This window comes from Giraffa tippelskirchi, chromosome 7 (genome assembly GCF_054371585.1).
Source record: "Giraffa tippelskirchi isolate mGirTip1 chromosome 7, T2T-mGirTip1v1.2.pri, whole genome shotgun sequence".
Taxonomy (NCBI): Eukaryota; Metazoa; Chordata; class Mammalia; order Artiodactyla; family Giraffidae; genus Giraffa; species Giraffa tippelskirchi.
The window spans coordinates 71,018,762-71,133,965 of NC_137281.1; the positions used below are offsets into that span (position 1 = coordinate 71,018,762).

The 115,204-nt window shown below is 38.5% G+C and overlaps 2 protein-coding genes, 1 long non-coding RNA gene and 1 pseudogene across 10 annotated transcripts; 1 reads left to right on the plus strand and 3 right to left on the minus strand.

The window, feature by feature from the left end:
* Positions 1-5,567: 5,567 nt before the first annotated feature.
* On the minus strand, positions 5,568-58,339 carry PGGT1B (protein geranylgeranyltransferase type I subunit beta). 4 transcript variants are annotated; one of them, XM_081513672.1, is made up of 10 exons: positions 58,192-58,339; positions 47,548-47,666; positions 35,084-35,151; positions 30,984-31,135; positions 29,516-29,648; positions 22,007-22,052; positions 15,369-15,553; positions 10,731-10,839; positions 7,716-7,879; positions 5,568-6,116 (listed from the first exon to the last, which is right to left on the minus strand). In XM_081513672.1, exons 1-10 carry the CDS (start codon positions 58,329-58,331, stop codon positions 6,111-6,113), a joined length of 1,122 nt encoding a protein of 373 aa, XP_081369798.1. In that variant the 5' UTR covers positions 58,332-58,339; the 3' UTR covers positions 5,568-6,110. The 4 variants fall into 4 exon arrangements, with proteins under 4 accessions (XP_081369798.1, XP_081369797.1, XP_081369800.1 ...); XM_081513671.1 differs by lacking the exon at positions 5,568-6,116 and having other exon boundaries at positions 6,495-7,879; XM_081513674.1 differs by lacking the exons at positions 5,568-6,116; positions 58,192-58,339 and adding an exon at positions 57,043-57,155 and having other exon boundaries at positions 6,495-7,879; positions 47,548-48,637.
* Positions 58,340-60,097: 1,758 nt separating this feature from the next.
* Positions 60,098-91,584, minus strand: CCDC112 (coiled-coil domain containing 112). 5 transcript variants are annotated; one of them, XR_014060479.1, is made up of 12 exons: positions 91,326-91,584; positions 90,825-91,035; positions 81,194-81,315; positions 76,671-76,792; positions 72,794-72,883; positions 69,741-69,816; positions 68,962-69,352; positions 64,991-65,401; positions 63,150-63,245; positions 62,127-62,245; positions 61,724-61,891; positions 60,098-60,246 (listed from the first exon to the last, which is right to left on the minus strand). XR_014060479.1 is itself a non-coding variant. In XM_081513670.1 (10 exons), exons 1-10 carry the CDS (start codon positions 91,437-91,439, stop codon positions 61,861-61,863), a joined length of 1,572 nt encoding a protein of 523 aa, XP_081369796.1. In that variant the 5' UTR covers positions 91,440-91,584; the 3' UTR covers positions 61,180-61,860. The 5 variants fall into 5 exon arrangements, 1 of the variants encoding a protein (XP_081369796.1); XR_014060477.1 differs by lacking the exon at positions 90,825-91,035; XR_014060476.1 differs by lacking the exon at positions 90,825-91,035 and having other exon boundaries at positions 60,098-60,252.
* LOC145514817 (small ribosomal subunit protein eS27-like pseudogene) lies at positions 76,086-76,338 on the minus strand (annotated as a pseudogene).
* On the plus strand, positions 85,011-91,004 carry LOC145514820 (uncharacterized). Its single transcript, XR_014060481.1, has 2 exons — positions 85,011-85,420; positions 89,126-91,004. It is a non-coding gene; the product is annotated as an uncharacterized LOC145514820 (long non-coding RNA).
* Positions 91,585-115,204: the final 23,620 nt, after the last annotated feature.

Sequence of the window (115,204 nt, forward strand, 5' to 3'; positions counted from 1 at the left end):
CCTAATCTTCCCACTTCTAACCATTTGATATGTGGTCCCATGAAACTGACAGTACAGAGCGTGGGGGAATCATCACCTTCTTCATTTTGGCAGCCCTCCTTCTACTGAAGGGATACTTCAATAGGCAGGGATACTAACTGAACAACTTGGCGGTGTTTTTGCCTTTGCATTTCCTGTTCCACGAGAGGCACTCATTTACCTTGAGAGGTTTAGCATATTACAGCAAGGAGAAAGAGAAGCGATAAGCAACTTTAGAGTCTGCAGCAAAATAAAAATCATAAAGCCAGCCTCTGTCACTTGAGAAAGAATTTTCTAAATCAAACTCCAGTTAACATATCAAGGCGATGGTAAGAGAAAACTTGGGAAACAAAGAAAGAAGTCCCTGCTACACACAAAGATGAGAAATCTATTACTCTCAGCCCTGGGGAAGTGCAGAGGATGGAGATGGAGTGGAGGTGTGTGGACGGCCTACTAGGAAGGTCTAGACAGGTGTGTAGGAAACCAAGAACATAGAGGCTGGTGATCCGTCAGTAACTGCCCTTAGATCTGGGCAAGAAGTCCCCATTGCAGTGCTCCCTGTAAGAGATTGATGGGCCCCCTTTCTAGAGCTTTCCCCCAGGTACCAGAGATCATGGAATTCTGTGAGCCCACTTTCAGGACCTGCATGTGGTTCTCTCTGGACTGTGCTGCTAGGGTGTGTGTACACCCTTGGGCCCAAGGTGTGATGACGGAGCAGCTGCTTGGGGGAGCTGGAGGTGATGTGAATCTTGTCATAGCATAAGGGAGCCAACCCTTCAAGGTGTGGGAGGGTGCCTACACTGGGGAAAGGGCTGGCTACAGGCTGTGATCTCTTGGAGGCCAAGATTTCTAGATTTCAGCCTCAGTTTCCTTTGAGATGCTTGATAGGGTCATGTTGGTGGGTAAGGAGGCTGGACACATGATGTGGGCAAAGATCACCTGACCCAGACTGCAGTAACCTTGTGCTGGGATGGAAGAGGTGCAGGGGGATGGAGAAGATCAAGTTTGGGGGTGTGTGTGTGTGCAAGAGTCACCCCCTACACTCCCTCCAAGAAGAAAAGAAAGTAGATGCGTATTCTGCTGATATCTCTAACCATGGCAGGGAGCCAGGGCTGGCAAGCCAGAGGATGCCTTTTCCCTTTGCCTGTTCTGCTTCAAACGAGCAGCAGTCATTGCCAAATCATGGCCTGGAGTGGAAAGAGAAATTAATCATGCACTTAAGCTATTCACAATTATTCTGTATCACTTGCTGCCCAACCCCCTATCTGTCATTATGACACATTTGTTAGTTTGAAAAATGAAAGTTGCTCAGTCGTGTCCGACTCTTTGCGACCCCATGGACTGTCCCATGGAATTCTCCAGGCCAGAATACTGGAATGGGTAGCCTTTCCCTTCTCCAGAGGATCTTCCCAACCCAGGGATTGAACCCAGGTCTCCCCCACATTGCAGGTGGATTCTTTAGAGCTGAGTCACAGTAGAATGTAATTCCCTAGCATGAATTCTAACTCTTAAATATGTAGACATATAGTTTATGTGCTGGCCATGTGACCTGAAGTCCCAGGAGAAAGTTTTCACTTACCTCTACATCCAGGGTGGCTCAGTAACACTGAAGTGGGAGGGGAGGTTACTAGATATATGAAATGAAGATCATGTTTCAAGAATAAAGACCCGGGAGTTTTTGCATAGGCCAAAGAGATGGGACGGTGTGTGTGGGGGACTTGTGGGTACAGTACTCCCTCACTAAAATCAGGGAGACTGGTGGTGGCCTGGGATTAGAGCAAAAAGGCCATAGCCCTAGGACTGTGTAATCAGAAGCAAATGGCAGAAACCCACCTGGAAAGGCCATACTAGACCAGGGGCAGACACCCCAGTAGGCAGCACATCAGGGCAGCAACCTGCAACAGAGTCCCTCTCACTCCCCCCACAAACTGCCAGGGGGCACATACACACAGACAACAAGAAGGAAAAAACAAAACAAAACACTGCTATCAGAAGAGTGAGATCACTGACAAATTTAAATGGCCCTGTTCCTTAACTTCCTCTACCCTTTGATAGCCAAAGACACAGGCAAATGAAGACTGGGTCCATTTGAGAAAATTTGCATTTTCTTAGCACCGCTGAGCCTTCATTACATTTCACCCCTTACTACCACAGACTAAGATCATACCAACCTTTTTAGGGTGGGAGCAAAGATCACATTGTTGAATCACACTCAACCGTTACCTAAAACTTTTTACAATTTAAATTTGCAAATAATTATGGGGTTCTTACTTTTTCCTCCTCCCAAGGCACTTTTTCCAAGTCAGTGATTGGTTCTCAAATTTCATTGTACACCAGAGCCATCTGGAGGGCTTTTAAGAGTTTTACGATTTTCTCATACAGGTTTTGGACATCTTAAGTTTATATATATGTGGTTTCTGTTCGGTTTTTTGCAATCATTAAGAGGAATCTTCTCTTTAAGCACATGTTTTAACTAGTTTAGGTTTATATGTAAAGTTTTTTATTCTTTTTAGTAGATATTTTTATTGAACTATAGTTACACATACAGAAAAGTGTTTGATATTCATAAAGTGAATGCGCCTATGTAACCAGCACCCAGATCATAAAACAGAACATCACCAGCACCACACGCTCTGCCGGGTGCTCTTCCCGTCCCTGTGGGGCAAAAGAAACCAGACGAAAACTCATGTGTCGATCATGACTCCACTTAAAGTTCAAAAACTGATGGTGATATAAGTCATGACAGTGCTTACATTTGAGAAGCGAGGCAGTGACTAAACAAGGGCACTGATTTCTGACACCATTCATGATTAATTCTGCCCATTTTGAACTTCATCTAAATGGCATCAGAGCATGCACTCCTCTATGCCTGGTGAAAGCTACTGATATGTACGTATTAGTTGCGTGCAACTGCTACTTTACTAAGTTCTCATAGCTTTCCAGGGAGAAGGCAATGGCACCTCACTCCAGTACTCTTGCCTGGAGAATCCCATGGACGGAGGAGCCTGGTGGGCTGCAGTCCATGGGGTTGCAAAGAGTTGGACACAACTGAGCGACTTCACTTTCACTTTTCACTTTCATGCATTGGAGAAGGAAATGGCAACCCACTCCAGTGTTCTTGCCTGGAGAATCCCAGAGACAGGGGAGCCTGGTGGGCTGCCGTCTATGGGGTCGCACAGTCAGAAACAACTGACGCGACTTAACAGCAGCAGCAGGATAGCTTTCCAACAAATCCCTTTAGGCTTTCCAGATATAAAATCATATTTGCAAATAGTTTCCCTCTACCTTTTCAGTTCTGTACATGTCTTTCATCTAATTTCACAGGCTAAAACCTCCAACACAAAATTAAATAGTAGAGGTAGTAGGCCTTGTTCCTGACTTTAGTTGGAAAGCCTCTCTTAACATTAACATGCTGGCTTCTGGGGAGAAGTACAATGTAAAATGAATTACTCAACGGTTTCTGCTTATTGAGTATATTTAACATAAATGAATGCTTAATTTTGTCAAACATCTTTTCTGCAAAGATGGAGATAATCATATTTTTCTCCTTAACTCTTTAACATAATGTACTAGTATTATTCTTGCATTCTATAATAAACCCAAATTAATCATGACTTAATAGTGCTTTTGAATTATTTGCTAATGTATTATTAACATTTATGCACTGATATATTCATGAAAGAGTGGTCTATAATTTTCTCTTTGGTACAATCTTTGTTAGGTTTTAAAAAACGCCATTATGTTCACTTTACAAAATGAATTTAGAAGTTTTTTTTGAAAAATTTCCTGGTTTATGGTTATTTCTCTTGCTATTGAAACTTTCCCTTTTTTGTTAGAAAGTTTGGCTGTCTTATGGGGTCTTCCCCTTTCCCCATTTCTGTTAATCCCTTCCTTCTACTTCCTTTGGGTTTGCTTTTCCCTCCAGTTTTTAAGACTTGATTATGTCATTCTTAGCTTTTCCCATTTTATTGACCTTGTTCAGAAACCGTTAAGTTTGCTGTCATAACAGTTTTTTCTCTGGTCTCGTGGCCATGTCCTCCTGGTGTGCTTTCACTGTCTGAGGGGACAGTGGTCTCTCATGCTGCTATTCCTTAAGACAATTTTGAACAGGATTTGACAGTAATCCTTCTCAGGTTTTGTTTTTGGCAACATGAGTTTTCCTGTGCTTTTAAGGGGAAGCGGTGCCCTAGGATGACTTCCCTTTGTTCTCTGGCCCTGTAAGTTCCTGTTTCATTTTCACAAAGTGGTCGTCTATTTCCATGTATAGCGTCTATGTATACTGACCTTTCTTCCCAAATATCTGGACTCTCTCTTCTCTTTGTCCTATGGGACCCATCCAGTCCACTTTGCATTCTAACTTTAGCGGGGCTTTGTCTCATTAGTTTTAAGATGCAAACAGGATAGGGCCCAGGCTGCTCCCGCACATCAGACCATACTGTATCGATCTCACATTCGTGTGCACATGGGGACCTGTACACCCCCTTCCAGTCTCAACTTTTGTTCTCAGACTGGCCTGCTGCACTTTCTAGTGAGAAAACTGTGGGCAGTGTTACAGCTCGGTTCTCAAGGCTGACAGAAACCAGTTGCCTGCCTTTCACTTCCTCCCACCAGATGCTGAAACTACGCTGGTCAGTCGGTTGTCCTACACTGTGTTTTTGAAGTTCCTAGGGACACCCTGTCACCTGGTTTTGTAGAATGGGGTCTGTGGTGATCCTACCTACTATAGGGTCGAATGGGAAGATTCAGAAACTACACTGCTGCCATCGTCGTCCTAGAGTTTAAATTCTGTGGGACCTCTATTATAGAAAAGAGGTTTTAAAAACAATTTGAAGATGGTTATAACAGAAATTATAATTAGGAGTTTACTGTATTCAGGTAGCATGCTAAGTACTTAATATGTATACTCTCATCTGACCTTCTGGAGAAGGAAATGGCAACCCACTCCAGTATTCTTGCCTGGAGAATCGCCGGGACAGAGGAGCCTGGCAGGTTAGTCCATGAAGGTCACAGAGTTGGACACGACTCTGTAGGCGACTTAGCACGCATGCATCTGATCTTCAGAAAACCTTGTCAGATCCCCTCACCTCACTTTATCAAAGGGGAAGTTAGGGTCCAGCATGACACTGGTGAACTGGCAGATCTGCGACTTAAACCCCAGTCGTCTTACTCTAGGGCACCTCTTTACGATAATGACACTCAAATATTATCAGACCCAACAAACCATAGTTTCAAACGATGTACCCCTGTTGGAAAAAATTTCTATTTGAGTTTAAATATTTATAAATGATTATTTAAAGATCTAATTAAAATGTACACATATTATAGGTCAACTCTAAAAGCACTTGTAGATGATAAACAGGTTGAATTGTGTTGTAACGACCTGATCAACCTTGTTTTCATGCAGATGCCCAAAACAAGGGTTCTCCTACCACAGTTTAAAAACTACCATCCTGGAGGTGGAGAAAGAGCATAGGGAACAGATGACTGGGACTTCATAATCCCCCTTCTCGTTCTATCACCACTGCTAAAGACCAAGTATACATATGAAATAACGTTTATAATTTATTTTATTCATATTTTCCTGTAAGTAACTATTTAGAAAAAGTTCAGAATAGCTCCTCCACAGTTCACAATGGCCTGGTGTTTTTTTTTTGGTTAATATGCTGTTGTGGAATGTGAACATTCACTGGTCGACAGTTTCTTAAGAATGCCTCTCAAGAGCATGTTAATTAGAATCATATTGTAATATATAATCTTATGCTATTAAATTACACAAGGAGTTAGAAAATACTTAGCAGTTTTATGAAATACTTCGACCTTGGAATCCTACTTCATATGAATATAGATACTAACTTTTTTAAGCTTCCAACCACTAATGGCAATTCAGGAAAAAAAAAAATTGGGAGCTTTTTATATAGTTCTAAAGCCATTACATATATGCCATTTAACTCCTGATGTCTAAGAAATGTCTTAGTTTGAGATGTAGATGTTTTAATTTGTCAGGATTTAAACCAGTGCAAACTGGAATAATTCATGGAAGGATGACACCTGTTGTTAGGTTTATTTTTTTCCCCACCATCAGTTCTCTGATTTTATTCCTATTAAAAAAAAAAGAGAGAGTTGACTTTGGCAAACTGAGGTTTAAACTAAGATGCGAATAATAAATGAATCATTTTGTCAAGTATATACTAGGTTTCCCCTGGGATCATTATTTAAGGGTATTTTTTTTTCACCACTAAAAATTAAAAATTTAGATATTACAATACCTAAACAGTGATGCTAGTAATTTAGTTTTTATCCTGATACTTTACTTGTAAACCTAAAAATCCAACATTTATTTTCACCAAGATTTTAACTTAAACCTAGTCCCTCTGGTGAAGTGATTTCCTTCTCTGTTTCAGAACTACTCTCGTAACTTTGTCATTGAGCAAATGGTGATGGGTGTGATTCATTGATAAACTGATTACTAATAAAGGTAAGTTTTTACACCAACTCCTTTATAATTCAGGTACGTCACAGAATGAAGAAAACTTAACACTGAAAAGCAAACCCCAGTCCTTAACCTCTAAGGGATACATTACCTTCCCACTTACCTGAAAATATTACAAAAATATGAATGACTGTGTATGAAGCTATACCACTAAATTTAATTGAATGGTGCTATTTTTTTTCACTTAAATGTTTACTTATTTAACTTCAAAAAATTAGAAAATCATCAGTTTGAAATCAGAAAAGCTAAAACACTGGGAGCAACAAACCAAAAAAACCCAAATGGCTAAAAATAACTGTTATAAAAATACAGTTTACAATTTATCTCAGAAAAAAAACAAAACCACTAAATGTTTTTCCTTCTAGGTAAGACTTCTCTGCAGAAAGGGGGGGAAAAAAGCAACTAATGATTCGAGATTAAAATCAAACATAACTGTTATTTACCCCAGCAACATCTAAAATAGACCCACACAGCACAAAACTTTCCCATTCACAATCACATACAGTTAAATTACTTTCTCCTCAGTTACATAATAGTCTTTTTATAACAATCTCCCTTTAGGAAATTACTGTATTAGTTAAGCCTATTCATTCTTGCTATGAAGTTAATTTCATTTGTATAGGCCACAAAAGTTTAATTGGCACATTTTACTTAAGAATAAGACAAAATAAGTCATTCTTCTTTTAAAAATTATGGGATCATCTGTTTTCAAAGAATAACCCCAGATACTTAATTCATTAAAGCAATGTTCCACCATAAGCAGTCAAGCTTTTTAAATGATCACTAAGTACTAACCCAAAGATTACCAATGCTATATGAACTGTAAACTTGTTTTGAAGATTTGTGTCCATTTTATAATATGATACAATTCTGTACTGAAGTTTTTTTTTTTTTTCAAAAAGATAACCTAAATACATACAGTTAATTTGCCTCAAAGAACTTAGAAATACAGTATAAACATTTAAGAACCACGACAGAGTCCACTGTGGTTCAAACTTCAACAGAGATTTTCTTGAAACCTAGTACAAAGGTTACTGGCTCAAGACCATATCCCAAAGTGACATCAGCACAAGATTCGATTGTAAGACTACCTCTTAAAAAAAGAGCACACTTGGTTATACATGGCTTTTAACCTCGAGCTACAGTTAGGCTACAAATCCTCCCCCCCCACCCCCCAATCTAAAGTTAGTCATGTGGAGATGTGTACATTCTCTGAGCACTGTTTAGAGTCCTTGGTTTTCCAGCTCTGATGGAGATCTCGAAGGCGCTCAGAAGTCCGTGTGCTTACATTCAGGGCAGGATGAACCTTACAAATGCCACTTTCCTCCATTAGTGACAGGCCACAAATTCCAAAGTATGCATGCAAAGCATCTGAAAATAAGACACTTTTTATCACAACAGGCATTATTATTTGTACAAAATATTTAGCTAATTATCAGCCCATCACTACATTAAAAATAAATTTAGAAAAATACTAAATAGTTTTGAAATACTTGCTTCTCAAAGTCTCAAACCTCAAATTTTTAAAAACTAGATGATCAAAATCAGATGATATTCAAGAAAATATCACTAACAAGGAAAACAGTTCCTAGCTTAAGAAGTGAATCCACCAACATCTTCTGTGATTAAAGAATAAACAGGAAGAGTACTAGTAAAGACTTCTCACTCTAATGGGTTTTCTCTTTTGCTGACAACAGAATATGGAAACAAAGATGTTTCTATCATAAAAGGAACTTTTCTTCTTAAAAATGAAAATAAACAAACCTCAGAATCTAAGTAGCACTGCATTCCCCACTAAGTTTTACCTCTGACAATTCCTAAACCACAAAATGCCAACACTGTGTTAAATTAAAGAAGCCTGGGCAAAATAACCCATTCTGGAATGCTGTACTATATTTAATTTTCCTATTTCAAGTAATGTCAGTCACTCTAAAAATATCCAACCTGATGATAAAAACAAACTCAGACACTCTGGTTGGTTATAATAATGTGACTGTTCACACCAGAACGATTCTTCTGCACTGGCCTCACTACAGTTCCCCATCTTTCAGGGGGTACTAACTTTCTTCCATTAAATGACCACTGAAATCACAGGGCTGGTGCCTGCAGGACAGCCTTATATGGAGTCCTAAAGTGCTCAGAGTTCTGCCGTTATGGGAACACTTAAAAAAATAGATTTTGTACTAGTCAAAATTTTTTTCTATTTTTGAGTTGGTCATTATTTATAGCTTCATGGGCTATTAAGGTTCAAAACATCTTACCAAGTCAAAGTGTATCCAAAGAATTAAAGAGAAAGGTTGACTTACATAAATATCATTTAGTTTTCATAAAAGGAATGACAGATAGTTGTACTTATTCAGTGTTATTTGTGAAAAAGTTATTTCACCAGTTAGGCCCATGTTAATCCCCTTTTATGTTTTTTTCAGAGAATGCTTAAGACTTCTAGCTCATTTTCCTCTAATTTTCATACCAAAAAAAATAAATTTGATTTTTCCTATTCTATTTTTCTTACAGTTATGTTAAATTACAAAAGGCACAAAGCAACATTAGAAGTTAAACATTTCAAACCTTAAAAATAAATAATAATCTCATCTGTAGGTGGTGATGCATTTGAGCACTTTAGATGTAGAAATATACATTTTCTTCATAGTAAAACTTAATTCCTTTTATAAGTTTTTCCTGTTAATGTATATAAAATCTCTTTGTGTCAAATCTGTCAATAGACTGATTTATTAGAACCAAGAATAAGCTAATTAAAAAAAATCCTATTAAAATAATTTTTATAACAGCTCTGGAAACAAAATCTTTTCCACATAAATTCAATTTATCATACAATGATTTCTATGCTCTGTAATGTATAGGATTGGAAGACACTATAACATATCTATCAAAAATATTACAACCAAGTATTTACACAGATATTAAACTTAGCAACTGACCTCTCTACAAAAAAGCTCCAAGAATTTTCTTTTAAAAAAGCTATTGTAAAAAATCAAAATGTATCTCAATATGTTTATATAAGAAATGCTTTTCAAGAGTGTAATTTCCCTATTCTCATTATTTGTTAAAACAGTACCATGTACTGGTTGAAAACAATGGAACTGATACCAAACAACTGTTTTCTTGGGGGACCTTTTAAACATATTTACAGCTATGGTTACAGATGCCAAAAAATTCTAAATATTCCCAGGTGGAGCTAGTAGTAAAGAATCCACCTGCTAATGCAGGAGATGCAAGAGACGTGGGTTTGATCCCTGGCTTGGGACAATCCCCTGGAGTAGGAAAATGGCAACCCACTCCAGTATTCTTGCCTGGAAAATTCCATGGACAGAGAATCCTGGTGGGCTACACAGTCCATGGGGTCGCAAAAAGTTGGACATGACTGAGCAACTAACACTTTCTAACACTTAGAAATAAAAAGCACCGTACTTTTTTTTTTTTTTTTAAGAAGCATATTTTGCATGAAAAAACAAGTAAATATGGATATAAGGAAATATTCCTGCTCTCTTCAGGTACAAAAATATGATTCAATTCAAGTACATATTCTGACCATAACAGTTCTATGACAAGAGATGAGGTAAAGAGGTTCTACGCTAACAATAAAAACCATGATATTATTGCAATGTTGTAAAAACAATCATTTCTTGAATCTAATTTCATGTATTTATAGCTAATACTTTGTCAATATGCTTATCAAAAGTGTCCACGTTCTGACTTATTTTTAACAAACTCTTGAGTTGAGATTTTGGAGGCTGTAAATAGATCATTTTACTGGAGGTGAAACCTCAGAGGGAGGGGGAAGTAGCTTGGAGAATGACTTCTGAAAAGTGTAAGAATTAGTTCTCTTTTGGATTTAAGAGTAATTTATTCTACACATAGCCCAAGTGACAGCTAATATTTCTAGATTTTGGATGAACCAAATTATTCTACTTTGAACTGGGACCATGCAGACCACCTGTCTTATTGTCTGCACTGCTAAGTGAAATATTTGGGAAAAAAGGCAAACTACACCAGTATCTTGATAGTCAAACCCTTCCTTTACACCCCAAAGACCCTAAATCTACTGTAAACTTAAACAATTTACCTTCTTAAAAACCTTACTTAAAGTAAGTTTATAACTGTGGCTATATTTTCTATCATATACCCTTTCTGACAAATGCTCAACGATCTACTCAATAAATAAAACAAAGGTTGCTCTGGATTTACACAAAAAATAAATTACCTGGATGACTATCTGGCCACTTGGCAAATCCCCCAACGAGGCGATCTTGAGTTGATAAGATATAATTTCTATTTTTCTCAAAGTTAGTATACTGGAAAATTTTCAGAAGCTGAAACGACAGTAACAAATATAAATTTATTGACATAAAACTTTCGTATCAACCCGTGGCTCAATTTTCAGATATATATCATTTAATAATGCTTTTCTCTAGTTAAGGCTCTCAAAGTAAGCCTAAGGAACTTGAACATTTAAAATTATCAACCACATTAACTTTTTAAAAATCATCTACTCTCATTTTTGTGACCCATTCACTATTTCTTTCTTTTGAAACAGATCCAAATGACTTCTCTACAACATCTTCAAAACACAACTTGCCAATGTGTTCAACTTCATCAGTTATTTTTACAAGGGCCATTTTATTTACCCATATTCTAACTCTTATAATAGACTTCTGAACTGTTAGTTATGAACTACTAGTAATGATAAGTAAAAATATTTCAAAAAAAAAGAACAATAAAAATGATTAACCACATGCTAAAGACAATTGTGAGACGAGTAAAAAATTAAAGCTCTTTAATTAAGAAAGATAAAAGGTGAGACAAATACAATTTTAGCATAAAAAATTAAGTTGCTTAAAGATTCAGGACATGTATTGTTCTTTATCCCGAGATCCTATTAAATAGAAAAACAAAGGATAAATCAAATTGCGAAGAGAACAGGGTTAGGGGATGGTGAACACATCAGAAAACTCAAGTGTCACAAAGCAGCTGAAAGTGTGGTAATAATATTAATCAAAGAGCCACAAAAAGTATTAAAGATTAACAAAGCAGCATCATGTCTCAAAAAGCAAAATAAAACCAATTAGAAAGTTACGGCGCTAATAAGAAACAAACTTATTCATTCTGTTTGATTTAATTAACAGAATATAAGCAGAAACTCTTTAGACTCCTGATACTAGGAACACTTTCTAGTATCAAGTGGCACATGGGTCATTACATAGAAGAAACTATAATCTTAACACTGTACTTGGTTAAGCAATAAAGAATATTTACACAATTCTAATAAGCGATTATTAGTTTTCAAACTTTCAAATCAACCTACAGGCAAAGCATAAAATATTTGATCATCGTTACTGAGCAAAATATGAATGTTACCTAACTTGACATTATACAAATAAAGGTAAACTGACAGATTTAGAAGAGGAAGAGAAAAGGTTCATAACTTAAAAAAAACAAAAAACCCAGTAACAATTTGCAGGAAAAAAGAGGCCAAATCTTCATTTTTCACAGCTGGGAATCAAAGATAATGTCTAAATGTGTTAAGTCAAGCAATCAGCATGTTTAAAGTTATTATTTAAAGTTATCCATAAGAATTAAAATTTTTAAAAGTTGCCTCTAGAAAGTTGTCAAAGGCCACCAAAGTCATACAAAAAGATTCAAGAACGAACTTGAAGGGGCTCCTACTGGTTAGAGATGGGACAATCTGAGCAATAACAAGAACAATGTAATGGACTAAAACAGATAAAACATATTAAAATCTATGAGTTCACAATGGTACTCAAAGGGTAAAAAAGAAAAAAACCCTAAAATCCAATTATCTTATTGGAAAACTTTAGAGGATGCTAGAGAACCAACTCAATGGACTGAATGAACATTATTAAAATTACAATAAATAATCATCTGTCTTTCTCTGTACAACTACATCTTAAGCTAAAGTGAAATTCTTTACAAAAGGATACTAGTGAGTAAATTTACAGGGAATGATAGAATACCACCATTTAACAACCCCCAATGACATAATGGATCTAAGAAATGATGCTCAATGGCTGCTAAAACCATTCTGTAAGAAGATGATGAAGCTTTTACACACCAGCAACAAACAATCCAAAAGGAAACTAAGAAAGCAATTCTACTTATAATGGCTTCTAAAAGAAGCCACTAAATACTTGAGAATACATTTATCCAAGGAGGTAAAAGCTTTGTATGCAAAATACTATAAACCACTGGTGAATGAGATTAAAAGATCTAAATAAATGGAAAAGCATCCCATCATCATGGATAGGAAGACACTGTTAAGATGTCAACACTACCCAAAGCAATCTGCAGATTCAATGCAATCTCCATACAAATGTGAACAGCCTTTTTCCTAAGAAATGGGAAAGCCAATCCTAAAATCTGTATGAAATTGCAAAAACAATGTTTAAAAGAAAAATGTTGAGGACTCATACTTATTGATAATGAAACTTACTACAATGCTACAGTAATTAAAATAGTAAGGACCAATGCAATAGAATGGAGAGCACAGAAATAAACTATCACATACATCATCAGATGACTTTCAACAAAGATGCCAAGACCACTTAATGGGTAAAGAACTGTCTTTACAATAAATAGTACTAGGAAAGCTGGATATCCACATGTAAAAAGATGAAGCTGAAGTCCTTGATTTATACCATTACAAAAATTAACTCGAAGTGGATCAAAGACCTAAACTTAAGAGTTAAAACAATAAAACTGTTGTAATAAAACACTGGGGAAAATCTCCATAATATTTGATTTGGCAATGATTTCATGGAATAACAAACAAAAGCCCCAGCAACAAAAGAAAAAAATAGATAAATTGGACATTTCTCCAAAGAAGATATACAGATGGTCAGTAAGCACATCAAAAGATGCTTGACATCACTCATTATTCAGTTCAGTTCAGTCGCTCAGTCGTGTCCGACTCTTTGCGACCCCATGGACTGCAGCACGCCAGGCTTCCCTGTCCTTCACCATCTCCCAGAACTTGCTCAAATTCATGTCCATACCCATTAGGATGGCCATTATAAAAAAATGGAAGAAACAAGCATTGCTGAAGATGTAGAGAAACTGGAACCCTTATACATTACCAGTGGTGCAGCCACTGTGAAAAACAGTTTGTTGGTGCCTCAAAAAGTTGAACATATAACTACCATATAATCCTGCAATTCCACTCCTGGTTAATTACCCGGAAAAAATGAAAGCAGGGACTTGAATAGATATTTTATACCAATGCTCATAACCACCTTATTCACAATAGCCAAAAGGTAGAAACAATCCAAGTGTCCATCAGCAGATGAACAGATAAACATAATGTGGTATATACCTACAGCAGAAAATTACTCAACCATAAAAAGGAATGAAATTTTGATATATGTGACAATATTGATGGATCTTGAGAAATACAAACCAGACACAGGACACATATTATATAATTATACTTATATGATGTACCTAGAATAAGCAAATTCATAGAGACAGCAGAAAAGAGGTTACCAGGGGCTGGAGAAATGGGAGAAAGGGGAGCTATTGTTTAACGAGCAGAGTTTATGTTTAGGGTGATGAAAATGTTTGGGGTATAGATAATGGTTATGATTACACAACACTGAACTGTACAGTTACAAATAGTTAAACTGATAAATATTACATTACATATAGTTTACCACCATAAAAAAAAGTGAAAAAAAAAAGGTTGATGGGGAACTTTATAATGGATATATCAGCTTTGACAACTCTGAAGCCCTTTGATCAAAAAGGAGAGACAACCAGAGACTGATTATATTATATTCCTCTTGATGTGATACAATAGAAAATATACATCATCCTGACTTGATATTTAATGATAATAAGGAGTTATGGCTGAATTTTTAGAAGACAGACTATTACATCTCCATTCTTTAAAAAGCTATCTTTGTTTAATGATTGCACTGAAGAATTTCCAAATAAAGTAAAAAGGGGTTATCTAGGAATTGCTTTAAAATAATACTGTGAGGAGGAAAGTGAGTAGCTGTATGAATGAAGGCTGGCTTTGAGATGAGAACTGCTGAAATTGGCTACTGAACATATTAAGTGTTCATTATACACCATTTTCTCTTTTCACTATGTTTGAAATTTTCCATAATTAAAAAAATTTAAATGGTGCACCAGATGAATGGTACTAGAAGTGAGGAGAATAGAAAAAACATTCTATTTTCTTTATTTCAACCACATGTATACATTTTAAGAGAAAAAATTAACATGTTATATAGATGATGAATATACTTTTGTTAGATTCCAGCATATCAGGCCTAGGTGATACTTGCAATTTTAGGATATAGAAAACTTGTGGGTACTCAGTGGCTAATAATCTTATGGATTTACACATATCAAAAGGTAGTAGAGATGGGGAAAGTGTATGAACATATTAATGAATACATTTCAGAAGGCTTATACAAATAAATGAATACAAAACAGAAAACTTTAAATGGTTTTCAAAGGAATTACCCATGATTTATCTTTTAAGGTATTTTCCCATAAATCCTTTACGGTATGTTCAGACAGATCTTCCATCTAGGTGGACTACTGATAAATTTCAGTTACAAGCTTTTTATAACACTACAGCTAGTGTCTTACATAGGTTCTGGACACTACAGTTTTATAAGAATAAAATTTTTCAGTAGTACAACAGATAACTGAATTCTGGTGAGAAACCACACAGAGACCAGCTTTGCCAGAGCAACAGGAAAACGTTTTGGCTTTAACCTAGCAATATTTAATGAACATTACAAAGACCAAACCCTTTAAGCACAGTTTTTATTAACAAAGAGTAAAAGTTTCTCATTTTTATTATGTCTCTTACCTTTAGAGTTGCTCCCACCCAAAAAGAGTAACAGGTGTCAACAGGCTTATTAGGCCTTCCATGATAACCGTTCTGTTGTCTCATTATACACCACCTTTTTATCCTGTTCAATTCTTTTTCTGAAAAAACTTCTTCTAGTTTACCCATCAGGCACAGTGATGCAATGCCACAAAAAGTTGATCCTCCTGTTAATTAAAACCACACAGTACTTTAAACTTATTAGATGTCTAGGGAAGTAATATGAAATGATTGAAGAAAAAAAATGGTTAAGTAATTCTAGAAAGCAGTGAAAGAAAAGTAAAATTAAAAGATAATTTTACTTTTATATTACTATCTTATTTTATTTACTTAAATTTCACTATTTAAAATAAGCACTAGGCACTGAAGTCTTCAATATGAACTTGATGAAACAGAAAAAATTTTAAAATAATTTAAAAGTGTAAGAACCATTTTTTTAAGTGAAAAATGTAAGATTTAGAAAGTAGTTCAAAATTTTATGGTTAATGGGAGAGCTGAAACTAAAGTCTAGGACTACTACTTCCTGTCTACCACTCTTACACCTGAGTCTGATTTTAATTCCCTTAAAAATGACAATGTACTGTTTATAGACTGAAGTCCCATCTGCCTAAGCTAGACTAATTTTTACATATAACATAAACTAGAGGCTTATACGCAGTCAGCTTCAAAAATTTAAGTAAGAAAAAGTAAAAGTGAAAGTCGCTCAGTCGTGTCCGACTCTTTGCAACCCCATGGACTATACAGTCCATGAAATTCTCCAGGCCAGAATACTGGAGTGGGTAGCCTTTCTCTTCTCCAGCGGATCTTCCCAACCCAGGGATCGAATCCAGGTTTCCCACACTGCAGGCAGATTCTTTACCAGCTGAGATACAAGGGAAGCCCTTAAGTTATCTTAAGGGAAGCCTTAAGTTATCTTAAGGAAGAAAAGTTCCTTAAACAAAGGAATAGAAAAGGGAAAGGGAAAGAGTGTGTGTGTGTTGGGAGTAGAGAAGAAAACTGTATTTGGAAGTAGATGCACAATACATATCCATGCTCACCATGCTAAACTGAAAAACGCCCCACCCTCCCTTCCACCGCTGCCCAGGGATACCCAGGTCCTAATCCCTGGAACACGGGCGTGTTTCCTTATATGGCAAAAGGGACTATGAAAACGTGATGGAAGTTAAGGATTTGAGATGGGGAGATTATCCTGGATGGCGAACACCCTAAATGTAACCACAAGTGTCCCTATAAGAGAAGGACAGAGAGAGACTAGACTAAACTACAATCAAAAAGGAGGCAATGGAAGCAGAGACGCAAGTGATGTGACGACAAATCAAACAATGTCAGCAGTCCCCAGAAGCTGAAAGAGGCAAAGGAACAGACCCCCCCTTGCAGACTCCAGAAAGAACCCACCCTGCTGACACCTTGATCTGAAGCCCCGTAAGATGCAGTTCAGACTTCTGGCCTCTGGAGCCATGAGAGAACAAATTTGCATTGTTTTACATCCCTAAGTTTATTAAAATGTTATAGCATCAAAGGAACCAATATAGTCACAAAGGTAACTACTTTCCTCAGGAAATAAAAAGTCAGTATTTTTCCACATAGGAAAAAACAAACAAAAAAATTCCACCACTTTCCATTGGCACTATCTGTTGTCAACTCCAAACAATCTGAAAATACTCCATATTTCCAATTTATTACAACTTCATCTACAGGTTTTTATTAATTCTAGCTCTTTAAATAGATTGTTCCTAATATGCCTCATTTTGCAATTCTCCCTTTGGTGTTACAAATCTTGGTTATATTCTCTGGCAAAGGAAAAGTGAGCATTCGCTCTAGAAAATGTAAGGCAGCTATCACACTAAAATGGTCACTGTCAAAAAATAAAAACAAAGAAACAAACAAATAAATAAAGACTCACTGTAAGAACTATTTAGTCTTCAGATTTTTTTCCCAATGGAAAAAAAAAAAAAAGAAGATCTATGTTAGCAATGAGTACATTAAAAACTAAATTAAAAAGTATATTAAAAGTAAAACAAATACATAATAACCTTTTAGATTAATTTCTACTCAGCAACTATCAACCTTATTCCCCCTTCAATGACCTACTAGTTTCAATTCCTCTTTCATGAAGCTGCCCATGACTGCAAGTATCACACATCATTAAATATAAAGCCTCTAACAGAAAGTATATAATTTTTATAACCAACTACACCAAGAAATAAACAGATATTTAATTGCTAATTCCTAGAATGTGAAGTCAAGTGGGCCTTAGGAAACATCACTACAAACAAAGCTAGTGGAGGTGATGGAATTCCAGTTGAGCTATTTCAAATCCTCAAAGATGATGCTGTGAAAGTGCTCACTCAATATGCCAGCAAATTTGGAAAACTCAGCAGTGGCCACAGGACTGGAAAAGGTCAGTTTTCGTTCCAATCCCAAAGAAAGGCAATGCCAAAGAATGCTCAAACTACCATACAATTGTACCCATCTCACACGCTAGTAAAGTAATGCTTAAAATTCTCTAACCCAGGCTTCAGCAATACGTGAAGCATGAACTTCCAGATGTTCAAGCTGGTTTTAGAAAAGGCAGAGGAACCAGAGATCAAATTGCCAACATCCGCTGGATCATCAAAAAAGCAAGAGAGTTCCAGAAAAACATCTACCTCTGCTTTATCGACTATGCCAAAGCCTTTGACTGTGTGGATCACAATAAACTGTGGAAAATTCTGAAAGAGATGGGAATACCAGACCACCTGACCTACCTCTTGAGAAGCCTGTATGCAGGTCAGGAAGCAATGGTTAGAACTGGACATGGAACAACAGACTGGTTCCAAATAGGAAAAGGAGTACGTCAAGGCTGTATATTGTCACCCTGCTTATTTAACTTGTATGCAGAGTACATCATCAGAAACGCTGGGCTGGAGGAAGCACAAGCTGGAATCAGGATTGCCGAGAGAAGTATCAATAACCTCAGATATGCAGATGACACCACCCTTATGGCAGAAAGTGAAGAACTAAAGAGCCTCTTGATGAAAGTGAAAGAGGAGAGTGAAAAAGTTGGCTTAAAGCTCAACATTCAGAAAACTAAGATCATGGCATCTGGTCCCACCACTTCATGGCAAATAGATGGGGAAACAGTGGAAACAGTGGCTGACTTTATTTTTCTGGGCTCCAAAATCACTGCAGATGGTGCTTGCAGCCATGAAATTAAAAAGACGCTTACTCCTTGGAAGGAAAGTTATGACCAACCTAGGCAGCATATTAAAAAGCAGAAACATTACTTTACCAACAAAGGTCCATCTAGTCAAGGCTATGGTTTTTCCAGTGGTCATGTATGGATATGAGAGTTGGACTATAAAGAAAGCTGAGCGCCGAAGAATTGATGCTTTTGAACTGTGGTGTTGGAGAAGAGTCTTCAGAGTCCCTTTAACTGCAAGGAGATCCAACCAGTCCATCCTAAAGGAGATCAGTCCTAGGTGTTCATTGGAAGGACTGATGCTGATGCTGAAACTCCAATACTTTGGCCACCTGATGCGAAGAGCTGACTCATTTGAAAAGACCCTGATGCTGGGAAAGATTGAGGGCAGGAGGAGAAGGGGACGACAGAGGATGAGATGGTTGGATGGCATCACTGACTCAATGGACATGGGTTTGGGTGGACTCCAGGAGTTGGTGATGGACAGGGAAGCCTGGCGTGCTGCGGTTCGTGGGGTCGCAAAGAGTCGGACACCACAGAGCGACTGAACTGAACTGAAAATAATTGGTGTAATTTTTTCAAGCAAGCCAGAATAATTCAAAATAAAAATACTCTTTACTTTGCCCAAACAACCAGATTTTGAAAATAACAACTTCTGAAGTAAGCTTGGACTCTGAAGAGCCAAACAGTTATTACAAAGTCTATGCTTTAAGCTAAAACTCCCGTATCAACATTTATTCCTAAGAGGTTCCTGTCTAATCAATTCTAAAAAACCAGTTCTAGAAACCTGGGTTAAAAGTAGCATGTTAGAAGAGTATAAGAGGCAGACATAAAAACAGCAAAAGACAGGTAACATTCTGACAGTAAGCATATTAAGAAACATTACTAAAAAAGCAGGCACAAGAGCTGAACTAGAATATGCTTTTAAGGCTAAATGATTCCTTGTAGGTCAATGATTCCTACAAGCTTCAAAAAATTTCGAGAACATCCCATCATTATATTAAAGTACAATTTAAGAACTATTTCTCCTAACAATGATCCAGATTCTAACCTTGGTTCATTATGCCTGAGTTGAAGAAGATTTTGTAAATAAATCACCTTCGTTATCGAAGGCATTAAGAGTAAGAGAGTACTAAGGCACATACAAATAAGAGAAAGGTTTCCAGATAGAGAATGGGATGTGTATATATGGTTGGTTTGCAATTCTAAAAATGAGCTGTGTTTGTGGTTGGTTTGCAATTCTCAATAGAGGGCTTATCCAAAAATATCATTTGAGCTAATACCTGAAGGATGTGAAATGAAGATTGGGGTGGCAACAGCAACTGTGTCACTGGTCACCACCGCTTAGTAAGTGGAATACGCTTACAGTTGCACAAAGAGGAAATTCGGCATCTATAAAAATGTCTGAGAAGATGAGGTCTGAGCTCTCTACTAAAGGATGTTAGTGGGCACCCTGGCTGAGGAGATACTTAGCAGTGCAGGAGACCTGTGGAACAGACACCAGAAAATGGGATTATGTTCTCTGGGATGTGAAGGAGAGAGGGCCGCTCAAACCTGATACTCTCTGATGGAAAAAAGGAGAACAAACACAATGACTTCACAGAGTGCCCAAACTGCAGTGCTCTTCTTTAGAAAGAGGTCTCTCTTGCCAGTGTAGATAGGGAAAAGACAAGGAAGAGAGGCTATATCAAAGCCTTCTAGAACAGTACTTCTCAGTCTATCTAACCTCACAGCACACAAGAACATTAAAACATCTGACATTTGTAGGACACTCAGTGGTGCCCTGAGGAGCTCTAGACACCCAGGTCTTGGTTACCCCAAAAGCTGAGTGAGCAAGGAGCAAGTGAGCAATAGCCTGGCAGGCCTATAACCCATCTGCAGCGTATCTCGTACCCTGGCACCCTGAGAAGGAAGCCCTTCCCTCTACAGCTTTAGTCCTGAAACCTACCAACCCAAAAAGAGAGGTAAAAGGAAAATGTAAGCTTTTAGGCATGAACCACAGTCCATCAATGATGGTCTTGTTGGGTGAGAGCCTACTTGAGTCAAATGGACTCAAAAATCACTACTTGTGTGACTCAGCAAGACTTTTTTTTCCATCAAAGAGTATCAGGTTTGAGCAGCCCTCTCTGTTTCACATCCCAGAGAACGTAATCCCATTTTCTGGTGTCTGTTCCACAGGTCTCCTGCACTAAGTATCTCCTCAGCCAGGGTGCCCACTAACAACCTTTAGAAGAGAGCTCAGACCTCATCTTCTCAGACATTTGTACAGATGCCAGATTTCCTCTTTGTGCAACTGTAAGCATATTCCTCCTTACCAAGGGGTGATGACCAGTGACACAGTTCCTATTGCCACCCCAATCTCACAGAGACTCAGGCATACACAAGAATTAAGATGTCCAAATTACAGTGTGGCTTCAGAGGAAAATCCCAGACAGTGTTTTATATGCCCCTCAGTGACACACACTCTACAAACACCACTGAAGGAAGGAGTGAAAACGTGAGAGACGGAGGAGAGACCCGAGAGACCAGGTCCTAGGGGAAATACAAGCATTATGTTTAAGAAAACTTTTATACATGTCTTATGGTTTACAAACCAGTTTCCCTCATATCTTTAACAAAGAAAGATGAAATCCTCTGAGCGATTTAGTGAGGAGCCTAAGTTGCACAGCTAGTGTTAGTGCTGGGACCTGAATATGGTTGTGTTCTGTCCACTCCACCGTGCTAGCAGAGGGATGGACACGCCAAGTGAGCACAAAAACACGGCTGTGAGAAAGAGGAAATAAGGAGTTCACTCACAAAGCCTCCCTGATCTGAGCTCTTTTTTTTTTTTTCTTTTTAAGGAGCATGGAAGTACATTTTCTTCTACATGAAAATTTTCCACTTGAAAGAGTTCAGGCTATTGATGTGCTGACAGACTGACTACTGCTCACTCTTCTGGTTCTGCCAAAATTGAGGAAAAATGTGAGAGAGACTGTATTAATGTATTTAGTGAACATATGTCATACAGAAAAATGTTTTATCACTACGACTTAGTAGAATTACATTAAAGAAGGTAAAAAAAAGTCTTTTGCTTCACAAATTCATTGATTCATGTTCAATAGTCTGTATCTAGCTTTTTAGTATTACACCAAAAAGGAAAACTTGCTGTTTTCTAACAATTTCTTAAATCCTCTCAAGATGTTTTCATGCAGCTAACAGTTGAAAAGATTACTAGAAAATAATGTTTGAACATTCTGGTCTGAATAATCTTTGAATGATTACTGACCTAGAAGAGGCTCAAGTTGGCACAACAGTGTCAACAGGGAGAAGTAGGAAAGAAGATAATCAGGCTGCATCAAGGGCTGAGACAAACTTCTGAGGTCCTACATGTTGAAGATACCATGATGTTATTTAAAGAAACAAAAGAAACCACACGTCCATTTATTTTAAGATGCCTTACCATGAGATTCAAGTCCAGCTCCCTGTGCCAACCCATTGTCATAGGACTGAAAAAGAAAAACGTATTCAGTTAATACCGAAATAACAAAAAATAAATGTGCTGTCATGATGCTAATTTTTCTTCTTGATCTAACTTTACCTCTCCCTTTTATCTTTCAAAATATGTATTCTTTCCCACAATGAAATACATCTAGGCATTTTCAAATACCTGATCTTGTCTTATTCACCAAGCTGAATCAGTAAATGTATACACTAGGCACATTCTGAGAATAGACTGTTGAAAGATGGCCCTTACATATTTAATCTTTACCCAATAAAAAGCCTCAACCTTTATTCCTCTTCCACTTGCAAGAGGTATGAGTTTAAGGAAAACATAAGGATTTCATACTCATACATATATAACATTACAAATACAAACCAAATCTGTTTTGAGGCTTTTGGTTAGCTGAGGATAATGGTGCCCTACCTAAAATATGAATTTCCCCACATATCCCACAAACTCAAAACAGGATAAGAATAACACAACTAAGCAATTATCCTTCAATTAAAAATAAATAAATATTTTTTAAAAAAGAATAATACAACTACATAGAGCTGAAACCCTATCAAAGCCAGAAGACATGCTGAAGCTTCAAATTACCTGTCTACAGAAAAAGAAACATCAAATTTCACACTCTTGATACACTTTTGCAGAGAGCAAGGGCAATTCATGAAGAATCGTGAGGAAGAGAGAGGAGGGGGGCTGTCTGAGATTACTTAAAATTACTGGCTCAAAAGGAAAGGCCTCCTTAAGTGTGAAATTATAGGAAATGATTGCTTTTCCCTCTTCCAATATACACAAATTCCAATAACACAGTAGTCTTCAAATTTCAGTAATAACAGTATAGCAACTATGAGCAACTGCATAAAGTACAAACTCGCTGCTAGTTCTTCAGTCCACAAAGGACGACATAGATAACAGACGTGTATCACGAGCCATGAACATTCACTTCACCTTTGTCATAGTCTGTCTGTAACTGGTCACTGCACGTTATTCAGCACAGCAACGTATGTGGCTGTGCTGTTTCCTTGTATTTTAATGAATAACCAACGTGATGTTTTGCAAAAAGTCATAACCAAAGAAGAGGCTGGCCACCAAAGATAAAAGTGCAGTAAAGAAATGAAAAGCAGTAGCACTGAAAGTGAAATTGAAATCAAACAGGGTAATAGAAGAAATAGTTATCATGATAGTGCTGGCTGTTTGAGACTAGATATGAAGGCAGAAAAATTAAGTGAAGGCGAAATATCTACATGAATGAAGAAAGTGGCTATCATGAAAAGGAAGATGTTCTAGAGAAGTGATGTTGGCAAAAATGTCACAGAAAAGGAATTCTGAGGTATTTCATTTCACAGCAATGACAATGCAAAGGACAAAATGCTGGAAGTTGATACAAACTTAGAAAGGAGTATAATCATTTACCAAGACAGAAAAGATGCCTGCTCCATACTGTAAGTTATATAATGAGAAGACAAAGAATGCTGTTCAAACTACTCCTTATGAGTTTTCTACACTTTTTCAATATTGCTAATGTTTTAAATTACAGTGTACTAACAAATATTGGTTTCCCATTAAAATTTCTCTATACATTTATAACTGACAGTAACATTAATAGTTTTAAATGTTTTGGCAAGAAATTTATAAAGGTCATAGAACAAGTGTCATTTTTCCCACTGATGATTAAGATCACTTTGCATGGTTTCAGCCTGCACAACCATCTAGTCTGGTGTTACCAGTCAAAGCGAGGATGCCTGTACTACAGGAGTTCTGGTAATCCTGAGCACTGACTACAGGAAAGGGACTGAGGAGGGCATGCAAGTCAACGTGGCAGCGCTCAAAGGGCATAACTGTGGTGAAGACAGAAGAAGAAGAAAAAGGAAGAAAGAAGGGCCCTTTGAAGATCAGATAATAAAGGAAAACTCTTAAGAGCAAACTTCAAGAATCTAGAAAACAAAAAAGAACTCTCTCCTAGCAGAAAATCATAGAACTCACTACTCTTCCCCAATCACTTCACAAACAAAAAGACACTCTAAATTAAAAAAATCATACTTTGTTTCTCTGCACTGAAAAGATGGCACTCTTACTAAACTAGGAATTCTTGTAAGAAAAGAAAAATTCACTAATGACTAAACAGAAAAAGACAAATCTACACAAAGGAACTCTGAGTCTCTGAGATGAAAATACAGCGATCAGAATGAAAACATCTCCGTATAGGAAAACCTGCCTTCACCTCCAAAGTATGGTGAAAAGCAAAAGAAAACTACAGTAAAGCACCCCAAACTCAATTGTATACCCTCAAATAAGCACTTGGGAAATGAAAAGAGATTTAAAGTTAAAAAATAAAAAGGATAAACAGTAGGAAGAAATAAAGAAAATTAAATGATTTCAGGAAAAGACATTAAGGGACATGTAAGAAAGGCTGGAAACAACCAAGAGAATAAAAATGAGATAAAGAAGTAAGTAAAAGGAGTTGAAGAGAAAGTGGCTGAAATGAAAGATGAGCAAAGAAAGAAAATTATACAAAATTGCAGTCTTATGGACTCTGAGGGAGAAGGTGAGGGTGGGACATTCTGGGAGAATAGCATTGAAACATGTATATTATCATATGTGAAACAGAACATCATTCCAGGTTCGATGCATGAGACAAATGCTCAAGGCCGGGGCAATGGGATGACCCAGAGGGATGGGATGGGGAGGGAGGTGGGTGAGGGGTCCAGGAAGGGGAACACATGTAAACCCATGGCTGATTCATGTCAATGTATGGCAAAAACTATTACACTATTGTAAAGTAATTAGCCCCCAACTAAAATAAATAAATTTATTAAAAAAAATAATAAATAAAGTACTTAAATGAAAAAAAAAAAATTGCAATACCTAAAGAAAAAGGAAAAATAATGGACTACAAGTAGGGGTCAGTAATCTGGAGCCTGCAGGCTAAACCTGGCCTGAGGCTTGTTTTGTATAGCCCTAAAGTTAAGAAAACAGTCAATGTCAATCCTAATAAAACAAACACAAATTTGGAAATACACTAACATATCATTTTTCACTCACCAGATTGGTAAAAATAAAAATACTGCAACAATGTTCTCTTGGTGAGTCTGAAGACAGAGGCACTCTCACACGCAGGTGGAAATATAAACTGGTACATATTTTTGGAGTGAAATGAAAATTTAGGTATGCATTTACTTTTTGATCAAGCAATTCCACTTCTAGGAATTTATTTTGAAAATATATCCCCAACAATACGTAAGCACACATGCAGAAAGGATTAGTTTCAACACTGTTCACCTTAGGAAAATACATACCCTACGTATAGAATAGTTGAAAAAAAACTATGATGTGCACATAATGGAGTACTACAAAACTGCACAAAAAAAAAAAAAGAATGAGGAAAATTTTTTTTGACTTGATACAGGGTGGTTTTCAAGCTATACTGTTAAGCGAAAAAAGCAAAACGCAAAAAAATACCCTTTTGAGTGAGAGAGGAGGATGAACCAGAAACTAATGAGAACATTTACCTACAGAGTGAATGGGAACATGGCAGTGAACATGGGAGTTAGGTAGAGGAAGGAGACAGAAGATAAAGGAAGCCCTTGTGAATCACACAGTTTTGAACTTAAATTCTGACTTTCAGAAGCAAGCTAATATATCACATATTAAGCAAATAAAATCACCAGATTTGGGGGGGGGGTGATTCTAAAGTAGAATCCAAACAAACAACTCTATTTCAAATAAATGACATAAACATACTAAAGGTTGGAGGTAAGGTGGTGGTGGAGGGAATAAAAAAAAAAAAACTCAAGTGTTTTTTAAATATAACATTCTGACAATATACCCCTGGGCTCTAAGCAAAAAGAACCAATGAATTCTGGATAATAGGAGTCAGGTTTGTCACTGTCCAAGAAGGGAGTTACAAATGAAAAGAGGAAGATTAAAATGAACTAAATGGTATGGCAAAACAAATACAATATCATAAAGTTAAAAAATAGAAAATAAACTAATTTAAAAAAATAAAAATAAAATGAACTCAATGGAGTTAAAAAAACAAAGATCATGGCATCCGGTCCCATCACTTTATGGTAAATAGAAGGGGGAAAAGTGAAAGCTGTGACAGATTTTCTTTTCTTGGACCCACAAAAATCACTGAGGATGGTTACTGCAGCCACAAAATTAAAAAACAGTTGCTCCTTGGAAGAAAAGCTAATGAAAAATCTAGATAAGTATGTCAAAAAGCAGAGACATCACTTTGCCTGTAAAGGTCTATATAGTCAAAGCTATGGTTTTTCCAGGAGTCATGTAAGGATGTGAGAGTTGGACCAGAAAGAAGGCTGAATGCCCAGGAATTGATGCTTTTGAACTGTGGTGCTGGAGAAGACTTGAGAGTCCCTTAGAATGCAAGGACATCAAACCAGTCAATGCTAAAGGAAATCAACCCTGAATATTTGTTGGAAAGATTCATGTTGAAGCTGAGGCTGCATTACTCTGGCCACCTGATAAGAAAAGCGGACTCACTGGAAAAGACTCTGATGCTGGGAAAGACTGAAGGCAAAAGAAGAGGGCAGCAGAGAATGACATGGTTAGATAGCATCACTGGCTCAATGGATATGAATTTGAGCAAACTCTGGGTAATACTGGAGGACAGAGGAACCTGGCATGTACAGTCCATGGGGTCGCAAAGAGTCTTAGCGAAGTGGTGTTGGATTAAAATGAGGTATTAGTATGAACTCGGGCTTCCCTGGTGGCTCAGATGGTAAAGAATCTGCCTGCAATGCAGGGGACCCGGGTTCAAGTTCTGGGTGGGGAAGATGTCCTGGAGAAGGGAATGGCTACCCACTCCTGTATTCTTGCCTGGAGAATTCCATAGACAGAGGAGCCTAGCAAGCTACAGCCCATGGGGTCAGAAAGAGTCAGACCTGACCCAGCAACTTTCATGATTTCATTAGCATGAATTCATGGTTTTTGATAGATAGATATAAATGTGTGGATGTGTGTAAGGGGGATGTCTGTGTATACAGATATACATTTCCTACCTCTGAGAGAGGGGCTAGAAGCAATGACATCCTAGTACCAGTGAGCACATTTTGTGCCCAAATCCTGGTTTCTAAACACCACCCTTCAAAAAGAAGAACCAGAACTTCTTGAAGAAATGACCAATTTTAGAACTGAGGCTGGGAAATTAAACTATGAACCTGGAATATTTTGTGCCAGAGAGTGAGGATGTGCTCAAAAATGAACGGGACACGTCAAAAGGGCCTAAGAGCCTGCATGAAGGGGTTTTCGCTGGATGAATCTGGGACAGCATCAAAATAAATGAGTTACAGATAATAACCCATTAAATCAAATAGGAATCTAGAGTTCCTGTTGATTAAATAAGTAAATAGATAAAGGTGAAAGGAAAGCTTTTTGTAGCAGCAGAATTTTAACTGATAATTATAGAATGAATGGTAGAGCTGGAAAATCATCAATGCATACTAACACTAAAGGATAAAAGTTTGATGAGGGACAGGAAATTAACATAGTCTCCAAGTATCTCACCATGAGATACTAAATATAATCACAAAGGGAAAAAATGCTAACTTTACAGAGAAACATCTGGCATACACCACCTTAACCAAGTGATCAAAGTTAACATCACCAATAATAAGACGTATCAACAAGTTGTACCTCCAAATACAATGCAAGAATGCAGTATTATTTTTGCACTATTCATGCCACAATGCCTATCACTGTTAGGGAAATAGGGGAAAGTCTTGTTCGGGCTTCAAATGCAGGAGAGCAGCCCTCTGACCTCCTCTGGCCTGCGTGGACACTGCCTGGATTCCATGCCTCCTGGCAAGCACAGCAAGTCAGGCAGCACTTTAGATTAGAAAGGGAGGTCTTGAGATTCTTGAGCCCCTGAGGGTCTGGCAACCTCCGCCCCCTCCTCGGAGGGTTTAATGAAATTCTGTGACTCATAAGGTGAAACAAATCTTTCCACGTTGTAGAAAGATTAAAGTAAAACCATACCCACATTTTTGCACACAAATTGATACAAACTGATAATGATATCAGCTTGTGGCCTAGGATTATACCCAGGAGACCCCAAAACTGTGATTTGAAGTCTCACTGGTGGGTGGATGCACCTCCCCTGGACCCTTTCCCAACTGGGACTCCAGATTGCTGTTAACAAGGGACTTCCTAGCGCTGTTCAAGTCTGGATGTAGCTCAGCCCAATCTGGTGATGTATATATACACTGTTACTTTTCTCTATTGTTTATATTTCTTTTCAAATTATCTTTTTTCTATAAAAAATTGAAATTGTTTATGTGTGTAACAATGGTTTCTTTGGCTAATGAATTCTTTGAATCTAAAACAAAAGTAAAACTTTTGGCAAAACAATCACCCATCTTTATCTATAACATCAAACTCCTTTTGTCTTAAAACTTCTTTAAAGGTTTGTTCTTTCTGCCTCCAGAGGCTTTTAAAAATTTGTGCTATTGTATATTCTGTAAATTCTGATTTACATATTTAATTAAAAATAACTCTATTCCTCTAAGAACTTACATTTCCACTCTGAAATATGGACTAGTAAAAGCTGAATTAACAGCCTAAAATATTTTAATCTATAAAATAAAAATTTCATATTTAGTAAGTAAAATAACCTGGGAAGCAGCACTTCTATTACTCTGATTTTATACGAAAGATTAAAAAGTAGAGCAACGATATTTCCAGCTGAGACTAAGGATTCCTTACTATTGTTGATAAAAAAAAAAAAAAGACTAACTATATTGTGTGAAAGAAAAACATTTCTACTTGATACTCTCCTTAAACCTTAGATAAAAAAAAAAAACCACACATAAAACTATTTAGAAACCAAAAGTGATCCAAAAATCCATTGTCAGCCCACTCTTGCTACTTAAAATGGCTTAAGGAACCCACATCTCACACCCAATATACAGGAGTACTCTCACCAAGGGCACCATGGTCCTCCTTTACGTTGGCTGTGAGTTCTCAAGGACCCCTACTAGGATAGGCTATCAACATTTACTTTGAGATTTTACTGCTTTTTGCTTCCAAGGCTGACCAATTTCTTTCCACTAAAGACATTGTTTCTTTGGATACAATCAAGATTATATTTAAAATTTAATGGCTAAAGAGTCAATCTGTCCTTGAAGATTATTTTTACATGGCTATTCTGATATATGATGTACCTAGAAAGCAATCTTATTACCCTATTTCCAAATTACTGCTATTAATAGAAGAGATGAGGCATGCCCCAGCTTTCATCAGTCGTGTCCGACTCTTTGCGACCCCATGGACTGCAGCACGCCAGGCTTCCCTGTCCCATCACCAACTCCCAGAACTTACTCAAACTCATGTCCATCGAGTCAGTGATGCCATCCAACCATCTCATTCTGTTGTCCCCTTCTCCTCCCAGCTCTCCTATATCAGCAATAATAACTAAAGGAGAGAGTCACTATCAACATAACTCACCATACTTCTTCTAATATAGTTGATAGCCTTTTTCATATCCATGCCAGACCAGTTGTTGAGCATATAGCAAATACAGGAAGCACAGTATACAAATCGCATGTCATTTTCACTGCCTTCAGGTACTGCACAAAAACTGAAAGTAAGAACAATATGATTTACTGTATTGTAATTTGTACAGGGGGCTGTTTAGAAACAGCCACTTCATGTTTTCACTCACAGAAAAACCTATCACTAACAATGGATTTAAAAATCATATACTACTTGTATTATTCAGTAAAGAACAGGACTATTAACTTGAATGATACAAAACTATCCCTAAATCATCACTCTACTCCAAAGTTCTGGTGTCTGGGTAGCTTAACACACGATCGCAGGTACTCCTTTCCATCACTCAAGCGTAAGTTTATTTGCTCTCAGCCATGGAAAGCTGTGGCACAGTGGTCTGAGATTTCATAAGAGAAAAAGGAGCAGGTAAAACCCGGGAACTGTTGATTTTGCCTATGTAAAATTTCTTCTCAATGTATATATAGATAACCAATATGATAACTGATCATATTGTTTTAATTTTTACCTATAGTTTTAGAGAAGTATATAATAGTGTTTCATGTCTATTCTTTTATTCATAAACAAGGGTAAGATAGCACTAACCAAAGACTATAGTGAAATCCTGAGAAATTAGTGACACGTACTTGCTGAGTTAAGTATTTAGTTTTATAGTATTTCCAATTAATGTCAATTTATCTTACACGTTTCCAGTAATTTTCCCCTCATGAAGAGCAGTGTTTTTAAAATAATGACAGGAAAACAGACAATAGTAGACAAAACATAGATATAACATGGCAGGATTTGTTTGCCAAGTTTTCCCTTTAGACAGAATCACTACCGCTTTATTACTTCCAAGATTTAAAAAAATGTTTCACCTTAAAACTCTTTTTTGTTAGACCCATGACTCAAATCATCAAGTATTAATGAACTAACTTCTTTTTCTAATCTTTAAAAATATCACAGAAACTACCTACACTAGAATATAATATTCAACATTCATCCCTTTTCCCCACTATACACTACCTTAAGGCATAAAAGTTTAGACTAAATAAACTTTTAAAACATTGAGACTAAATGTATGTCTGATTCAAAATGTTAATTTTTTACCCAGAAGGTAAATTAAAGTAGATCCTAATCCCAAAACTATTAAGCCACTTATTTATGGATCACTGTCTCCTTAAAAAAAATGAAATAAAAATGGAGTTCTATTATGGTGATTGCCTTTATTTTCATTCACATAAGAAATATTTCATTGATTAGGCATTTAAACCATATTATACAGTGAACTTTTAGGTGGTTGGAATAAGAATTTATGACAAATTCTATAGGTCTACTCTAGTACTATATTCATTTTTAGTTTCAAAAGATTTTTCTTTAAAAAAAACAGAAGAGAGAGAGACAAGTAACAAAAAATGACCTGTACCTTCCATCTTCTAGCTGAAGGGCTCTCAAGCCTGCTACGCAAGCTTCTTTATTGACTCGGCTTAGGTCGTCTCCAAGAATAACTAGGCATGAAAGGCCAGTGTAGGTCATTGCTATGTGGCCACTATCGTAAGGATGAGCAGTTCCGGGATTCTAGATTCAAAATTAATATAATTAATTAAATTATATAAATAAATTAATATAATGTTAATTAGAAAACTGAAATGAAATCTTACTCCAATTTGACAAGAAGTTTCGGTAAACAGTAAAATCAAATGTTTTTACTGACTTGTATAGATATCTGGTAGAGAAAAATAAAACTCAATTTCATGTATGTCTCAACATAAGTATTACTGCATACCATCCAAGCACGTAATTTTAAAATTTACCCTCAAGCTTTAGGGAAGTAGATCTGATATTCAAATAAACCAAATTATTTAAACTTTCTATTTGATCAACTAGATCAATTATAATTTAAGCCTTATAAAGTTAGAAAAGCATGTAGAAATAATTATTTTATGCCATACAAATTCAAATTAAGTACCACAGTAGTAATTACCATTTAAAGATAATACAAAACAATATAGTTGAAAAATCATTTCCTATTCTCATATAGTTGAATTATTTGACTTTCTCATAACATTAACACTTAGAATAGCAAATAACAACACAAAGGCTCAAGATACTAACATTGAAAAATTCTCTAGAATAAAATAATCTAACTTTTAAAATTTAGATCCCAAATAAGTACTGACTGTAAAAAGTGTTTTGTGAAGACTGTTAGACTAGTAATTGCCCAGGCAGAGCTGGGGAGTCAAACTAGGAAACTCATATTACCAAAATACTTACTGAATTTGTTTCACTGATTTTATGGTTCCAACAAAACTATAAAAGTTATCAAAAATCTCTTAAGGTTTATAAAATATGTGACTCCTTGTAGGAAACCCTGTAGACTTCAGTTGGCACAGACATAGATAAAATTAACTTAAAAATTTATTAAAATAAAAGTAAAAATGTGAAGCCAAGTAACTTAAGACTGCACAATACACAAAGCACTTAAAGTTTTATAATTATTTTCAAATAGCCAATCCTATTAACTAGTTATTTTAAAAAGCTAGTTTCACTTAAAAAATGTAAAATTTCACGTTGTACTAATTTATCTCTCTGTTAAGTATTGATTTTGATAGACTAAGAGCACATTTTAAATTCATTTTTCTCCTGGGCTTTCCTTCTGTTTTAGATGGGCTCATCAATAACTGCTTCAAATATCTGAATAACTGCTCAAAATACTACAAAGTTAAAATGAATCTTATACAAAGATTTTGGTTAAAATAGACTCCACTGCTTTCTACAATAAATGTTAACCTCTACACTACTTTGAAAGGCATCAAATCCTGGCTCTATTACTCACTGGCTTGCCTCATTCTGAAAAATGGAGATATCAGTATCCACTTCACAGGGTTACTGCGAAGATTAAATAAAGTTACTGTCTATACAGATGCTAGTTATCTTACTGATAATGATGCAAGTGCAAGGCAAATATCAAAAGGGCCACTACTTCTTTGGAGTCATGACCCAAGGGTCTTAGAACCACCAGTGACTTAATCAGAACACTTACCTGCTCATTGACCTTCTGTAGTTCTTTACAGAATGAGTTTGCAAGGTGTTTAAATATCCTCTAAATCTGAACTCACCCCACCTATCCAGTCTTACATATACAATTCCTTGTATGGTCTCACAAATACGACAAGCAAATTTTCATTGTGGTATCTCTTTCATTCTGAGTTCCTCCTTAGAACTTAAGCTCTAATATGCCTGGATATTCTATTCCACATTTATAATTGACTTCTTTGAATTCTTTTCTGGTTGCTGATGTTGTTCAGCTGCCAAGTCATGTCCAACTCTCTAAGACCCCACGAACTGCCAGGCTTCCCTGTCCTTCACCATCTCCTGGAGTTTGCTCAAACTCATGCCCACGAGTCAGTGATGCCATCTCATCCTGTCGCCCCCTTCTCCTCTTGCCCTCAATCTTTCCCAGCATCCGTCTTTTCCAATGAACTGGCTCTTCGCATCAGTTGGCCAAAGTATTGGAGCTTACTTAAACTAAATATCTGCTATGTTAAAAGCACTGTGGCGAATCCAAACATAAATCAAACGTGTACCTTAATCTTGAAGGTAGAAGAGAGGTCTACTTGAATAAGTACAGTACAAAATAGGATGCAGTAAGTGTCATTATGGAAATACAATAATACATGGATAAAAGATTTTTTTCTGCAGGATGAGAGAAGTTTGGTTAGGTACAGATGAAGAGGGGGCTTTAGGTAGGAGGAAAAGTAAAAGTAAAGCAGAGAAGGAAAAATCCTGGCTATGTAGTATGTGTTAAGGATAGTACATAGTTTCAAAGAGAATATGGGATTTGTTAGAAGAAAAACAGTGAGAAAATGGGGTTGAGAGGATCCATTAGTGTTTCTTAAAAAGTGTTCTATGGCCACTGGTGGCCCTGAGCATGTTTCAGGTAAGTCAGTGGCCTACAGGTAGTTTTAGAAGAAAAACTGATGGTATTATTTTATTTATATACTATATTAGAAAATCTTATTGCTTTCTCCAGTTCTCTTGGTTCCCTAAGACACGACTCCTTGTGGGCCCATATGATCCCACCAGAGCCTCTAGCTCCTTCCATCACTCCACATTCAGATTCATGCAACAAAGAATGGGGGGGGACCCAGCTCCCCCAGAAAATGCCTAGGTCTCAATGAATTAAGCGCCATACATGAGTTTTAGGAGACTCTGTGAACCAAGGGCAAAAAAGGTTTCTTCTTAAACTTTATTCTTGTTATTTCAAATACGCTTTGGGAGAGGGGTGAGGGGAAAAGGAAGCTGTCTCCTTAAAGTAACGGTATCAAAAAACTGTTTTACTCCAAGTGTAGGTATACATCTGTACAGGGTATAGTGCTGTATAATGGTCATTACTGTCAGGGTCATGACTTATAGATATCCTGTCCATTATGACTAAATGCAGAGCTATCTCTATTTAGCACTGGCTTAAGTTGCAAAGTATTTTATGCATTAGATAAAAAGAACAATTTTTACCGATCTTTTTTTCTAGATTCTCTAATAAAAGCAATGGGCATATGTGATTGGAGATACTTTAGCGAAGTCTTAATGACTTTCACATACGCATGCTTGTCTACAGCTTAAGGCAAAGGAAGAAAGCTAAAGTGGGGCCTCTGTCAAATCATATGTCACCTCCTCCAAAATCACTGCTATTTATTCCAAAGTTTTGAAGCAGAGTATGAAAAACTGGTAGCATGCCATTTACCTTCCGTTTGGAACCAGATACAAACCTTGATGCACTCAGTGTAGCCGGATATTGGCTTGTAACCATTATGTAAGCAGGCTGATCCCATCTAGGAAAAAGTTTCTATTTTGTGAGGTCTTCTTCCACAAAATGATAAAGCTTTTCTCTGCTTTCTATTGTAGAAAAATATTTTGTACACAGAAGAAATACCTACAAAAGTTTGTTTGGGGTCTACCTCTTTGAAGAAGAAAACAAGCTTCTGTCAGGACTCACAGATTTTCTACACCTGCATGTACTAGTACCAAAGTCCTGGCCTGAAACCTTGGAGAAAACCTGCCTTTGTCATGAAGGGCATCATAATTCATCACTACTTGGGCCTCTAATCAGTGCCTTAGCAAGAAAGTTTTCTTTCATTCCTAAGAAATGTGAACCAAATATAAAGTCCTACTGTAACACATGGAAGATTTCTTAGCGAACAAATGTACTTGAGTACTTTATTTCCATTTTCTCCAGGAAATCACCAATAATTTGTACACACACACACACACACACGCAGGTGCAATAACAACGAAAACATAATTTTTGTAACAATAGGAATTCCTGTGGGTTTATATACTGTGTATTATTTCAGGAAGTAAGGTGGGTATAGCCTTCCCTTAAAAAGTTACAGTTCATAAAACACATTTATTTAGCTACACTAAAACTTGGAAACCTGGTTCTTTCTATATACTTTCTTAGTTTTCTTTCTTACTAAAATCTCTATACTCCCCCTCCTCTTTCCTCCTAATCCAAACAGAACTAACCTTTGATGGATTGAATGGAATACCCAGGTAGGAAGAGCCTCGGAAACCACAGCGATTTAGATTTGATCCTGGAAAATAAAAACATGTACTTTTAAAGTGTACTTTATTTTCACACAGATTCTAATGCAGTTCAATTATATAATCTCTCAGAAAAAGTGTATTTTAGTACCAAAGCTTTGTCACTATCTCCATTTTCATGCTACCTAATGTTGAATGTCTGCTCTAGGAGCTTTATGGGGATTTCTTCATTTAATTTCCAAACCAGTCCAAACCAAAATAATGACTTCCTACCAGATACTTTTAATTTCAGCCTACGTCATTGAGTCCAAAATGTTTTCCTACCTTTCCTAAATGACGATTTTTCATGTGATCAACATATTCAACCTCTCATGCTATAGAACAGAAAGCAGAAGCGCTGATATTAAGTGACATGTTCAAAGTAATAGCTGGTTAGCAACACAAATGGTCCCATCCAGTTTCTTTTAACTTTAACTCACAGCTTCTTTACAGGGGAGAAAGGTTTAGGTATAAATTGCTCTACAGTTACAGAAAATAAACGTACTTTACATTTTAGTATTAGATGTCCTTCATTCTAAGTACAATACTTTGCTTTGTACGAAAGAACACTGAAGTTAGAACTTGGTATCTGCTTATTCAGAGCATGTTTACTCATATAGATATTTTTCCTACCTAAAATTTTTCATTTTTCAAGATATCAATGGACTATAACTGGGAACCTAAGAAAGAAAATGGCTACACCCATGAAGAGGAATTCTTGTGCACTGCTGATGGGAACGTAAATTGTAGCCACTCAAAAAATTAAGAATAGAACCACCATGTGATCCAGCAATTGCACTTTTGGGTATATATATTAAAAAAAAATGGCATCATTATATCAAACAGATTATCTGTACTCCCACGTTCACGGCATTATTCACAATACCCCAGACATGGAAACAACATAGGTGTCCAACTATGAAGAAATGGATAGAAAAAATGTGAGATATCTATAGACAAAATGTATACGTCATATGTATATATGTCACACACACACACACACAAGGGAGTATGACTCAGCCATCAAAAGATGGAAATTCTGCTTCTTGCAACAATATGGATGAGCCTAAAGGACATTCAGTTCAGTTCAGTTCAGTCGCTCAGTCGTGTCTGGCTCTTTGAGACCCCATGGACTGCAGCACGCCAGGCCTCCTTGTCCATCACCAACTCTCGGAGTTTACTCAAACTCATGCCCATTGAGTCAGTCTCATCCTCTGTCGTCCCCTTCAATCTTTCCCAGCATCAGGGTCTTTTCAAAGGAGTCAGCCCTTTGCATCAAGCAGCCAAAGTATTAGAGTTTCAGCTTCAGCATCAGTCCTTCCAATGAATATTCATGAATATTCAGGATTGATTTTCTTTAGGATGGACTGGTTGGATCTCCTTGCAGTCCAAGGGAGTCTCAAGAGTCTTCTCCAATACCACAGTTCGAAGCATTCAGTGCTCAGCTTTCTTTATAGGACTACTGGAAAAACCATAGCCTTGGCTAGACGGATCTTGCTGGCAAAGTAATGCCTTGAGAATCCCATGAACAGTATGAAGAGGGCATTACACTAAGTGAAATAAACCAGACAGAAAGAGACACACAGTGTATGTTCTTACTTACATGTAGTAATCTAAAAAAGCTGAACTCAGAGAGAGGGGAATAGTAGTTGTCAGGGCTGGCAGGGAAGATGCTGGCCAAAGGGTACAAACTTTGAACTGTAAGGTTAATAGGTTCTGGGGATCTAATGTATGTACAGCATGGTGATTGTAGTGAACAATACTATATTGTATTCGTGCAAGTTAATAAGACCTTAAATAGCAGAACTTAAATTTTATCACCACACACACAAAAAGGTAATTCTGTGAGGGGAATGGAGCTGTTAACTAACCTTATTGTGGTAATCATTTCACAGCATATATGTGCATCAAATAATCATGCTGTACACCTTAAATTTACATATACGTCAGTAAGATCTCCAGAATGTTGGAAAGAAATTAAAAAATATAAACTAAAAAAATGGTCATACCCACATTAAAAAGATAAGTGTGGTTTTGAGAACTATTAAAAATCAGCATGATAGAAATAGAAGGTAGGAATGTAGTACCAACAGACTGTATATGCACTGCTATTAAAAAAAAAATATACCAAGCTGACAAACTATTTACAATAGCTAGAACATGGAAGCAACCTAGATAGCCATCATCAGATGAGTGGATAAAGAAGTTGTGGTACATATACACAATGGAATATTACTCAGCCATAAAAAGGAACACATTTAAGTCAGTTCTAATGAGGTGGATGAACCTGGAGTCTATTATGCAGAGTGAAGTAAGTCAGAAAGAGAAAAACAAATATCGTATATTACGGTGAAGCATCTGTCTGCAATGCAGGAGACCAGGGTTCGATCCCTGGGCTGGGAAGATCTCCTGGAGAAGGAAATGGCAACCCACTCCAGTATTCTTGCCTGGAGAATCCCATGGACGGAGGAGCCTGGTGGGCTACCATCCATGGGGTCACAAAGAATTGGACACGACTGAGCGGCTTCACTTCACTTCCCTTCTTCATGGAGTCTAGAAAGACGGTCCTGATGAACCTATTTACCAGGCAGCAATGGAGAAGCAGACAGAGAGATGAGACTTATGGACACAGGCAGGGGGAGGAGAGGGTGGGATGAATGGAGAGAACATGCAGACACATACACTACCACGTGTAAAGTTGATAACCAATGGGAATGTGCTGTAAGGCTCAGGGAGCTCACACCAGGGCTCTGTGACACCGGGGGGAAAGGGTGGGAGGTGGCAGGGAGGTTTCCAGAGGGAAGGGACACATGGATACCTATGGTCGATTCTTGCTGATGTATGGCAGAAACCAACACAATATTGTGAAGCAATTTTCCTTCAATTAAAAATTAAGTAAGTTAAAAAAAAATAAGTTTGGGGAAAAAAATCAAGCTGACTTAAAAACTGGTTCTGAGGTGAGGAACTAGTTTCACATCCCTTATGACTGGTACATGACTAATCATAATTGGTTTTCAGGTACTAGACACTATAACAGGGCTTCCCTGATACATCTGTTGGTAAAGAATGCAGGAGACCCTGGTTCAATCCGTGGGTTGGGAAGATCCGCTGGAGAATGGATAGGCTACCCACTCCAGTATTCTTGGGCTTTCTTTGTGGCTCAGAGGGTAAAGAATCCACCTGCAATGCAGGAGACCTGGGTTCGATCCCCTGGAGAAGGGAAAGGCTACCCACTCCAGTATTCTGGCCTGGAGAATACCATGGACTATATAGTCCATGGGGTCTCAAAGAGTCAAACATGACTGAGTGACTCTCCCTTTCACACGATTCAGTTTTATATCTCCTGAAATACTTAGAATAGCAGCTTATACATTAATTCTCTGAGTAATTTAGGAAACTTCTTCCCGAAATTTAAAACTCTGCACCAAGAATCTTCCCCCATTAACAACAACAAAAAAATTACTTAAAAATGAATACTATCTAATGGTGATAATGATTTTGATGAACATGGTTCTCTTACTTTTGCTAAAGACTTTTAAATTGGTAAGCCATTTAAGACCTGCTAATAGAGTGAGTCATAAAAAGGCTCATACCCTTTGACTTGGTAATGATGCACATGAATATCCACTCCAGTAACTTCAAATATGAGATGATCATATACACAGAAACACTCAAGATAGTATTTTGATGGTAAAAATTTTGAAGTGACACTAAAGTCCAATGGGTTAACTATATAACATATTGTATCTACTCAAAGAAAAGCAATGTATCTACTCTATTAAAAGCAATGATTTGGGAATACTGCATAGTAACACAGAGAAATATATATGATCAAGAGGAAAGCAGGATACAAAAATATATGTGCATTATGTTCATAACTAGGTGAAGTGTACTTATCAAAGCTTCGAAGGGAATAAATATATTTTGTGGGATATGAATAAAGCTGAATTTTGTCTTTATTTGTCATTGTTGTCATCACAAATTACCACAAACTTAGCAACTTAAAACAACACTCATTTATTGTCCCACAGTTCTGTAAGGTCAGAAGTCCAAGGTAGGTCTCCCTAGGCTAAAATATCTATGTGTTGATAGGGCTACATTCCTTACTGGAGGTTCTGGGGAACAATCTGCCTCTGAGTTCATTTAAGGTTGTTTGGCAGAACCAAGTTCCTTGCAGTTGTAAGACTAAGGTCTCTATTCCCTTGTCAGATGTCAGCCAGGGCACGCCGTTCCCTCCCAGAGGGCACTCCTGCCATTTCCTGCATCTGGGCCCCTGTATCTCAGAATACAGCTGCTGCTGCTGCTAAGTCACTTCAATCGTGTCCGACTCTGTGCGACCCCATAGACGGCAGCCCACCAGGCTCCCCCGTCCCTGGGATTCGCCAGGCAAGAGTACTGGAGTGGGGTGCCATTGCCTTCTCCGCAGAATACAGCAATGGGGCCCAAATCCTCCTCATGCTTAGACTCTCTCTAGTTTCCCCTTCTGCAGCCTCTCTCTCTTGTCCTCCTTCCCAGCATTTTTCTCTTTTGTCTTCTGTAATAAGGGCTTCTGCGATTATACTGTGACTGAATGTATAACAACCATAGACAACCTCCATATTTTAAGATCAGCTAATTAGTAATCTTAACTTCATCTGCAGCATCTGTAGTACCCAGATTAGTGCTTGACCGAATAACCAGGGAACAGGAATTATGGGGGGAGAGGAGGTGACATCTTCAGAATTCTAATACTCTTGCCATACTCCAAACCGGATGTAACACTGTATTTTTTAAATTAAAAACAAATTATCCCTTCCTTACCAAGCCGCGAGTGTCTTTATCCTTTTAGTGTCACTTGTTTTAATCCATCTTGAATTGGGTGAGGGGTAATGTTAAACGATATATTTTATATGAACCCTAAAATATTTTACTATTATTACTTAAATTTTTGCAAGCAGCTTTTTCTTTTTTCCCTTTGGACTGCCTTTTTAAAAGTTATCCTTTCAAGCTACTGATCCGCTGACAGTTCTCTATGAAAATCAAATCCTATTTCTACTTTTGATGAAAGAAAGCTCTGATTCCATGTTTCAGGTCTGAGTTTATACTTCCCTTAAGAAACCTTCTGGAGCTCCCACTAAGTCAGTTTCATATCGAGGCTGATATATAGTAGGGGCTTAATAAAGGAAAGTTTCTTTAAAATAAAAATATCTTTTCTTCGATTTTCAAAAGGGAGTACACATCATCATCTTAAAAAATTCACCAGGCCATTCTTTCTGGTTCCTGTCAAGATTTGTCTGCTACTGTGAATTCTTTTACAATGCTAGTAAGCTTACCTATTTATGATAAGTATTCAAGTATAAACATGCAATTTATTCCAAATTTACAACTGAATGCATATTCAGGATAAAGTTTAAACTTCTTTGAAGGATTTTAGATAGCGCCCTCCAGTGTTCCTATTCAATAGCAAATAAAATGTGGTCTGGCTGATGAACATTATCAAGTCTAGTTTGGAAAAATGTAGATGCTTTTGGGTCCTAATCTCAGCCCAAATCAAAACCTTCAGAGTAGGGCCTGAACTAATAAATATAAGAATGAAAAATAATCCTTGCCTGATAATGCAGTCAGAATTGAGAACCACTGATTTGGTGACTACATCTATAAAGTCAAACTAGTTTACCTTGATATATGGAAGTAGCTTAAGACAGCTATGTATCATAAAAACCCAGATTACTTAAAAAATGAAACTGGGTCAATGGAAAGAAAAAGGAGCAGCAGCAAAAATGGGCATATGAATGGGTGTAATATACATATGGGTATTTATGGGTGAGTATGTAGCTGTTGTCTAGTCACCAAGTCATGTTCAACTCTTTTGCAACCCCATGGATTGTAGCCCACCAGGCTCCTCTGTCCTTGGGATTCTCCAGGTGAGAATACTGGAGTGGGTTGCCATTTCTTCCTTCAGGGAATCTTCCTGAGCCAGGGATCGAACTCATGTCTCCTGCATTGGCAGGTAGGTTCTTTACCACTCGGTCACCAAGGAAGGCCAAGTATGTAGAGAGATGTATTAAAGAATAAAACATGTTTAGCTATCAACCATAAAGAAAAACAATCCCTTTATCTGCATGCTTACACATGAAAGGTAAGTATTAAGCTACAAAGCTGACTTCTGCTTGATGACTGGGTCATATCTGACTTCCAACTTAGGATATGACTACTAAACTCATACAAACACCAGCCATATGCCAAACATCATAAAGACAATGCATTTAGATATTCTCTAAAAAGCAAAGAAACTCATAGAATATAAAACTTTAATGAGAGTTTAAAAAGATTTTAGTCAGCAGAGTTACTTTGCTTTTCATAAGAAAATTCATTTGCCCTCTTTTAAGAGAAAATTTTATTGAGACAAAATAAAAATACATAAAATATTATATTTAAATGCTTCCAATAAAAGATAACTCGAGCTAATACATCACCACATTACTAGTGGTGGTTGTGCTGCTTGAATATAATCCAAAACTTGTTTTGATTATGTTCTTAACTTTCTAATTTTCATTTTCAAAGTTATATTATTGCACTATGCAAAAAGAATTCAAGTGAAGAATGTGGTGATTTTTTTAACGTAAAAGTAGACATTTACATTTTATGGCTATAGAAATAATTTCTCACAGTTCTCAAGAAACACAAGGTTTCTTAGTAAAAGAACATATCTTATATGACTCCTGTTTCAGGATGTCAAGAAAGATCCACACAAGGTAAATAAAATACTACATAGCTTAAAAAATGTTTTTTGTTATCTACTTCCTAAATTCTACAGATGAGTTAGAATAGGACCTAGACCAGTTAAAGAGAAGGCAGGTGGGGGATTTTCTTTCATAGAGATTTGAAATTTAATAGCATTTCATCCAACAAAACAGTTAAGTTGAGAATTTGGAACTGCAGGCGGGCTGTGAAGAGACTTGTGGCATAATAGCATACCAGATATGTGACTAAGGGCCGCTGGGGACATAAACCAACCCAAGACTGGGACACTATCTTTACAGAAAATTCTTGATCTACAATGCCTCCCAAACAAGTGCTCTATAATTTCTGAAATTTTTAATGCTCAGTTTAGCCACATGAAACTATACTTACATTTCCAGCATGTTGTTTAAAATACAAAAGGAAACAAACTCATTGAAAGTCTACTAAAAAATTGAAATCATTTAACATTTTACCTTTTAATATTAAACTACTTATCTACATTTCCAAACACTTAATTCTAATTTTTATGAGCTCTATTAAGGAAGAGATATCAGATTTATTTTCCTTTAGACACATAAGACAGCCTCAGAGTTTTCATGAAAAAAATCCATATCTCACAGAAAAATATACATGATAAAAAGAGCACTTGATGCGTGGGATCAGTATTGGGAAAACTGAAAATGAGAAACAGAAAGCTGTATTCTAACTTTGCCTCTAACATCAACTAGTTATATTACTGTGGACACATGCTTACTCTCTCTGGATCTTAACATCTACTTGTAAACTGATGGACTATAATATTTCTTGTTTTGTTCTAGCTCCAAAATTGTCTGGTTGTGCCCCTGGTCAGACAGGGTAACAAAGTCCCCAGGCTGATCCCCGGTGTTTCCTAAATACTTCCTGATCTTGATGAGAAGGGCCCCAACCCTCCAATGGTCTGACCGCACACTTATTACTAGGATGCCACTGGGGTCTTGACAACCCTAGGATTAAATGGAAATGGAAGGCCAGGGACAATTGTGATTAAATATTTACACTGTATTTAATCGCCACACAGGACAGTTTCCACAAGGGACCTATATACTTTCTCAGTACAGCAGCATGGGGACCTGGAGCCAGAAGCCAGGGACTGCAGTCTGACTCTGTCACTTGCATCTGTGTGTGACCGTGGGCAGGCCTCTCACTCACTCTTCCTCTCAGTGTCTGCCCCACTTCTGGGAAAGGTAGACTGAGGGAAGAACAAATGTGATGACGTATTTGAGAACTACAAAATATTAAATAATGCACTGAACTGTTCCTGCCATTAGCAAAATGTCAGTATTTGTGTATAATCATATAAATTGGCTTAGTTTTTATTTGTGTTGTGTTTTGAAGAGAGGCTGAGATAAAGATTTTTTAACTTAAATTTTTAAAATACAGAATATTTATTGTCAGCATTCAAACAATGCAGAAATATAGAATAAAACTAAAGTACCTTATCCAGCCATCCCTACCTCTGTTCTCATCTACTTCCCTCTCCACAAAGGCTGTCTATGCATGCTTTTGGAGCTTTTCCTATACATTGATGTTAATAGATTATTAAAACAAAACACCCCTGTACACGTTGGTATTTATCATTTAACTATATTTGATGAACAGTTTCATGTGAGTACATATACAGATCTACCTCAATCACCTTACTACTGGGTAGTACTCTTTACTGGCCTATAGTTTATTCAACTGTTTCACTTTTGGTGGATACTTATTGTTTCTGATGTATTACTGTTACAAACAATGCCAACACATCCTTCTACACAGAGTTCTGTGCACATATATTAGTTTCCTGAGGTTAGCAACAACTTACCATTAACCTGGCAGCTTCAAACAACAGAAATGTATTAACAACAGAAATGTATTCTCTCGTAGCTGTAGAGCCCAGGAGTTCAAAATCAAGTTGTCAGCAGGTTGGTTCCTTCTGAAGGCTCTGGGGAAAACCCAGTTTATACCCCCTCTCAGTTGCTGGTGGGCATTCCTGATGCTGTTTACCATGCGGACCCATCACCGAGCTCCGCGTCTGTATTCACACGGCCTGTCCTCTGTCAAGTACCTCCCTTGCTTTCTCTTTGAAGGACACCAGTCACTCTTCTTGAGATCCTTACCCTAATTATCCTTGCCAAGACCCTTCTTCCAAATGTAGTCACCCTCTGAAGTTCTGGGTGCATATACCTTTGGGGGACCATTATTTAACTAGCTACAACACACACAAGGATAGGTGAGGGCAAAAAGTTACACTTCTAAAATGCCCTTCCAAAGGTTACAACAATTTTTACTTCCACCAAAAGAGTATTAAAGCGCTCTTTTCCCCACATTCTTACCAACTTTTAAAAACTTTTTGGTAAATTGATGTGTTAGGTAAAAAATAATGTTAACATTCTTGTTTCTACCGCATCTCCCTAATTTCTAATATCAGTTGATCCTCTTTTCATGTATTTAATGACTATGTGTACTTCTTTTGAGAAGTATCTATTCACAAATTTTGTCATTTTCTAAATGGCAATGTGTCATCTTTTCCTCAATCTTTTAATAACTTCTTACAGTTTGGATATTAATATTTTGTCTAGCATATACAGTGGTACAATTTCCTCCAAGTCTGTTATTTATCCAATTTTATCTTTCCCCATGTCACATTTAAAAATATTTATTTAATCAAATCTGCCAAATTTTTCCTTTATGTTCTCTGGGTTCTGTTTAACACTTTTAAGATTTTTAAGTCCCCTAGGATTTTATGTGATATCACAAAGTAGAACAAATAGAGAGTTATGAGTTACAGAAAGCATTCTGTTCAGCTTGCAAATGCCCTATAAATGTTAAAATATTTGAGGAGCCAGAGGATGCTGTAGGCTAAATGTGAAAATACAGAAAAGAAGAAAAATAGGAAAAGGTATAAGTCATTTACAATCCAACAACTGCTGATACACAATGATCCACTACACGTGAAAAGAGAAAAAAAAACTAAGACAGGTTCATTCACTGCCCTCCGTAAGTCTATAATTCAGACATATGCAAAAATATTTTAAGCAACAGTTAAGCAGCAATGACTGAAAAAGTAAACAATTAGCAATGGGTTTCAGTCTATGAAGTACATGGAGTTGCAAGTACAATGGGAAAGAGAATTCTGACGGATCTCAAAAGAGATGGTAAGTACACCCAAATTCAAAAAAATTTTAAACTTTCATTAAAGTACAATAAACAGCTTAATGAACGTCTTCAAAGTAAACTTACCTGTATAACCAACTTTGTGCTCAGGAAAAAGTACATGACCAGCACCCAAGAAGCCCGTCATGCTTCCTTCTTGGCACTCCCCAAAAGCTCAGATTGGCTTTACTGACATTTTCACTTCGTATTATTAGAACAATATACTAGATATTTCTTTATCACAAAAGATGTTTGTGGCATTCATCCAAATTTTTGTATGTAGGTCTAAATTGTCCTTTCCCTCTACTGTACGCTGTTCCAGTGTGTGAATTCCGATACATCACTGATCCACAACACCAGTGATGGATAGTTTGCATATTCCTACTCTGGGCTCCTGTGAAAAATACTGCTATGAATGACCATTCTAGTACATAACTTTTGGAGAATACGTTTTTTCAATTCTTGTTGGGTGCATACTAGGGAGTAGAATTGCTGTCACAGAATGTACATTTGTTTGGTTTTAGCAAATACTGCCAAACAGTAGCTATAAAATAGTAGTTATAGTTGTGCAACATTCTCATCAACATTTGTTATTTTCTACCTTTCTCATTTTGGTCATTCTAGTGAGTGCACAGCAAACACAATTATCAGGGATAACGTGAAAGTTTCAGATGACAGTTGGCAAGGCCCTCACAACAAAAGATCAAATAATGAGAAAAGTAAGAAGCCTTCAAAAAGAATATGGTATTAATTAGCTCAATCATGAAGCCAGCAAACAGTCCTTAAAGGCAGATAAAAATATAAAAGAAAGTAGGAAGCACAATGAAAAAAATGACTCGTGTTATTCGTAATTGTAACCTATAGCATGGGTTTCCTACATTTCTAGAGAGACCATAGCTATTTTATTCCAAGGAAATGAGTATCCTACGTAATGTCTAAAAGTAATATATTTTAGCAAAAACTTCGTATAGCATAGCTTTGCTATATACCACAGTGTATAATTTCCTATCTGTTCTATGTGAAATATATTTAGGAAACAACAATTTATAATTAGGACATGTACTGTTAATAAACAAACAAAAATTACACATAATCTGTAACAAAACTACCTTATATCTGTTTAATATTAATATCTAACTTTTTAAAAAATTCCAGACTTTCACTCAGACTAGTGAAAAAAAAAATTCTGATTAAAAAGGAAAATACAAATTACTTCCATTTTGCAGGTGACTAGAACTTGACCTCACCTCAGCCACAAGCTCCTAAAGAATAACCATTATCTCATAATTTACAACAGTCCCTCTGTACAAGTTTAGCAGAGTATTGTTAGCAGAACATTCAATAAATACTACTCATCAACATGTTAGAATCTATAACTACTCATCAGTATATCACATATGCTGCTTCATGTCATTGGTGAAAAATGATTAGATATTTATGTATTAGAATTCTGAAAGATCTAAAACTGCCTAATCATTTTTTAACAGGAATTCATTAACAGGCAAAGACTTTTTAAAATTATAAACAAATACTACAAACTTCAAGAATAATAAAGTAGAAAGCTCAAACTATGTCCAGTGGCATCTGCTAATAGATCAAAGCTCTTTCTTTCTAAATAAAGCTTTGGTTTATTATTTCCCCAAAGCTTACCTGGGTGAGATTACTACAACCAATGAACCACATCATTAAATTATAAATGCCGACTCATAAAAGAAAGGTAAGCAGTGATCACACATAAGAAGTGCACGACTTTCTGGGAGTTTATTTGGGCTTGATCTAATTCAACTCCACGTTAGAATTTCTAACATTTGTAAGTTAAATCAATATTCGGTATTTTAAACTTAATGGAGTGCACAACAGAGTTTATAAACCTTGTGTGTCTTTAGCTGATCAGTAATTTATGAATTCTGAGAATTTATTTAATTGATAAAAATATATAAAGTTTTAAGAACCATAAAAATGACTGAAGTATAACCAAGAGTTCTAAGAAACCATTAAAGAAACACTGATGGAACATCAGCGGGGAAAATGGTTAAGAGACTGGAATGAAACTTTTTGATGGCAAGGAGTTTTTCAGTGAAGAGACCAAAAGAATGGCTGAGAATGAAAAACAGAGTGACTGTTACAAAACTAATCAAGCATAAACGTGGAATGCAAGCGGTCAAGCGGCAGCTGGCAGGGCGGACGCGTACTACAGCATGGTGCACAGCCGAGGCTCTGGGCTCAGCCTCCGAGCTTCTCCAGGAACAACGCCTACCTTCGGCCAGCACCTGGCGCAGACAGGCAGGGAGGGCCGCATTACAAGGAACACGCAGACGAATAAAATACTGGGTTGGCCGAAAAGTTTGTTCGTGTTTTTCTGTAAGATGTTACGAAAAACCCGAACGAACTTTTCAGCCAACCCAATATGCTGATGGTTTGTGAATACACGAAGATCTCTGAGTCCAGCACACGTGTTACGCTAGGTACAACTAGTCACACTGAAAATAAAATGCTAAAAACTCACTCACTGTCTTCTGTGGGAAGGACCTGCAGGGAGTAAATCCACTCTATTATATCATCCTTGTTCACCACATCTAAGGAGTCCAACATATCCAGCCCAGAGAGTGCGAAAAATGCAATAGTCAACCTAAAAAGAAAAAAATATAAAATTCCATCTTCACTATCAAACCAATGAAGTCTTTCTGTTTCAGAAAAATAATCAACTCATTCTAACTTTACAATAATTTAAACAATATCCCCAACTTGTAAAAACAGAAAAACCCAGTTTATTCTTATAATTTAATAATATCAATCAAACCTTTGTTTTAATTTCTAATAAAGGGACATTTAAGGCTTAAGAACTCAATCCTACTCATCTGCAGTATACATGAATTCACTGAAGCCAGGTTACGAACAACCTAAAGGCTAAAAGTAGATTTGAGAAAGAATTCCATGCACCTAATCAGTATATATAAGACCAAAAGGATAGAAAATATATACATATCTCAATTTTCACTGATTCGCCAAGAGCAATTTATCAGTTCAGTCGCTCAGTCGTGTCCGACACTTTGCAACCCCATGGACTGCAGCACACCAGGCTTCCTGTCCATCACCAACTCCCGGAGTTTGCTCAAACTCATGTCCATCGAGTCAGTGATGCCATCCAACCATCTCATCCTCTGTCATCCCCTTCTCCTGCCTTCAATCTTTCCCAGCATCAGGGTCTTTGCCAAGGAGTCAGTTCTTCGCATCAGGTGGCCAAAGTATTGGGTTTCAGCTTCAGCATCAGTCCTTCCAATGAACATTCAGGACTGATTTCCTTTAGGATTGACTGGTTGATCTCCTTTAAGTCCAAGGGACTCTCAAGAGAGTCTTCTCCAACACCACAGTTCAAAAGCATCAGTTCTTCGGTGCTCAGCTTTCTTTACCATCCAACTCTCACATCCATACATGACTACTAGAAAAACCATAGCTTTGACTAGACGAACCTTTGTTGGCAAAGTAATGTCTCTGCTTTTTAATATGCTGTCTAGGTTGGTCATAGCTTTTCTTCCAAGGAGCAAGCGTCTTTTAATTTCATGGCTGCAGTCTCCATCTGTAGTTATGCTTATACTGGTGCTTAATTTTTAAGATGTTAGAATAAATCTATCATTACTCAAATTTGTTTATAAATAATGTGACCCCTTGGGAAAAAAGGGGGAATAAGGAACACTAAAAATGCAAATGCATTTTAACTCCCATTTCCTAGAAATGAACAGTCTTTGATGAAGTGGAACACTCTAAAGAAAACCCTTCCCCTCCACGACTGTGCACTAACTCAGAAAGCTAAGCCTGTGCTCTCGTATGAGAACCAGCCTCCTTCGTGGTTGCTTTTCACATGAAGAGCGTGTCACACATATAGCTCCTTTCCTGTTGAGATGCATTCTACAGTGTTGTCTGATTGAACATGGTTATCTCATTTCCATATTCTAATAATTCCTATGACTAATACTGACAAACTAGTACTTCAAATTATCTGGTCTAAAGTCTAGCAGAGCCACTCAGTGCATTCTGTAACCTTTTAAATAGAGATTCCAAGAGAAAATTAAGCCTTAATGCACTAAAGCAATCACTATATGTAATTAACTTCTCTTCTCTGCATTTAGAATGGTATTACCAACTTTAGGAGAAAAGGGAAAATAGTCACTCATTTTTTTAAAGGGTATAATTCTCTCTCTAATCCCTGGTTGAAAAGGCTGGCATCCATTAGATAACAGGAGGAGAAATCAGAGAGCAATTTAACTCCAACCAAAGCTTAAAGGCAAAAATTAAAACTAGTGAGATACTGGTATACTTAAGGAGACATCCTGGGAGACTTACATTATCGAGAGATTGGAAAGTGGAAAGTGAAAGTCACTCAGTTGTGTCTCTTTGCGAACCCGTGGACTATACAGTCCATGGAATTCTCCAGGCCAGAATACTGGAGTGGGTGGTTTATCCCTTCTCCAGGGGATCTTCCCAACCCAGAATTGAACCCAGGTCTCTCGCATTGCGGGTGGATTCTTTACCAGCTGAGCCACATGGGAAGCCCATTTAGAGATTATTCCTATGTATTAGGCACTGACCTCGAGAAAGAAATGGCAACCCACTCCAGTATTCTTGCCTGGAGAATCCTGCGGACAGAGGAGCCTGGTAGACTGCCATCTATGGGGTCACACAGAGTCGGACACGACTGAAGTGACTTAGCATGCATGCATGCATTGGAGAAGGAAATGGCAAGGCACTCCAGTATTCTTGCTGGATGGGGGAGCCTGGTGGGCTGCTGTCTATGGGGTCGCACAGAGTCGGACACGACTGAAGCGACTTAGCAGCAGCAGCAGCAGCAGCAGCAGGCACTGACCTAGAAAATTTCTCATTTATTATTTCAGTTTAATTCCAACAAGTCACTGAAATCCACTTGAACTAGAGAGGTGATTTATCTGAGTAAGATCAGGAATAATGAAGGGGAGTGGAACCCCTTTATGTGGGAAGCAGTAGTTGAGAGCTCAGATCTGCAGTCAAATGAGCTAGCTTCAAATCCTCGGCTGGCCAGTTTCCATCCATCTGTAATCTGGTTAAGTTACCTAACCCTTTCTAAGTCTTTTCTAAGTCAGCGTCCTTAGCCATAAATCATTATACTTCGCACAGTTATTGTGCTCACCTGCTCACAAGCAAGCACTAAATAAATGGAAGCTATTACTATTGGTATTTCCTGATTTGAAGGGCCAGCACTAACATGTACAGTCTTAACACTACAGGCCTTTTCACTGGTTGGCAATCTCCGCCATCCCCTCACCCCCAACCACTCTTCTCTAAAACAAAATGCTTTAGACATGGGGAAAATTTCTACCTAATAGTACCCACATTTGAAAGTTACTTCTCTTGGTGAAAATTATGTTTCATGAGACAAGGTCTGCCTTGTGCATGGTATGCAGTCAAATAATTTACAGAATTAACAAATAAAGGACCTGCAATATTACATCTAACCTTCCTGGAGAGCTATCACTGGGTTCAGTTTTGCTGAAATCTATAAAGTGAATGACTATAGTCAGGTAAAATAAGGCATCTAATAATTTAGTTTATTAAATCATTACTATGTGCTCAGTCACTTCAGTCGTGTCCAACTCTTTGTGACCCCATGGACTATATAGCCCACCAGGCTCCTCTGTCCATGGGATTCTCCAGGCAAGAATACTGGAGTAGGTTGCCATGCTCTCCTCCAGGGGATCTTCCCAACCCAGGGACTGATCCCGCATAGCCCGTATTGCTGGCGGAGTCTTTAAGCAAAATGAAGAGAGAGATAAGTGAGAGACAACATGAAGATGTCAATAAAACAATGATCTTCCATTACTAAAATATGTTACAGAAAAACATAAACAAGGTGTTGTAAAAATGAGTAGGTATTATTTTTTAAATTAAAAGCAGAAGTCATCCAGTCCATCTCTTTAGTTTTCTAGCTCAAGATAATGAAATCCAAAGAACTCAAGTAACTTACTTCAGATTTCAATGCTAGATAACCAACGGAAACTACTGAAGGGGCTCTGAGTCAAAGGGGTATTTCTCAAGTATGGCCAATTAGAGTTGGCTTAAAGACAAACAATATGCCACCAGCAAAACCTGGAGGCCAAGACCTCACTGCACATCAAAGAAATCAGAAATTCTAGATGGAAGGTAGGGTCTGGAACCCGGGGTTTGGGTGAGTGAAGTAGTGAGTTTCCCAGGTGATTCTAGTGGGCAGCAAGGCTTATAGAAGCACAGTGATGTTCTACTGGGGCAATACTGCTCCCAAGTGGCCATTCTGAAGGTAATTTTGGTTTTCATCATTAGAGAAGGGTGCTCCTTGCTATCTAGTTGGTAAAAGCGAGGTATGCTGCTATGATGCACAAGACAGCACGATTCAACAAGTAAGTACCTCGACCAAAATGTCAAAAGTGCTGAGGTCCAGAAACTGCTCTCAAGTCATACTGTTATCTGTATGCAAGTGTTAACTGAATGATCTTTTTTTTAATTATACTTGTACTATGGTACGGAAATCAGTCATCTGATGGTAAAGTATTTTAAAACCTTATATACTTAATTATTAAAGGATTCTCAAAGTCCAGTATTTTCAACCCACAGCAGTTTAGACTAAGGTTTATAGGATTAACAACACTATAGTGAAAAGATTGTTTATCAAATTTAGCATCCAGCAGTGGCTGGCAAAAGAGAACCAAGAAGTCTTTGGAGCAAACATCCAGCCTTCCTCTAAGACAAGATAATAAGAAAATATTCTTTTTTGGACCACACTAGAGTTCTCAAGTAGTCCTAAAACTCTGAGAGCGAGAGAATTAAATAATTCCAAGGAATAAAAAGGAATTCTGGGCTGGGGGCCTCTGGGAGAAATAATGTGAGGTGTTATGGTGCTTGGGTAGAGAATGTCAGGCAACCTGTTTCGCTGCAGCCATCCAGAGGGGTGACTGTGCCAGAACATGTGCCTAAGGTGAGGCCAGTGAAGGGATTTTTACTTTATTACTTCAGAGTACATTTGTCTGTCTTCTTCCTTTCTTCTTTCCCCTAGGATTGAACTCTGAGTTTGTAGCCTGAAAAACCAAAGTAAGCCATGTCTTCCTGCCCCTTCTCCTACTCTGAACATTACATATAAAAAGTTTATCTTACACAGATGAAGAAGTAACATCTCCACCCCTCTCCCCCTGATCCCGATCAAGCTCCTTCACCAGCAGATCAATTTGCAGGTAAAAGACAAACAAAATGATGCTTCCAAAAGGCTTCAAATTTTTTAGACTTAAGAACAACTGTTTTCAGGCTTAGAAAACAGCACAGAAGAAATAAGAATTAAATAGAACCAAAAGAAAAAAGGAAAAACGTTCTGTGCAGTGGGGAGAAAAAAAATCTGGCCAGACTATAGTTTGACTCTTGAATACAAGCTTGAACTGCATGAGTCCACTTATATGATGATTTTTTTCCCAGTAAGTATGTACTACAGTGTACTACACACAATCTGAAGTTGTGGAATGTCTGGTAAGGAGAGCCTGACCTCTCATATTCCACTGCACACCCGGAGCCCCAAGCCCCAAGTTGCTCAAGGATCAGCTGTGATATGATTTTCCTATGCTACTATCTGAGTACTGTACCATCACATCAGAGCAAGTGAATGATCATTTGGGAGTATACCAGGAACACTGACTTATGGGAGTTAGGGATCAGGGCTTCCCTAATAACTCAGTTGGTAAAGAATCCGCCTGCAATGCAGGAGAGCCTGGTTCGATTCCTGGGTCAGGAAGATCCCCTGGAGAAGGGATAGGCTACCCATTCCAGTATTCTTGGGCTTCCCTTGTGGCTCAGCTGGTAAAGAATCCGCCTGCAATGCAGAAGATCTGGATTCGATCCCTGGGTTGGGAAAGATCCCCTGAAGGACGGAAAGGCTACCCACTCCAGTATTCTGGCCTGGAGAATTCCATGGACTATGTAGTCCACAGGTTCGCAAAGAGTTGGACATGACTGAGCGACTTTCACTTTCTTTTCATGAGAGTTGACTAGATTCTCAAATTTTGGGTCACTTGCTCTGCTACTTTTTAGTACAAATTTCTTTACTGACATCTACCAGCATCTTTAACAACAGACTGCATTCCTGTCTAGATCTAAGGTGGGGCTATGTCCAAAGTGGACATAGTCTAAGGTGGACTTCCCTGGTGGCTCAGTGGTAAAGAACCTGCCTGCCAATGCAGGAGACTTGGGTTTGACCCCTGGGTCGGGAAGATACCTTGCAGAAGGAAATGGCAACCCATTCCCTTGCCTGGGAAACCCCATGGACAGAGGAACCTGGCAGGCAGGAGTCCATGGGATCGCAAAAGAGTCAGACACAACTTAGCGACGACAACAACATGGCCAAAATCATACTGCAAAAGAGTTCTAAAATTATACACAAATAGTTACATTAAGAAATAGAAGCACAGCTGCTGGATAAAATTAACAGTGGAAATGGAGAGTCTTGTAGTATACATTAGAAAGACTCATGAAGTTAAAATACATAGTACATAAAAGCACCAATAAATAATTTGGAATGAATGGTGGAAAGATACGTGATTTCCAGAATTTTAAGCATATTCTTCATTCATAATATCTTGAAACAGCTGACTCAGCCTATAATTATTTTTAAGAACAGTCACACATTTTTGTAATAATTTAACGTGCAAAATAAAATTTCTCCTGCAAACTAATTTTTAATAAGAAATGTTTACTGAATATCCACTACAGACTAGAAGTGAAATTCATGTCTGACTCTTTGCGACTCCATGGACTATATATACAGTCCATGAAATTCTCCAGGCCACAATACTGGAATGGGTAGCCATTCCCTTCTCCAGGGGGATCTTCCCAACCCAGGGATCGAACCCAGGTCTCCCACACTGCAGGCAGATTCTTTACCACTACTAGATGTCATGACAAAAATAAATAAGACAAACACCCTAACCTTAAGCAGGTTAAATTTGCGGGGAAAATTACTAAGCAGCTATACGGTATAAGTGCTACTACAGATATCATCTTATTCCTTTCTAAACCTGCTCCTTCTGCCTCTTGTTTTTTAGTTGGCAGTTTCAACCCTAGAATTCTGGGATTCCTCCTAGCTTCTTCATCCTCTCCTTTCTATTCCTATTTCTGCTATCCCAGGACCTGGCTCCTGGATGAATGCAACAGCTTCAGTCACTACTGATGATTCTGGTTCTGGTCTTGTCCTGCTTAATATAATAACCTATCTAAAGTCTAATGACCACTCTGAAATGCTTATCTAACCAGGAAGACCCACTGCTTGGCAACTTCCCATCACTCACACGATATTTAGTTCCCAGTTTCTTGACATGGCAAAGTCCACGCCTACCTCTCCAAACTAAATTCCGACCACGCCTGCCTTACATTTTGAACCACTGTTAAGAGAACTGACTGACAACGCTCTGCTCAACACCCGCTTATCCATCTTTATTGTTTTTATCGTCCTTTTGCCTATTATCCACCGACCTACATGAAAACTCAACACATTGTTTAATATTTAGCTCCAGGGTTACCTTTTTCCAAGAAGCCTCAGACTAGACTCTTCTCTGAGTCTCTCTTTGGGTTGAATTACACAGGTGCTTCCAGAATGCCCTGGAACGATCACAACCTTTGTGCCAACAAACTCACAGTGAGGCAGCAGGGGTCAGGAAAGGAGGGTCAGCAGCCTCAGCCTCACCTGGGAGCCTGTTGCAACTGCAGCATCTCAGACCCCGCCCAGACCTACACCCTGAGAACCTGCATTTTAACAAGACCCCCAGGTGATTCACATGCACATTAGAGTTGGGGAGCACTGCTGTAATCATCTGTTTGTAATTTTGTTTCTCCTATTAGGCAAATTGTCTCAAATTTTAGTGGGCATAAGAGCCACCTGGGATGCTTACTATGCTGCTAGACTCCCAAGCCCAGAAGAAAGTCCGATGCAGCAGATCTGGGGAGGGGCTCAGGTATATTTATTTTTATAAGCACCCCCATTATCACTGATTGAGAGACACACTGTCAGACTGTGATCTACTTCAGATAAGGGAGGGAACCAAAGGACAGAGAAGCTGCTAGCCGGTAGGTGGCTAAGTGGTTACATCACAGGATACACAGGGGATATGGAGGACACCAGAATAGAAAAACTTTGTAAATGTCTTGGAAACAAAACGAATTGTCTGAACTCTTCTAGAAGGGCTGGATCTGTAAAAACAACATAACAGAAAATGTTCAATACTTTGCTTCTCAATTTAAAAAGGCCTATTCTAAGGCCCACTGCCCAAACACAAATGGCAACAATACAACATAACCAAAAAGCTCTCTAAACCATTCATGAAAAGAAACCTGTTCATTGATAAAGCTCACAATCCAAGGTCTACAGTCACCTGAGTTAACTAGTAACTACCACTTTTCAGAAGACAAAAGAAAAATCTTGAGTGAACCTTTTAATTTTCATAAAGTCACTACTAGAAAAATAAAATAAAAATAAAATTATTCTATCGGTCAGGCTAAAAGAGAGAGAGCAAGGATTTTGCCAAAACAATGTGTCAGAAAACACGAGTCTAAATGTCTAGTTCAATAGTAGCCTTCCTAGGAGTCAGCTGCTTCATATCTATCAATAAAAAGAAATGAACACAGGAACACCTGAATCACTACTTTCCAGGGGTTCCCAACCTCTAGGATCTAATGCGTGATGATGTGAGTTGAAGCTGATGTCATAATAAAAGCAATAAATTGCGCAATAAATGTAATGCGCTTGAATCCTGCACCGAAACCCTCCCCCCTCCTCTCCGTCCGTGGAAAATCATCTTCCACGAATCTGGTCCATGGTGCCAAATAGGTTGGGTACTGCTGCTTTACACCATATCCTCATACCCAAACACATGGCAGCCCCTCAATAAATGCTTGTGGAATTTAACTACAATACCAGCTAGCAGTTATGACTTAGTTAACACGCTGTTTTTTTTTTTATCTTCAGTAAAAATTTTGTGACTGGTCACCTTTACTTAAAAAGTTGAAGCTTCTTTCACACGCATCTTAAAGTCAATTATGAATCACATACACCACAAAAGGATTTAATGCTGAACTAAGGAAAATAAAAAGTTTGAATCAAGAAATATTGAAAAACTTCTAAAAAATCACTACAAAACCCAATATGCACAGAGTATCTTAAATGTGGTTATTAACTGAGCCATTTTAAAAAATCCAAAATGATTAGGTAACAAACATGAAGCATAAAAAGAATATAATTAATATTTCTTTACTAGCACAGTGATATTACATATCTGTTACCTAATATCAATGCCTGGTGTAAATTCTAAGATTATATGATTATTAAATCAATTGTTAAGTTAATTGTTTAATCAGAGAATTTTTGCTGCTTTACTCATGCTATGAGAAAGATTAGCATTTACTGCCTACATACATTAGTCTATATGGTTTTGTCCTTGCTGAATTTTAACGAGATCAAACACAGTGGCATTTTGAAAAAGCAACCACAGATAGCTACAAGCAAAGTTCAACTGTTTAACAGTCAAAACAGGATGATATTTTTAATTCAAATGCCTTAAATTCACATAAAATTAATTATACCGGTATATTTCTAAACATCCCATACCATCACAATCAATTGACTGAGTTTTGGAAATACTAATTTAATTTAGGTCAAGACATGGGCTCTAGGAGGCAATCAATACACGTGGATGGAGAAAGGAATATAAATGATGCTCCACTCCTTCTTTAGCAAAAATCTGCTCAACTTTCAGGGCTAAGCTCAGAATGATTACTCAACAAATTATGTACTTATCACCTGCCTTTATGCCAGATTAGTCAAGGATCTAGTGCAATGCTGTCCAGTACGACTTTTTGAGATGACGGAAAGGTTGAAACACAGACAAAAGCCACAGGCCAATGTGATGACTGAGCACTTGAAGTGTGGTAGCTACTGCAAACAGAGGAAGTGATTTTTAAATTTTATTTACCTTTAATTCAAACTTAAATATCCAAATGTGGCTACCAAATTGGATGAAGCAGTCCAGGTGTTATAGAAGTAAACAAGAAAGACAAAAACTGTGCCTTTCTGAAGTCTACAATCCTGTGTGAAAGATAATATATCAACCGATCAATATATAATTTCAGGTGGTGACTGGAAGTAGTCTCTTTTGGAAAGGGTGATTAGGGAAAGTCTAAGGAAATCTGGTTTAGGAACCTATTGAAAGCCCTATTGAAACTGCTTGCATGTCTTGTTCAGCTGTCCTCCAGCACCTATATAATATTTCTTGACCGTGTATGCAGAAGTAATCTGTAAAACTTCTCAAACTGACCCAGTCATGAAACGCTCAAACAGTTTAACCGCAGGCTCAGTTAAGAAAATACGGAAAGATATCAGGGCAAAACCAATCTGCTTTCTCTTCCAAGCCAGTCCAAGGCATCTTTGGAATCTCACTTTGAAATACAGCAATGCAGAGCAAAGATCGCCTCCTCCTCTCGTTCTTCTCATCCCCAGACTTCTACTCTGAATGGCTAATTCTGTTTCTTAGCCTCTACCAGATCACAGTCCTCAGACAACCCCAACTCACAATGCTACTGCAAATAAAACTTTAACAGGCTGCTCCAACCAACACTGCATCTTTTACGCCAATCCTATCATTAGATTTATAATTCCTGGAAAGTTCTTACCTACGGAAACCTTGGAGGCTCTCTGCCGCTACTATTCATTGAATGCCATACAGACATTCAATGAAGAGTTAATGACTTCATGGAGGCAAGGGAAGCACTGGAAAGACTATTAGTTAAAATACGGTGACAAATGCTCTTTTTATACTCAGAAGTGAGGCCAAGTGACTCACAGGCTCGGGGAAGCAGCTCAGAGTTGATACGAAAAAATGGGTGAGAAGTGAAAATGGGCGGAACCTGAAGATTCCAAAAGCCCGCGACTTACAGCTCGTCCCAGCCCTCTCGCCTTAGCTCGCGGGAGCAATGGGGACCGCAACACGGCCCGGGAGGGGAGGCAGTGTCCAGTGGGCGGCGGCGCAGCCCCCTGCGGGCGCCCACTAAGCCTTCAAGCCCCGCAGCGCCTTTCGGGGGGCCGGGCCCTGTGTCGGCCCCGCTGACTGTGAGCTACCAATTACCTGCTGGTCTCGAGCGAAGAGTAGCGCTCAGGCAAAACCTGGAGGCAGCGCTGAAAGAACCGCACGTGCCGGTCTCGCAGGAAATCCAACCGCTCTCCCTCTCCGCTCCCCGCTGGCCGTTCATCCTCCGTGGCCGCCATACTGCTACGGAAACGACGTCCTCGGCGACCCGGAAGCAGTTGGCGCGCGGCTCGAAGCAAATCCGAGGGGCGACACCCGGGTGGCGGGTGGGGAAGGAGCGTCTGTGGGGCGGGGGCGCGTGTCCGCCCCCGCCCCATTTGGCGATTGAAACTACGCGCTGTCAACCGAAGGCCTTATGCGGCAATTTCTCCCTCAGATTTCCCCGTTGGTGGCGCACGATCTTGCCCTTTTGTACTCTAAGCCCAAAGCTTTGGAAACACCTTTCAAACCCTGTAAAATTCAGCCCACAAATCCTTCCAGAACTTTTATCTTCGTTCGATATCTGGGAAGAAGTGCAAGGTCAATAGCTTCAAGGTCGTTTTGAAAAAATTAGGGCCCTAAACAACATGAAGATGGTATATACAAAAACAGAAATAGGTCAGTATAAAGTTGCCAACAGATTCATTTTTGGAGGGCCACAGTTTTAAGCTGAATGGAGATCTACAAAGCTAATATGGAGATAACTAAATGCTCATTAAATTATCCACGCTACAAAAGAGATGTTTCTAGTCCTCTAGAATACCAGGAATTGCATGTGCGTGCACGCGTGCACACACACACACACCACTGTTGATTCGCATACGAGGGTTTGTATCACACACACACACCGTTGATTCGCATACGAGGGTTTGTATTACACACACACTACTGTTGATTTGCACACGAGGATTTGTATCATTTTCTTTTAGGAGACCAGAGAGTTTACTCTTTAAAAAGTCAGTGTGTCATCCAGCATCAATAATGCATCAATTTGCAACAGCAAAAAAACGCAGGTGTTCTCCAAACATGCATATGCTAGAAAATGAAATAGCATAAGCTTCTTTTTAATTGTCTTCAAAACGAGGGATTTCAGTTGCTTCAGCCATACATTCTTCCCTTTAAAAGTTTATGAGGTAATCTTAGGGGAAAACGTCCACGCAAAGATCAGGTCTGAACTCGGTTTTTACGGTCAGCTAATACAAGTTTGGGCATAATTTTGTTAGCCTTCTTAGAAAATGTATTTCTTAAAAAGCATACCATGTGGGCTGGAGTTTTCACCAATCCAAAGCACTCTGCATAATGTTAGGTACTAGTATCTAATTATTCAAGGTATTCCTACATGTCTTTAACAAATACTGCATTAACAAACTGCCAGGTAGGGGAAGAGGGCTGTCCTTGGTGCTTCTGTACAAATATGGAGGCCAATACGCATTGTCCATAGGTATGCCCAGTCTAGAGGAGTTTTCATTCCATTATTACAATGAAGATTTTTCCCACTTGCACATATACACCACCAAATTGCTGAAGCTATTCAAAGCTCAGACAGAAAGACAATCTATTCAACCTGGCTCTTAGAGGAAAGCCAAATATTTCATCTGATTCTCAGCTCAAGAACCACTAACATGATCCAAATGGAGAAAATATTTCTATGGTGGACTCACTGAGAGAGAATATACTTCCTAGGTAAGTAATCACCCACCTTTTCATGGGTGATTCTGACCATACCAGAATTTTGACATACATGTGACAGAATCTAACCCTTCACATAGAATGTCACTGCACATTATTAGCTAAAAAATGTAGAGCACAAGTCTTCAAAGTATAGGAATGACAGAGTATCTAAAAAACTGAATATTATTTAGCTATTAAATGATAATGTTTGAATTATATAGAAACACAGAAAAATGTACGTGATGCAATGCTAAGTGATAATAGTATAGAATCTAAAATGTACTCTAAGACTAGCTACTTAAAATATGTAGGTATATTTTCAGAAGAAGTTACCTTTAGAGTAGTAGAATTGTGGGTGCTTTATAACATTTTTCCTTTAGTGTTTTTTTTCTCAGTTTCTTAATCCAGTAAAAGAAATGTTTATTTGACATCTCTTCTATAAGCCTGTAACTGAAGACATTATTATGTTTACTCTACATCCTTTATACAAAGGATCCATATGATAAATTCCTTATTTATTTCAGATACAACTAGAAGGACAAGTTTCTTCAAAATACTATACTTTCTTTTATTAAAAAAAAAAATTAAACAAAACCTGTAAGAATAACCTCACCCAATACAATAGGCTTACCTTAAATGCAGGAAACAGAAAGCTGTATTTGTGTACAACAAAAAAGCAACATGTTAGAAACCAACGCGTAAGAAACCTTTACTTTGCTCTATCTTGTTGTTATTCAATTCTGTTTTTAAATTCTCTTGTCCTGTTATTTATATTTTATTTCTAAACCACCTCAGATCATTTTAAAAAGTTAAGGAGAACAAGTGCAACAAGTAAGATGGGCATTCCTGAGGAACAGTGCTTTATATTAATTCTCTCTTTTTGCACCAAGAATTGTATAAATAGAATTCGGTTTCCAAAATCTGGAAGCCATCTACTTTGAAATAAGAAAAGGTTTTAAACACTACTCCCAGTAAATTTGTATCTAAATCATTTGACCTAAATGACCAAATTATAATTAAAATACTCTTGAGGTAAAAGTTATAAGAAATGAAGTTTCTTATATTTATCATGTATATCATGCCTTTCCTGCAAGGTGGGAACTACTTAAATTTAGGAACTCAGATGTTTTAAATTTTTTTTCATAAAATTGAGTCAAATGAAGTTGAATTGTGTTTTCATTTATAAAAGTTTGGAAATTTTAAAACTGACTCTTTTGACCAAATATATTAGTCTAGCAATTTTAAAACATTTTAAATACCACTAAGAAATATCATAGTATTTTAAAGTCAGCTTACTTCACATGCTGTCACAAAACAAAATTTTCATATTTTGAGGCAAACAAAGCACAAAAGAAAACGGCATCAGCCGAGAAGATGTGAAGGACACAAAGATTTTATAAATGTGTGGAGTCCAGAAAGGCTGACAGGAAATTCGGCATAGCTAAAGGAAACCAGTAAGATTATATATCAATAATGCAACTAAAGAATATATATGACGTGAGAGGTGTATTTTTAAAATAAATATTTTCTATATAAAACAAAGCATGCTTCAAACAAATACAAAATATTTGTTACACAAAAATGTAGTAACTGACAAATTACCAATCTGTTAAACTTAGAAAAAGTTCTAACTTATTTCATAACTCAAAAGAAAAAACTTCAAATTTTTGTTACTCAATTTAGTTCTAAATTATAAATGGTACAAAATCTTGGTTTAAAAATGTCACTCTATGATTGTCTCAATTTATTTTGCCATGCCATGACAAAAAAAATCTTTCAAATGTTTTAAGTACTTAAATAAAATACTGTTTCTAACATAAACTTATTCAAAGAACTTTTACATCAATAGGCCAACATATATTAATAACCCTCTTAGTATAAACAGGAAATACTAATGACAATGCGTCGTAGAACTTAATACCTGCCAATTCACATGCAACACAATAATCAATCTGAAGAGGCTAATAAAATTTTAAGGACATGGTCATTCTCTCCTCCTATAACTCCATATGCTAACATTCTCATCAACTGAATGCCAATTTCATGATCCCATATTTTCTAAACTCCTTGTCTCCAGGTTGGAATAGCCCTAAGGAGAAGAAGAAAAGAGTATATAAATATATAGGGTATTTTTTTAAAGTCTTGATTAAATGTTAACTTTTAAAAAGTATATAATTTGTTTTATCTATACACTCTTTAAAAAGTTTATAATAAGCTTTTTATTTATTATAAACTATAATATATATGTTACATAAAATATATAAGTTCATATACAGTTTATTAGGTTATTATAGAGTGAACACCCATTGTAACTCCTTCTTTACCTATGTGGGATATGTAGAAGTGGTCCAGAGCCTGTTGGTCCTATCTTTTTGGTCCGTTCTTCCCAACCTTTGGTAGGTTTGTAAAGTCTAGAGGGATCTCTACTAACATTGTTTTCAACCTGTAATCAGAAGTAAAATGAGTGCCAGTTAATTTGTATGAATTATTCAGTTTGTACTTGTAAGAAGATCCTTAGTAACAGAAAGCAGGTTTACGAAAAATATTTGATATTCACTAGAGAGAAATAAAACTGTTAATAACCTCTTCAGTAAACTTCTAATTGTGCTCATACAGGTAAAATAAAATTCAGATTACATCAATCTACTAATAAAATGTTAATTTATTTTCTCTAGTTACTTTATTCTACTCTACTTTCGCTGTTATATTTTTTTCTATTTCTCTCATGAGGGAAATGTAATGCAGCAAATTATGACAGACAATAAATTTAAGATAAAGAACCACCAGTAAGTAGTCCTTTGTTTCATCGGTGACTTTATCACCAATGAAATTAAACAATGCTCATAGCTGCTACAGATCTAAAATACAGGCTCATACAGGAAGAATGGGGGCTTCTCTGGTGGCTCAGACAATAAAGTATTCGCCTGCAATGCAGAAGACCTGGGTTTGATCTCTGGGTTGGGAAGATCCCCTGGAGAAGGGAAAGGCTACCTACTCCAGTATTCTTGCCTGGAGAATTCCATGAACAGAGGAGGCTTGTGGGCCACAGCCCATGAGGTCACAAAGAGTTACACATGCATGAGCAATTAACACTTTCAGTTTTTTTCACATAGGAAGAATGAAGAAAAGGATGAAGGGCAGGAAGAGAGAAGGAATTTAGGGTAAAAGAAAATGAGGTGCTTCTAATGTGAAATGGTAGAATTAAAACAGTTGTTTTGTAATTTGTAAATAAGTAAGTATGAAATAAAGGAGATGGAGATAAAAGAGAATTGGATTTTACGTTTGTATCCTTACAAATCAAAGAATTATAATAACAATGAAAATAAATTAATCTCAGTGTAGAGTACCTTTTCTTTTAATTTTGCCAGTTTTCTTTGTTTTTCTGCCTTCTCATCTTCCTTTAATTGTCTATTCAGAATTTTCAATTCAAGTTTATGTAAATCCTAAAAGACATATATCAACAAAAAAGGTAACATTAAGAAGTAAAATTAACTAGAATTTGTTTCAAAGTTTAGTTGCTTGCATGTAAAATTAAATTACCTTAAATAGCAATATACCTTTAATATCAACTTTTTCCAAAAAAAGAAAACCTAAGAGCTTTACTGGAGAAGGCAATGGCACCCCTCTCCAGTACTCTTGCCTGGAAAATCCCATGGACGGAGGAGCCTGGTAGGCTACAGTCCATGGGGTCGCTAAGAGTCGGACACAAATGAGCGACTTCACTTTCACTTTTCCCTTTCATGCACTGGAGAAGGAAATGGCAACCCACTCCAGTATTCTTGCGTGGAGAATCCCAGGGACGGCGGAGCCTGGTGGGCTGCCGTCTATGGGGTCGCACAGAGTCAGACACGACTGAAGTGACTTAGCAGCAGCAGCAGCAGCAGCAAGAGCTTTATTTTCTCTGAATATCAATGTAACACATGCATATCCTTTCTGAATCACTCTCTTTCAACTGTTTCTTGTTTTATTTTATGGGTCAGGATAAAACTTCCTTTCTTTTAATGGGTAAAATTTTCAGTTATCAATACAGAGATGTCTGGTTTTAGATCTCTTGCATTATACTTTCTGTATAATACAAGGTTTTCTTTTTTTCTAAATCTTTTATTATGTGACTTGCTTGCCTTTTGGGGGAATGGATCTTTGATTGTTTAGGGAGATTTTTATTTTTATATATGAGCCAAAAGAAATACCATCAGTAATGTGTTTTTGCCTATTAGTTTTTATTATTTTTCTTTGTACTTCCCTTATTTTTTGCTTTATGAGTATTGCTCATATTTGCATGCATATTTTGATGCAATTCGTAAGTTATCTCTCATTTGTACTCTTTTTCATTTTAAAGTACCCTTCCTTGTCTTTTTTAATATATCTGGACTGAATTCCACCCTATCTGATGGGACTGCAACTTCTTTCTTTGATTAGGATTTTTCTTGTATACATTCGTTTAAAATCAGTATAATCCTACCTCTCAGCAATAACCTTGATTCCTTTAAGTATATACTGAGTATAATGTGCTAGACCCTAAGGTAAAGCATGAACAGAAAGGACAAAACCTCTGCCTTCATGGAACTTACATTATGGTAGGAAGGTGGACAGTGACCAAGTAAGCAAATTGCCTATGGGGAAAACCCAGGCAGTCTGGCAGAGAAGACAAGACCTTCATGGCCTGGACTGTGGCTACCTTTCTAGTCTTGTCTCCTGCTGGTTTCCGTCTCCCTCTTGATATTGGTTTCTGTCTCCCCCTAAGAACACTGAAGTGTTTACAGTTTCCCCCATAAGCTACTCGGTTACGCTCCTCCAAGCTGCCCATTCATGCTGTTCCCTCTGCTAGGAAGGATCTCCCCTTTCCTTCCCTTTTCTTCCCTTTCAAGACTCAAGTATCACCTTCTGTCTCACACAGCTGTGGTAAGCTTCCCTACATGCAATCCACCTCCCAAAGTTGTCTGTCCGCACCTCAAGCACCACACTGTTTACCATATCATACTGAAGTCCCCTATTTGCACACCAGTCATTCCCACTAGACTATAACCTACTAGAAAGCAGGGAGCACAGCCTACTTATTTTGGTGTACTAATGCTAGGTCCAGGCCAGATACATAAGCAGCATTCAATTAATTTTTGCTGAATTGAGCCTGGAAGTAGTACCTCCATGTGTATCACTGAAAAATTATTTAGGAAATATATTTACTCACTCTTTCTTGAAACCTGGAAATTTCATCAGCAGCAGTTTTCCTTTTTTCTGCCTTTTCTGTCTTTTCCCGTATCTCCTTTTCAAGTCTCAAAAATTCTTCCTGTTCTTTCTTCTGTTGGGTGTAAGTTTCTAGGAGCAATTTTAGTTTACACTGGCGCTGACGCTCTCTCTGCTGCTTTTTCTCTTTCTCTTCCTCCTCTTTTAACTGGGAAGCATGTTTCATTGACATTTCTATACTTCTCTGTTTTTTCCAAGCTTCAATGGCCAATTTTTGCTTCTTTCTTTGTTCTTCTTTTTGTTTTTGATTATCTTCCTGTTTATTATGAGAAAGTACTTGTATGCTGTCTTTTTCCTTTAATTTGAAAATTTCCTCCTTTTTTTGCTGTTTTTTGGTTTTCCAGTGCTGAATAGACTACGTGGTTAAAAAACAACGATAGCAAGAAAAAAAATTTTGAATAACCAAAAGCATTTTATTTTTTATTTTATTTTTATTTGGCTGCACTGTGAAGCATGTGGGATCTTAGTTCGCCAACCAGTAACTGAACCTGGGCCTTGACAGTGAAAGCACCAAGTCCTCACCACTAGACTGCCAGGGAATTCCTGCCAAAAACATTTTCAAATACAACCTCAAATCCATATCTCTTTCTAGATAGTGACTGCAGTATGCTTGTTGCTTAGGTTTGAAAAGTGTTTTTTTAAACCAATGCAATTTTTTTCTACTTCTCTTTGTAAAAAATTTACTGTATCTTTTAAAACACTAAATAATGGCTATTCCATTGGCCTTTCTCTTCCTCTTTGAATCAGCAGGTACACAAGGACTACACTTCATGAAGTCTCCTCCTCCCCTTTACCTCCTTCCTTTATGTTCAGGGGGAAACAGTCCTTTCCTCTGATCATTTCACTTCTGCTTCCAAATTCTCTTTCTAGGCTTAGAATCCTCTCTGAGTGACCCATCTCTGGGTCAAATTCAGTAAAGGAGTTAAAAGTGAGGTAGGTGAGGATCTGTGCTCTGAAGCCAGGTATCTGGGACCAAATCCTGGCTTTGCATTTACTAGCTGTAACCTTGGATGAGTTGTTGCATGTCTCTGTCCTCATTTTGCTCATCTGTAAGTGGTAGGTAGCATTTCTCAAATAGGGTTGTTCTGAAGTTTAAATGAGTCAGTGCCTGGCACATAGTGCTTCAAAGGTGTAAAAAAAAGTAAAATAGCTTCATATCTTTATATGTGGGTATGTAAAGATTATTTAAAATTCTAGCAGCCTTTTCTATGCCATAAAGGAAACTGAATTACTTTCCCCTGAAGTTCCTCATGGAATATCATTCATTTTCATGAAATACATCCTTATGGTGTGTATACTATACGCAAAACAATGTGAATAGGAACCACAGGTGATTAAAACAATACCAAATGCCATCTAGTCCAGTGCTACTCAAAGTACCAGTCCACAACAATATCAGGAATTCATGCCAGAATGTAAATCAATGTACTGCTTCTTTCAACGAGGAAGTTTTCTATGAAAAAACAGTCACTTGAATTAAATAGCATGCTTACTGGGTAGCTGATTCTGGTATAATCACGATAACTCATTGAAGACCAGAAATAGTTTGCAAACTAACATCTAATCCATGGACCAAGTTTGACCAGCACTGCTCTAGGTGTGATAAGACATGTACATAAATACTAGAATATATTTTAAAACGTGCCATCGCATATCACACAAGACATATAAATAAGTGCTAGTGAAATTCTGAGGGGTGAGTAGGCAAAAGGAAGCAGCATATGATCTGGGCAGATATAGGTAAGTTAGCAGTGGAGGGTGGAAGAAAGAAGGAGGTTCCAGAAAGTGAGAGCAAGATAAACAAGAGGACGTGGACCAGAAAGTTCATGGAACCTCTGAAAAGAAGTATGTTCATTTAGGCAAAACATAGGATATATTAAAGGAAGTGGGAGATTAAGAATGGTAAATTTTCTACTCAACCTTCTTAACTCAACAGATTTAAAATGCATTCCTGGACTTGCCTGGCCATCCAGTGGTTAAGACTCCATGCTTTCACTGCAGGGGGCATGGGTTTGATCCCTGCTCAGGGAACTTAATATCCTGCATGCCGCAGGGTGCAGCAAAAAAAAAAACCCAAAATACAAAACTGCATTCCTGATGCTATACCCCCCAAACTTCCCACTTCTCCTCAAACATGTCCTGCTTCAGTAAATGACATCTTCTCTTTCACACTCTTTCCTATATCACCCCTGAAAGTGAAGTCGCTCAGTTGTGTCCGACTTTGCGACCCCATGAAATGGGGCCTACCAGGATCCTCTGTCCATGGGATTTTCCAGGCAAGAGTACTGGAGTGGGTTGCCATTGCCTTCTCCATATATCACCCCTACATCCAATCAATTATCAGGGATCAAGAAATAGAGTGGCTGAGAACAAGAAGAGAAAGCCAGAATCTAGGTTGTTTACCTTTATTACAAGATTAAGGACAAAAGCACAGTTAAGGAACACTGCCTGTTCCTTTACCCTAGACAGGTGGTTCTGAAACTTAAGCTTGTTAACAGAATAACCTAGAGGCTTTATTTAAACTCAGATTTGGGGACCCCACCCCCTGAGTTCAGACTAGGTCTGGGGATGGACCCTGCTAAATTCTAACAAGTTCCCAGGTGATGATGACTTTGCTGGTCCCCAGACCACTTTGCTGGCCCCTGAAAAAAAATCCCAAATAATTCTTGTGTGTGAAGTCACTCAGTTGTGTCCAACTCTTTGTGACCCCATGGATGGTAGCCTACCAGGCTCCTCCGTCCATGGGATTTTCCAGGCAAGAATACTGGAGTGGGTTGCCACTTCCTTCTCCAGGAGATCTTCCCAACCCAGGGATTGAACCCGGGTCTCCCACATTGTAGGCAGACGCTTTACCATCTGAGCCACCAGGGAAGTCCAAATAATTCTTACTAGATTGTTATTTTGAGTTTTTAAAAGTGACTTATGTTTCAAAATTTTTTCTTAAAGTTTTAAGTGTCGACCTTATGAACAGTCAACTTATTTTGGAGAGAAACAATAGCAACAAGAAACCACCAGCTATTTCCTCTAACACTTTACATGCAGAATCAAGTATTTCTTTAATGCTCCTTTTTGGGTATGTTGCCAGCTGAACTGTGTTATATGTTTCTTGTCAAACCAACTGAATTAAAGTTTATTGCACTCAAGTATACAAAAAAAAAAAAAAAAACAACTTAGGACTATCTAAGCCTATGGTTCTTGACCATGGGCAATTTTTACCCTCCAGAGGACATCTGGTAATGTCTGTAGATATTTTTGATCATCATATTTGGTGCTACTAGCATGTACTGGGTGGAGGTCAAGGATGCTGCTAACCATCCTACGGTGCACAGGACAGCCCTCACAGTAAAGAATTATCCAGTCCAAACAGTCAACGATGGCAGTGCTGAGAAATCCTAATCTAAACCAGAGCCAGAATGATATTTTTGTGAAGATGGGACCTTTTAGGTATTTGCTACAATTAAAGAGTTACTCTTTACTCTGGGGTTGCCAAAACTTTGAGTCTTTTAAAATAAGTAGTGCAACTAAAGTTCCAAAACTATCTAGAAACTTTTGAGTCAAAGAATTTTTTTTTCCTACTGCCCTCTTTATTTCTGTTGAAAATAATGTGGACTTCACTAGTAAGATGACTTTTATCAAGAGCCTGGTTAAATCTGAATTTCCCATTTCCAGTGGACACAGGATGTTGACCATTGTCAGATGTTTTCTGACTCACTGTATTATTTCTTAGAGTAGATTATGCTGGATGTTGAGTATGTCAACTATAGTTCCACTAAAATGACTTAACTTCTCAATGCCTCAGTTTCCCCGCATATCTCACAGGGTTGCACTAAAGTTAATAATATATGTTAAAGAGTGTAGCACAGTCCTAGAACACAGAAATATACAGTAAATAATAGCTATTAAAATTCTTATTACCTCTTTTTTTCTTTCTTCTAGGGCCAGAAATTTTTGGTACCATTTCTCATGCTGTTGAACTTCATCCTGTGTTCTTCCAGGAAGGTGTTCCACAACTTCTCCCATAAACGCTGGCTTCCCTTTATGCTTGTTTCTCACCTTTACAAAGTTCCGGTGGTCATAATCATCCCAGCCCCCTTGGCGCCCTCCTGTCTGCTGAAGGAATATTTCAAACTCTACCACTTCTTCTGGAAGAGCACTTGGTGTGACTTTGTCCACAGGAACTTTGCTCGATGCTGCTCTGAAAGCCTTCTCTGTTTCTGAATTACCCAAAGCCCATGTGTCAACTTTTCTTGATATGGCGCTCAACTCATTATTAGTTGTTTTCTCTTCTTTAATAAGCTCTTCATATCTAAAATTTTAAAAATAAAAGTTTGAAAAATAAGATACAAACCAATCCATATTAACCCTTTATTTTCCTTTTATTCCCAACTCTTTTGATATCTTCTCCACTTCACATTATTAACATTTATAAATCTAAGCCTTCAAAGAGTTTCCTCAGAGGAAAAAACAATCCAAACTCTTATTTGAGAGTTTATAGACTTCAAATATAAATGACAATTCACTTTAAACATGAAAAGCAGTCTAAAACCTAAAGCAAAAGAGAGGTATTATACTGCTTTTGTGTAAGACTAGTATTAAATTCGTAACAATAAAATAGCTTACATACAACCACCTAGTAAAGAGTTATTGAAAAATAAAGGTAAATAATTTTAAATTAAAATGTGTTTAAAACTTACATCAACCTCTGCTCTTCCTTAAAAGTGTTAATTGCATTTTCAATTTCCTCCATCATTTCTCTGAGCTTTTCAACAACTGTAAAAAAAAAAAAAAGGAAAAATTATGTCATATTTTATTATGACTAAGAATTAAAAATGAGGAAGAAAATTAGAATATCCTCTTAATTAAAAAAATTTCTCAGCCTAAAGGATAAGAAAAAAATGTACTTTTAAAAAGTAAACTTTTATGATTGCAATTTTTTGATTACACATTTTTTCCTAAGCATACATATCTTAAATATTATTTTTTTCCAAAAAAACTTCTATATCACATATGTTTTCTGTGACCTGCACTTTTTCTTTAACAATATGCTGTAACTAAGATCATGACATCTGGTCCCATCACTTCATGGGAAATAGATGGGGAAACAGTGGAAACAGTGTCAGACTTTATTTTTTTGGGCTCCACAATCACTGCTGATGGTGATTGCAGCCATGAAATTAAAAGACGCTTACTCCTTGGAAGGAAGGTTATGGCCAACCTAGATAGCATATTTAAAAGCAGAGACATTACTTTGCCAACAAAAGTCCGTCTAGTCAAGGCTATGGTTTTTCCAGTGGTCATGTATGGATGCGAGAGTTGGACGGTAAAGAAAGCTGAGCGCCTCAGAATTGATGCTTTTGAACTGTGGTGTTGGAGAAGACTCTTGAGAGTCCCTTGGACTGCAAGGAGATCCAATCAATCCATCCTAAAGGAGATCAGTCCTGGGTGTTCATTGGAAGGACTGATGTTGAAGCTGAAACTCCAATACTTTGGCCACCTCATGCGAAGAGTTGACTCATTGAGTTGACTCATCCTACCCTAATGCTGGGTAGGATTGGGGGCAGGAGGAGAAGGGGACGACAGAGGATGAGATGGTTGGGTGGCCATCACCAACTCGATGGACAGGGGTTTGGGTGGACTCCGGGAGTTGGTGATGGACAGGGAGGCCTGGCGTGCTGCAATTCATGGGGTCGCAAAGAGTCGGACATGACTGAGCGACTGAACTGAGCTGAACTTTCCATATCAACATACATATGGTACTTCATTCTTTGTATGGCTACATGGCATTTCGTTGTCTAATGCTACCCTAAATCATTAATTATCCAACTGACAAATGTTTAAATAGATGCAATGCTGTAGTAACTATCTTTGCATATTTTTACACGGTCAAACAAATATTTTTATTTAATTTTTTAATTTTTATTTTATATTAGAGTAACATCGATTAACACTGTTGTGCTAGTTTCAGGCGTACAACAAAGTGATTCAGTTACAAATATACATGTATCTATTCTTTTTCAAATTCTTTTCATATTCAGGTTATTATATAATATCAAGCAGAGTTCCCTGTGCTATACAGTAGGTCCTTGTTGGCTATTTATTTTGCAGTACGTACATGTCAATGTCCAACTCCCAATCTATCCCTCCCCCCTCAAATAAGTATTTTTAGAGGATAACTGATTGCTAAACTTAAAAAGTATGCCCACTTTACAGTATGCGAAATACTGTCACACTGTCCTTCAAGGAGGCTCGACCTCTTTACAGCTCCTGAGAGTGCACCTTCTCAAGTAATTCCAGCCATTTCCAAAATAATCAAAAATTTATTATCATTGATTTTAACTGACATTTTTACAATAATTAATAAGCCTGAGCACTTTTCCATATGTGTTTTGTGTGTCTTTGGCTATAATACGCAACTTATAATCTTTGCCCATTCTCTTGTTCTCTTTGTTGCTCAAATTTGTAGACACTCTTTACACATTATGGATATTAGCTTTTTAAGTTACATATATATTGCTAATATTATCCTAATTTGTATTTCAACTTTGCTTATAGGTTTGAGGTATTTTTGAATAGTCAATTATGTCCACTTTTTTCTTTATGATTTCTGACTTTTGTCATTCTTATAAATCATAATATAATTATAAAAATATTAACCCATGTTCTTTTCTAATATTTTTAATGGTTTTGGACATTTACTATTTGTAGTGCTTATTATGCGATAAGCAGTGCCTAAGTGCTCTACATGCAATCTCACTTCATCCCCACAGCTCTGAGTTAGGGTGTATGATCATCCCCACAGCTCTGAGTTAGGGTGTATGATCATCCCCACAGCTCTGAGTTAGGGTGTATGATTACCTCCACTTCAGAGCTCAGTAAGTGAAAGTTCAAACAGACTCAGTAACTTGCCTAAAACCACTTACCTGACAATTCAAGGATTTGACCGAGCATGTGTCTGATTCTTAAGTCCATACACCTTGAGCACTTTACTGTACTGCTTTGAGCACTTTACTGTATTGCTTTGATCTCTCGGGAATGAGTGTTGGTATGAGGAAAGAGGTAAGGACACAATTTTGTCTTTCACAAATGACTAAAATTTGCCCTAATACTACCTAGCCACTCCCTCAGGTATTTAAAATGCCTCTGAAAGGCAATAATTTCAAAAAAGCAAATGATGGGAAAGTACTAGGCAAAGAATCAAGAATCCTTTCCTCTGTATCAGCTGAACCTGAATCTTTGCATACCACAGATTCTTCATCTGAAGCTGCTGCTGCTGCTAAGTCCCTCAGTCGTGTCTGACTCTGCAACCCCAGGGACTCTAGTCCACCAGGCTCCTCTGTCCATGGGATCCTCCAGGCAAGATTACTGGAGTGGGTTGCCATACCCTCCTCCAGGGGATCTTCTTGACTCAGAGATGGAATCAGTATCTCTTACGTCTCCTGTATTGGCAGGCGGGTTCTTTACCACTAGTGCCACCTGGGAAGCCCTATCCATCCTATATATGACATTAATATCTGTTCTACTTCATAATTTATAAGAGTTTGATAGCATTTTAAAGATTAAAAAAATACACAAACAGCAGATATTACAGTTTTCCAATGTTTCCTTATTAATCCCTAACAAAAAGTAGGGTTTCAGTTCACTTCATTAATGACAAATAGAAAAATTCATTAAAAAAGTATATATTTTTCTAATGAACAATAGAAAAAACTAATACATCAGAAAAAATACAAAATGTAAATTTACTTACAATCAGGTGTAGGCTTCGCATCTTTTAACTGATGCTGAAGTTTCTTTACATTGTTGTATATTTTGGCCAATTGTTGCTGGATTTTTGCTCCTGTAAGGAAGAAGGATGTGCTTTAAAATAAGTCTATGATAAATGTGATTACCAATTCAGGATTCTTCACACAAGACTGATCACCCTCATCTAGTAAATTATGTGAAGAACAATTAAAGAACAAAAGATGGTTTATGAGTGTTAAAACAGCCTGAACCAACTCTTGCTCTAAACAAAGCATTTAATTTCCTCTAATATTTTAAGGCACAATAGGTTAAGTCCTATTATAACATGTGCCAGGGAAATGTCCTTAGAAATATTTTTTTAACTCTGAAGACTGAGTTATTGGACACCCCAATACATGGATCAGTAGCATAATTTTAGTCATGTTTTATTCTTTAACAGTTTTTTCCTTTTTGCTATAATTTATGGACATAGAGTTAATCTCAACTATTGTTAGAATATTAAAACTGTATAGCCAATATCAATGCTATGAATACTGACACAGTGCCCAGTGAGAATTAACTTTATCTAACCACACCATCTAAGACGGGCTGGTGACACCCACTGCTGCCACAGTCATGGCTTTGAGGAGATGCGTCTCAGGTGGTGGCTCAGGCGGTAAAGGGTCTGCCTACAATGCGGGAGACCCACGTTCAATCCCTGCGTCGGGAAGATCTCCTGGAGAAGGAAATGGCAACCCACTCCAGTACTCTTGCCTGGAAAATCCCATGGATGGAGGAACCTGGGAGGCTACTGTCCATGGACGAGGTCGCAAAGAGCCGGACACGACCGAGCGACTTCACTTTCACTATGCTGTAGGTTTCCCTGTAGCTCAGATGGTGAAGAAGCTGCCTGCAATGCAGCAGAGACCTGGGTTTGATCCCTGGGTCAGGAAGATCCTCTGGAGAAGGGACTGGCAATCCACTCTAGTATTCTTGCCTGCAGAATCCCACAGGCAGAGGAGCCTGGTAGGCTACAGTTTGTGGGGTCGCAAAGAGTCGGACACATCTGAGCGACTAACGCTGCTCCTGCTATGCTACAGGTTGCCAAGCGCAGCCAAAGGACCAGTCTAAAGTCAGGTGCTAGGCCCACAATAAAGCCTGAAGAACAAAGGGTCTCAAAGCCATTTTCAGATGTTCTGTATCATCAGCAGGAAGACTGGATTCTTCTTTCATATTTCCCTTCTGAAGTAGTAACCTTAATATAGTATTTACTTAAATTATTAGGATAAAGTCAAATATTCATATAATAATATTTGATCATCATCTTTGGGTATTTTACTTATGCACCTCCACCTTATTTTTTTTTTTTTGCAACTCTTCCACAAATGAACATGAAACACCAGAAGGCTCTGTTCAAAAGTCCTTAAAAACAATTATTTTTTTAAAAAGTTTATCTTTAGGCTGGAAGCCAGTGCTAATATTCAAAACAAACCCAAATATGCATATATGACTTTAGCTTTTCCCATTTTTTACTAAAATTCCAGAGTTCTATAAAAGTAGAAACTTTACCCAATGTATTTTATAGGGTCTTACTCATTTTTGGAATTTTAGGTCGAGAAACTTCCCTAGTAATTAGGAAAGTGTTCTCTGTTGTTTTACATTTGCCATAGTTTGAACAGCTACAATGATACCACTATAGGGCAAATCATCTTTTATTAATTCATTCAGAACTGATATTCTGCATTATAGGCAAAGCATTCAAGTACGAACATTACATAAATGCATGCTAAAATGTGGTATAATATTTGAGGTAAAGTATAGCTATTTAATGCTTCTGAGCTGAAACATGTGAAAGGGAAATATCTATATCCTTATATTAATGCAATGCAGTCCCTCTTCTCCAAGATAAGATAAACACAAAGTGTGAATAAAGAGAAGCAAAACTGTAGACAAAGGGAAATTAGAAAATAAAAATAAAGTTGCCTTAAAAGGGAGAAAATCAAATGACTTAAAATGCACAGAATGGAGATACTCTACTAAATGGCATGATGGAGAGACAGAAAGATCAGCCTTTTTGTCTGTAAAAGAACTGAGGGATATTAAGAAACATTAATATTAAACAACGGATGCTCAGATTCTTCTATGAATCAAAGAGGAGAACTGGAAATCTGGCATTTATGTTAGGTCTCATCATTCCAACAGAAGAGAAAGAATGATTCTTGCCACCATCTGACAAAAGATGACTTTTTAAAATAGTGCAATCTTATATATTCTGAAAGGAAAAACTTACTAAAAATTTCCTTTAATTAACTATAAAGGTGTCTCATGAGCAGTATAATCCCTATGTATGTAATAAGTCTTAATATTTTATAAAGCTCAGCTGGTTGGTAACCATTGCTGTGCTGTACTGTGCTAAGTCGATTCAGTTGTGTCTGATTCTTTGTGACCCTATGGACCATAAGCTGCCAGGCTCCTCTGTCCATGGGATTCTCCAGGCAAGAATACTGGAGTGAGTTGTCATACTCTCCTCCAGGGGAATCTTTCTAACCCAGGGATCAAACCCACATCTCTTATGTCTCCTGTATTGGCAGGTAGGTTCTTTACCAGTAGCACCACCTGGGAAGCCCCTGAAAACCATTACTTTTCCTTTAATCAAAGTTAAGAAGTTTCTTTACTATAAAACAAGGATTTGCAGTTTAAAAAATCTACTCTACAAGGAAACAAGGTATTATTGGAAAATTCTTTTTTAAGGGCAACATTTAGTACAGTTAATAATTACTAATATTCATAACAAGCAGTAGAACATATTGACTGTACAATCTCTAACACTTTCTTATATACTAGGTTGGCCAAAAGGTTCATTCGGGTTTTTCCATAACCTCTTACAGAAAAACCCCAATGGAGCTTTGAGCCTGCCCAATACTATTTCATCAGATGCACAGACAGCTCTCCTATGGTAGAAAGGCAGGTTTTATCAACATATCACAGACAAGTAAACTCAGGTTTAAGCAACTATGTGACTTGAGAACTTTAACACTCATATAGGTTCTGAATCTGTTGATACTTACTGAGTCTGGGATTCAGACAATAGGATCCTGGTGATGAGCTAAGATCAGACACCCAATAATCAGTTTTCCTTTTTTTAAAAAATTTGTTGCCTATAATCAAAGCTTTATTTAAAAACTGACACCAAAATATGAGAGCGTTGTTGCATACCTTGCAAAATTAAACATAATTACATTATCTTGGTATCTGGAATTACTGAACTGAAAAGGCTTTCTGTGATAGGACACAAATTCAGGAAATTGTATGGATCATTAGTATTGCTTTCTTCTAAATGAACATCCTTCTGTGAGTCTGCCCTTTCCTCCTATTGGCTGGCACAACAGTTGAACAACCTACATCAAACACCACTGTGTAAGCCTGGCTGTAAACCATGGTAATCTTGTAGCTACCTGGACATTTTACATGCATAAAGTAAGAACTTGGACTTTGAACCAGCTGTGTCTTTTTCTGTTTTTTCTGTTCCTCTTCCAAGGAAGGGTACAGTACATCTCCAGCTAAAGGCATGTTGGTCCTTCTGCAAGCTCAGCCTGTGCAGACCTTTAAGGCACCCTTCCTTTACCTTAAAATAATGTAGTATCATAAACAGACAACCAGAAAACAAAACCCTCTTTTCCCTATTAAGACGAAATATACACAGGAAACAATCCAGTTACAAATATCCAGACTAAATAGTGACCCCCCCAAAATAAATACATATCCTTAAAGATAAACTCATTACACCAACTAGGATGTATCTTGATAGAGACTGTAACAGTCAATGCACAAGGACAAAGCACAGGGCAAAACTATGACTTTATATCTCTCAATGGGTTTTGTTCATCATGAACTCAACTTACTTTCTGTTTTCCTGCTGTTAATCAGTTTATTTTCCAATTCTTCCAGCATACTATGTTCAATTCTGAAGTCACTTTTTTGGTTGTAGAAATGACTGTGTTTGTCTTTTTCTAGATTAACAACCCTTTAGGGAAAGAACCAAATAGTATAAATATGATTTAAGTACATTTTTAATTGTTTAAAATATTAATATACTTACAATCCATACTTTGTATTAATTCATCGAAGGATTCAAAATAAAATTACTTGGATCAATAAGGCTATGGAATCAAAACAGTAGTTAGGAAAGTGTTGTGTGTGTATATACTAGTCGTTCAGTCATGTCCAACTCTGTGACCCCATGGACTGTAGCCTGCCAGGCTCCTCTGTTCATGGAATTCTCCAGGCAAGAATACTGGAGTGGGTTGCCATTCCCGTCTCCAGGGAATCTTCCTAAACCAGGGATCGAACCTGGGTCTCCAGAATTGCAGGCAGATTCTTTACCATCTGAGCCACCAGGGAAGCAAATGCACTATAGAAATGCAAGTTATTAATACTAGTAAAACTAAAACCTCAAAAGGCAAACAATCTATGAAGGCAGGGATTTTAGTGTTTTTACGGAATATGGTCAACATTTACTTCAAAGCTTCCTTCATCTCATCCTTGCTCCTTGGCTTTAATCCATCTACCAGTAAGGACTTCTGATGTTAGTTTGAACCCTGGGGTAAAACAAAACAATTTACCATCAAGAAACATTTTCGGCTAGACAAAGAAATTTATTTTCTCAACATCTGTTTTTTTCCCCCACAAGGTGGAAATTAATATAACTACTTCTCCACTAATCCTGAATTTAATGAGTGGTGGAGTATCTCTGGGCACTGATTTACTTTCCTTTATTTTGAGGGGCAACTATATAAGGCAGAGATTCCCAATCTTTTTCACTTGCCACATCAAGAAAAGAATTTAATATATAAGGCACACTGAGGTAAATGGATGAGAATGCACAGGCCCTACCTGGCTGCCCCAAGGTTGAGGGAGTCATAACTTCAATCTATGTTGGGAAGAAGGAAGGGGGAGAACAGAGACATCAAAAAGATTTTAGTCTGCAGGTCAACCTAACAGACTGAGGGCAGCTCCTGAAGTTCTGCACCGAGAACTCCAGCCCGTCTCGACTCTGGCTAGGGTGGGGAAAGATACTAAAATCAAACACAAATGCCTATCATGGATACAGGCTATGCTGTGACAGTAAGTTATGTTTTGCTACTCCTGGATTAGAAATACTAACCCATAAAGATATTCAAAATGTAATAATGGAGACAAATTGCCAAACATAAAAAAAGATGCTCAACCTCTCTCATAACATGAGAAAAGAAAATCTGAAACTATACCATGGTAACATGGTACATCTATCAGACTGGGGAAAAAAACCAACACACAAGTTTAATATATTCTGATGATAAAACTGTGGGGAAATGGGTCCTCTCATATATTGTTGGTGAAATCATAAATGGCCTATCAAGGACAATTTAGAAATTATTCATTATTCATCACAATCATGAATAATCAGAAATTATTCACTACAATTGCAAATTCATATACCTTAGATCCAGCATTTCCACTTGCAGGAATTTTTTCTAAAGATACACTCATAGATGTGCAAAATGATATGAACCTCCATGGATGCTCCAATTAATTAAGCATTTATTTACTATAACTTAACATTTTCTGTAACCTAATGTCTATCACTAAGGGGCAGATTAAATAAGTGACGGTACATGCATACACTGGAATACAGTGCAGTACCATGTTCTATGTACTGATAAGGAAAGCTCTCCAAGATACATTCCTTTTTTTTTTTTTTTAAATAAATTTATTTATTTTAGTTGGGGGCTAATTACTTTACAATATCGTAGTGGTTTTTGCCATACATTGACATGAATCAGCCCTGGGTTTACATGTGTTCCCCATCCTGAACCCCCCTCCCACCTCTCTCCTCATCCCATCCCTCTGGGTCATCCCATTGCCCCAGCCCTGAGCATTTGTCTCATGCATCGAACCTGGAATGGTGTTCTGTTTCACATATGATAATATACATGTTTCAATGCTATTCTCTCAGAACGTCCCACTCTCACCTTCTCCCTCAGAGTCCATAAGACTGTTCTATACATCTGTGTCTCTTATTCTGTCTTGCATATAGGGTTATCATTACCATCTTTCAAATTCCATATATATATGCATTAGTATACTGTATTGGTGTTTTTCTTTCTGGCTTACTTCACTCTGTATCACGGGCTCCAGTTTCATCCATCTCAATAGAACTGATTCAAATGTATTCTTTTTAATGACTGAGTAATATTCCATTGTGTATATGTACCACAGCTTCCTTATCCATTCATCTGCTGATGGACATCTAGGTTGCTTCCATGTCCTGGCTATTGTAAACAGTGCTGCAATGAACATTGGGGTACATGTGTCTCTTTCAATTCTGGTTTCCTCGGTGTGTATGCCCAGCAGTGGGATTGCTGGGTCGTATGGGAGTTCTATTCCCAGTTTTTTAAGGAATCTCACTCATTATTAGAGAAATGCAAATCAAAACCACAATGAGGTACCATTTCACGCCAGTCAGAATGGCTGCTATCCAAAAGTCTACAAGCAATAAATGCTGGAGAGAGTGTGGAGAAAAGGGAACCCTCTTACACTGTTGGTGGGAATGCAAACTAGTACAGCCACTATGGAGAACAGTGTGGAGATACATTCCTTTTTAACAAAAGTTTTATATGAAAATGTTAAGACATACTAGACAATGGTAAACTGATTCCCCTCGTATCGTTTCATATGATATATACCTCATACCACTCTAACTCAACAATTTTACCTGTCTTTTTCCTCTTTCATCTACCTTTTCTTATCTTTCCTCTTCCTTTTTTGCTTAAGTACTCTACAGGAAATCTACTATATTATGTACACCTCAACATACTTCAGTGTGCATTTCTAGAGATTATGAGTATTTGATTTGTATAATACCATTATCATGCCTGAACAAAATCAATAATTCCTTGGTATCTAGGATATACTCTTAAGTTAAAAATACAAAACAAGATGCAGAATAATGTCTATTGTATACTACCATTTATATATAAAAAAAGGAACCATCTGAATATGCATTTTTATGTCCTTAAAAAAGCATATAAAATATCTGTGGAAGGATAACACAAGAAACTAAAAACAGTGGTTGTTTGGGGAGAAGGGAAATGGGTGATATGGGTCACAGGTGAAACAAAGACCTTTCACTGTGGATCCTTTGATATGAGTTGATTTTTTAATTATGTGCATGTATAACCTATTCTGAAAATAAAAATATTAGAAATGGTGTTCTTCCCTTTATATTCAATGAGAATTGTTGGATTCAATTTCAATGGATTTTTCTAAAACTCTTTCAGTGAGTTTTTCCAAAACCTTGTAACAGATGAAGAAAGCCTAATTAGAGTTATAAAACCTATACACAGACACAGTACCTATCTATACTGGCATAATCTAACTGGCTTGCTATATTTATGTACATTAATCACCTGGTAGATTATCTTATCTAGAAAGAAACATAAACCAGAAATCTTAACCTAGAGTCCAATTCTAAGATAACACATTTTATAAATTAAAAAAAAATTGTAGTTTATCAAATTCTGAGTATTAAAAATGAAAGAATTAAACCAATAGAGTCAGAATTCAGTCTCAAAAGGCTGTACTATGGTATAACTTGTTGAAATTCAAACAGTATACTATTTATTGGTAGAATTTCTAAACAGACAACTGCCACTAATTCTGGTCCAGAGATCATTTCTTACAAAAGCCTCCTTTTCTCTTGGTTCTTCAGCAAATTGATACTGCATAAATTCAGAGCAGTGTTTTATAAAGCCTCCAACTATAGGAGAGGGTTAGCTGCTTTGAGCTCTAGTTCTTTTACCTTTACTCATTATATTTATTAAATCATATGGTACTACTAACTATGTTGAACATTCAGTAGATACCACTGGTTATTTAAAAAATACATAAACACTAAAACTTAAAATAAATGCAAACTTCTCAATTTTTCTAGTCATAATGTACAAGATGGATCTGAAAGAGGTAGAGACCAAGGAAGGGAGACCAATTAAAAGGCCAACTAAAAAAAACCCTCAAGAGTACAGTAGGACTCTTCATTACAATTATTCATTCAAAAGTATTTACCAAGTGCTTACTTTGCTAAGTCAAAATGTATTCAATCTATTACTTGATATATGTGATCTAAAGAAATCTCTTATTCTCGTTGATATACACAGATTCAAAATAGTGAAATTAAAATTTAAAGAACTCCACTTAAAATTAACTTTATATTAAATAGTTTATCATCCATATATTTCACACTTCTCACCTGTCCCTTGTTTTACATTTGAAAGACTAGTGACTAGCCTTTGGTATGGGATTAGATAGAGTGGAGGAGAATTAACTTTATATTGTCCATAATAAAATGATGAGTAATGTTCCTTGAAGATAATGTTCTTATACTTACTGATTTTTAAATTTTTCAGCTGTACGTATGAATTCTGCTTTCTTAGTTCGACTAACTTTCTGCTTCCAGTTTTGAAGCTGAAAAGGACGAATTCCACCTGAAGTACCAAGACAGCCATCATTCTGAAGAGAAAACAAAAACAAATTTATCCTCAATAATAAAAATGGTGGGAGATGAACGTGGAATTTTTTTCAGAGTGTGTGCTGTCCTTAGTTGCTCAGTCATGTCCGACTCTTTGCGACCCCATGGACTGTAACCCGCCAGGCTCCTCTGTTCACGGGGATTCTCCAGGCAAGAATACTGGAGTGGGTTGCCATGCCCTCCTTCAGGGGGTTTTCCCAACCGAGGGATTGAACCCAGGTCTCCTGTATTGCAGGTGGATTCTTTACTGTCTGAGCCACCAGGGAAGCCCTTTTTTCAGAGATAAAATATCAATACGGGAGTTTCTCAGGGGATAATTTTGGGGCCAATCTTATTTAATTTTTAAAAATACAGCTTGTGGAAGAAGGAATATGTGTTTTAAAATGCTAAATTAGTGAGAAATGTAAAGTCTTCAGGGAGTTTTAGAAAAATCTCTAATTCTTTCATTCATTCAGTCATTTCCCAATATGCCTTGAACACTTATAATGTGACAGGTGCTGGCCTAGACGCTAGGGAAACCAAGATGGTCCATGATGACATGTGTGTGCTGCATGCTAAGCTGCTTCAGTCGTGTCCAGCTCTGTGCGACCCTATGGACCACAGCCTGCCAGGCTCCTCTGTGCATGGGATTCTCCAGGTAAGAATGCTGGAGTGGGTTACCATGCCCTCCTCCAGGGGATCTTCCTGACCCAGAAGATCGAGGAATCGAGCCCACGTTTCTTATGTCTCCTGCATTGGTAGGTGAGTTCTTTACCACTAGTGCCATTGGAGAAGTCCCCATGATAATATGGCCTCTGCCTTAAAATCTAGAGAGGGCAACAGACTTAAAAAGAAAAGAGTAAATAAGCGATACATTCTTTTAAAAACCAACATGGTAAGTGCTATTAAGGAAATGAACAGTGCTAAGATGAAGACAATGGGGCCAAGGGTTTTTTTTTTTCTTTTCAGTTAGAATAGCCACAGAGGTCTATTTGAGGGGATGATGTTTAAGGAAGAAGGGAGCTGGCCAGGCCAAAAGCTGCTGGGAAAAGTGTGCCAGGCAGAGGGACCAGCATGTCCAAGAGCCCTCCAACAGGAAAAAAGCTTCGCTGGTTCAAGCTGAGCAAAGGCAACTGTGCCATGAGACGAGTGAAGCGCAGAGCTTTGTAGGAGATGAGGGTATAGAGCCAGGCGAGTGGCACATCACACCAGCATTTTCAGTCACTACAGGAGTCTGGATTGTACTGAAGGGTTTAGAGTAGGAGAATGCCATGACACATTTAATTTTTAAAGAAAATCTTTCTATCTTTTGAAGAACAAATTGGGGGAGGTGGAGGAAGAGGTGAGGCCAGGCTGGAAGCAGGAGAATCAATGAGACGGGTGATGAAACAACAAAGACAAGGAATGATGGTGTTCAGGTCTACCAGGGTGATGGTGGAGACCAAAAGTAAGAAGCCTAAATGTATCTTGGAGGTATAATCAAGAGGAATTGCTGACAGCCTGAGAGATTAAAAAATAAATAAATAAAGGAACCAAGCCTTTAAATTTTGAGGAGCAAGCAAGCAAGAATAAAGTAATGATTTTAGGTTAATACTTCTAAAATTGAGATTTACTTCACATACCATAGAATGTGCACATAAAGTTTACAATTCAGTGTTTTTACTATATTCACAAAGTCGTAACACTATCCTGCTGCTGCTGCTAAGTCGCTGCAGTCGTGTCCGACTCTGTGCGACCCCATAGACGGCAGCCCACCAGGCTCCCCCGTCCCTGGGATTCTCCAGGCAAGAATACTGGAGTGGGTTGCCATTTCCTTCTCCAGTGCATGAAAGGGAAAAGTGAAAGTGAAGTCACTCAGTCCTGTCCAACTCCTAGCGACCCCATGGACTGTAGCCCACCAGGCTCCTCCGTCCATGGGATTTTCCAGGCAAGAGTACTGGAGTGGGGTGCCATAACACTATCCAGTACCCGAGTATTTCCATTATACCCCCAAAAATGCTCACACTCATTAAGCAGTCACTTCCCATACCCTTTTTCCACCCAATTCCTGGAAATCATTAATCTATGTTCTGATTCTATGGATTTGCCTATTCTAGACAATTAACATAAACAGCATCATACAATATACAACCTTCTGTGCCTGGCTTTTTTCACTGAGTATAATATTTTAAAGATTCATTCATGTTATACCATGAATCTGTACTTCATTCCTTTTCATGGCTAAGTAATATTCCACAAGAATCTAACATATTTTGTTTATCTACTTATCAGCTGATGGACAATTGGGTTACTTTCACTATTTGGTCACCATGAATAATGTTACTAAGAACATTTATGTACAAGTTTTAGTATGAGTTCAATTTTCTTGGGTATTTCTAGCAGTGGAATTTCTGGATCACAGGTAATTCTTTACTTTCCCTTTTGTGTTATTTTTTATTGCTACAGTGGAAGCATTTCTGTAAGTCCTTTATCAGATAAATGACTTGCAAATATTTTCCCCAATTTTGAGTTCTTTTCACTTTCCTGATATCTTTTGAAGCACAAAAGTTTTGAACTTTTGAAGAACTATCCAACTGTTTTCCACAGTGGCTGCATCATCATATAATTTTACATTGCCTTCAGCATGATATCCAAGAAGGCAATGGCACCCAACTCCAGTACTCTTGCCTGGAAAATCCCATGGACGGAGGAACCTGGTAGGCTGCAGTCCATGGGGTTGCAAAGAGTCAGACACGATTGAGTGACTTCACTTTCACTTTTCACTTTCATTCATTGGAGAAGGAAATGGCAACCCACTCCAGTGTTCTTGCCTGGAGAATCCCAGCGACGGCGGAGCCTGGTGGGCTGCTGTCTATGGGGTCACACAGAGTCAGACACGACTGAAGTGACTTAGCAGCAGCAGCATGATATGGGAGTTCCAGTTTCTTCACATCCTTACCAACATTTGTTATTGTCTTTCTCTTTTACTATAATCATCCTACTGGATGTGAAGTAGTATCTCACAGTGGTTTTGATTAGCCCGTAATGACTAATGATGCTGAGCATCTTTTCATGTACTTTTTGGCTGTTTCTTTGAAGGAATACCTACTTATATCTTTTCCAATTTTAAAAACTGGGTTGTCTTTTTGAGTTTTAAGAGTTTTATATTTTTAGATATGTCCTTATCAAAATATGATTTGCAAATGTTTTTCTCCCATTCAGTAGGTCATCTTTTCATTTTGCTGATATTCCCTTTACTGTGCAGAATCTTTTCAGTTTGATGTAGCCTCCCTCATTTTTAGATAATTATTTTGCTGGACACAGAATTCTTGGTCAACAGTCCTTTTCTTTCAGCATTTTGACTATGTCTGTTATCCCACAGAGCTTCCCAGGAGGTGCTAGTGGTAAAGAATCCACCTGCCAGTGCAGGAGACATAGACATGGGTTTGATTCCTGGGTCGGGAAGATCCCCTGGAGAAGGGCACGGCAACCAACTCCAGTATTCTTGCCTGGAGAATCCCATGGACAGGGGAGCCTGGTAGGCTACAGTCCATAGCGTTGCAAAAAGTCGGGCACAACTGAAGCAATTCAGCATGCACGCATATTATCCCATACTTTTGAAGTCCAAGGCTTCTGTTTAGAAATCAGTTGTTAATCTTAATCTTACGGAGAATACCTAATATGTGTTGAATTGATTTCTCTGTTGGTGCTTTCAGAATTTTCTTTTTGTCTCTTTTTTACAATTTGCTTATGACATGTTTAGAGATGGATCTTGAAGTTCACTAAATTCCAACAATGCATAGATCAATACTACAGCCATCATTTCTTCAAACATTCTTTCACCTCTTTTCCCTCTCTCTCCTTCTGGGACTCATTAGCTGTGACATCTGATGGTGTCTCACAGGTCTTTAACGCTCTGTTCACTTTTCTTCATTCTTTTTTTCTTTAGATTCCTCATTCCGGATAATCTAATTTGACTTACCTTATTCTGCCAGCCCAAACATAGTGTTGAGTCTCTCTAGTGAATTTTTCATTTGCATTTTTGTACTTTTTAACTCCAAAATTTCTATTCCATTCTTTGCTATAACTTCCGTCTTTATCAATTCGGCTCAGTTCAGTCACTCAGTCGTGTCCGACTCTGTGACCCCATGGACTGCAGCACGCCAGGCTTCCCTGTCCATCACCAACTCCCCGAGTTTACTCAAACTCATGTCCATTGAGTCGGTGATGTCATCTAACCATCTCATCCTCTGTTGTCCCCTTCTCCTCCTGCCTTCAATCTTTCCCAGCATCAGGGTCTTTTCAAATTAATCAATTCTTCGCATTAGGTGGCCAAAGTATTGGAGTTTCAGCATCAGCATCAGTCCTTCTAATGAATATTCAGGACTGACTTCCTTTAGGATGGACTGGTTTGATCTCCTTGCTGTCCAAGGGACTCTCAAGAGTCTTCTCCAACACCACAGTTCAAAAGCATCAATTCTTTGGTGCTCAGCTTTCTTTATAGTCTAACTCTCACATCCATACATGACTACTAGAAAAACCATAGCTTTGACTAGATGGACCTTTGTTGGCAAAGTAATGTCTCTGCTTTTTAATATGCTGTCTAGGTTGGTCATAGCTTTTCTTCAAAGGAGCAAGCATCTTCTAATTTCATGGCTGCAGTCACCATCTGCAGTGATTTTGGAGCCCTCCAAAATAAAAGTCTCTCGCTGTTACTCCATCTATTTGCCATGAAGTGATGGGACCAGATGCCATGATCTTCGTTTTCTGAATGTTGAGTTTTAAGCCAACTTATTCACTCTCCTCTTTCACTTTCATCAAGAGGCTCTTTAGTTCTTCACTTTCTCCCATAAAGGTGGTGTCATCTGCATATCTGAGGTTATTGATATTTCTCCCGGCAATCTTGATTCCAGCTTTTGCTTCTTCCAGCCTGGCATTTCTCATGATGTACTCTGCATGTAAGTTAAATAAGCAGGGTGACAATATACAGCCTTGATGTATTCCTTTCCCGATTTGGAACCAGTCTGTTGTTCCATGTCCAGTTCTAATTGTTGCTTCTTGACCTGCATACAAATTTCTCAAGAGGCAGGTCAGGTAGTCTGGTATTCTCATCTCTTTCAGAATTTTCCACAGTTTATTGTGATTCACACAGTCAAAGGCTTTGGCATAGTCAATAAAGCAGAAGTAGATGTTTTTCTGGAACTCTCTTGCTTTTTCCATAATCCAGCAGATGTTGGCAATTTGATCTCTGGTTCCTCTGCCTTTTCTAAATCCAGCTTGAACATCTGGAAGTTCATGGTTCACGTATTGTTGAAGCCTGGCTTGGAGAATTTTGAGCATTACTTTGCTTGCATGTGAGATGAATACAATTGTATTGTAGTTTGAACATTCTTTGGCATTGTCTTTCTTTGGGATCGGAATGAAAACTCACCTTTTCCAGTCTCTTTATACATATTTTCTATTTGGTGAGACACCATTCTCATACTTTATTTCTTTAGAAATGGTTTTCTTTAGCTTTTTGAACATGTTTAAATCAATAATTTAAAAATCTTTGTCTATTATGTCCAACATTTGGTCATCTTAAGGGACAGTTTCTTTTTACTATTCTTTTTTTAATTCTTCTGTGTGTGGACCATATTTTCTTATTTCTTTGCATATCTCATAATTTGTCAGCAACTCAACACTTTAAATAATATATAATGTGGCAACACTAAAAATGAGATTTTTTTCCCCTCTTTCCAAGGTCTGCTGTTGTTGCTGGTTTTTTTTCAGTCATTTTTCTGAACTAATTCAGTCAAGTCTGGATTCTCTGTTTGTGTGGCACTGAAATCTCTGCTTTGTTAGCTTAGTTGTCAGTGAATGATTGGTTGGTCAAAGATTTTCTTAGATGTCTTGAACCAGTAAGTCCCCACACTTTGCTGAGGGGGTCTGTGTGCAAGCTGGAACATGGCATCAGTACTGGGGCAAGCAGTTTACAACTCCACTTTAGCCTTTACTTCCTGTTGCACAGTTTCAAGGTCAGCCAAAGATGAGAGCTCAGGCCTTCTTAGGCTTTCTCCAGTTGCATTCATTTCCTATCACTACTGTAACAAAGAGGGCAGGAGGAGAAGGGGACGACAGAGGATGAGATGGTTGGATGGCATCACTGACTCGATGGACATGGGTTTGGGTAAACTCCGGGAGTTGCTGATGGACAGGGAGGCCTGGCGTGCTGCAATTCATGGGGTCGCAAGGAGTCGGACACGACTGAGCGACTGAACTGAACTGAACCAAACCAAACTATAACAAACTTACCCAAAAAATCAGTTTACCACAAATTTAAGAGACTTAAACAACACAAATGTATTCTTTCACTGTTCTGGAGGTCAAGTCTAAAATTAAGGTGTTGAAAAGATTGCATTCTTTCTGGAGATCTAGAGAATTTACTCTTTTTTTCAGCTTTAAGTGGCCACCTTCATTCCTTGGCTCATGGCCCCTTCCTCACATCGCATCACCCTCTTGCTTCCACTGTTACATCTCCTCTTGGTTCTAATCCTCCTGCTTCCCTCTTACAAGGACTCTTGTGAATACACTGGCCCACCCAGATAATCCTGCATACACTCCCCACCTCAAGAGCCTCAACTTAATCACATTTGCAAAGTTCCTTTTATCACATGAGGTCACATGTTCACAGGTGCTGGGGGTTAGGATGTGACTATCCTTGAGGGAACATAGTGACACAGTGAGGATGCACACTGACTTACAATCCACTGTGTCTGAGGCAGATGGAAATAAATGACTGACATGGGGTAGAGAAGAGAAGGATTGTTCAAGCAGCTGTCTGGGACAGGCTTGCTTGTAAAAATATATTAACAACAAAGGATTCCCCCTCCCCTATTTGTGTTTATTGTGTATTATTTGTGTTTGTTGTATAACAACATTAAAGGAAATGTCAAAAGAAGACAAAGAAAAGGTGGGGGGGGATTCTTCACTGCCACACCTGGATATATACACAGCCCTATTCATTTGTGTGATCTTCTAGAGGAAATCCATTTTGAGTAATTATGTAAAATCAGAAAAGTAATGTGGTTATTACTGAAGGACCACTCCAGTCAGCCAAATGCCATTAAATATAGGTCATCACCGAGAGGTCACTAGAAACAAACAGAGGACAAAGCCCTACTCTGGTACAAAACCAGGACACACACTAGTGTGAGACAGCCAGAGATACTTCAAAAAGTCATAATTCAATGTGCTAAAAAGAGCAAGAGGGAAATGGCATCTAAGAGGGGAATCAAGAAATTTGTAGTCTTTGGCCTTGAAAGGCAATGGCTGAGAGGAATTATGAACAAATAATATATAAACATTAAAATACCTAGATAGCGTACATGATTACTTTTCCTAATGATGAATGAGAAGATTCCACACTCTATGGAGGCTGTAAAATAAAATAAAATACAATATAAAATAGTTCTAAAACTTCAAAGATAATTGTTCCAAAAGAATTTAAGGGAACTGTTATAGACTGAATTACCACTCCCCAAATTCACATGTGGAGACCCTAGATTTGGAGGTGGTGCCTTTAAGGAAGTAATTAAGGTTAAATAAGCTCGTAAGGGTAGAGTCCTAGCCCATCAGGACGAGTGTTCCTGTGAGAAGAGGAACACCAGAGAACTCTCTCTCTCTGCATGTGCACAGACGAAAGGCCGTGAGGACACAGCAAGAAGGCAACCGTCTACAAGCAAAAACCAACCCTGACAGCTCCCTCATCTTGGAAAAGATCTCGGCTGGATCTTTTCAGCCTCTCAAAGTGTAAAAAAATATATATGTATTTCTGTAATCTAAATCACTCAGTCTGTGGTATTTTGTTACGGAAGCCCAAGCAGGCTAATCTAGGAACCTTAGATATTTTGGCAGATACCTCTAATATCATGAGGCTGTCATGAGGAAAATGATCTCTTCTCAGGAAAACGTTAGCTGGTTTCACTGTTAGGGTCATAGATTCACGAAATCCTAGGACAAGTATTCAAGTCTAGTGCTGGGCTACAAAATCTGAGTCTATAATGTGCATGTGTTTGTATATATGTGTGTGTGTGTGTGTGTGTGTATATATATATGTGGTATGTTGGGGGCAGTACAAAGAAGGATAAAACATAAACTCCTCAAAAGTCACAATATGATAGAGATTCTAAACCCAAACACCCTTGAGAAATTCTACCTTGCTACTGCCATGATAGTCAACCATGAGGCTCTGCCTTCTCTAAATTGGTGAGAGGGTATAAAATCGGGTGTCTCAACCTCAGCCCTACTGATATTTTGAACCAGGTAACTTATTGTTGTGGGGGGCTGTCCCTCAGCCTGTACTGGCTAGATGCTAGTAGCACACACAACCTTCTCCACAGTCTACCTGCAGTTGTGACAACCCAAATGTCTCCAGACATTGCTAAATGTGAGGGGCGGATGTAACAGTTGAAAACAGTTACATAGGTGATTCTGATCCAACACTGAGGAAGGCAAACCTCTGAGAACCACTGTAGTGGGCAACAGTGTGCGACAGTAACAATATTAAGCAGCTTGCGAGAAATGCAAACCAGGATGAGGTGGAATTTCTGGAAATATGTAAAGATGCTGTATCTCCTTAGAGGAAGAAAATGATGGAAGCTGTCCTCAGCTCATAACAGCCTTCCTTCAGGTTTGGACTAATCCACAAATATTTAGGGAGTGTCTACTACGTTTCTGGACTAAAGCAGCACAGTTTTTGGTGCTGGGGATGTAACAGTGAATAAAATTTCCAAAAGTTTCTTCCCTCATAGAGGGCAGGGTTTACATTCCTAAATGGAGTGGAGAAAGACAACACAAAAAAATGAATATAAAATATGCAGTATATTATAGGGTAATAAGTGCTATAGAAAAAACCTAAAAAGAGAACAGTGTGCTAGGTAAGGGGATTCAGTTTGGGGAGGTCAAGGAAAGGATCACCGAGCTGATTGCATTTGAACAAACATATCTGAAGGTGGAGATGGTGCTGGCCATGAGACCAGGAAGGAAGAGCATTCCAAGCAGAGGGAACAGCGATTGCAAAGCTCCTGAGGTAGGAGTGTGCTCACTTGTCTGAAGGACCACAGGAAGCCAGTATGGCTGCAGCAGACCCAGAGCAGGGGACTGGAGATGAGGTGACAGGGAGATCTTGGGGGCAACTCAGAGGCCCTGTAGAGTCTAAGGTGTGGAACATGGTGAAAACGTTTGCTTTTACTCTGAGGGATCTGGGCAGACAAGCGTCATTCCTGAACGGTCTGGTTGTTGTAAATATGTCAGGAAGGCAAAAGTGGGTGAATAGAAACCAACCAGGAAAGTGTTTCTGCTAAGGGAGAAATGATGGTGCGGACATGGGTAGTAGTGCTTGAAGTGGGATTCTTGACTTATTCTGAAGGTAGAGCAGACAGGAATTGCCTGTACTTTGGGTGTGGGCTGTTAGAGAATGCGGAGGAGTCGAGATCTTTGACGAGAGCTGCTGGCTCCAACGATTCTCCTCCGGGAATCCCCTGGTACTTACTGCAGAGAAAGGGGTCCCAAGGAGATCTCTGGAAACACATCTGCCTCGGAGACCACCCCCGTTTGATTCCTCCTTGTGTTCCCAGCGCCGACACAATAATAGAGCAGCCATCAGTCACTGGACACTGACTCTCTCTCTAACCAAGCACTGTACCAGGGGCTTCCCAGACAAGGTCCACGGCTCAGAAAGGTGCGTATGATCAGATCCAACGCTTAGAGAAGAAACGGAGTCACGAGAGGTTAACTGTGTTCCTATCACAGAGGCAGAGCCAGGGTTTCCACCCGGATCTTCTTCCACTCCCAAGCTACCAGGGAGGGGGCTCCGTAACAGCAGTTAAAAATGCACGCGCGGACAAAGCACAAAGCTGGCAAACGCCAGGCCCCGAGCGAAGGGAGGCTAACGGCCGCGCGGCAGAGGACACCTGTTCAGCCGGGGACCCCGCTCCGCGCCTCCGGCGCCCGCAGCCCCTCAGGCCCACCTCTGCCTCCTCCGTTTATTTACCTGTTGCTGCACCGCGGCTCCCACGCCGGCTCCCGGGGCCGCGCCCGCCCCCGCCACAGCCCCGGCTACGGCGGTGGCCGCCGCCGCCACCACGACCGTCGTCAGGGCGGCCATCTTTTCACGCCGCGCCGCGCGCTCCAGCGGCGGCCACCCGGGTCTAGGGTGGAGGGCTTCGGGCGTGCGGAGATCCGGGCTCTGCCGGGGCGGCGGGGCTCCTCCACCGGGATGCCGAGAGCCGCGGAGATGCGGGGCGGAGCCCGGCTGCGGGGCGAGGCGGGGCGGGGTCGGAACAAGAGCGGGGCCGGGGCGGGGCCGGGGCGGACGCGGGGCGGGAGCGTGGGGCGGGGCGCGGGGCGCGGGGCAGGGGCGGGGAGCGGGGCGCGGGGCGGGGGCCGGGACCGGGGCGCGGGTCGGGGGCCGGAGCGCGGGTCCGGGGCGGGGCCGGAGCGCGGGTCCGGGGCGGGGCGGGGCCGGGCCGGGGCCGGGGCGGGGCCGGGGCGCGGGGGAAGCCGGGGGCCAGGGCGCGGGTTGGGCTGTGCTGTGCTGTATGGCTCGGAGGTATTGATATCACCGTCCATGTATCTACTCTTACTTGGCAAAAATCTCTCTCTGCCCCTGGTTCCCTAACTGCCAGGAAAAGTCACTGTCTTTCACTCATACTTAAATTTATTCATGTCATATATATATATTATATATATATATAGGTATCTATATATTTAGTTCAGGTACTTTGGGCTTCCCTGGTGGCTCAGACGGTAAAGCGTCTGCCTGCAATGTGGGAAACCTGGGTTCGATCCCTGGGTCAAGAAGATTACCCTGGAGAAGGAAATGGCAACCCACTCCAGTACTCTTGCCTGGAAAATTCCATGGACGGAGGAGCCTGGTAGGCTACAGACCACGGGATTGCAAAGAGTCGGACACGACTGAGCAACTTCACAAAAAAAACAAAGATAGATACTTTACATAATAGAGCTTTTTTCTAGGTTTCTACTAAGTTCTGGTGAAACTGAGTATAAAATGAAAAAACATGATTGATGAACCTGAACAATAAACGATATTTCACATTTTCAAACAAACAAAACAGAGCATGCCCCACACCATCAGATATCAGGAGCAGGAATGGCCCACTCCAAGGACTTGGCCAATGAAAAGAGAAATTGCAAAGATACAGTGTTGGGAAGGTGGGGAAAAAGGCAGAAATGACTTCTCCAGTCAAGGCATGGGCAACCAGTCGCAATTCAGCTAGTTTGTGAATACCTTGCATTTTCTTCCTTTAAAGGAATGGATTCATCCATTTATCAAATCATTCATTCAATCAATATCCAGCTGTCAGCCCTGGAAAATTAACTGTTGAATCAGGTGAACACACAGGTTCCTTCTTTCCAAACTTCTAGTAGTGACTTCAAACAAGTAAACAGCATATTTACTGAGCATTTACTTTGTGCCAGCACTGTTCTAAATAATCTAGAGAAGTAGGTACTATTATCATTTTCATCTCATGGATATAGTTAAGTAACACAAGATCATACAGGTGGGAACTGGAATACAAGCTTGGGTGGCCTGACTCCAGAGACCATCCGGGTAGAAATGTTAAACAGGCAGATGGATAAATGCTTCTGGAGCTCTGGACAAAGATGGGAGCTAAAGATAGGAATTTGGTCTTCATCTCCATGTAGAAAATATCTTAAAAGACTGAATGAGACCACTCAGGAAGAGTATAAACTGAAGTCTTGGGAAGTGAGGCCTAGAGCCCTCCAACATAGATGACACAGACAGTGGGAGAGGTCTGTAAGAAGGGAGGAAATTGGCAATCCTATGGAAGGAAGTATTTCAAGAAGGAGAGAATGATCAACTGTGGTCTGCTGCCCAGAGGTTGAGTGACATGAAAACAGAACTGATGGTTAGATTTGACAATGGGGAGGCCACTGGATACTCTTAAGGGAATATGGTAACAATAAGCAAAACACCTGCTTTAAGATTTTTCCTGTTTCATTAGGATGAAAAATTCCAAAAAACAAAACGATTAAGAATCTCATAAACTTCATTATCTGCTCCACCATCTCAGCCAGGCTTTGATCCTGGTTCCTCAGTTCCTCCCTACTCAGAGTGGGTTAATCTGTTCCATGCCTCTCTCCTAACATCTATGGTCACCTGAAGTATTATTCCTTGACATGTGGAAACATTACTCCAGTCATTGCCTGTATGGTTGCATGGCCTTCTCTCCTGTATGTCTGTGTCTCTGTGTCCAAATTTCCCTCTTCTTATAAGGGTGCCAGTCCTTGGATTAGGGTTCTTTCTAATCCCATATGACCTGATGTTAACTTGATTACATCTGCAAAGACCTGGTTTCTAAATAAGGTCACATTCAGAGGTACTGGGCATTAGGACTTCCGCATATCTCTTTAGAGGACACAATTCAATTCATAGCACATATATAATACTCTATACCTTATACTTTTTAACTTAATATATCCTATAACTCTATAAAGAAAGCTGAGTGCCAAAGAATTGATGCTTTTGAACTGTGGTGTTGGAGAAGACTCTTGAGAGTTTCTTGGACTGGAAAAGACCCTGAAGCTGGGAAAGACTGAAGGAGGGAGGAGAAGAGGATGACAGAGGATGAGATGGTTGGATGGCATCACCGACTTGATGGACATGAGTTTGAGTAAGCTCCAGGACTTGGTGATGGACAGGGAAGCCTGGCATGCTACAGTCCATGCGGTCACAAATAGTTGGACATGACTGAGCGACTGAATTGACTGAACTGATTCTGTAAGTCCTTGAAGTAAGTTCACAGAAATCTTCCTCATTTTTAAAAAATGAATGCATAATACTCTTATTCTAGAAACGATTGAAGGCAAAAGGAGAATGGGGTGGCAGAAGAAGAGATGGTTAGATAGCATCTCCAACTCAATGGACGTGAATTTGAGCATGGGGTCACAAAGAGTCGGACATGACTTAGTGACTGAACAACAACCACAATGCTCTTATTTTACTCAGCTAGTCATCTATCTGGCTTGCCTGGTGGCTCAGACAGTAAAGAATCTGCCTTCAATAAAGGAGACCTGGGTTTGATCCCTCGGTTGGGAAGATTCCCTGGAGAAGACAATGGCAACTCACTCCGATATTCTTGCCTGGAGAATCCCATGGACAGAGGAGCCTGATGGGGTACAGTCCATGAGGTTGCAAACAGCTGGACACAACTGAGGAACTACATTTTCACTTTCAGTCATCTATTAACAAACCGAGGATAGGTTATTTCCAATCTTTTGCAGTTACAGTGTTGGGGAAGAAATTTTTTTCCTCTGCCTTTCTAGGTTCTTCTTGTAGTCTAATAATTAAATTGATATGAGACAGATTAACAGAAAAGGGTCAAATTTTAACTACACACATATGGGAGTTCACGGAAATATGAGACTCAAAGAAATGACTAAAGTGGGCAGCTTTTATATTGTTTAGACAAAGAAACAATAAATTTCTTTGTGAAGAACTGACAAAGACACTTAGTCTTGGGTACTAATGGGTGAGGGAACAAAGCAGGGTCGTCTCTGTCTTGAACTTTCTATCCCTGGACATAAAGATGTCCCATGCCCTGGTGCTCAGAGGCTGCCTTTTGGAAGGGAGATTTATTTCCTGATTTCAGGAGGAAGAGGGCAGGGTCAAAATGTCCTTCTTGCACTGGCTGTTTCTCAATTTGAATTCAAACCAATCAATATGTCAAAGTAGCATACTTTGGGGTGGTCTGCCCTGAACTCCATCACAAGTAATCATCATTAGTATTTCATATTTGGGGAAGTGTACCTTCAGTGGAATTGCTGAGTCAAATGATAAATGCAAAGGCAATGTAGTTAGATATTGCTAAATTCCCTTCCATAGAAAGTTGTACCATTTTGCACTCCCACTAGCATTGCCTAAGGGTGCCTGTTTCCTTATTATTTGCCATCACAGTTCTTCAAATTTTTGTATTTCTGACAATCTCAATAGGTGAGAAATAGTATGTGTCAGTAATTTTAATATGCCTTTCTCTTGGTATGAATGAAGCTCTTTTTTGTAAGTTGAAGGACATCGGCTTTTTCTTTAAATTCTGTTCATATCTTTCCTCAATGGTATTTGGTCTTTCTCTTTCCAGTTTTTAAGAGCTCTTTATCACTTAAGTGATTGTGATTTAATTTTGTGATATAAATTGCAAATATTTTCTTCTGGATTTTAATTTGATTAGTGACTTTTGCTTTTTTACCCTTTTGCTTTGAAAAAGTGTATTCTTATGGAGTCAAGTCTATCAGTGTTTTAGTATTTTCTTTGATGCCTCTGGATTGATAATCATAGTTGGAAAGGCTTTTTTCACTTCCAATTTATAAAGAAATGAATCTTTGTTTTCTTTTGCAGTTTTATTTTTTACACTCAGACATCTGAATTATTTGGATTTCATTCTGGTATCCAGGATGAAATATGGATTCAATTTTACTTTTCCCAAACGACTATCTAGTTATGCCAAAAACATTTATTAAAAACAGTGATTTGAGGTATCACTTTTCCCATATAATTGTTCTATGTTAAATTTTTTATTCTAGTCTGTCATTCTGTATATCTAGTTACGTATCAGTGAACATGCTTTTTTTTATTTATAGGGCAATGATAAAATCTTTTAGTATCATACAGGACTAATTTCTCTCATTGTTCTTCTTTATGGTATTTTTCTACCTTTTCCTGATCCCAAAAGAACTTTAGAATCAAGAGTCTACTTTAAGAGAAGAATCTCAATATTCTTAATGGAATTACATTAAATTTTTTCTTAACTTGGAAAGAATTTACATAAGTATGTTGTAGAGTTGCCCTCCCCATGAACAAAGGTATGCCTTTCATTTGTTCAAGTCTACTTTTGCACCTTTGAATAATGAATATTTTAAACTTATTCCTAGGTTTTAAGAATTTTCTATTGCAACTACAGGTGTGATTTACCCTCCCTTGATATCCTCTAGTGTTATTCCTTGGATATATAAACACTATTGATTTTTCTTTGTTAGTTTTTTATATTGCTACTTTAATCAATTCTGTTAATTTTGGTTGTACAATTAAGAATGATTTCTTAATTTTATATTTTTACATTAGGTTTTCCCTTTATACAAGTACATTATCTGCAAATAGAGATCATGTTATCTGTTTCTTTCTAGTTCTCACACTTACTCCAGACAGGAAGACAAAGGAAGGCTGTCAATTTGGGTTCCCCTTCCCAGGTGGGGTTAGTGGTAAAGAACCTGCCTGCCAAAGCAGGAGACATTAAAGACCTGGGTTCGATCCCTGGGTCAGGAAGATCCGCTGGAGGAGGGCATGGCTACCCACACCAGTACTGTTGCCTGGAGAATCCCATGGACAGAGGAGCATGGCAAGCTACAGTCCATAGAGTCGCACAGAGTCAGACACAACTGAAGCAACTAGCATGAAGTCAGATCATGAAATAAGGACTTAGAAGAGGCAAATGTTTTGTTTTAATAATTATGTAGAGATCACTATTGCATGATAAACAGTTATGATCCATCTCAAAGTCACAGAATAATATGCTGAAAATGTGTGGAACTGCTCCAGACAATTAAGCAAAATAACATATACTCTTATGCCTGGGGACCAGATTTATTCTTTTATATAAGGCTTAATTAATAACAAAATATTTGTATTACCTTCTTAAACACTAACAAATGGATAATTGTATGGTGAGCTATAGAATTCATCAGTATAAACTGACAGGGCTATAATAAGATTGCTTCATATTGACTTCAGAAATTAGAATACACGCTAACCGATATTACCTAGGTAGTGTTAGTCGCTCAGTCGTGTCCGACTCTGTGACCCCATGGACTGTAGCCCACCAGGCTCCTCTGTCCACGGGGTTTCCCAGGCAAGAATACTGGAGCGGGTTGCCATTTCCTTCTCCAGGGAATCTTCCCAGGGATTGAACCCGGGTCTTCTGCACTGCGGGCAGATTTTTTACCACTGAGCCACCAGGCAAGCCGTATTACCTAGGTAAGAGATGATAACTTCTCTACAATTTTCATTTCATTCTCAAGTAAAAACAGCTGAACTCTTTCCACTAACTTTTAAATGACTATCCCCATGCAAAATGTTCAATTGTTTAAACAGCTGTATTTCTAGAAACTGAAAAGAGAAAGTGATTTAAAGAGTTCCCAGTCTTTCAGCTCTTTTTCTATAGTTCCTTGGTAATGTTAGAGTTCCTTAACCATATACTCTTCAACAGGCTGTCAGTTCCCTAGGGATGGGCCAAAAATATTTACTGTTGAACAATAACAACAACAGCCAAAGCAACAACAGTGTATCTTTACATCAAATCAAACTGTTAAGACAATTTGAAAGTAGGTCTAGACAAAAGGGAAAAATGTGAATATTTACTTTAAAAATAATAATCCTTACTTTTGATGGTCTATTGTGTGCCAAACACTCTTATGAACACACATAACTACTCTTTGCTATAAATAAATGAAGTTTGAGAATCTTAGTCAATAAACTTTCTAAGATAATATAGCTAGAATATGGCAGAGCCAAGCATCAAGCCTGGATCTGACTTAACAGTTAAAACTTATTTTCCTAAAGCAAAAACAAAAACAAACAAAAAAACCTCTAAGTCTCTTTTCTTCTTTTGAAAAATATTTTTTTCCTGGGAGACAAGTAAAAATAAAGAAGATAATCATTTGTGTTTGAATGGATGTTGATTATTCTTTTTCAGGTGGTCCTAGGTTTACATCTTTCAAATCAGCCTTAGGAAATGAAAAATCTTTAGTATGGTTGACAGTTTTATGACTACACCCCTTAATCCCAATAGAGCACTTTTCCCTGAAAATTCACACCCATCTGATGAACAATGGTAGCATTAAAAATTAATTTCAGAAGTTGTCGCAGGGTCATTCTTCTACAGTTGGATAGAAAATTAAACTCATGTATCATATATATATATATATTCCCTTGGATTTATACCAAAAAAATGTCAGGAACTCCTAGCTCATAGGAACACAATAAATTTTCAAAGACATATTTACTCTTACTTGAGAATTTTAAATCAAAAACATTTCTTTATATAAATGTGGAAGTTAAGAAATTATACACCATGAAAATGATACAGAAAATATTACTGAATGGTTGGGACTTCTGTAATGTTTGAGGTTTATTTACAATTACATATATTAATTTGAGGAGCTATATACTGGCTACCTCTGGGCTTCTTTCTATGTGAGAAAAAGAACTATTTTTTAAACCAGTGTTTTTTGAATTTTTGTTACACATAGACTGAGATAATCTTAACATTTTAATACTAGCTGGTGCTTATGTAGCTTCAGTTATGTCCGACTCTTTGCAACTCCGTGGACCACAGCCCACCAGGCTCCTCTGGCTATGGAATTTTCCTGGCAAGAATAATGGAGTGAGTTGCCATGCCCTCCTCTAGGGGATCTTCCTGACCCAAGGTTTGAACCTGCGTCTTCTGTGTCTCCTGCACTGCTGGTGAATTCTTTACTGCTGAGACACAGGGGAAGCCCCAGATGGTGCTTGTGCATGCATGCATGATCAGTGGTGTCGGACTCTTTGCGACCCCATGGACTGTCAGGCTCTTCTGTCCATGGGAGTCTTCAGGCAAGAATACTGGAGTGGCTGGACATTTGCTTCTCCAGTGCTTATAACATATAACAGAAAGGAAATGTCTAGTGATAGGCATAATTTGGAGCACAAAGACACTATATGACTTGCTCACATTGGAAGGAAAATCAATAAGTGTTAGGGGCATCATCAGTGAAGGACTGTAGATATCAAACCAGGCTTCCAAGGACAGGAAAATACAAGGAAGTGGACAGCCCACCCTGACTTGGGCAAGGAAGTAGGCATCACTGAAAGACTGCTCAGAGGGTGATATAAATCTGTCTGCAGGAAGTACTTGGTGGAAACCTTAGTGGAATCAAAAGAGAAAGAAAGAAAAAAAGGAAAGGTTTTGGTTTTGAGCAAATATGTACAGCCAAGTGTGTGCTTGACTTGGCTACTGGTTAGTGAAAATGAATAAGATTTGCTTCCTCTGTCTGTCACTATTTCTGCAAAGGCTAGTCCTTAGCTTGGGAGGCAGGGATGCTCACTTGGCAGAGCTTGGGATTGTAGCTATCAGACATCTATTGCAGAACTGTTTTCCTTCTTTAAGGTTGTCAGGCCATGGGGAGACTATATGAAGAAGGGCACAGACAGGAGCTTTCAATATAGAGTAGATTAGATGATAGATTTATAAGATAATTCTAATTGACATATCCTGAAATGTATTCACTGAAAACATAGGTTATACTTTTTTTTTAACACTCATGAAGTGGGTCATTTTTGTCACAAAAAACACCATGTATTTCGGCCACCAAAACCTCAACAAATGTCAAAAAGCAGAAACAATGTAGATATAATCCTTTGATCACACACACACATACACAAAACTGAAAAGACATGAAGACTCTATTACATAAATATTTAAGACTCCCAAGTCAAAGAAAATACGAAAACTAAAACTGCAATCTAATTAAAATACATTGGTAACACTACAAACCAACATCCATGGTAGAGCTAAATCCATCCTCAGAAGAAAATAAGCAATTTCCATAGTTATATTAATAAATAAGAAAGAATAAAAATAAATGAACTAACCACTCAACTCAAGAAGATGGGGGAAAAAATCAATAATCAAAACAGGAAAAAAGGAGAAATGAATTAAGAAATATAAAAGAAAAAATAAAATAAAAACAGGGAAATGACAATTCTAATGAATAAATTTAACCAGTTAAGACAGATAAATCACTGGCTAACCTGATCAAGAATTAAAATCAAGAAAGCCCCACTAAACATACATAAGAAAAATGAAAAAAAAAAACAACAAAAGAATCACAGGAGGCAACTTTGCTCACAATTGTCTGCAAATAAATTTGAATATTCGGATGAAATGGATCATTTCTCTAAGAAAATACAATTTACTAAAGTTGGAAAATTAAAAATCTAAATTAAATATTAAAAACCTAAGAAAAAAGGAAAAAATATTAAAATGGTAGGCTCCCAAAGAGCACCAGGCCCAGAGGACTTCATAGATTAATATTATGAAACTTAACAGAACAAACAGCCTCTGATGCATTTTAAATTGTTCCAGAGCAGAGATAAAGAGTGGAAAACTTCCAAATTCTAATAGCAGCATATGTTTGTTACCAAAAACTGACAGCAATAGCACCAAAAAGAAATTAGTTATGAATATTGCTGCAGAAAATGTTTACCAAGTTTCAGCAAACAGAATCCAGTAACATATTGGAAGAATTAAAAGAAAACTACTTTGCCCCCACCCAGTATCATAAGAATGTTTCAATATTATTTCCTATGTTACGAAGTGGTTGGGTACCATCCGTTGGCTCACTCAGCATCTATTTCAGCTTCTTTTTGGTGTGCCATCTATACTGCAGAGACAGAAAAGCTCAGAATCCTCTTTTCCCAGGCTCCCTTGCAGTTAGGGTTCACAATGTAAAATCTGTTTTGCTAGTCAGATGCATTTGTGTGAAATTCAATTTCAGAACTCAATTGAATAAGGGAAGACATGGTAGTGAGGCACATTTTTCCAGGACACATCACGGCAGACACAGTAAAACCCTGCAGTTTCCAATTCTAGCATCAGTTTCCTTATTCAGAGGTATGAGAGAGAAGAAGGTATGTTCCTGCAGTTAAGAATTCTGGTAGCAACTTCTTGTTCCCAGATCACATGAAGACAGTGTGCTCTTGGAGCTAAGAGGGGAGGCGTGACTTCCTACTGTGGCAGGGAGAGCGGGTCTCCTGGTGGGCCAGTTCTACAGTGTGGATTTGGGCGATATTCCCAGAGAAGCTTGTACCTCTAGCTCTCCACTGCTTCATAAGCAGTTTATTCCCTGTATTAAATCCCTTTCACTTTTCTGCAAGTGAACTCTGGCTGATAAAATAGGTTAAAAGGGAGAAAATGTATACAAATTTTCTTCAAATATGCTGGAAAGGCATTTGATGAATTTCAACATCCATAATTAATTTTTAAATCTTCACAATATAGGAAAGATCCATATTTCTTAAAAGCCAATATTTATGTTTAGTGAGGAAACACTAGAAGTATTCCCATTAAAATCAACAACAAGACAATTATGTCCACAGTCACCACTATTATTTAGCATAACTCTAGAGGCTTAATCAATGCAATTAGACAAGAGAAATATATAAGATGTAAAAACACTGGAAGAATGGTACATTATTATTATTCATAGATAACTGTATACCTGCAATAAACTCAGTTAAAAATCTGTTGTAAACAATATGAGAACTTACGAGATGGGTGGATACCAGATTAGTGTGCAAAAATGAATTGCCTTCATTCATACAAACAACCAGTCAGAAGACATCATGGATATGCCAATTTAAAAAAAGCATAAAAATAAATAAATAAACACCAAAATTGCAATAGCAAAAAAGGAAAATATCTAAAGTTAAACTGAAACACGGGGCCTAACAAAGATGACATTGAAATTAGTAACTCTTTTAGAGAGAACTTATACTAAAGGATAACTTTCTTACCCATGTATGTCTGAAAGTGTTTTATTTTGCTCATACCTGAAGGAGAGCCTGGCTCAGTAGAGTACTCTAGAGAAAGAAAGAAATTCTCCCTCAGAAACACTGAAGATACTGTTCTCTTTTCTATTCCATCCAGTATTGCCACTGAGAAGTCCAGGAACAATCTGACTCTTTTCCATCTATAGCTAATTTCGTCCTTTAACTTGGAAGCTCTTTAGAAAAGCAAAAACAAAACCAAATCATCTTGCTATTTACTGTCAGAGATCTGAGCAGAACTCAAAGCCTAACAAATCCTGGAGAGCACTAGCGCGTTCTCTGCATTACATCTGACCCCAGAATGCCCATTTAATGTAGAAAATCGAACACCAAAAGTGCAAGCAAAATTAATCTCCAACCAATTCAGTTCATATTCTTTAATGATTTCCTACCAGTGAAATTTGAGAACCTCATCTTTGTTTCTCATTCCTAAACAACAGAAAACTGCATTTTAGTTTTTATCCACCAGATGGCAGCTGAGAAACAATAAACAACCGTAGAGAGACTACGATTCTTAACAAAAGGAACGTATTTTCATCTTTTATACATGAAAACTAGAATGTTCTCCTTAGATATATCAGCATTTAGGGTATGAAGGCATTTACCAGTTAAAACTCAGGAAGGAAAATAAAAACATTTACTCTCATATTCAGATTCTCAAATACAGTCAACTGACATTCAGTCTCTCAAATAGATTTCACTTTCCCAAATTTTATACTAAACCTAAGAGGTCTTTTTAGTGAAAATTGTTAGAATAGTTTTTAATACTACTAATTTCTATATGATATAAACAGTTAAAAAACTCAACTACTTATTCCAGAATGTAAACCAAAAGATTAGAGACTTGTAACTTTGACGTTCACAAGTTAATGTTTACCAATAATCTCGTTCATCTTTGATAATCTATTATTGTGTGTGACCAGACTCCTTAAATGACCTACAAGCCCTACATTTTGTGGCCTTGTCCATCTTCCTGTTTCCTTCTTCTTCTAAACATAAAATTAGAATGTATTTGGACACATATACAAAATGAGGACTAACTTTAGACAGAGGCACCAAATACGAGAGCAATTAAATGTCTTTTTTTTAACAACTATTTTTGTCCACTGGCCAAGTGGTACGTGGATAACAAAACCACTGGTCATTTGTGAAGCAAATCCTAGGTGAAATTATACCTCTATTTTTTTCCGTAGAAAATGTTTTTATCACCCTCATTCACTCACTCAGGAATCAAGCACAGATACGACACTAAATCCTTTCCTAGGGTTTTCTTCTTTCCTGGGGAAATTACTGGGGTTTGTCAAGTAGGACACTGCAGTGCAGTTACCACCTCTTAGCTGGGTGCAACGGTGAGCAGCTCTTCCAGCCAGGAGAGGGCTTGGATGGGGGACTTTCCCAAGCACTGCCACAACAGGCACCGGGATCGTGAATGGAATTATTCCATGAATCATCCCATAAGCGTTAATCACATATTCAGCAGCTGCTTTATTGAATAATCATTAAGTGCCAGTTACACTGATTTAAGCTGGGGCTACAATGCCAAATGAGACATGTCCTTGCCCCTAAAATGCTTATGATCCTTTAGGGAAGGAAGACAGATGTTCAAGGAAAACCAACAAGTACATTATGGGAAAACCCAGCCCAGTGCAAATTAGATTTGGGATCAGAGGTCCTCAAGACAGTTTTCTTAGAGAGGAGACACCCAAGCTTAGTTTTCAAGGACAAAGAAAGGGCAAACAACTTTTTAGAAGAGAAAATAATCTGAGAGAGGGCACAGACACAACGGCTGATTTAGGGAACTGGAAGACGGTTAAGTAGAAGCTAGTTAATTCCTCCACTGCCACTCGCACAACCCAACCCCACCAAGTGAATAACTCCTTTTATTCTTTTGCACATGAGAAAAAAATAGAGATAATAGAAAAGTTTCAAAATGAGTGACAGTTATAGGAAACACAGGTTTACAAATCAGCACAAGCTGTTATTACCAGTTTTCTAGAGAAAATAATTGACTCTAGTGAGAATATATTGCATCTGCTAGAGATGCTCTTGTAGTCTGGGTTGCAAGAAGCCTACAGGAAAAGCTGATGAGCTGCCACTTTCTAAGGAGATGCCGTCAGGAAAGCAAAAGTGAGGGGAAATGTAGTGAGGGAGTCTGGAGTAAGCCTGTGGTTGGTAACAAGTAGAGTTAAAGCTCCATCTCATGGGATATGTTCAGTAAGACCAGATAAGCTACTACTGCGTCTCAAGGCAGCCACTCAGGGGAAGGGAAGGGGAAGGAAGTTATCTGTTAGCTCTTTCCCACTTCCGATTTTCCCACTGGTCATGAGTCTGCCCTGTGGAGCATTAACTACCCTGGCAAGGCATGACTCAGTCTCCCCAGGCATGGAGGGGAAGCTGAGGTCATACTGCTTCACTGACGTGGGCATTTGTCATGTTATTTGGCTACTCATTACCTTTGGGCTCATTTTGTATTTGGAGAATGTACTAATTTAAGAGTCTGCTCTCCAGAGAAGTCATAAACTCTTTTGGCACCTTAGATTTGAGGGTCCAGATTCTGCCAATCAGACCCACCTGACTGAGAACTCCATGGGGAAATGACCATGGCACCTTACAGAATCCATCATGACAGGTAGACGGAGAAGCAGCACCTTCTAGAGACCATGGCCAGAGGTCCTAGCAGCAGCCTTTAGTTTCTAGCACTGGGGGTAGAAGATGGGCTGTGTGGACCTAGGGAGACAGGGACAGTGGGCTACCCTCTAGAGCCATCCTCCTATGTAACTTGCAGGTAGCTCCTGGTCTCAGAGCATCCATGGTTGATTCTCTTGTCCTCACTAAGATTCTGAGAACTACTTAAAACCTTTAATAAAACATTTTTTTTTTTAAACTAACTAGAGTTTAAAAAACTAACTAGAGTTATGTGTTTTTTTTTAACTCAAGAATCTTGAAAGATTCTTGTAGCCTAAAAATAAATTTGGAGTTGTCTTTAAATCATGACATACTTCTAATCTTAGATCTGCTCATTTATGTGAAACATGTCTCATTAATTTCAATCCCATATCCTATAACTGAAGAGTCTTAGGCATAGAAGGATCCTTTCAGGGACATTTTATCACTTACCTTTGGCTTTGAGCAGATCTTCATATCATAACCACACTCATTTAAGGGAACCAAGTTTCTCCTGAAACAAAAAAAAAAAAAGGTAATTTTTGCTAGCTCAAATGTTTTTGTGTCAGCCATCCAATGAGAAGGGCTAAGAAGCCACTCTTGGGAAATTTTATTTATGTGAGAGACAGGTGAAGGGCCTACAGGCTGTAACCTAATTTAGTCAAACACTTCTGGTAGAAAAAAAACCAGTGACCTATAAATCAGTAATTTTACTGTAATATCTAGAGAAACCAGGTCACTATTTCCAGCCCTAATTTGTCCCCTGGTCTCTTAGCATTTAACTATGTCATGAATTTCCTTTTGATAAGGTTTATTAACAAACTTAAAAGAAGAATCAAAAATTTAAGGCAAAACCCACAGTGAAGATCCACAGTGAAAAACAAAAGCACTGGGACAAAATATCTTTGACCAGCATTGTTAAAACGAGCCCATCAAATGCCAGGAGTTTATCCAGGGGACTTGAGCAGCTCACTTTAGGGGAATAGTCAAGGACCATAACGCTGTCTCGATTCAAATTCAAGTTCACGAGATATATCTCAACTGAGCGAGGTCCCAGTGAAGTAGCTGAGGGTTTATGGACTCTTGCTGATGTGCGTGCACGCTAAGTCGCTTCAGTCATGGCCAACTCTGTGGGACCCTATGGACTGTAGTCCACCAGGCTCCTCTATCCATGGGATTTTCCAGTCAAGAACACTGGAGTAGGTTGCCGTGCCCTCCTCCAGGATGGACTCTTGAGTCAGACCTAAATTCAAACCTAGATTCTCCCATTGATCCACTGGCTGTGCAAACCTTGGGCAAATTACTTAACTCTCTGTTTCCGGTCATTTTCTTTGCGAGTCTGGGTGGGTTGTTTGTGAGGTTTAAACAAGGTGATGGTTTAAACCAGGTTGTAGAGCCTACTGCACCCTGGCAGAGCCCAGCAAGAGCCCAGAGCCCCAGACCCTGTTTTCCTACACACACGTGCTTCCCTTTAAACCTCTCTCAAGGAGCAATCTGTAGAGAAAGCAAAATGTGTGGTTCCAGGAAAGACTGGCCTTTCTAAGACACCAAATAGATGAAACGTTTTTTTTTTATAAACTCCATTTAGAAAATGTATTTTGTTACATGATTAGAGCAAACGCCCAATATTTAATTTGCTTCAGTAAAATCAGGGGCCAGTCCTCTTTCAGTTCATTAAAAATAAAATCCTACTGGAAGACACACTTCTCATCTTTCCCACTTTGAAATTCTCACTCCAACCTGTGTCTATGAGAAATTCAGGATTCTTGTTAGAGTTAATATTCCTTAAGTCTGTTCAGACCAACATTCAATAATTTACATGAAGAATATTAAAGCTTGGTCAAGACTATAACATTTTCAGATCATTTGTTTGACATTTAAAACTTCCAGATTTAAATATGGAATTGAATTTTTTTTTTTATAATTGTCTAGTATGTAAGTTCTGTGTTGTTTTTTTTTTTTTGGATAACTGTCTGTCTCCCTTCACTAGTATATAAGTTCTATTCTAGAATCTTACCTGGTACACAGTAGGAATAAGTCACTGTTGAGTGAATGAATGAATGGTGAATGAACCAGTAAGCTTTTTGCCACACAACTGAAAAAATGGTATCTGGGCTAGAAAATAAGATCTGTACTAGGCTAAGCTTCTTTCATCTAAATACACAGAATATTACATGTAGTTTTTCTTTTCATTAAATTATTTTAAACTCTTCCCTGTTTTTGATATCTAAAGTTTATCTAGAACTTTTCACATGTATGAACTGTGTACATTTTACCTTGCATGCAGATTTAAACACATTTTCAGTGACAATATCCATGTACTATTGACAAATGAATTAGACATGTTTGGTCCTAAGAGACATTCCTGCAGAACAGATGCCTGCTTTCATGGTAGTCTTAGTTTGCCAGTATAGATAATTTAAGGGGCTGTTTAGATCTCACATTCTGTGCGGAATATTTGTCTAATTTTGGTAATAGTGCGAAAGAACTTATGGTTGAGGTCTTTCCAAGAGTTAATGACATCATTTCTTCCATATGACAAATCCAGTTTTAGTTTTTGTGAAAATATGAGAGAACTACTCTCACATATGTAGCTTCCTAGGTGGCATAGTGGTGAAGACTCTGCCTGTCAATGTAGGAGATGTAAGAGATGTGGGTTTGATACCTGGGTCAGGACGATCCTCTGGAGTAGGAAATGGCAACGCACTCCGGTCTTCTTGCCAGGAAAACTGCATGGACAGAGGAGCTTATAGTGCACAGGGTCACAAAGAGTCAGACTGAGCAAATGAGAATGCACCCACACATACAACATGATTTTCCTTAATGGGCTTTTATATGTTAATGACTTTTCTTTTTTTTTTTTTAACTGGAAATGGAACCATTAACCAAAAGTTCAAAAGTGTTCATAAGTGATTTTTCTTCTCTTCTGAAAGAGGGACTTGATCGACCTTTTGACCACGCTGCTAGAGGAAAAACTACCTGAAAGGCAAAAATTACCTGCAAACGTTTTGGTGAACTCAGCACTCAGGGAAATTTCATTTGTCTGTTGGCCTTAAGGGCACTTTGATGAAGATTAACAAGGAGGAATGGAAGTGCTGGTTGAAACACACTTCCATAGACTTTTCAAGTAGGAAAGTCCAGCCTCAGCAGCAGGAGACAGGATGCGCCTGTCCAAAGATCATCTTTTGGAAGCACATCCGGGAGAGCTCTGCCTGACACAGTCTCTGCCACGTTATACTAACAACACTCCAACGACACCTTGCTCTTTGACCCAAATTAATTTTCCCTAGAAAGTTCTTATTTTTTATTTTATTTTTTTACTGTTCTTTACCTCAGGCTTTTGGTAAATTGTGAGGTAAAGACCTTGCCGACTCATCCACTCTTCATCAAACAACTACTTATTAAGGACTGATCATGTACCAGGGAAATTCTAGGTTCTCACAGAATTCATGTACTCATGGAGGAAGATGGTTATCAAATAAGCAAATAAGATAATTTCAGTTAGTAGTGAGGGCTCTGCACAGAATGGAACAGGAAGGTGTAATGGAGAACGTGAGTGGGTGATCTTGAGAGAAAACGAGTTGGGGAAGTGCCATCTGAGCTGAGATCCGACACACAAGCAGGAAGCGGCAGCCCCAGGGAGCTGTGGGGACACGGTGTGCCTGGCAGACAGGAGGGCGAGGAGAGCAGGCACGGAGAGCAGGCACGCAGAGCTCGGGCGGGAGCAGCCTGGCACATGCCGGCCAGGAGAGGAGCTGCTGCGATGGATCCCGGTGAGCAAACTGAGGTCAGACAAGCAGCAGAGCGGGATTGCAGAATTCTGATTTTAGGTTAAAATGAGAAGCTGGTGAAAGATTTCAGTCAAAGGAGGGACATAATCTGGTCTGTGTCTTCACAGATGGAGCGGCATGCTGTGTGACAAATGGATCTATGTTAGCTTTGTGATTTGGACTGATACCAATTCATCCAGGAGTTCTCCTGGGGTCAGTGAAAGGGCTGTTATTTTTATTTTCTGTTTTGGGCAAATCCGGATTAGTTTATCTTTCTCCTCATCTTTAGACTTGACCTCCAGAAATAGCAGGGCCTTTAGGTGATCACCTTTCCCATCCCCAGAGGACATGACCATCATGATCTAGGATAGGATAAAAGCAGTCCACTGCCTCATGCTTTCCTAGCAAACACATTTGTTTGTCTGACCTGGAAAAGCCATGCTGCAGCTCTGCCAAGACCCAAAGATTTTTGACAGGTCAGCTATACTCAATTAATCAGAGTGACTGCAGTTTTCTCTGAAAGTAGGAACCAGTTCTATCAGGTTTCTGCCCTCATGACACAGGCTTGTAACAGAGGCCTAAAACATGGCCAACTGGACGGGTTTCCTTAGTGTGAGGCTTCAGAATTACGACTGAAGGATAAACTGCTTGAAGTCTGAACTGCACTAGGCCCTCAATGGATGGGGCGAGACTGTGCTCCAAGATTTCTGTGTCAGCTTTAACAATAACAGTGACAACAACAGTCACCACTTCCTGAACACTTAGTTTTCGCCAAGCATTCATCCAACTCAGGTGTTGGCAAACTTTTGTAAAGGACCAGACAGAAAACGTTTTCAGTTTGTGGGCCAGATGGTCTTGTTGCAAGCAGAGCCCGATTCTGCCGTTGCAGTGAGAAGGCAGCCAGAGGTAACAGGGAGGGAATGGGTATGGCTGTGTTCCAGCGACACTGAATTTTCCCAAACAGGGGTGGGGCTGGGTGAGGTCCACAGGACCCAGCTTGATGGCCCCTGATCTGAATGACTTACTTGTATTCACTTACTTGATCTTCAAAGCACTCCGATTATACCCTTTAATTTACAGATGAACTGTGGCACAGAGAGGTCACGTAGATGGCACAGCTCATACCCTAGAGCTGAAGTTCACACCCACACAGCGTGACTTTGGGCACTGAGCTTAGAGTCACCTCAAGTGTGGCATGGCCAGGTCTTGCCTTGCAGTTAGACATCTACAGACTTCATCAACAAGTTTTACAGGTTATCTGGATTCTTTATAAGATGCCCACCTCATAGGACTGTCAGAGAACAAAATGTTGGGAAATGTAATGAACCAAACAGTACAATGCTTGTATCAGCACAGTGTTTTGGAGCACCTGTCAAGTCACTACACATTTCTGTGCCCTTTGGTTGTGATATTTGGGGGATACCTGTGGTCTCTGGGCTATTGGGGGCACTTGTGCCTGGGTATGTGTGAACATCTTGGCAGTTCATGGAAGAAGTATAATATTAGCAGCCACATGGAACAATGGACTGGTTCAAAATTGGGAAAGGAGTATGTCAAGACTGTACATTCTCACCCTGCTTATTTAACTTATATGCAGAGTACATCATGGGAAATGCTGGGCTGAATAAAGCACAAGCTGGAATCAAGATTGCTGGGAAAATTACCAATAACCTCAGATATGCAGATGACACCACCCTTATGGCAGAAAGTGGAGAGGAACTAAAGAGCCTCTTGATGAAGGTGAAAAAGGAGAGTGAAAAAGCTGGCTTAAAACTCAATATTCAAAAAACTAAGATCATGCCATCTGGTCCCATCACTTCATGGCAAATAGATGGGGAAACAGTGGAAACAGTGGCAGATTTCATTTTCTTGGGCTCCAAAATCACTGCGGATGGTGACTGCAGCCATGAAATTAAAAGACATTTGCCCCTTGGAAGGAAAGCTATGACCAACCTAGACAGCATATTAAAAAGCAGAGACATTACTTTGCCAACAAACGTCCATCTAGTCAAAGCTATGGTTTTTCCAGTAGTCATGTATGGATGTGAGAGTTGGACCATAAAGAAAGCTGAATGCCAAAGAATTGATGCTTTTGAGCTGTGGTGTAGGAGAAGACTCTTGAGAGTGCCTTGGACTGAAAGGAGATCCAACCAGTCCATCCTAAAGGAGATCAGTCCTGAGTGTTCATTAGAAGGACTGATGCTGAAGCTCCAATATTTTGGCCACCTGACATGAAGAGCTGACTCATTAGAAAAGACCCTGATGCTGGGAAAGATTGAAGGCAGGAGGAGAAGGAGACGACAGAGGATGAGTTGGTTGGATGGCATCACTGACTCAATGGACATGAATTTGAGCAAGTTCTGAGAGATGGTGAAGGACAGGGAAGCCTGGCGTGCTGCAGTCCATGGGGTCGCGAAGAGTCGAACTTGACTGAGTGACTGAACAGCAACAACAAAGAGTTCTCCGGGCTTCCCCGGTGGCTCAGTGGTGAAGAACCTGCCTGCCAGTGCAGGAGACACAGGAGACACAGGTTTGATCCCTGGGTCAGGAAGATCCCCCTGAGGAGGAAATGGCAACCCCTTCCAGTATTCTTGCTTGAAAAATTCCATGAACAGAGGAGCCTGGTGGGCTACAGTCCATGGGTTCACAAAGAGTCGAACACAACGGAGCATACACACAAGATTTCTATACTTCTGCTTTTCCCCCTACCTATCCCATGTGATTATAGTGAGGATCAAATAAATGGAAAAGAAATACAGAGAATATGGAGAATAAAGAATTTATGGGATAACAGAAATTCGGTAGCATAAACTATACATAGAGTGAGACATTCTATGCTTTGTTTCTCTAAACATATGGATAAGTATGCTGGGGAACTTTCCTGGATTTTTAAGAGATTAATAAACATACCTGGGTTAAATGCATGGGGAGGTTTCAAATATCCATTATCCGGTTTATTGTAACTGTATCATCCACATAGCTAGTTCATACCAACACCTGGAGTTTGACACTGGTAGAACACACAGAGGTTATTCAGCTGCACCAGCATCACATACCCCTATGTGTGTGTGTATGCTTGTGTTCACCTCTATGCAATTTTATCACATGTGCAGATGAATGCAACCACCACCACAATCAAGACACAGAACTGTGTCATCAATGCCAAGCTGCCTCCTTCTACTCTTTTATAGCTATGCCCTCCCTGCTTAAACCGTGGCAACCATTAATCTGTTCTCCATAGCGCTAATTTTGCTACTTCAAGAATGTTACACAAATGGAGTCATACAGTATGTAATACCATATATTTTGAGATTGGCTCTTTAACTCAGCATAATTCCTGTTGTGCATATTAATAGTTCATCTTTTTATTGCTGAGAATGGACGGACCACAGTTTGTTTAACCTCTTAGGCACTGAAGGACAGTTGGGTTGCTTCCAGTTTGGGGTTATAATGAATACAGCTGCAGTGAATATTTGTGGACAAGTTTTACGTAAACATACGCTTTCATTTCCCTGGGATAAATCCCCCAAAGGGCAATTGCTGGGTCACATCATAAGCACATGTTTAGTAGTAAAGAAACTACCCAACTGTATTCTGGAATAACTCTACCACTTTATTCCTGTTTGTTTTTTTTTTTAATAAATTTATTTACTTTAGTTGGGGGCTAATTACTTTACAATACTGTAGTGGTTTTTGTCATACATTGACATGAATCAGCCCTGTGTTTACATGTGTTCCCCATCCTGAACCCTCCTCCCACCTCCCTCCCCATCCCATCCCTCTGGGTCATCCCAATGCCCCAGCCCTGAGCATTTGTCTCATGCATCGAACCTGGAATGGTGTTCTGTTCCACATAAGATAATATACATGTTTCGACACTATTCTCTCAGAACGTCCCACCCTCACCTTCTCCCTCAGAGTCCATAAGACTGTTCTTTGCATCTGTGTCTCCTATTCTGTCTCACATATAGGGTTATCATTACCATCTATCAAATTCCATATATATGCATTAGTAGATAGGGAAACAGTGGAAACAGTGTCAGACTTTACTTTTTTGGGCTCCAGAATCACTGCTGATGGTGATTGCAGCCATGAAATTAAAAGACGCTTACTCCTTGGAAGGAAGGTTATGGCCAACCTAGATAGCATATTTAAAAGCAGAGACATTACTTTGCCAACAAAAGTCCGTCTAGTCAAGGCTATGGTTTTTCCAGTGGTCATGTATGGATGTGAGAGTTGGACAGTGAAGAAAGCTGAGCGCCGCAGAATTGATGCTTTTGAACTATGGTGTTGGAGAAGACTCTTGAGAGTCCCTTGGACTGCAAGGAGATCCAATCAATCCATCCTAAAGGAGATCAATCCTGAGTGTTCATTGGAAGGTCTGATGTTGAAGCTGAAACTCCAATACTTTGGCCACCTCATGCGAAAGGTTGACTCATTGGAAAAGACCCTGATGCTGGGTAGGATTGGGGGCGGGAGGAGAAGGGGACAACAGAGGATGAGATGGTTGGATGGCATCACCGACTCGATGAACATGGGTTTGGATAGACTCCGGGAGTTGGTGATGGACAGGGAGGCCTGGCATGCTGCAATTCATGGGGTCGCAGAGAGTCGGACACGACTGAGTGACTGAACTGAACTGAATACTGTATTGGTGTTTTTCTTTCTGGTTTACTTCACTCTATAATGGGCTCCAGTTTCATCCATCTCAATAGAACTGATTCAAATGTATTCTTTTTAATGGCTGAGTAATATTCCATTGTGTATATGTACCACAGCTTCCTTATCCATTCATCTGCTGATGGACATCTAGGTTGCTTCCATGTCCTGGCTATTATATACAGTGCTGCGATGCCTATTTGTTTTTAAAGCATACATTAAGTAAGAAAACTCCTTTGTTATCTAATATTAACTACAATATTTACTCTGTAATTTTTAAAATTATAGGGAAGCCTGGCATGCTGCAGTCCATGGGGTCGCAAAGAGTCAGATATGACTTAGCGACTGAACAACAACAAATTTTAAAAAACTTAATGAAGTCCTTATTTTGCCACCTCATAAATCACAAACCTAACCTTATATCAGATCTGTTTTTGACTTAAAATCCACCCAACGATGGAAGAGAATGTACTCCTCTTCTCTTCATGTCCCTACTACTGAACACATTTTATGCAGTTGATCTTTCTTGATGTTTACCTCTCTAATCTTATAAAAACAAGACAGTCTCTGTAAGACTCGGGAACATATTTTTCTCCTCTTTTTATAAGGTGAGAATATAAAGCAAAATGAAAACAAAAGATTCCTCCAACACCCTATAGTTTAAGAGCAGAAAATATAAGCTGTTACTGAGTTGACTCAAAAGTACATTTAAAAAAAACACAGAGGAAGTTGATTTTTATCCCTTCTTTTCCTTTACATTTTCATGTAGGTAGACCAAAAGATCAAACAGGAGAAACTTTTCTTTCTGAAAAAAAAATCAAAAAGTGCTTAGAAGGAAAGGTAGTGTTCTATATATAAAGAACAAACAGAAATGAGGTCAGCCGAGGTGACACAATTTCATTGATTTCAGAAGAAAAGAGTTCATGATCTCAGCTGCAATATTTATGACTCAACCGACAAGTTTTTGTTGAGAATCCATGATATGTCAGACACCACAGTAGGTGCAGTAGGGAAATAGGAGTTTAAAAACATAGGATATTTTCCAACCACCTCCTGTCCAGCTGGGAGACACATTGTCCCACATAAAGAGATGGGAGAGTGAAACAGAGCAGCATATACTTAATGATAACAGCTGCACTGACACCGATTGTGGGCCAAACACTGGGCAGACCGCCTTGCATGTTCCTCATGACTCAATCCTCACAACAACCCTAGGAGTTCACCGCCATCATTCCCATTTTACAGACGAGGAAACTGAGGCTTGGAGAGTCAGTTAAAATATCACATGTCTCTTACAACAGTCTGCTCTTCCATGTTTACTAAAAACCAGTACATGGTTATGTACTCATGTACATTATCTTTCCTGCCCCAAGGAGGAGTGAAGAAGTCCTCTCTCTACAAATGTGTAGCCTGAGCTGGGCAGCAGCTGTAAGGCACAGGTATGGCACAGAGACTCATCCATATCAGTTCAGTTTAGTCGCTCAGTTGTGTCTGACTATTTGCGACCCCATGGACTGCCGCATGCCAGGATTTCCTGTCCATCAAAAACTCCTGGAGCTACTCAAACTCATGTCCATCAAGCCGGGGATGCCATCCAACCATCTCATCCCCTGATGTCCCTTTCTCCTCCTGCCTTCAATCTTTCCCAGCATCAGGGTCTTTTCTAATGAGTCAGCTCTTCATGTCAGGTGGCCAAAGTAGTGAAGTTTCAGCTTCAGCATCAGTCCTTCTAATGAATATTCAGGACTGATCTCCTTTAGGATGGACTGGTTGGATCTCCTTTCAGTCCAAGGCACTCTCAAGAGTCTTCTCCAACACCACAGCTTAAAAGCATCAATTCTTCAGCAGTCAGCTTTCTTTATAGTCCAACTCTCACATCCATACACGACTACTGGAAAAACTATAGCTTTGACTAGATGGACCTTTGTTGGCAAAGTAATGTCTCTGCTTTTTAATATGCTGTCTAGGTTGGTCATAGCTTTTCTTCCAAGGAGCAAGCGTCTTTTTATTTCATGGCTGCAGTCACCATCAGCAGTGATTTTGGAGCCCAGAAAAATAAATTCAGCCACTGTTTCCCCATCTATCTGCCATTAAGTGATGGGACCAGATGCCATGATCTTAGTTTTCTGAATGTTGAGCTTTAAGCCAACTTTTTCA

Coding starts and splice junctions, on each gene's coding strand:
- PGGT1B (XM_081513671.1), bottom strand. CDS start 58,331: ATGGCGGCCACGGAGGATGAACGGCCAGCGGGGAGCGGAGAGGGAGAG. Junction 35,152..47,547: donor GGTCCTTCCCACAGAAGACA/GTGAGTGAGTTT, acceptor TTTATTTTCCAG/GATCAAATCTAAATCGCTGT. Junction 15,554..22,006: donor AGCTGGACTTGAATCTCATG/GTAAGGCATCTT, acceptor TTTAATTAACAG/GAGGATCAACTTTTTGTGGC.
- CCDC112 (XM_081513670.1), bottom strand. CDS start 91,439: ATGGCCGCCCTGACGACGGTCGTGGTGGCGGCGGCGGCCACCGCCGTA. Junction 72,884..76,670: donor TAACAGCAGGAAAACAGAAA/GTAAGTTGAGTT, acceptor TCTTCCTTACAG/GAGCAAAAATCCAGCAACAA. Junction 61,892..62,126: donor CTTCTACATATCCCACATAG/GTAAAGAAGGAG, acceptor TCTTCTCCTTAG/GGCTATTCCAACCTGGAGAC.